Here is a 121554-nt window from a genome sequence, read left to right as displayed (position 1 = left end):
AGGTGATCCCATCCTTTCCCAGGACACAGGGACAAGGATAAAATCTCTCTGGATTGTCAGGGAGATCCTGTCGTGTGTCTCCATCTCTCACTTGTTTCCCATCCTCAGACAGGATGAGCCATGGAGCTGCTGTGTTGGGGTCCAGAGTCACATCAGCTGTGGATCAGAGAGCAGACAGACAGGACGAAATGATCTGTATCTCACTCCTCTCTCAGATAAAAGTACAGATGCAGGTGTCTAGAGTGTGTATCAGGATTCACTCCAGCAGGAAGCTCACTGCAGTAAACTACAGTTCTGTTCAGTCTGCTGATTTCAGCTGGACTGGGCCTGCCTGTCCTGAGACACCCAGGGCATTCAGAGACAAAATAAAACTGAGCGATGGATTAATTAATCACACAAAACCCATTTTCCTCTTTTCCACTGTTCTATCACAGTTTGCATGTGATGCCTGCAGTCACAGGTTCACATCACTGGTTTGGGTTGAACTCGTCTGCAGTCACTGGTGCTTGTTTGTGTGCAGCAGGTAAAAATAAAGAAAACACTTCAGAAAGTGTCAGTATTGTGTGGCCAGCGTGTAGTGGACATGACAGTGTGGACAGGACCGGTCCAGATGCTCTGGATGTGTTCTGATGTGACTGGAGAGACTGGGCAGGCGGACCTGTGGAAATGGGCTCTCCTGGGTTGGTCAGGACAGACAGGCCCAGCCCGGCTGAGATGAGCTGTGAGCGTGTGCAGAGCTCTCACACTGCGAGAGTCTGGCTCCTGTGGGAGAAAGTGTCTTTAAATCTGAAGGAGACCTGATGATCCACTGTGTACAGATCACACGGCTGAGGGCATCTTTATACTGATGGATACATTATTTCACAAGAAGAAAAATAAGCAAACTGTCTTTTCATGGTTATTCTGGTTCCTCTCGATCAGTTAGATTGTAAAAGTATCGTTAAGACAAAATTCTTAGAAGCTGAAATTTCTGCCACTTCATTAACAATAACAGGGACCTGAGTCACACAGGCAGTAACTGCAAGCTTGTCTCCTCCTGCGCTGCTGAGGACAGTAATAAAAAGGATCTGTTGTTTGTGTGTGTTAAGAGCTGTCTGTCAGTGTATTGAACTCTGTCACCTGAATTAAGGCTGAAGTTGTCTTTACACAAGACAGGGGAACCCGAGAGAGAACAGACAAAGCTTGTGTGCGTCTTTTTTTCTTGTTCGTTACACACAAAGCAGTGTAATACGTATGGAAACCTGAAAAACAGACATTGTGGGTCAGTTGTAACGAACTGACACAGCGCACTAACTGGAGCTCAGCCCCTGGTCAGCACACAGCTCCGTGTTAAACTAGCACGCCAACTTCAGACCAAGAGCAACGAACTTGGCCGCTGAAATCAGTCCACAGCTCCGAGCTGAACCTGCTCTCCACTGCAACGAGCCCAGAGTGAGAGCTGCTGCCCTCTAGAGGTGACTGGAGTACAGGACTGACTCCCAGCGCCTCTTCACATGGGGAGACAGCTCAGTGTGGGACAGGCGGAGCTCTGGATCACAGGAGAATAGAGGGGAAACAACACCGGCACTACGGCAGGAAGTCATGTGTCCGTCACTTGGAAAAGGATTGTAATGTTTAACTAAAACTGCTTTCCAGTTAAATCACATTTATTAATAAAGAACTTAGTTAACGTGCTTATTAATATGAGTAATTTACAAAAAAATAATTTTATTGTATATAAGTAGCTGTATGTAAAGCATATTATATATGCAATAGCGAATTTTCAGATATACCAGGCAGTGAAGAGAACTGAAAGTAAGAAAATATTTAAATAGTGTGAGTCTTGAATGTGTTCTGTCACATCTGGGTGTGAATTGAACATATTTGTTATTTTTTTGTTGTGATGTGACTCTACAATAGTATTTCTTAAGGAAAAGCAGGGATATTCAGAAATTGGGGAACATATATTAGCGTTATGTAGTCAAATGTAAAGGTTAAAGTAATAAAAATACTGTAATCACCATCTTTTTAAAAGTGATGATTTGTGTCAGTTCTAGATGAAGGCAGTCTGCAGGAATGGCTGTAAGAGCTGATGGAAGGACATCTGTGGATATTACTGCACAGAATGATTTAACCTCAATAACTTTCCTTACTCGTTTCGACATCAGTTTGCTGGACTAATAATTAATTTCCCACCAGATCTCACTGTTTTCACTGTTTGTATTTGTTGAGCCATGTGTTGGTGACCCTGCTCTTCAAGGCTCAGCTGTGTGAGTCTGCAGGTGTGTGTTCATGCTGAAGATCACGATGGTCAGGTACAGTATAACTCCTACAGGCAGCGCCTGGCTCAGACAGACTACAGAAGGAGAGAACCTGGCAGTTCTGCTGCAGACCAGTGAAGAGAGCTTTCCCTGGATGGCCAGGTGAGAGGATGGAGTCACTGGTACTGAACTCCTCTGTGCAGAACCGTGCGTCTCGAGAGCAGTGCCAGCAGGAAATGCCGAGTGGCCCTCAAGCTAATAGCAGCGAGGGGCCACACCTCCTCCTGGGTACCAGTGCAACAGCTCCAGAGCAGCTGAGAGTTACCATGGAGACACAGCAGGGAGCCCAGAGTCTCCCCCTGAACCAGGAGACACTGACCCACGGTGCGAGGGAGCAGCATCCTGAAACTGAGGACAGGGGCTCGGCCTTCAAGACCACAACAAAATCAGACAAAATGGTGGAGGAGCTTTCTCAGCGCAGCAAAGAGGGACTGAGTGAGGCAGAGCAGGGACAACCAAGGACTCTGCTACGAGAGTTTGCAGATGTGTTTGCTGGAAGAGAGGAAGACTGTACTCGTACAAACGAAGCTCAGTGCACCATCGACACTGGCGAAGCAAGACTCATCTGCATCCCTCCCCCCGCCTGGCCATCCACAAGAGAGCCGAGGCAGAGGAAGCAGTCCGGGGTCTGACTGCAGCAGGGGAGATCGAGCCCTCTGACAGGCCCTGATCTCCCCCTGCAGAAGGACGCTTCACTGCTGGTCTGTACAGACTACAGGGACTCAACAACGTCACCCAGAAGGACTCTTGTCCCCTGAGCCACACTGACGAGGTGCTGGATTATGTCTCAGGGTAGCGCTGGTTCAGCTCTCTGGACCTGTACAGCAGCTACCGGCAAGTTGAGGTCCCCAGAGGTCAGGCCAGAGACTGCCTTCTCCAGAGGTCAGGGGCTGTGGCAACACACGCTCCAGCCTTCTGGACTGTGCCCTGCCCAGCCAGCTCTGAGCGGCTGATGGGAAGGGAGCTCAGTGGCGTGCCCAGGTCAGAGTGCCCGGTGTGCCTGGATGACCCTCATTCTCCAGGTCCTGGACAAGTGAAGAAAGGTCAGGGACCTCATGAGGAGGACAGGTCTCAAGACTCACAGAAGACATGAATCTCCTACAGCAAGAGACTGGTTTCCTGGGAGCTTCTGAGCCAGAAGGGGTCTCCACAGGCCCTGAAGAGGAGCCACAGTAAACTCCTGGCCAGCCCCCCGGTCAGTTCAGGATGTGAGGAGTTTCATTGGACCGGCATCCTACTACTGCTGGTTTATGGCAATAAATGGCAATTAATAACCATTTAAGTTAAAGACCTGCGTGTGGGGGGTGTCTGTGATTGTAGCTCCACCTAGAATTTTGTGTCACCATTCATTATCTAAACACACAGACACACACACTCACACCAGGGCCAGTTCTGTCCCAGAGCCAATTGACACACCTTGGACTGTGGGAGGAAACTGGAGCCCCTGGAGGAAACCCATGTGGACACAGGGAGAACATGCAGACTCCACACAGACAGCACCCCAGGAGTTGAACCCAGGGCTCCAGCACTGTGAGGCAGCATGGCTCTCCACTGCACCACTGTGATCCTGATTTTCCACACGTATTCCCAAATCCAAGGTCAGTGGATCTGCCAGGTTCAGCCTGTAGACCCTCATGAAGGAGTGAGCAGAGACCTCAGCACAGGGTAAAATTTCAACAGGAGACAGACCTACCTGCAGCACTGCACAGCCACTGCCACTCTGAAACACAGAGATACACACACTGTTAATCACACACACACACTGAACACAGAGATACACACACTGTGAATCACAGACACACACTGAACACAGAGATACACACACTGTAAATCACACACACTGAACACAGAGATACACACACTGTAAATCACAGACACACACTGAACACAGAGATACAGACACTGTTAATCACAGACACACTGAACACAGAGATACACACACTGTTAATCACACACACACTGAACACAGAGATACACACACTGTTAATCACAGACACACTGAACACAGAGATACACACACTGTTAATCACAGACGCACACTGAACACAGAGATACACACACTGTTAATCACACACACACTGAACACAGAGATACACACACTGTTAATCACAGACACACTGAACACAGAGATACACACACTGTTAATCACAGACGCACACTGAACACAGAGATACACACACTGTTAATCACACACACACTGAACACAGAGATACACACACTGTTAATCACAGACACACACTGAACACAGAGATACAGACACTGTTAATCACAGACACACACTGAACACAGAGATACACACACTGTTAATCACAGACACACACTGAACACAGAGATACACACACTGTTAATCACAGATACACACTGAACACAGAGATACAGGCACTGTTAATCACAGACACACACTGAACACAAAGATACACACACTGTTAATCACACACACTGAACGCAGAGATACACACACTGTTAATCACAGACACACACTGAACACAGAGATACAGACACTGTTAATCACAGACACACACTGAACACAGAGATACACACAGACTGTTAATCACAGACACACACTGAACACAGATACACACACTGTTCATCACAAACACACACTGAGCACAGGGATACAGACATTGTTAATCACAGACACACACTGAACACAGATACACACACTGTTCATCACAAACACACACTGAGCACAGGGATACAGACATTGTTAATCACAGACACACACTGAACACAGAGATACAGACACTTAATCACAGACGCACTCTGAACATAGAGATACAGAAGCTATTCAGAATATATATGTATTCAGGAACACAGTATATACTGTATATGGAGGCAGCACAAAGCTCCAGTAAAGATTAACTGTTGTCATCACATCGGTTTCAGATTCTTTATCTCCATGGAAACGTCTCACATTAACATGAGAGGAGGAGAGATCCCCAGTTATTACCCAATCACCTTTAACACAGTGTGACACCACACACACAGTGAGCTGTTGGGCCCCTGTGTTCATCAGTGATCGATCACACTCCTGCTGATGAGCTCTTCTAGTTTCTCCTGTCCTGTTTCACCCATATAGAGGCTGCAAACTGTCTGGACTCTCTGGCCTCAGTCCTCTGTCTTGTTACAGGTTAGTTTGGATACACAGCCCAACCAACACCCCTGCTGTCCAGCTGGTCTTTCTGAAGAAATGTCTAAAATGTCTGAAATTTTATATTCATCCCCGTCATCCTTCATCTATGATGTTTCACTAACTCTTTAAACCATTAAACTTATTGCTGAACATTGAGATATATAGTAATATATAAGTATTTAAGAGTGACCTCCTTGATTTGTGTTTACTTTTGTGTTTAATATTGCCGTGGTCTTCCTGAGTCCACCAGAATTGCCCTGTTCTGAGTTTCCTGCCCCCAGTGCCCCAGTTTAAATACCCCTCAGCTACTCCACACACACTCTTCCCCCACACTGGCAGTGAGAGGCCTGAGCCCATCAGAGCTGTGAGTGTACACAGAGTACTTACTCAGGTCAGGGACAGCGCCTCCTATACCTGTACAGAAGAAAGGAGAGGTCAGTACTGAGCTGTGCTGCCCTGCTGGACACTGTGTCCAGCACAGACAGTACTGGGGTTATTATGGCCAGTATGATGTGTTGTTGTGGACAGATGAAAAGGTCAAAGGACAAAGGTCACATACAGAGGCCATATATAATCTATAGAGAGATCACACTGCCACTGAGTCCAACTCTCACACAGAAACACAGGGACACATTCACACGATTGTATTTCTGTACCTGTGAAGTACATTAACTCTCTTTCTGGTGTCATTAATTATAATCTGTCTCTTCATCTCAAGGGGTGAAAATAGATCTGAATCAAATAGTTTGGGTACTTTTACAGTGACAAACGCACTGACACTGATGAACACCCAGACTCACACTGTCATTCATGCACACTGCTCACAGAGACAGTAAAACAGTAACACACACTCACACTGATGCACACAGATACAGGAACACACTAATACAGACTCACTGCTCTGCACACAATCACACACTTGTATTCCTACTGTATGTTCCCTGCATACAGATGCAGCCATTCAAAATGGGTGAGGTATTTCGCGGCATACCCCGGTGGGCGTATCACGCAGTTAACGTGGTGTCACGTGGTTAACTATCCGGCGTCGCCTTGTAAAACCGCCAGGGGGAGCTTAACCTCTCATGTACAGCATTTGAGCCTTTAATTTTGAACTGTGTATTACAGCATGTTAATCATCAGTCATTAAAATGCTGGTATATTTTATGAAAGCAAGATTGCTCAGTTGGACAAAAGTACACAACCTACCTTTATCAGAAATATTTATGCATCAAAGCCTTTAATGAAGATATTACTAATAGTATTAATAATGGTTGACTTTGGACAAGCTGTATACTCAAAGTATAATTTCTTTAGCACATTTGTACAAGCACTTGGAATCTGTTCAAGCCATACTTTGTCAGGCATTTTGTTTTACTTCAACGGGCATAAAAACAGGGCGTTTCATAATTTCTAACTACGAAAATGATTTAAAATGCGACACTTATCATTCAACTAGAGCTTAAAATATCACAAGGATCCTCAAGAGCACAGCAAAGAGTGTATTAAAAGACACTTGTATTTATCAACGCTTTCTTTTCCGTATACCAGATTTTATGGAACCACTTCAGAGGGGTGTCAGCCAGTCAGATTCCAGGAATCGGCACTTTAAAGGAAAAATACACACCGGTATTCCATTTCTCCCTAACGATTTTAAGCATCGAAGTATTTAACTAGCATGTGAAATAGCGTGTGAAAAAGTGGTAGTTTTAAGCTTTTCTGCTAATATAATATGGAATCTCGTATCTAAAGAATTTAATAACGGTATTCGTGTGCTGCGACAGGGCTGTGTAGGGCTGTTTCGCCTGCCTGTTCATGCGAGCTGTCTTGTAGCCTACTGGTCTACGTGTGTGACTACCAACTGGCAGGTTGTGTGGTCGAATCAAGCTGGTGCTGGACTTCTCTTCTAACAAACATTTCTTCGAAAAAATAGAATAGCGATATTATGGACAATCAATTGACTTTTATATTTCAAAATATCGCAACATGATCGATTCTAAGTCATTTTCGACAACGGTCCCTGCTTCTGCTTCCTGCTTCTATTGTGTGTGTGTGTGCAACAGAGTAAATTTTTATAGAGAAATGGAGGCTGGACAGTATGCGTTACAATATAAACATTTATATTGATTTAAATCGTGTTCTGATTTAAATCGCAAACGCGTGTTTAATTATATGTGTTTTTTAATCATAGTCAGGCTAATGCAACATAAATTGATACAGTATCTTTGTCTTCTAAGTATCTTAATAAACTTTCAGCATAGCTTTCTACCCGTCAAGATTTATATTTCTTGGGATTTTGGGATCAAACGTGGAAGGATTAGATTATAATCGTTTTTATTTGTCAAATACGTGTTTGTATTTCTGAATGTTATGTGACACCTACAGTAGTTCACTGCTTTAAATACATCGAATTAAGAAAGTTATGTGTAGCACTTTAGATCTTTTTTCTGAACCAGGGAAAATCTGATCATGTTTCTCTATAACAATAATAAAAAACTTTATTTTACATATCGCCTTTAAAAGTGGCATCTCAAAGCAATACAGTAGATCGAAAAACAGTTAAAAGGGACCAAATTAAATACCATACAATCGCAAACACGTTTTCAATAAAATTATTTTATTCATTCAGCAGTTTGTGAGAGGGACATCCAGCAGAGAGAGACACACACACCGGTTTTCATTGACAAAATTGTTTTTTTTCAATTCCTCTTGTCTAACAGGAATGTTTTGTTTGTGGACAGACTGTTAGACAAGAGGAAAAGACCGCCTCCTCCTACGAAGCATTAATCGCGTATCTAAGGAAAATTGCAGTATACCTTTGTTCATGCACATCATCATACAGTACAGTACAGTATCTCAATTTGTATTTCGATAAAAAAAATCGTTTGCCCAGGCACTACTGTTGTTATTGTTTTTATCCTGTAAAGCGTTTCCTTTTTCTGCGTTTTCCATTTCCTTTTTCTGATCACTCGCTTTCTGGATACACATCTCACCTGTCCTGTTCTTTGTTTTCCTGGTTTGCTGATTATGCCTGCTGCGGTCCACTCCTACCCTCACACCTAAAGAATACTATTTTAAATTTCTTGGCGCAGTTCATTAACCCTTGTATGTGCTGTCCGCGCTCAAAATGCAATTTAGAGCTTAATAAGATACACTCCACAGGCAAAATTAAAGACAAAATTAAAGACGATTAAAATCTGTAATCTTTCCACTTGTACTGTGAGTCATCGGAAAGTTTCTGCTTTGTGTAAGGATGGTGAGAAAGCTGTGCTCAATGTATTTAAGGGACTTAAAAGTAAAAGGAGATGCTTCATATTGCTTGACTAATTTTAAAAACTAAGTTATAAATGCAGACGCTCCCTCGGTGCCGCGCCGGGTGTAAATATCAAAGTATACATTCCCAACAAGAATTGTACCCATCTGTCATGCAAATAAAACACCTTGAATTGAATTTAATTGAGGGAGAGAGGGGGTAGGGGGACAGATACTGTAGACAGGACTCAAGGCAAATAAGATACTTATGGGTACGCAGGCATTCACGACAGCAACATACGAAACGTTTGCACGTACTGTATAGTTAAGTTATTACTTGGTTTTCAAAGTGCAATGAAATACAATATTGCTGTTGCTGCTGTTCTGGTTGTTTTTATCCCGTAAAGCGTTTTGAGAAGCCACCTTTAAAGGCGATATATACTGTAAAACCGCTGATTCTTATGGAATGTGTTCCGCAGGAGATTCAAATTTTTATTTATTTATTTTTTAATCGCGTATCTAAGGAAATCTCAGTATAACTTTGTTCATGAACAAACAGTGGCATGTTACATTATCATTAGTTTTTTTAACAAGGCTCGCCAGCTAATGTGAATCGAAACCTGTCTTGCTAGCTTTTAAAGTCGTGCATGTGTAAACTGTACTAGAGGGCATGCAAGTTACTCTGCCCCTTTCAGCTGCAGGGAGTCCCTCTGCTGCAACACACAGCAGACAGAACGGGAGACTATTGCCTTTCATATCTGACACCAGTGAAGTAAAAGGGGTGTCTAAAGGGGTGATTTCAGACCACATTTTAGTTACTTTATTTTGTTTACTTTTAACATTTCTGTAATTTACAGTAGATGTCACAATAGAAGCCCGAAGCCTATTATACTCAGTCTAGCCTTGGATCCTCTGAGTCCCATGACTCAGTCTTGTCTGCTTTCCTAGAATAAAACCAGTTAAGTCTTGTGTACTATGCAATTTATATTTTCCGATTCCATGCATTCCCTTAATGTTTAGAGTTTACTATATTCTCCAGACTCAAACACATAAGTACTAATAGCTCTGTCCCTTTAGGAGACTCTTTGCAGTGTCCCACTACCCCCATGAATTCTTTAGGTTGGGTCTAATATTTTCCAGTAATATACAGAATGGGATACAAAATGCTGTCAGGCAGGTAACAGAAAAGAGAAAAATATAAATATTTCCATTTTACAGACGTTCACACATTTATAACATTTTGGCTCAATAAAAAGCTAACCCAATAATTAAATGTGATAAAGTATAGTTTGGATGTTTATACATTCATGTTAATCGTATTCTTGATTTATTTCAATAAGTGTTCATGTTTCATTTGCTAACTTAGACCATATTGTGCAATGAAGAATAAAATAGCTGCATGACAAGTGACTTCCTTCTCTCAGTGGAAATTAAAAGGTAGCCTGATAAATTATAAGACAGTAAGAAAGGTTCCAATCAGGAGGAGACAATTCTTTCCATTTTTTTTGTTTGATTGGTGGTAGCAAACTGATCTGAGGATCTACTCCAGCTCTTTCTCTTTTTATCATACAGTAAATTTTATTTTCTTGCTTTCTGAAACACAATATAACAAAAATAACCTCACAAACTCAAAGAAAAAATCCTTGCTCCCCCCCCCCCTCCCCTTGGCAGTACTTCCTCCCATGCTTTTAACTAAGGGCATCTAAAATACGGTCAAACAGCTACAATGGTATCTCTGTACAAGGCTTTGACTGTGTCAATCACAGCACCTACCGTTCCCTTACCAGCAACAACATGGATTCTAACACTCAGACATTAAAAAAAAGTCAGGCCAAGAGAGAAAATACTGAGCTTTACAACATGCGGTAGCAGTAACATTTTACCCACAGTAGACTCACCAACCAGATGTGTTTCAGTTTCTGTGATAAGCCTAGATTAATCATATCCTCTCCTCTAGTAGGAGCACCAAGTGTAAACATGTAACGTCCCTATTAAAAATAATGGCAAAACAGAAGTTCACTCTTTCTAGAACATACCTTCCTATGGACACTCCTAAAATGTATAAAATAGTGTCCACAGCATCTCATAATAGAGGCAAATGAGGAACTACAAACTCATTTCATACAATGCCATCCATGAGGGGTTAAATACACCCTGAGAGAAATTAATTTCTGGATAATTCAACGGCTGTGATTTCTGGAATATGTATTATCCCAAATATTTTCAAAAGAAATTGAATCATTTCAATGAATCTGTGCCATTCAAGTACCTGCTCCAGACAGTAACCACTGCTAAGGGTTTATATGAAGCTTGCATTAAAAGACTTTAAAAAAATGTCATGTTCCCATAAAAAAGTCATGCCTTGGAGTATAGACCCCCAAAGGAATGCCATAGACTCAAACTGCAAAATAAACACATACAGAAAGAAAGTATTTGTATTGTAATTGCAAATCCTGGTATGAGTGATTGGTATGTCTTTCCTCATTACAAATCTCTTATTAGAATTTAAATTTCTCTGTAATTCCAGGTCAGAACAGAGAAAATGTAACTGCCTTAAGGAGTTTACGATTATGAAAAATAGAAGGATAAGCATGATACATATGTCTTCTGTCATTTTCTAAGTCATGTTACTGAGCACCAAATCTTATTGAGAATATGAATCCATTTAAGGTTTATACCATTAAAGTAAAGGTTTATTCCATGCTGAAAATGTTTGTACCAGACTTTTTTGAGGCCTGTTTAATTGTGTCTGAAGTCTGATGTTGTAAATTTTATTGTTAAAAAGATCCATGAAAATGTCACTACTAAAGTTAGCTGGTACTGTTGGTATTGTAAGTGGCAAGTAGAGCTCATATTTTAGATTTTGTGTAGTTGCTAGCGTTGAACTGTGTGTTGGATGCACATGAATTGAAGGAATGGGCAAACATAGCTGATGCGGATCCACAGAGCCAGCATATTAAGATGTTTATAATTAGAGGCAATTTGTTTAAATAACTAGGTATGGATACTGATGTGCAAGAGAGGTGGAAAGGCTGTTTCCTTAAGCCAGCACTATAAAATGTTTTATTCACAGTGAGATGCTACCATTTCATAGTGGGTTTCTAACACTGTGTATAGTTCCATCCACACAGTGCCTTTACTTCCATCCATTTCTAATCTCTTTATCCAGTACAGAGGATTTGGAGCCTATCCCAGTAAGTGACGGACACAAGGCAGAATACACCCTGGACATAGCGCCAGTCCATCACAGGACAGACAGACACAAACACACACACACCAGGGCCAGTTTAAATCTAACCTCAGAACCTTTCTTTTCAGAAGACTTAGTGTCTGTATCTGCTTCATTTTCTAATTTTGGTAGCACCTCTAACTGCTTGTCTTTCTTATATGCATTTACTTTGTAATCTGTGGTCCTTTTATCTGTTTTTACATCTACTGTATTGCTTTGAGATGCCACCTTTAATGGTGATATATCAAATAAAGTTTTTTATTATTGTTATAGGGAAACATGATCAGATTTTCCCTGGTTCAGAAAAAAAGATCTAAGGTATACTAGTTTGTCACTCTTCTCATTCCCTTTGCTAAATGACTTTTCATACTAATCTGATCAATCTAACTGCCAGTTTTCTGTGCTTTCTCTATCCTGCTAGATTTGCAATTATTCTGAAAATTTTCATCTTGAAATAACTCATTTCTAAATACCTTTTTCACTGTTAACATCTTGGAGCAACTCTGCGACCAAATATACACTCTGACAGTTCATCCTGCTACCAACATTAAATAAAACAAATCTTAAGATTTCTATATTTATGTCTTTATTTAGTGGTTTCATTAGTGACAAAGGCTAAACTTTCTTGGAAAAATGTATTTTATGTGTTGCGGAAAAAACTGACTTGCTTTAACAAAATATGTTTACAAATCCTTTCACCTGGCATTTTCGTAGTTAGAAATTATGGAACGCTCTGTTAAAAGCAAGGGAGTTTTTATGCTCCTATTCTTTTTATGCTCAGCTACTAAGATTTCCCTTCAGTGGTAAAATTCAATATCTACAACGGGCACAGTAAAGACGTTTACAGTAAGTCTTTCTACGACAGACCAACGGACCACGAGTGCCCCGGTCGGTCAACCAATCAGGTACCGCGGTACCCCGCGTCATCTTACGTCATGATACAGACACGTGTCTGTAACGCGCACTTTGAATGGCTGCATCTGTACCTACACACTCCAGTGACCCCAACACTCTCTGCTCTTCTGTTATTCCACTGGCAGTGATGAACACTGACACACACACTCACATGGACACACACAGATAGAGTAACACACTATCACACACTCCCTCTGACACTGCTCAACTCACTGTCACAGACACTTGTATTTCTCTATTCACTCCACAACCTCACTACTTCAGAGTCTCCCAGCTCGTCTGTTATGGGTTATGGCCTGGGTATTCACAGGCACTCAGACACACTCAGCATGACTCCTGTTCATCTGGGGGATTGAGGCTGTTTAGTGTTTTCCAGGGAGACACTGGGTCCTGTCTCTTCAATTCTACTGTCTACAGACACAGAAACAGGGTGTGACAGAGGACTTGTGCCTGGTGTCACATGTTAATTTACACTTTGATTGGATCATTTTAATGCCCAGTCTCTGTGTGGAATATTTGATCCAGTATTTGGTTTCATCACAACATGAATCTGCACCGCTGTCTAAGTTGTTATTAGATATTTGACAGGTATTTCCTTGGGTGATATGGGGTGGGTGTGTGAACAGGAGATCAGGTCAGCAGTGAGACAGTGTTGTGACTGTGATCTAATGAGCTCTTAATCCGTACTTGATTGATCAGTGATCATCTGTTGTGTAATTACTGTCATAATGTGATCTGTGATCTCTGAGCATTAAAATACTCCACATTTAGTCTCCTACAAGCTATCAGCTTCTCTGAGTGTAAAAAGGTTTTATTACTTAACAACTTGTGTGAATTTAAATCTCAACTACTACAGCACTGACATGATTCCACTGGCTGAACGACAACATGATCACTGTGAAAGATGTTGAAGATCTTCACAGGAGTATAAACTAAACCTGCATTGAACCTCAGTTCACACTGTTTCTCCTTCTCTTTCCTCTCTCATCAGTACATTTCTCACTGTGACTCAAACAATCAATAGCTGAACTGTGTCTTTAACTTCAACTGGAGACAGACCTACCTGCAGCACTGCACAGCCACTGCCACTCTGAAACACAGAGATACACACACTGTTAATCACACACACTGAACACAGAGATACACACACTGTTAATCACACACACTGAACACAGAGATACACGCACTGTTAATCACACACACTGAACACAGAGATACACACACTGTTAATCACAGACTCACACTGAACACAGAGATACAGACACTGTTAATCACACACACACACTGAACACAGAGATACACACACTGTTAATCACAGACACACACTGAACACAGAGATACAGACACTGTTAATCACAGACACACACTGAACACAGAGATACAGACACTGTTAATCACAGACACACACTGAACACAGAGATACAGACACTGTTAATCACAGACACACACTGAACACAGAGATACACACACTGTTAATCACACACACACACTGAACACAGAGATACACGAACTGTTAATCACAGACACACACTGAACACAGAGATATAGACACTGTTAATCACAGACACACACTGAACACAGAGATACACACACTGTCAATCACAGACACACACTGAACACAGAGATATAGACACTGTTAATCACAGACATACACTGAGCACAGAGATACATACATTGTTAATCACAGACACACACTGAGCACAGAGATACATACATTGTTAATCACAGACACACACTGAACACAGAGATACCCACACTGTGAATCACAGACACACACTGAACACAGAGATACACACACTTGGAATCACAGACACACACTGGCTCCACATTGGGAATAAGACATCAGTACAGTCAGTGGTGTCAGTCTGCAGTTCCTCCACACAGTGTACATACGTGATTTAGGGATGGGATCTCTCTTCATGGCATCTGTAGAGAAATAAGAGGATGTTATTGAGATACATTGTTTATTGCCTGAAATCATATAAGAGTCTATACTCTATATATTGAAATACATTCAGTTGGGATCACAGTGTCAGTGAGAGAGAACAGCTGTGTCTGTTAGACTGGTGTCTCAGTCAGTAAGACTGAGCAGCACAATTCAATAAGACAGACAGAGACACCACTGAACTATCTGTAGTTGTAGCTCTTGAGCCTCTGAAGGTATTTCACACTGATACTGAAAGCTGTTTATTGTAAAGTCATGAAGGACAACACTAGCTGCTCTCACACACCCTGAGTGACCTGTACCCACAGTGACCAGTTTCACTACCTGAGTGACCAGTACCCACAGTGACCAGCAAATAACGAATGAACGAACATGTGACAATATCTGAAGAATCAGAAAGAAGGATTTACTGTGTATCAGTGCAATAGAGGTCATCACAGTGGAGCTCAGTACATGTCAGCACATATCAGTACAGTAGAGCACAGCTCAGCCTCATCTTTATTTTCACTTCTGTGATCTGACAGACACAGGAGGTACTTACCCAGCTCTGTGCGGATGACAGGAATGGCTGGAAACAAGAGGACATTATTAGACCATCAGGGCTCTCAGTCACTGATGACTCTCAAATCAGTTTAAATATTCAAACTCAAACAGGCAGCAAATACCACCTTCCAGAATTAAACTATCAATGACAAGAAACATAACACATAACATTCTTCTAGGTTCACATTTTAATCATAAAATCAGTTTCTATACACTGTTTTAAAAAGAAACCATATGTTTTTTTTTACCGAGGAACTCCTGTTATAATGACTTTAGTTAATGATTAATGAAAATTAATGAGAAGCTACAGAGAAGAGAGTCTAACTGATTCAATTTCAACTCAAGATGCTTTATTGGCACGACCAATGAATAAATCAGTGTGGCCAAAGCTATACAAATACAATTAACATCAAATCTACAGACACTTACAGAAATGTGACAATATAGACACATCTCACAGTCACTCACCATTGAGCTTCTCCTCCCCTGTAAACAAACACAGACACTGGAGTCAGACACACAGGAATAGAGCTGGAGAAACTAGAGAACGACTTTGGGCATTGTCTCCATTACAGATGTTATACATCTGCCCATACAGTCAGTGTGGAAGTTAGTATCTCATCCAGCTGTGTCTTGAAAGGAAGTGGGTATCGGCTCCAACAACTTGGCTGGGCAGCTTGTTCCCTCTCCCACCACCCTTTGTGTAAGGACGTTATCTTCTGTTCTCAGTTTTTAATGCATTTATTCAGAAAATGGAAACCCCATCATCAAAATTGATCCCTCCTATCTCTCATAGATAAAAATGTTTGCCACACTACAGTAAATGAGAATCACTTCACCCCATTCTGTAATGTTTAATCACAGGGTAACTGTAGTGAAAAAGATATTCCATTCTCACTGTGATTAGAGTGTAGTGTATGTACCCACTACCTCATGATCTCTCTGGACTCCAGGTATCCTCTCTGTAGATCTAACTGTGACACAGTGGACACAGTCATGACCGCTGACCACATACATCAGTAGCACAGTGACTCCTACAGTAGCATGAACATCACAAAGCATCCCTGTCCAGCAATAACCTCACACTGAGAAAGGGCTCCTGTCCTGAAGAAACATCAGGAATATCAGACACAAAGTAAAGCTGGAATATGAGTCCAGATTAGAGCAGAGCCCTCTACTCAGAACTCAGAGTGGATTCTGGGTTATTTAAATTGCAAGAACTGGAAAACAAAATACTTCACTGTGTCAGTAGATAGACTTGTTCTTCACAGAGCAGAGCAGTGGAGTCTGGAGGTTATGAGGAATTCAGTGATGTGGATTTACAGCAGTTATTCCTTTATTGACTACAGGGTGATCTGCAGATGTGATACAGAACAGACACCTGACACACCTACAGGCAGGGTCTGCTGTCAGCCCTGCTCCTGTACTGAGCCCAGACTGCAGTCCAGTCTGTGAGAGCGATGAGGGTAACAGCAGCTCTGTGATGACAGAGAAGGAGGATGGAGAAGATCCTGTACTGACTGCAGTCTAGACAGGTGTGTTCAGTAGAGTGTGTGACCCTGATATATTAACCAGCAGCTGTATCAGACAGGCTGGAGAAGATCCTGTACTGACTGTAGTCTAGAGAGGTGTGTTCAGTAGAGTGTGTGACCCTGATATATTAACCAGCAGCTGTATCAGACAGGCTGGAGAAGATCCTGTACTGACTGCAGTCTAGAGAGGAGTGTTCAGTAGAGTGTGTGAGCCTGATATATTAACCAGAAGCTGTATCAGACAGGCTGGAGAAGATCCTCTGAGGAGACTGAGGCCCAGTACTGAGGATCAGCTCCTCTCCTCAGCTCACTCTCTCTCTCACTCTGTGGCACAGGGAGACTGAGAGACTGTACAGATCTTCCAGAATGGCCTCACTGAGACGGTGCAGACCACATCAGGAGAGATTCTCAGGGATCAGGTCTGCTGAGTTTGATGCTGTATGTTAATCTCGTCTAGGGCAGCTGTCAGAATATTAGGATTACAGCTGCAGTGGGATAAACAGTGATTTCAGATCTGAAATCTGCTAAATATCCATCAGATGAATTAGATTGTTACTGATTAACATGGACAAGGAAACATTGAAACACTAATTGTTTCTAGAGAGTATTGGACACAGCGCTGGTGTCACTATAACCACTAACACACTGTTCTCCTGGGGGTGAGAATCAGGAAGGAGCCCAGCAGGAAGATCCCTGGGTGTGCTGGGATTCTCTGAGTTTCCATCCCAGAGGAGAAGGTCAGATGTTCACTGTTGCCCATAGATGATGGAACAACTCCTGAGTAACTTCACCCTGATTCACCTCCACTGGAAACTCACAGTGAGACACAGCTGAAGACAGAGGAGCTCTGACACTGGAGGAGCTGGTTCTGTCTCTGTAAGGACAGCTGCTGTGGACCGGTTCTGGTTCTGACTGGTAGGAACCCATCCCACAGTGTAGATCTCCCTCTATAACCCACTCTGAGAAGCTGAGCTGCTGGGATCTACAGCTCTTGACAGGGTGTCTGTGCGCTGACTCCTGTTATCTAGAGTAGGGTGTGCTGCTCAGACACTGTCATTTACAGTCCATCCTGACACAGACACTCAGACACACATCTATAATGAGCACATACTGTCCATTCTTCTCCACTGGATCACCAGAAGTGCTGATGCTGCTACAGTCACAGCTGCTAACAAGAAGAGAGCCACCATCCACCCAGAGGACGCAGGGAAAAAGTCTCCTGGAAAATAGAAGGAATAAGAGGTTTCTTATTGAGACTGACTCTAATACATGTAGTAAGTAGTTAGTATTCATTGCAGGCACATGTTTTAAACCCAGTGTTATTCAATAAAGCATGAGAGATACTTCATGTTCTTGATTCTTTAGTTACACAGAAAGCAGAGATAGGATCAGTGATTTTAATTTGATCTTTAACCTTTCAGAATTTAAACTATCTTCTGAATATTAGATAATTTACAGAAAGTGTCTTATTGAGAGTGGTGTTACTGTGTGTCACCTGATTGTATGTGCGTGACAGATTCAGCACTTTGTATTGAGTGTTGAGGTGAGTCCATTCATCATTAGTTCCTATTCTGGGCTGTGTCCAGTGGCCCAGGTGTGTTATGTCCTGGGTGTGTGTGAGACCTCAGGTGTGTGACAGCTGAGCTCCACTGTTCGTGTTCAATACTCACTGGGAATGTGGAGCTGAGAGCCCCAGTCTGGCTCAGGCAGAGCACTTCTGACCAGACAGGAGAAGATGTTGGACTCCTGCTGGACTGGGATGGAGCTGCTGACACTGAGGAGCCCCTGACTGTCCCTCTCCACTGTGCTGTTGGACAGTGAGGTCACATCATGTCCATCCCTGTCTGTCCAGGTCACTGCAGGCGCAGGGACCCACCCCTCTGATCTGCACAGCAGCTGGGTGTGACCTCCTCCAGGGGAGTGGAGAGACACTGAGGGCTGGGAGCCCAGGGCTGTGGGTTCGACACAACAGGAGATATTTCACAGCTGATAAAAGCCCACTGTCGCAAAATGCTATTTCAGTGCTGTGTTTTCAGAACACAGAAATGATAAAGACTTGTTTAAATCAACAGTTTGAAGTATCTGTATATTATAATTCTTAAAGTTTCTCCACTCAAGGTGACAGTTGAGCTGTGAGCTGGTGAACTGGAGTGTTGAGGTATCAGTGAGTCTGTATTTACAGGAGAGAGGATCAGTATCAGAGAGACACAAGGATGGAAACTGATCCACTTGGATGAGTGTTGAGCTGTGTAATAGTTTGTCGTGTTTTGTAGTGTTGTAGTGAATTTTACAGTGTTAATTTGTATAGTACTGTGTAGAGCTGTTTGATGCAGTACTGTATTTGGTTATGTTGTATTGAGTTGTATTGTGCTTTAATGTGTTGTTTTGTTCTGTGTTGTGTTGAGCTGTGCTGTAATGTGTCATAGTCTGATGTTTAATAGTATTGAGTTGTGCAGTGCTGTACTGTGTTGAGTAGTGTTGTGCTGTATTGTGTGGAGTTGTGTTGTATTATGTTGTGTAGATGATGAGACACCCCGGTGAGGTGAAATAATGAAGCTGCTCAGCAGGGAGCTGACAGGAGTCAAGACACTGTGTGATACTGTATGGGCGTCACATACAGGTACCTCAGTCTCTCTAAAGACTATGCCTGTGCAGACTGGGGGAGTGTGTAGTCTTGTGTACTGTGTTGTGTAGTGCTGTATTGACACTGAGTGTGTTACCGTGTGGACTGAGCTGACATCTAATAAAGTATTGATGTGATCAGAGACTCATCACAGATATAACTCTCTTCAGACAGTAAACCAGACTGAAAGACACTCACCTCTCACACCCAGGTCAATAACAGTGTCATCATTTCCATGGCCAGAGACAACAATGCACTTGTACTGTCCATGATCAGAGCGTCTCACATCTCTCAGTATTAGAGACACATTGCCTCTGGGGAGCTCACCCAGGAATAATTCAACCCTTCCCCTGTAGGCTAGATTCTGTAAATCAATGTTATAGTCCTGAGCTTCATATAAACAAACAAATTTATCATAATCATCTCTAAACCAGCGGATCTCTAGGTCCACAGCGCTGATGTCTGGTGAGAGGTAACAGGGCAGGACAGCGTCTTCACCAGGGAAAACAAACACAGGAGCAGCTGGACCAACAACCCGAAACGTCTCTGAAAGAGAAAGAGCACACAGCTGACATGAGTCTCAGCCTCTACACAGACACACACTGAGACAAACTGGAGACTCATACTGACAGAGTGAAGAGAAGCAGCTCAGTGACCCCTCAGTGTTTTCTATGAGCTCTATTGTACTGTATCTTGTATGAAGCTTCATCACCCAGTCTGGTTTCTCAGGCTCCTTATCCACTCTCACAAAGTATATAAGTATAAAAATACAGGTCAGTCTGCATCTTACAGTGCAAAATAAACAATTTAATCAAGCAGACTATAAAGAAGGTACTGACATTCAGCAGTAAACAAGTCCTCTGTCTCCTTCTGTGTCTGTTGATTAATCAATTCCAGTCTGGAGTCCAGTCTGCTGCTGTGTGGTAAGCTCTCTGGTAAACTACCACCCTGCCCATACTCCTCTTTCTGTTTCCTCTTCTCTCTCTGTTTCTTCCCAGCTCCCTCCATCCTACCTCTGGGACAGTAAACAGGTATCGCACAACATCGTCTCTCTCTGCTGCCCCCTGCTGTCCAGCACAGCTCAGGGGTTGTCACTATTTCCCAGCTCCCTCCAGCTTCATCCCCTCTTCGCCCCAGACTCCTCAGCACAGCCAGCAGTGTCTCAGATCCCTGCGTCCAGCCCTGCTCTCCCAGCTCCTCAAGCCCAGGACTTCCCCTCGGGATGATCACTCCTCTCCCTGCTCCTCCCAGTTCCTTGATGCTCCCTCTCCCTCCAGCAGCAGTCTGTACGAAGTGAAGACCTTCATCTTGTCCATCTCCTCCTTCACTCTCCTCACTCCCTCCAGCCCAGGAGAGCTGAGCAAAGTCCTTCCTGTGTTCTGGTCAGTGTTCACTGTTCCCAGGCCTCTCTGACAGGAGCTTCTTTCCTCTGAGTTTCATTATAACACACTGGGCTTCGATTCACTGCAGATAAAACATGTTCCCTCTCCTGTCATCAACTTCCTTGGAATTAATCTCAGTTATGAAGATTTCTGCTTCCTTGCCTCACAGTAAGCTTGACTGTAATCAGTATTTTACAAACTCAGCTCCTTTCAGCTGAACAGCTCTGGGGTCGTTATTCTCCAGTCAGTACAGCCTCTTCAGCAGCCTGTCCCTGTGCTGCTGCTGCTCTCCCTCCTCCAGAGGAGCAGCTCAGTGTAATAGAGCTGTGAAGGAAGGGTGATGCTCTGTCAGTCAGTGGTCACTCAGGGAGGCACAGCTGTAGGGGACTGATGGTTTGATGAGCTCCAGCTGGGGGCTCCTCTATAAACAGCCTGTCTGCCCTCTCGAGAGGACTGCTTGCTCTCTCAGGCCGTGGAGACAGAAGGAAAAGCGCTTCTCCTTGGAACGGTGATGCTTATCACTAGAGAGCTCTCCCCAGCCCACCAGGACTGAGTGTGTGTTTGATACACAGTCCAGCAGGAGAGAGAGAGAGAGAGATGCTGGCAGCTGTGGGGATGTTTCCAGTGTTTGTCTTCAGCTGGGATACAGCAGGGCTGGTTCTTCATCAGGCCTGTACAGTGAGCCAGCAAGCCTGTACTTCATCCTTTTCAACATTTCAACACGTCTCATTTCTACCAGGACAATGAGGAAGAGCTGAGAGCTGCAGAGCTCCTGAGGTACAAGAGTAAAGAGCTCTGAGTCTGCTGGGCGAGAGCTGTGGGCCGCAGGTCTCCAGAAGAGGGAGTGTGTGAGGGGCAGTGACAGTGATACTGGAGCCTGAGAGAGAAACACATCCTCCAGCAGGACAGCAGGGCTGCAGGCTGAGCAGTCTGGGGGCGACTGTGTGTGAGAGCAGCCTGGCATGGAGAGCAGAGAGCTGTCATCACAGACGCTCAGGAGGTGAAACCAGCATGTTAGCTGTGAGAGTGAAGCTGTGCAGGAAGACAGCAGCTGGAGAAGAGCTGCAGTCAATGTAGAGAATATAGACAAGAGCCGAGTGTTACAGGCAGGAAAGACAAACATGGCCTACAGGAGCTTTAACAGAGAGACTGCAAGGGGACTTCAGAGTCAATCCAGTGCTCCTCTCCAGAGGTAACAGTCAAACATGAACCAGAGTGGACATGATGAGAAAGTGCATTTAAACCTGAGAACAGGAGGCACACAAGGCTGTGGGAGTGAAGATCATGGTGTCAGGTCAAGCTCCTGAAACCTGTATCTTGGCTTCTTGCAAGAACAGGTTCACCCTCACGTTCTGATCACTGAATAATTCAGAATTAAGAGATTTTAAAATGTTCTAATGTTCAAATGATAAGTTTCAGATGTTTTGTTTCCAGAAACTGTAATGAAACCAGTCTTCGGTATGAGGGTCTTGTTCATGTTATTGATTAAAACACCAATAAGAGTCTCACTGTACCTGATCCTGAGACAGAGGACTGGTGGAGAAACAGCAGAGACACAAAGAGCCACTGTGACTGGTCAGCCTTCATCTCTGAAATAAACACTCTGATGGAGATCAATGGTCTCTGAAAGATACAGGCAGACAGATCAGTCAGCTCACTTACTGACTGATCTCACTGTCACTCCAGCACACAGCAGCTTCAGTCCTGACTGATCACTCACACACTGCTGTATCTGACTGATCTCACTGTCACTCCAGCACACAGCAGCTTCAGTCCTGACTGACTGATCACTCACACACTGCTGTATCTGACTGATCTCACTGTCACTCCAGCACACAGCAGCTTCAGTTCTGACTGATCACTCACACACTGCTGTATCTGACTGATCTCACTGTCACTCCAGCACGCAGCAGCTTCAGTCCTGACTGATCACTCACACACTGCTGTATCTGACTGATCTCACTGTCACTCCAGCACACAGCAGCTTCAGTCCTGACTGATCACTCACACACTGCTGTATCTGACTGATCTCACTGTCACTCCAGCACACAGCAGCTTCAGTCCTGACTGACTGACCTCACTGTCACTCCAGCACACAGCAGCTTCAGTCCTGACTGATCACTCACACACTGCTGTATCTGACTGATCTCACTGTCACTCCAGCACACAGCAACTAAGTCCAATTAGTTTTATGACTCTGACCTAGTGTAAATAGAAAACAAGCATTATTTTATCTATCCATTCCTGTTTATCCAGTCTGGAGTCACAGGTGCGCTGAAACCTAACACAGAAAGCAAGGGGACAGGATTCCAGTCAGACAGTATTTCCTGACTCCTTATACTACTGGACAATAACTGGACTCACCTGTTTCACCTCACAGGACGTTCACACTGTTAATTACAGTCCATATCGTGGAGAAAAGTTTAATCTTCCTTGTGCTGAGAGTCGTTGCTCACAGAGTGTGATGCTGTTCAACTACAGGAAGCACAAAGTGAAAGAGAAACCTTCAGGAAAGACAGGAAATTTACTGTTTGTCTGTCAGATCCGATATGTTGAAATAAAGGAGAAAACTCAAACATTTGACACCATCAGATTATGATTCACATCAATAAGTCGTCTGTTTAGTGACTAACTGTCTGAGTGTACAGGACAGCAGCTAACCCTGCAGCACACTGTGCTGTTAACTGCTCGGAGACAGACAGGATACTTACACACTGGACAACCTGCTCCTGCTGCTCTGAGCTCCTCTCTCTCTTGTTCTGAAAGAAATATTTGAGTATCTGAGGCCTGTTAATAACTAGATCTGAAAAACGATCTGTTCGCCTCACCTCTCACACCCTGTTTACCAGAGTAATGAAATATTTTCACTTTCTGTTCTCAGTTAAACACAGAGAGGAGTGCAGGAGAGGATTCTGGGAAACTGGGCTGTGGCGGCAGGTTGTGCTGTAGTCATGTGACTCACAGCTCTGTGTTCAAGGACATTTCTGTGGAGATAAGAATAGTAACACTCATATCAGTATACCACCCTGGAGCCCCTCTCTCCTTGTCCACAGACTGTGAGACGGCAGCTCCTCTCTCCCTGAAAGGAGCCTCACAGACAAGAGGAGTTCACTTCAGCTCATCTGCCTGTGAGACAGTGAGAGGGGCTCCTGTTGGGCCTGTGTGTGACCATGAGCCAATATTACTGCCTGCTCATGGGGAAACCTGCTGAATGAGGCCCATCTGATCCGAGTGAGTCTTCTGCTCTGTGATGAAGAGGGATTTGAAGTGAGGGAGAGGAGCTGTCAGGATACCCTGCTCCTCTGGGCTGATTCATCCCCTGGGAAGAGCAAAGGTTTCTGTCTCCATCTGGGCTCCAGCAGGAAGGAACAGGAGTGTTTTTGCTAGAGGGCTGGTCTGTCTTCCAGGCCTGTGGGAGTCCGAAATCCAGGGCTGCTTGAGGAGATACAGCTTCGATTCTGGGCAGATGGCTGTGTGGTGGCTCATTTCTCAGGCCCCATGAAAGGCTCCCAGTGTGCTGCAGGGAGCAGAGGGGCTGTTCAAGCAGGACTGAGCTGAGGCACTGCTGCTGCAGGAGTGAGGCAGCGGCGTATCGTCTCCCCACAGCTGAGAGAGACAGGGAGCACAGGCTGAGTCCACAGGCCCCTGGTCTCCCATCCGCACAGACAGGAGCTCTCTCAGCACGAGGGGAGAGGAGCCAGCAGACCTGCGCTGCCATGTCAGGGACATGAGAGCTGTTCACACACAGGCTGCACCCGGTCAGCTGGGACAGCCAGTGAAGATCTGGTGCTCAGTGAAGAGTGAGAGTGAAGAGTGGAGATGCAGTGGAAACGTGAGCAGAGAGAAGTTGGAGACACAGAGTGAACTGGATTGAATCCTCAAGTGTCCGGAGAGGGAAGAGTTGGGGAGAAGAGTCAAGAGAAGAGCAGAAGAGGAAGAGGAGGACTGTGCAGTCTTTTCTCAGACCAGTGAGTGAGGACAGGGATGCTGGAGGGGATCCTGAAGACAACAGGACACATCCAGCCCCTGCAGGCAGCCTGCAGCCCAGCAGCTCCCTGAGCCTGCAGGCAGGGGAGAAGGCTGCTGTGGGATCAGACCAGACTGGAACCTGTTGGTCTGAATGTGTGGGATTGGAGGAAAACCAGACAGAGCAAAGTACACAAAAATATGGGACTGAAGTGTGTTTCTGTCTCCTAAAGACTTGAGGCTGGAGCTGAACTCACACTTCAGCAGCACAGTGAGCCAAAGCACAAGGCCAGAGCTCCACTGGAGGGGCTTCATAATAAGACAGAGGCCTGGAGTGGCCCAGTGGTGCCCAAGATACAAATATTGAGCTCACATGTCTGAATACTTATTCAATCAGCTTACAGCATCACATGCACTTCTCTTCAGACATTGCTGACACTTACTGCAGCTTTTCTTAGACGTCCTCAGCTTGTGGATTCAGGTTTGGATTGAAATATTAAGTTTATGAAATGCTTGTACATAAGTTTGTAAATTCACAGAAGAGAAAGAAGGTCAGACCACGAGAGAGAGAGAGAGGAGTCCAGAGGAGCTGGGACTTGATCTCACGCCAGGCGAGAGCTCCGACTTCATGATCATCCAGACCAAACCTGACTGGAGCTCAGAATCTGAACCCTGCGAGAGAGAGAGAGCTGTTCTGTGTTTAGGGAACTTGGGTCTTATTGGCTATAAGATACCTCAGTACCTTTGTGACATCCAGATTTGCAGAGAGAATGATTTAAATTTAATATAATACAAATTAATAAAAATTTGTGTGTGAATTATTACTCTTTTCACCAAAGCTGTGCCAGAGCACAAGGAATTCAGGTGCCTCTGACTTTTTCAACAGCTGTATGCTCGGTTGTATTCTAGAGAAATCACTTACAACTTGAGGGTTATGATAATTATTTTACTTGTTGAATAAACCACTCTGTCAATTCCTGTTATTCATCATTTTCATGTCCCCCCTTTGTAACAATATTATATTTTGTGTTTATTGTGTTTCTCAGCTGCTAGAGCTACCAGCTCTGCTGAAGCTGCTGTTTCACAGACAACCTGAGTGACATGGAAATGACTTTATCAAGAGCACTGAGGGCTGATAACAGGAGGCACTTTACAGCACTGCTGTCCTGCAGCTCAGTGTGTCTGTGAGCCTGTCCACTCCCAGTCCAGAACTGGTCAGTGTGTCTGTGAGCCTGTCCACTCCCACTCCAGAACTGGTCAGTGTGTCTGTGAGCCTGTCCACTCCCACTCCAGAACTGGTCAGTGTGTCTGTGAGCCTGTCCACTCCCAGTCCAGAACTGGTCAGTGTGTCTGTGAGCCTGTCCACTCCCACTCCAGAACTGGTCAGTGTGTCTGTGAGCCTGTCCACTCCCACTCCAGAACTGGTCAGTGTGTCTGTGAGCCTGTCCACTCCCAGTCCAGAACTGGTCAGTGTGTCTGCAGCAGGGCTGTCCACTCCCGCTCCAGAACTGGTCAGTGTGTCTACAGCAGGGCTGTCCAGTCCTGGTCCTGGAGGGGTCAGTGTGTCTGCAGCAGGGCTGTCCAGTTCTGGTCCTGGAGGGGCTGGTCAGTGTGTCTGCAGCAGGGCTGTCCAGTCCTGGTCCTGGAGGGCTCAGTGTGTCTGCAGCAGGGCTGTCCAGTCCTGGTCCAGAACTGGTCAGTGTGCCTGCAGCAGGGCTGTCCAGTCCTGGTCCTGGAGGGGTCAGTGTGTCTGCAGCAGGGCTGTCCAGTCCTGGTCCTGGAGGGGTCAGTCAGTGTGTCTGCAGCAGGGCTGTCCAGTCCTGGTCCTGGTGGGGCTGGTCAGTGTGTCTGCAGCAGGGCTGTCCAGTCCTGGTCCTGGAGAACTGGTCAGTGTGTCTGCAGCAGGGCTGTCCAGTCCTGGTCCTGGAGGGGTCAGTCAGTGTGTCTGCAGCAGGGCTGTCCAGTCCTGGTCCTGGAGGGCTGGTCAGTGTGTCTGCTGGTGTTCTGATTGTTCTGACTCAGTTCAGGAAGTAAAGAGCAGCTGCAGGTCATTGTTAACTGAGCTCAGATGACAGACATGACCTCCAGCACCAGGGCTGGACAATCCTCTCAACACCGAGAGCAGCAGGTTTCTGGAACAAGCAGCCCAGTAGGGTGGCCAAGTGACCACAGACAGCTGGACACTGACAGACAGACCAGGCGCCTGTTACAGTGCCTGGACAGGACAGGTGCCTTGAAATTGACACAAGTGTTACAAAGTTACAAAGTGGACAGAATACAAGTGTTTGTGCTGTTTTCTGTCTTCCTCCAATCACAGGGTCTGGACAGCTGATCAGACTGCAAAGAGTCTGGGATTCTCCACACTGTGATAGAAGTCACAAGCACATTCATGACATAGGAATCTACATCATCATCATAATTCCTTAGAGTTATACAGCACTTTTCTGGTCACTCCACTCAAAGCTCTTGAAACCAGTTCAGAGAGGGGGATGATTAGGAGGCCATGATTGGTAAGGGACAGGGAAATTTGGCCCGGACACAAAGGGTAACACCCCTACTTTTTCTGAGAGACACCCATGACCACAGAGAGTCAGGATCTTGTTTTTACGTCTCATCCAAAAGACAGCACCTTTTTACAGTCTAGTGTCTCCATCACTGTACTGGGGGATGAGGACCCACACAGACCACAGGGTGAGCACCCCCTTCTGGCCCCACTAACACCTCTCCCAGGAGTATCTCATCCAGGTACTGACCAGGCTCACACCTGCTGAGATTCAGGGGGTTGACAGGTGAGAGTTTCAGGGTGATATAGCTGCTGACGTTATATCATGATGAAGATGAAGATGAAGACCAAATGTCAAATATTCAGAATTACAGAGTTTATTTAATACAGAAGTAGTTCTATCTGAGTCCAGGCCATGACAGTGAAGCAGCAATGTCCATCATGTAGAAAGCGACTGGCATTCAGCTGACGTGTTAGTCTGTGTCTGATGGTGACCCAGCTAGTCAGCCGTGAATCTGGAGAATTTACAGGTGAGAGATAAAGAAAACACCTGTGACTCAATTTTACTGATTTACTGAAAGAAGTGATTGATGCAGAGCAAATAGAATAGAGCAATAACATGGACTGAAAGTAGAAAGTAGAACAGTTTGACACAAGCCAGTAATAATTTCATTTTCCAAGAGAGCCCCTCCCACAGGTGATGTTGTTTCTGGTGACTGAACGAGTAGCGTTGAGAGCAGATGTGGACATACCCAGCAGTGGGTGGAGAAAACAACACCCAAGAAACAGAAGAACAATTTCAAATGAAAAAGACTAAATGATTTACATTCCAGGAGAGAGATTCAGACAATGTGCTGATTCAGTCTGTGTGACTGACAGGACAGATGATCAGTGGGGCTGAGTTTGTACCTCCCTGATGAAGACCAGGGCTGAAGTATGGAAAGAGTTTCTCAGTGAAGGAGGCAGTGAAGGTGTAGATATGAGATCTGTTGTCCACATTGTAAAAGGAGACCTGTCCCCCCTCATAGTCCACATACACCCCCACCTTCTGGGGCTTCTGGCTCAGGGGGAGGAGGACTGAGGAGTCATCAAGAGCCTCGTACTCATTCCCATTCCTCAGCCACACAGTCCAGTAACCATCCTCAGGGCTTAGTGGTTTGTTCTCCTTCCTGTTGATGGACTCTCTGGCGACTCCTAAATCCCAGTCAGTCTTCTCCCCCACCTCCACCTCCCAGTAGTGTCTCCCTGAGGTGATCCCATCCTTTCCCAGGACACAGACAACAGTATCAAATCTCTCTGGATTGTCAGGGAGATCCTGTCGTGTGTTTCCATCTCTCACTTGTTTCCCATCCTCAGACAAGATGAGATCAGGATGAGCTGTATTGGGGTCCAGAGTCACATCAGCTGTGGATCAGAGAGCAGACAGACAGGATGAAATGATCTGTATCTCACTCCTCTCTCAGATGAAAGTACAGATGCAGGTGTCTAGAATGTGTATCAGGATTCACACCAGCAGGAAGCTCACTGCAGTAAACTACAGTTCTGTTCAGTCTGCTGATTTCAGCTGGACTGGGCCTGCCTGTCCTGAGACACCCAGGGCATTCAGTGACAAAGATAAAACTGATGGATTAATTAATTACACAAAACCCGTTTTCCTCTTCTCCACTGTTCTGGTACAGTTTGCACGTGATGCCTGCAGTCACAGGTTCACATCACTGGTTTGGGTTGAACTCGTCTGCAGTCACTGGCGCTTGTTTGTGTGCAGCAGGTAAAAATAAAGAAAACACTTCAGAAAGTATCAGTATTGTGTGGCCAGTGTGTAGTGGACATTACAGTGTGGACAGGACCGGTCCAGATGCTCTGGATGTGTTCTGATATGACTGGAGAGACTGGGCAGGCGGACCTGTGGAAATGGGCTCTCCTGGGTTGGTCAGGACAGACAGGCCCAGCCCGGCTGAGATGAGCTGTGAGCGTGTGCAGAGCTCTCACACTGCGAGAGTCTGGCTCCTGTGGGAGAAAGTGTCTTTAAATCTGAAGGAGACCTGATGATCCACTGTGTGCAGATCACACGGCTGAGGGCATCTCTATACTGATGGATACATTATTTCACAAGAAGAAAAATAAACAAACTGTCTTTTCATGGTTATTCTGGTTCCTCTCTATCAGTTAGATCAGTGGTTCTCAAACTGTGGTTCGCGTACCGGCAGTGGTACGTGGCGTGCCGCCAGGTGGTATGTCAAATGACACTGGAACTGTGTTGTGTGCTCTGAAAAAATCGGGACGGGTTTTAATATTTTGTATTTTTATACGTGTCGAATACGCAGCCTACGCACTACGATACAGTGCGCGCTAATACTTCAGTGGACACAAGAGATACTCTGTAATTCTATACCACTCTATAGGAATGCGTGCTACGGACACAAGTGACCAATTGTATTAAAAAAAAAAAGCTACTGTATCTCCAGCAAACAGGGAGAAAGGAGAATGTGCGTGATTTTGGAACAATGCCAACGTTGCAAACACAGGAATGTATAGAAATGCGTGCTATGAACGCTAGTAATCTTGTGAGCACAGGAAAGCGTGAAAAATAACAGAAAAATATTTAAGAACTGTTCTAAGTTAATTTGAGAAAAACACACCGAGCGTCTCTGTGTTTCTCTCCCATGCGCATGAAATAAATACTTAAAATAAACACTGAAATAAAAACGGAAACGTGGAAAAATGCAAGCTCGCGGATTGCTAAAGCAGGTAAGCCCCACACTATTGTGTGTGGAGAAAAAGCTGCTGAACAGCTCGACCTGCTGCCCCCCCTGAAAGACACAGTCATTCATAGAATTATTGAAATGAAGGATTATATCAAAAGTCCGCTGACAGCGCGCGTTAAGATGAGGTTACATATGGCAATAAAGTTCAAGTTCAAGTTCAGATGTTTTTCACTGCAATTAGATGAGTCTGTAGTCGATTTGGCCAATTTGCTCGTTTACATTAGACACGAGTTTGAGGGTACGTCCCGTGGGGACTTTCTGTTCTGTAAGCCGCTACCAACAGGAACTACAGGAGAGCACATATTTCAGCTTCTGAATGAATTTATCGAAGAGAATGGCCTCGACTGGATAAAATGTGTCGGAGTTTGTACAGACGGTGCTAGAGTAATGACAAGCCGACACAGGGGTGTAGTTGCACGAATTCGAGAGGTTGCTCCAGAAATGAATGGTTTCATTGCAACATCCACAGCGAGACCTTTGCCGTCAAGAAAATGCCTGACGATTTAAAATCTGCTAGACTGTTGTGAATTGTATCAAGGCTCGAAAAATTAATTCACATCTGCTTTGCTCGACTAAACAGGCTCACCCCTCTCACTGAAATGGTGCTTTTTTATTTTTATGTGTTGGTTTTTTTTCTGTAAAACACTTTGAGAAGCCACATTTTAATATATCAAACAAAGTTTATTATTATAATATTTATTATATGTATGTGAGTGTGTGTGCACATGCGCTCATGTTGGTCAGTGATAATTTCTGGGGTTCCTATGAGATGGTGACTTGTAGGTGGTACTTGGATGCTTTGGTTGGATTAGGGGTGGTACTTGGTCCAAAAAGTTTGAGAACCACTGAGTTAGATTGTATAAGTCTCGTTAAAACAAAATTCTTAGAAGCTCGAAATTGCTGCCACTTCATTAACAATAACAGGAGCCCTGAGTCACACAGGCAGTAGCTGCAAGCTTGTCTCCTCCTGCGCTGCTGAGGACAGTAATAAAAAGGATCTGTTGTTTGTGTGTGTTAAGAGCTGTCTGTCAGTGTATTTAACTCTGTCACCTGAATTAAGGCTGAAGTTGTCTTTACACAAGACAGGGGAACCCGAAAGAGAACAGACAAAGCTTGTGTGTGTCTTTTTTTCTTACTCGTTACACACAAATCAGTGTAATACGTATGGAAACCTGAAAAACAGACATTGTGGGTCAGTTGTAACGAACTGACACAGCGCACTAACTGGAGCTCAGCCCCTGGTCAGCACACAGCTCCGTGTTAAACTAGCACGCCAACTTCAGACCAAGAGCAACGAACTTGGCCGCTGAAATCAGTCCGCAGCTCCGAGCTGAACCTGCTCTCCACTGCAACGAGCCCAGAGTGAGAGCTGCTGCAATCTAGAGGTGGCTGGAGTACAGGACTGACTCCCAGCGCCTCTTCACATGGGGAGACAGCTCAGTGTGGGACAGGCGGAGCTCTGGATCACAGGAGAATAGAGGGGAAACAACACCGGCACTCCGGCAGGAAGTCATGTGTCCGTCGCTTGGAAAATGATTGTAATGTTTAACTAAAACTGCTTTCCAGTTAAACCACATTCATTAATAATGAACTTTATTGATGTGTTTATTCATAAAAACTAATTTTATTGTATCTATTAATGTATTTAATGTCTATGAATACAAGTAATTTATTAACAATGCAATTTATTGTACATCTTTAGTAGTAGTTGTATGTAAAATATTTTGTATGCGACATTGTTTTTTCAGATATCCCAGGGAGTGAAGAGAACTGAAATTAAGAAAATATTTGGTGTGAGTCTTAAATGTGTTTTGTCAAATCTGGGTGTGATTTGAACAGATTTGTTATTTATTTGTTGTGATGAGTCTCTACAATTGTATTTCTTAAGGGCAAGGAGGGATATTCAGAAACTGGGGGAACAAATATTAGCGTTATGTAGTCAAATGTAAAGGTTAAAGTAATAAAAATACTGTAATCACCATCTTTTTAAAAGTGATGATTTGTGACAGTTCTAGATGAAGGCAGTCTGCAGGAATGGCTGTAAGAGCTGATGGAAGGACATCTGTGGATATTACTGCACAGAATGATTTAACCTCAATAACTTTCCTTACTCGTTTCGACATCAGTTTGCTGGACTAATTATTAATTTACCTCCAGATCTCACTGTTTTCACTGTTTGTATTTGTTGAGCCATGTGTTGGTGACCCTGCTCTTCAAGGTCCAGCTGTGTGAGTCTGCAGGTGTGTGTTCATGCTGAAGATCACGATGGTCAGGTACAGTATAACTCCTACAGGCAGCGCCTGGCTCAGACAGACTACAGAAGGAGAGAACCTGGCAGTTCTGCTGCAGACCAGTGAAGAGAGCTTTCCCTGGATGGCCAGGTGAGAGGATGGAGTCACTGGTACTGAACTCCTCTGTGCAGAACCGTGCGTCTCGAGAGCAGTGCCAGCAGGAAATGCCGAGTGGCCCTCAAGCTAATAGCAGCGAGGGGCCACACCTCCTCCTGGGTACCAGTGCAACAGCTCCAGAGCAGCTGAGAGTTACCATGGAGATACAGCAGGGAGCCCAGAGACTCCCCCTGAGCCAGGAGACACTGACCCACGGTGCGAGGGAGCAGCATCCTGAAACTGAGGACGGGGGCTCGGCCTTCAAGACCACAACAAAATCAGACAAAATGGTGGAGGAGCTTTCTCAGCGCAGCAAAGAGGGACTGAGTGAGGCAGAGCAGGGACAACCAAGGACTCTGCTACGAGAGTTTGCAGATGTGTTTGCTGGAAGAGAGGAAGACTGTACTCGTACAAACGAAGCTCAGTGCACCACCGACACTGGTGAAACAAGACGCATCTGCATCCCTCCCCCCGCCTGGCCATCCACAAGAGAGCCGAGGCAGAGGAAGCAGTCCGGGGTCTGACTGCAGCAGGGGAGATCGAGCCCTCTGACAGGCCCTGATCTCCCCCTGCAGAAGGACGCTTCACTGCTGGTCTGTACAGACTACAGGGACTCAACAACGTCACCAAGAAGGACTCTTGTCCCCTGAGCCACACTGACGAGGTGCTGGATTATGTCTCAGGGTAGCGCTGGTGCAGCTCTCTGGACCTGTACAGCAGCTACCGGCAAGTTGAGGTGCCCAGAGGTCAGGCCAGAGACTGCCTTCTCCAGAGGTCAGGGGCTGTGGCAACACACGCTCCAGCCTTCTGGACTGTGCCCTGCCCAGCCAGCTCTGAGCGGCTGATGGGAAGGGAGCTCAGTGGCGTGCCCAGGTCAGAGTGCCCGGTGTGCCTGGATGACCCTCATTCTCCAGGTCCTGGACAAGTGAAGAAAGGTCAGGGACCTCATGAGGAGGACAGGTCTCAAGACTCACTGAAGAAATGAATCTCCTACAGCAAGAGACTCGTTTCCTGGGAGCTTCTGAGCCAGAAGGGGTCTCCACAGCCCCTGAAGAGGAGCCCAGCCCAGCCCAACTCCTGGCCAGCCCCCCGGTCAGTTCAGGACTGGGAGACTCCAGTACATCCCCAGAGTGATGGGTAACTGCTTCAATCTGACACCTGCTACCCAGCTTACCGCCGCCCACCAGAAGGACTGGGGCAGACACTCTAGACAGCTTGTTCCCGTCTCCCACCACTCTCTGTGTAAAGGTGTCTGTTCCAGAGCTCATTCTCCAGTGCCTGAGCCAAGTTTACCTTATTTAGTTTACTTTAAACATGAAAGAAATCTTTATGTTCCTTGTGCTGTCATTTTTGTACTGGGACGGTATAAAATGTATTTAGGCGAAATGTGTTTAGTAGTACAACTCTTTGGCTAAACAGACAGCAATATTGCTAGGCTTTCCTTAGTTTACTTCGTCTGTTTTGAGTCGAGCAGCTCAACTTGAACGATCACAATGTGTCGCTACATATGCGCAGGGACAGACGTGATGAAATTCAATTTAATCAAACTACGAGGGGAGAAGGAAAATTCTTTTAAAATGAATTATCGTCTGTCATGCACTCAGCTACTGGGAAAGAAGCACCGACAGGAAGCATTTTGACCCTGAGCCAGCGAGTGACGTCACGCTTCCTCTGTTCAGAACGATCCTCGTGCCCCTGAAGTCCCACTGTCATGCCCAGTATACCTAGAGGGCGCCCTATTTCTCTCCTGATCCTAGTTCCCTGTGATTATTCATGTCTTTCAGGTGTGTCATGTTGTGTAGCCTGTTTACTTCCTGTTTCTGCTCTGCTCTTCGCTCAGCATTGAGGTTCGGATGTCCTGAGACCCGCCTGGCACCAGGTCGCCCCACGTCCGCTACCTGAGGGCCTAGGTTTCTATACGGCTTCTCCTGAACAGCTGAGCCCGGCTAACCCCCGTCTCGCCGCTACGCATAGGGTCTTCCTCACCCTCATGTCATTCCATGGTTCGTCCTTTCCGACATCCGTGACACCCACCTGCTCTGCGTCACAGAGGAGCAACTGCAGGAGAGTTTAGGGCAACTGGGATTTCCTGGGGTACAGCTGATAAGGACATCTCAGGTACTTTGCTCACAACATTAAACACATCAGCTGTGTATAAAGCAGGAGTTACAACATCTCCCCCAGTTAGAGTAAGAGCCTGTATTGACCCCTGTGACCCTGCTGTGACCTTTGTAAATGACAAGTTCCTGTCAGTGACAACAGACTCACCTGCATGTTTGCGAAGCCTCTCAAACTCTGCAAACAGAGAGAAAGATGTTAGAGAGCTGAGAGCACATTCCTGCTGGAGTCTGGTCTCCAGGTGTGCAGTGTTGTGTGTTGTAGTGCTGTGCTGATCTCTCAGGCAGGACAGTAACACACAGGAGTGTGTTGTCTGGCCAGTGGAGCTGTGGGTCTGTAAGAGACACTGACAGCTCATCCAGCTTGTTATCACACAGTCCAGCTCCACACCTCCCACTGCCTCCAGTACAAAGACAAGGACAGGAGTGACTGAGCAGCCTCCTCACAGGAGTCTGAGCCCTTTCTCTGTTCCAGAGCTTCTGACTGTGAAGCACTGAGGCAGAGCTGAGGCTCAGGGACAGAGAGCAGTTCAAACTCCCCTGTGGGAGGAGCAGCATCACACTTTTTCCCCCTGACACACAAGATCACCCTGCTGCACACCTGATCTCAACACAGACAGCAGTGAGACACACCTGTTCACACAACTGATCTCAACACAGACAACAGTGAAGACACACATGTTCACACACCTGATCTCAACACAGAAAACAGTGAAGACACACATGTTCACACACATGATCTCAACACAGACAACAGTGAAGACACACATGTTCACACACATGATCTCAAGACAGACAACAGTGAAGACACACCTGTTCACACACATGATCTCAACACACACAACAGTGAAGACACACCTGTTCACACACCTGATCTCAACACACACAACAGTGAAGACAAGCCTTTTCTCACCCCAGAGAGCAGTGTTAACACAGCCTGTGTGAGATGGGCAGTGAAAATTTAGATTCTGTACTTGTGTGCAATGTTCCCTCTAATTTCTAATGGTCTGTGTGTGCAAAAATTTTAAGTTGTGCAACTTTATAGTCATTCTCAAAGCTACTATAAATTGTACATGCATGTTTTAAGAGAAAGTATGAGCTACAGTACTTTGTTTTTTGATGCAAATAAACAGGAAATTAATATGAATATTGTTTTATTCTTATGTTATGCAATTTATAATGCAAATAAATTTCACTACAGTTTGTACAGTGTACAAATAATTTAGTGCATTTATTTGTTCTCTCTCCTGTCTTTGGCATTTGCCCATCCTGTGTAAACGTTATCCAGACTAATGAGCCCTCCATCCAGATGAAAGCTTTTATTTCTCATCAGCATATCCAAATGACACTCTCCTAAGCGGTTTCTTCATGTGTTTTAGAGTGAATTCATTAAGCTGAAACCCCGTTCACGGTCAACACTGGATGCTAGAAAAGGTCCCCTGATATCCATCAGCTTTCCAAGGTCACAAAACTGTTCATTTTGAAGTGCAAATGTCACCATATCAGCAAAGTTTTAACTAGTTTGCATTTATTATTTCACGCACAGCAAATTTAAAGTCATTTAGTTGTGCTGCTGCACCATTAACTTTGCCCAACATCACTGACACACCGTCAGATGTAAACATCACCATTTTCCACAGGTCAAGATGGTGGTAAAACTGCTTGACTGCCAAAACACTAGAAGAAAAATCACATGCCTGCAGCTGCACTATTCCACCAAAATAAGTTTTATTCACAGTAGAATTTTTAGGCTTAAATTTGAAGTGAGGCATTTGTTCACAGGTACTGTATATCTGTGCTTTCATTAACTGTTAACGTATGAAAATCTGCTGAAGCTATTTCCTCAATCATTTCTTTTTGACGATACTGTTGATAATCTCCAAAAATCCCAATGTGTAATTTTTGCTTTGCTAACTTTCAGGAATTTTAACATACTCTGTCACATGTTCATAAACGTCTTGACCTGAGAGTTATTTATTTTAATGGTTAACAGAACACTGTCAATAAGCACTTTAATCTCCTCTGGGTTTGAACATTTTCATTCTCGTTCCTCTGGACTTTCATGCAGCAGCCCTGTAGCTCGTAGTGAAGGATTTTGGTGTCTGAGTTTTTGTACTCCATCAAGACGTGATTTTCTTGTGAGATGACCCTTTAAAACGTCAAGTTTCCAAATGTCATCCCCCTCTTTCAACTAGAAAATTCTCCTGGAACTTTCGCATCACGACAATACAAACATTTAACACAATTTTTTTAATCAAACATAAATATTTCCCATAATGGAACATTTATCAAATTATGGGATTCATGTTGTTCTTGTATACTCTGGAGTAGCAATTTCTACCATTAATCAAACCATCCCACTCTAAATGAGCTTGCAGTTCTTTTCCGCTTAACGCCCTTCACCTCTTTCGACATAGTGAATTTTTTATTTTTTTAATAAAATAAACTTTTACGTGAGTAATACAAATTTGAAAACAATTAGTCTACGTTTCTACGATAAGAAAAGGAAAAGGCTGTTTGCTGTGAAGCACAGAGACCCAAAAGACCGGGACAGCGATTCAGCGAGCCCAGTCACAGAGAGAGTGTGGAGAGAACATGAGAACATGAGAACATGAGGTACGAGACTACGAGAGCAGAGATATCGATGATCGAGCAGCAGTAATACTGCACACAGTTGGGCCTCTCGCAGCCTCATGTCTCGTGTGGTCAGTTTAGCATTTTTCAATTGAAGACCGTGTTTGTTTTATTATGATCAGATTTTCGGTGAATTTAATTTTTTGTGAGCAGTTCAATTTCCTACAGTATGTGCTCTGATTTCATAACCTGTGTTTAGAGGGAACATTGCTTGTGTGCAGTTTGTCTCAGGTGTATTGTTTCTGTTTTGCCTGCTCATTTAAATTTAGTTCTATAATAATGAGAAGAATATCAAAGACTAATTTCAAAGCTATAAATCTCTGACAGAGAGGGGCTGGTGTTTCAGGTGGGCTGATGCTGGCCTGAGGTTCAGTCACTGTCCAGTTCCCAAGACTCAGATACCTGGCCTTCAGACATGGACCTCAGGTACTGAACTGCCAGTTGGATTCAATACACATGTCTCTGACATTAGGAGCTGTATTGTACTGTATATGTAACACTACTGAAGAGCAAAAACCCATTCAACTACTTTCAACAATTCTCTGCGTGTTAAAACATCCTTACCTCCAGGTCTGCATTTCTCTGAAAGAGAAAGAGCAGTGTGATGTTAGAGACACTGAGAGCTGGTGAAGACTGAGACACAGCTGGAGTGAATGAGTGTGAGAGAGCTGGTGAGGACTGATACACAGCTGGAGTGAATGAGTGTGAGAGAGCTGGTGAGGACTGAGACAGCTGGAGTGAATGAGTGTAAGAAAGGTGGTGAGGACTTTGACACAGCTGGTGTGAATGAGTGAGAGAGAGATGGTGTGGACTGAGACAGAACTGGCGTGAATGAGTGTGAGAGAGCTGGTGAGGACTGAGACACAGCTGGAGTGAATGAGTGTGAGAGAGCTGGTGAGGACTGAGACAGCTGGAGTGAATGAGTGTGAGAGAGCTGGTGAGGACTGAGACACAGTTAGTGTGAATGAGTGTGAGAGAGCTGGTGAGGACTAAGACAAAGCTGGAGTGAAAGAGTGTGAGAGAGCTGGTGAGGACTGAGACAGCTGGAGTGAATGAGTGTGAGGGAGCTGGTGAGGACTGAGACACAGCTGGAGTGAATGAGTGTGAGAGAGCTGGTGAGGACTGAGACACAGCTGGAGTGAATGAGTGTGAGAGAGCTGGTGAGGACTGAGACAGCTGGAGTGAATGAGTGTGAGAGAGCTGGTGAGGACTGAGACACAGTTAGTGTGAATGAGTGTGAGAGAGCTGGTGAGGACTAAGACACAGCTGGAGTGAATGAGTGTGAGAGAGCTGGTGAGGACTGAGACACAGCTGGTGTGAATGAGTGTAAGAAAGGTGGTGAGGACTTTGACACAGCTGGTGTGAATGAGTGAGAGAGAGCTGGTGAGGACTGAGACACAGCTGGTGTGAATGAGTGAGAGAGAGCTGGTGAGGACTGAGACACAGCTGGAGTGAATGAGTGTGAGAGAGCTGGTGAGGACTGAGACACAGCTGGAGTGAATGAGTGAGAGAGAGCTGGTGAGGACTGAGACACAGTTAGTGTGAATGAGTGTGAGAGAGCTGGTGTGGACTGAGACACAGCTGGTGAATGAGTGTGAGAGAGCTGGTGAGGACTGAGACACAGCTGGTGTGAATGAGGGTGAGAGAGCTGGTGAGATCAGAGGCACAGCTGGTGTGAATGAGTGTGAGAGAGCTGGTGAGGACTTTGACACAGCTGGTGTGAATGGGTGAGAGAGAGCTGGTGAGGACTAAGACACAGCTGGAGTGAATGAGTGTGAGAGAGCTGGTGAGGACTGAGACACAGCTGGAGTGAATGAGTGTGAGACTGAGGACTGAGACACAGTTAGTGTGAATGAGTGTGAGAGAGCTGGTGAGGACTGAGACACAGTTAGTGTGAATGAGTGTGAGAGAGCTGGTGAGGAGTGAGAGACAGCTGGAGTGAATGAGTGTGAGAGAGCTGGTGAGGACTGAGACACAGTTAGTGTGAATGAGTGTGAGAGAGCTGGTGAGGAGTGAGACACAGCTGGAGTGAATGAGTGTGAGAGAGTTGGTGAGGACTGAGACACAGTTAGTGTGAATGAGTGTGAGAGAGCTGATGAGGACTGAGACACAGCTGGAGTGAATGCGTGTGAATCTGAAGGAGTGAACAACACAACCTGTTACAACACACACATGGACTCACCTCGGTCTTCACGTAGCCAATCTGTAAGTGGAAGAGAAGACATTGAGGTGTTACAGCAGCCCAGCCCAAGACAAGCAAAAACAGACATCAGAATAGACTAAAAATTAAAATAAAATAAGTACAACAATACAAAATAAAATATGGTTAGGTGTGTGCAAAATATGCTCATAGCCACTGTAAAACAATTAAATATGTGCAGAATGTGCATAAGTATATACAGATTGAGTGTCCAAAAAGTACAATAGTGCAACATGCTGTCCATAGAGGAGCAGATGAAGGGCTAACAGTCCTAGCCAAGGGCAGTGTTACACACCCTGACAGCCACCGGGAGGAAAGACCTGTGGAAACGTTCCCTTGAACACCGGAGCTGGAGCAGTCTGTTGCTAAAAGTGCTCCGCTGCCCAGTAACAGTCCCATGAAGCGGATGAGAGGTGTTGTTCATGATGGCTGTGAGCTTGGTCAGCATTCTCCTCTCAGCCACCACCTCCAGGGGGTCAAGGCTCATCCCCAGCACAGTGCCAGCCTTCTTGATGAGTTTATTGAGCCTATTTACAGTACATCTCTTGTCATGATGCTGCTGCCCCAGCACACAACAGCGTAGAAGATGGCCGCCGCCACCACTGATTCATAAAAAATGTGTAGCAGTGTTCCACACACACCAAAGGACCTGAGCCTCCTAAGAAAATAGTCGGCTCTGACCTTTCTTGAACAGGTCGTTAGTGTTACCAGACCACTCCGGCTTATCATCCAGGTGTACCCCTAAATACCTGTAGGACTGCACCCCCTCTATGTCCTCACCCTGGGTGGAAACAGGGTTCAGCGGAGACTTATTCCTTCGGAAGTCCATGACCATTTCTTTAGTCTTGCTGGTGTTGAACGAGGTGGTTAAGATGACACAAGTCCACAAAGCTGGTAATCAAGCTCCTATATTCCTCCTCCCTCCCCTCTCTAATACACCCCACAATTGCAGAGTCATCTGAAAACTTCTGCAGATGACATGTCTCAGAGTTGTACCTGAAGTCAGAGGTGTAAAAGTTGAACAGGAATAGAGCAGGGACAGTCCCCAAATTACACAAGCTCTGCAGGTTAGAGGAGAATTTCCCTACTAGAATATCACTCAAGATGAAGATGAAAATAATTTGAACTATTTTAATGAATTAGTCATTGAAATACCTCTCTCCGTGCGCAGTTTGACATGGCGATACATGATCATAGCAAGACCAACAAGAGCACAGAGCACGAGGACCAGGATCACCCAGAAAGCCACCATCCAGGGAGAGACTCGGGGGAAGAGTTCACCTGGAAAACACAGCATCACAGCTGCAGAGCTGCACAGAGTCAGGGCGTCCTGAAGGCTGTGAACAGGAGCCCCTGCTACTCACTGGGGACGTCGATCTCTGCCTCCCTCACTTGGTTCAGCTGCTGCTGTTCAACTCGGCAGGTGAACCTGTTAGTGGCGCTGTGCTGCACGGTCACCTGTCTCCTCACAGTGAAGAGGTCCTGGCTGTCCCTGTGCGTCTCTGTGGGGTCGGCAGTCAGGCTCTGTCCTTCACTGTCCAGCCACACCACTTCAGGCTCTGGGAACCAGCCTTTAGACTCACAGCCCAGCCTGACCCCCTGAGCCTGGTGCGTCTCCAGAGAGATCGCTGCCTGGGTGCCCACAGCTGAAAAAGTTTTTAAGAACAGTAGATATTTTTTAGCAAAAGTTAACAAGATAAATAAGAAATTGCTTATGTGAATCTCATTTTATTTTGGTGATAGAAACACCGGTATATCATTTCAAACTAAGTGTCTGCCAAATATAATATTGCAGTAAAATTCAATAATTAATCATGAACTAAAGAATAACTTACTGTAGACACTGCAATGACGCTAGCATACTCAATAGCATGAGACTGATACTCCCTGTGCATTCATTTGTTTTTTTAAATTGAGAGGTCTGTCCTAGTCTGATGACCCCCCACTGGGATCCTAGAACTAACAGTGACCCCTCTAGGGGAAGACTACATGGTCCTATTCCTTTCAATTACTCTTCATTTAATTACTTAATTAAACTTAATTACTCTCAGTTACAGCTCAATTAACATTGAGCTCCTGAGACAGCAGCAGCAGCTGGTTTGATGTCTTTTCACTAATTACAGCCCATGACCCTTCCTCTGTCTGCTGATGTTCCAGTGAGGCAGAGGGAGGTCTCAGGACTCTGCCTGTGCTATCTAGACTCCTGTCTCCCTCATCAGTAAGTGGAGAAAACTGAGACATCACTGGTTAGTGTAGGAAACTCCATCAGACACGAATGCTTCCTGTCAGCCCTGGACCAGCTGGCCCACTCTGATTCTCAACAAAAACAAAAACAGCCACCTGTACCTCAGTTTGTATCTCAGTGTTGTAACAGATGTGGCTCTGGTGTTGTGCTTAGTGCCACCAGCACCTCTACTGCCAGTTTCTCTTTCTCTGAAGGAAGCCCACATTACTCAAGATACTGAGAAATAAATGAAAACGGAACTGACCTCTAACATCCACTTCAAAGACAGTATCATCGTACCAATCCAGAGACTCAACTACACATCTGTATCTCCCATGGTCAGAGCCTCGCACCCGTGTCAGTTGTAAGGAAGTGTTGCCTTTGCTGAGCTCCTCTAGAAACAGTGCGGCTCTTCCCCTGTAGGTCAGGACTTGATCTTGCAGCTCTGGTCTTTGCTTGCGGTATAAAAACACAGGTTCAGATCTCTCATCTCTGTACCAGCGGATCTCCAGTCCCTCAGCGCTGATCCTGGGTGAGAGGTAACAGGGCAGGACAGTGTCTTCACCAGCCACGGCGACAACAGGATCAGCTGGACCAAGAACCTGAAACGTCTCTGGAGAGAGAAATGAGACACAGACTGAGACTCACATTGTCACACAACATCACCTGTCCCAGACACCCTCACACGTTACAGAGAGAGAAAACACACAATTTCACACTGTCACACACTCTGAGACTCTCACTGTCATACAGTCACACAATCTGGCTGAGACTCTCACAATCACACAATCACACACTCTGAGTGAGACTCTCACTGTCACATAATCACAATCACACGCTCTGACTGAGACTCACAATCACACAATCACACATTCTGAGTGAGACTCTCACTGTCACATAATCACAATCACACGCTCTGAGACTCACAATCACACAATCACACACTCTGAGTGAGACTCTCACTGTCACATAATCACAATCACATGCTCTGAGACTCACAATCACACAATTACACACTCTGAGTGAGACTCTCACTGTCACATAATCACAATCACACACTCTAAGTGAGACTCTCACAATCACACACTCTGACTGAGACTCTCACTGTCACACAATCACACACTCTGAGTGAGACTCTCACTGTCACAAAATCACACACTCTGAGACTCTCATTGTCACACAATCACACTCTCTTAGACTCTCACTGTCACACAGTCACAAAGTCTGACTGAGACTCTCACTGTCACACAATCACACAATCTGACAGAGACTTTCACTCTCACAGAACAATAATTCCCTCCTGATTCTAGTTTTCCTGTCAGAGCTGTACCTGGTCTGGAGACAGAGATCTGCTGGACCAGCAGGATGATCAAACACAGCCACTCCGAGTGACCAGTCCTCATCCTGTAACACACAGAGAGTGAGTAAAGACACAGGAGCACTGATTCACCTGATGACCTGTCCTCATCCTGAAACATACTCATAATCCGTCAGTAAAGACACAGGAGCACTGATTCACCTGATGACCAATCCTCATCCTGAAACACACTCTCACACAGTCAGTAAAGACACAGGAACACTGTTTCACCTGATGACCAGTCCTCATCCTGAAACATACTCATAATCCGTCAGTAAAGACACAGGGGCACTGATTCACCTGATGACCAGTCCTCATCCTGAAACATATTCTCAATCTGTCAGTAAAGACACAGGGGCACTGATTCACCTGATGACCAGTCCTCATCCTGAAACATATTCTCAATCTAGGTGGGTAGCTGCGTCAGCATGCGTAGGCTGCAAAGGAACAAGTAATAGGTTTATTCCATGCTGAAAAAAAGAAGAAAGAGAACACAACGTTTCGGCCATGGAGCCTTCTTCAGGTGTGTCTCAATCTGTCAGCAAAGACACAGGAGCACTGATTCACCTGATGACCACTCCTCATCCTGAAACACACTCTCACACAGTCAGTAAAGACACAGGGACACCGATTCACCTGATGACCAGTCCACATCCTGAAACACACTCTCGCAGAGTCAGTAAAGATATAGGAACACTGATTCCCTGATAATCAGTCCTTATCCTGTAACACATAGTCAGAGAGTGAGTAAAGACAGAAACACTGATCCTGCACTGTGTCGTTTCACTAGTCTGTCTCATAGCTTAGATGTCCTGAAAGTCTTTTGGAGTCCAAATGAAGCTATTTAAAAATCAGTGTTTTAAATGCCCTGGGAGTGTTCTGTGACTTTTCTATTGCTTTCAAAGTTCAGTGTATAACACAGGATACTGACATCACTCTATGAAATGAACCAGGTTCAAGTCACAGTGCTTGATAAAGTCAATGATTCATGAAGCAACCACAGTAAAAGACCACAGTACACTAATACTGACAACCTCACACTGTCAACAAAATACAGATCCGGGCTCAATTCTAATTGACTTCAAAGAACAAAAACATCCAAAATGTCAACAGAAGCTGCATTTAAACGGGATTTACTGTAAAGAGGACATAGTAATACAGAAAGACAGCAGTACTGTTCAGACAGCAGAGTTCTTACTGTTGTTCAGAGTGGAAAATACTGGAGTCATTTAGTGCCACAACAGGGAATCAGTCACTGAAGAAGTACAGCCAAGGCACAGTCTGTCTTCATGTCCCCCTGCCTCGTTCTGCTCAGAGACGAGAAAACTACTTCCTGTTCCCATTTCAGGAAGTCCTGAGCTAAAGAACTCGAGTGACTTTTACTTTCATCTTCAGCAGGACAGATCTGCCCAGTGTCAGGTAAATACACCCATTTTAATACACCGATGTGTGAACAGGCTGCCCTTGGCCAGATGTCAGGAGGCAGTGTGCTGGACTGTAAGTCTGCCAGGAGAGTCTGCCAGATGTGCTACAGTGCTGCTGTTGTGTGCAGGGAGGCCTGCTGTCTGTCTCACAGCTGTACAGTTCATACTGTCTGCTCACCTGCTCACAGCGCAGTCAGGACCGGGACACTTCCTCAGGCTCCTGGATCCAGTCTGGGAGCTGCTGTGTCCAGTGGATTCTCACCCCGGAGACGCAGGCTGTGTCTCTGCCGCTCGTGCTGTGGGCTGCAGCCAGGCTGGGTGAGCTGTGCTGAACACAGGAAGCTTTCACTTTCTCTTCTGTCTGAAGGGACACACCCCTCACCTCCACACGCCCAGCCTGATCAGCGTGTCTGGAGACAGAGGCATCATGTCTCAACTGCAGGGTCCAGTAAAGACACCTGGATTCACAGCCTAAATTAAAACAAGGACGAAGATCTCTTTCTAATCTGTGAGCTCTGATTCCCACAATCCAGACCATCACCGCAGATCTCGAATTACCTCCACAGAAGGTGCTGTAGAATAATGCAGCATCAGATAAGAACAGATGCTATTACAGACAGATGTGCTGTTTGAGGTCACTGCACAGACTACAGGTCCACACCTGCACACGGACAGTGGCAGGCACTGCGCTCTCTGCTCTGAGGGGCTCAGCAGGGCTGCACTGTTGAAACGCACTGAGTCCCCAGACTGGGAACAACCTCAGGGCTCCCCTTTCCCCTCTCCTCAGTCCCTGCACTTGTTTCACCCAGTCAGGGCAGAGACCTGAACAGTGACTTCCTGCCCTTCCTCACAGGCTCCTCCAGTCACATGACATGTGGCTCCACCCCCTGTCACTCAGACTGTAAAGACACGCCCCTTCCTGTCTGGTGTGAACAGTTTCCTGATGGACTAATACATGAGATTATACTATTGTGAACATGCTACACAGTGTAGCTTAGCCTGTTTGTTGTACTTAGCTCTTTTTTCAGGGTTAAAAGCAGAAAATAAATGAGAAGTAAAGATGTTGACAAAATGATGTATTTTATTATACTGAATCACAAACACTTCATAGTATTCGATTGGGCAATACAAAAACAGCGAAATCAGTTTTGGGATTTTATAAACATCTTTAAAAAAAGGTGAAATAAATTATAAATCTCAATTAAAAGGAAATAAAAGAGAAACAAGAAGACAAAGGAGAACAATTTGATCTATGCAAGAGTTGAACTAAATGAATTATTTTCCCAGAAAGCTCCTGTCACAGAAAATGTGCTGATTCAGTCTGTGTGACTGACAGGACAGATGATCAGTGGGGCTGGGTTTGTACCTCCATCATCGTTACAGGGGCTGAGGTATGGGAAGAGTTTCTCAGTGAAGGAGGCAGTAAAGGTGTAGATATGGGACCTGTTGTCCACATTGTAAAAGGAGACCTGTCCCCCCTCATAGTCCACATACACCCCCACCTTCTGGGGCTTCTGGCTCAGGGGGAGGAGGACTGAATTAGCCTCATATTCGTTCCCATTCCTTAGATAAAGCACCCAGTAACCATCCTGGCTGGTGTATGTGTTCTGCCCCTTCCTGTTGATGGACTCTCTGGCGACTCCTAAATCCCACTCAGTCTTCTCCCCCACCTCTACCTCCCAGTAGTGTCTCCCTGAGGTGATCCCATTCTTTCCCAGGACACTGACAACATAATCAAATCTTTGTGGATTGTCAGGGAGATCCTGTGGTGTGTCTCCCAGTCTCACTTGTTTCCCATCCTCAGACAGGATGAGCCATGGCGATGCTGTACTGGGGTCCAGAGTCACATCAACTGGGGATCAGAGAGCAGACAGACAGGATGAAATGATCTGTATCTCACTCCTCTCTCAGATGAAAGTACAGATGCAGGTGTCTAGAGTGTGTATCAGGATTCACACCAGCAGGAAGCTCACTGCAGTAAACTACAGCTCTGTTCAGTCTGCACCTGCTTGTCCTGAGATACTGAGGGGATTCAGTGACAGAGATAAAACTCTTACTATATGTGTGTAGTGTAGGCCCAGGAGTCATGTATTTCCCAGCAAAAGCACTCAAAATGGCAAGGCATAAAAACAAAACTAAGAAATTCTGGCTTGGTTTGCTGAGGGTTATTCTATCAACTAACCACCTCAGGTGTGTTCCTTCCCCAAGGGAAAAATATAAAATAACAACAAAAAAACACAAGCTCAGTAAACACTGTTGCAAAACACCAGTTTCTTCTCACACCAGCACATCAAACTCCTATCTCCCACAACAACCAGTGCTGCACAATGCTTGGACACACAGACACAGACACATACACACAAACAGTACCAGCAATAAATATTTCAGAATTCAGAACATTTGGAATATATTCCTCTCTGATGAATGATCTACCTGCATGCGGTTTATTAGTCCCTTTTGCAAACAAGAAATGGACTTTTTCTACAATGTTTAAATAGGTAAGGTGATTTTTTCCCTCTACTTTGATATATTAGTGCTCATTGCCATCTGATGAGAATAGCGTCTTTTATATTTTTATATTTTCTCCTTTCTTTCTTCACAACCTGCTGGCTATGAAATGAACCAGATTAAGTAGGACTGACGTATTTCCACCCTCACCTAAAAAACTCTGTGATCTGAACATACCTTGCCAGTAAATATTTAGTTAGAAACTGTGACAGAGTAGATTGATTAATTAATTAATCACACAAAACCCGTTGTCCTCTTTTCCACTGTTCTGGTACAGTTTGCACGTGATGCCTGCAGTCACAGGTTCACATCACTGGTTTGGGTTGAACTCGTCTGCAGTCACTGGTGCTTGTTTGTGTGCAGCAGGTAAAAATAAAGAAAACACTTCAGAAAGTGTCAGTATTGTGTGGCCAGTGTGTAGTGGACATGACAGTGTGGACAGGACCGGTCCAGATGCTCTGGATGTGTTCTGATATGACTGGAGAGACTGGGCAGGCGGACCTGTGGAAATGGGGTCTCCTGGGTTGGTCAGGACAGACAGGCCCAGCCCGGCTGAGATGAGCTGTGAGCGTGTGCAGAGCTCTCACACTGCGAGAGTCTGGCTCCTGTGGGAGAAAGTGTCTTTAAATCTGAAGGAGACCTGATGATCCACTGTGTGCAGATCAACCGGCTGAGGGCATCTCTATACTGATGGATACATTATTTCACAAGAAGAAAAATGATCAGACTGTCTTTTCATGGTTATTCTGGTTCCTCTCTATCAGTTAGATTGTAAAAGTCTCGTTAAGACAAAATTCTTAGAAGCTGAAATTGCTGCCACTTCATTAACAATAACAGGAGCCCTGAGTCACACAGGCAGTAACTGCAAGCTTGTCTCCTCCTGCGCTGCTGAGGACAGTAATAAAAAGGATCTGTTGTTTGTGTGTGTTAAGAGCTGTCTGTCAGTGTATTGAACTCTGTCACCTGAATTAAGGCTGAAGTTGTCTTTACACAAGACAGGGGAACCCGAGAGAGAACAGACAAAGCTTGTGTGTGTCTTTTTTTCTTGTTCGTTACACACAAATCAGTGTAATACGTATGGAAACCTGAAAAACAGACATTGTGGGTCAGTTGTAACGAACTGACACAGCGCACTAACTGGAGCTCAGCCCCTGGTCAGCACACAGCTCCGTGTTAAACTAGCGCGCCAACTTCAGACCAAGAGCAACGAACTTGGCCGCTGAAATCAGTCCGCAGCTCCGAGCTGAACCTGCTCTCCACTGCAACGAGCCCAGAGTGAGAGCTGCTGCCCTCTAGAGGTGACTGGAGTACAGGACTGACTCCCAGCGCCTCTTCACATGGGGAGACAGCTCAGTGTGGGACAGGCGGAGCTCTGGATCACAGGAGAATAGAGGGGAAACAACACCGGCACTACGGCAGGGAGTCATGTGTCCGTCGCTCAGAAAAGTATTGTAATGTTTAACTAAAATTGCTTTCCAGTTATACAACATTGATAAACAATGAAGTTTGTTAATGTTTATTCATAAAAGTAATTTATTAAAACTGATTTTTTTTGTATATCTTTATTAGTAGCTGTATGTAAAGTATTTTGTATGCAATAGTGAATTTTCAGATATTCCAGGGAGAAGAGAGAACTAAAAATAAAAAAATATTTAAATAGGTTGTGTGTTTTGTCACATTCTGGTGTGAATTGAACAGATTTGTGATTTTTTTTTGTGATGAGACTCTACATTTGTATTTCTTAATGGAAAGCAGGAATATTCAGAAACTGGGGGAACAGATATTAAAGTTATGTAGTCAAATGTAAAGGTTAAAGAAATAAAAATACTGTAATCACCATCTTTTTAAAAGTGCTGATTTGTGTCAGTTCTAGATGAAGGCAGTCTGCAGGAATGGCTGTAAGAGCTGATGGAAGGACATCTGTGGATATTATTGCACTGAATGATTTAACTTCAATAACTTTCCTTACTCGTTTCGACATCAGTTTGCTGGACTAATAATTTATTTCCCACCAGATCTCACTGTTTTCACTGTTTGTATTTGTTGAGCCATGTGTTGGTGACCCTGCTCTTCAAGGCTCAGCTGTGTGAGCCTGCAGGTGTGTGTTCATGCTGAAGATCACGATGGTCAGGTACAGTATAACTCCTACAGGCAGCGCCTGGCTCAGACAGACTACAGAAGGAGAGAACCTGGCAGTTCTGCTGCAGACCAGTGAAGAGAGCTTTCCCTGGATGGCCAGGTGAGAGGATGGAGTCACTGGTACTGAACTCCTCTGTGCAGAACCGTGCGTCTCGAGAGCAGTGCCAGCAGGAAATGCCGAGTGGCCCTCAAGCTAATAGCAGCGAGGGGCCAAACCTCCTCCTGGGTACCAGTGCAACAGCTCCTGAGCAGCTGAGAGTTACCATGGAGATACAGCAGGGACACCAGAGACTCCCCATGAGCCAGGAGACACTGACCCACGGTGCGAGGGAGCAGCATCCTGAAACTGAGGACAGGGGCTCGGCCTTCAAGACCACAACAAAATCAGACAAAATGGTGGAGGAGCTTTCTCAGCACAGAAAAGAGGGACTGAGTGAGGCAGAGCAGGGACAACCAAGGACTCTGCTACGAGAGTTTGCAGATGTGTTTGCTGGAAGAGAGGAAGACTGTACTCGTACAAACAAAGCTCAGTGCATCATTGACACTGGCGAAGCAAGACCCATCTGCATCCCTCCCCCCGCCTGGCCATCCACAAGAGAGCCGAGGCAGAGGAAGCAGTCCGGGGTCTGACTGCAGCAGGGGAGATCGAGCCCTCTGACAGGCCCTGATCTCCCCCTGCAGAAGGACGCTTCACTGCTGGTCTGTACAGACTACAGGGACTCAACAACGTCACCAAGAAGGACTCTTGTCCCCTGAGCCACACTGACGAGGTGCTGGATTATGTCTCAGGGTAGCGCTGGTTCAGCTCTCTGGACCTGTACAGCAGCTACCGGCAAGTTGAGGTGCCCCAGAGGTCAGGCCAGAGACTGCCTTCTCCAGAGGTCAGGGGCTGTGGCAACACACGCTCCAGCCTTCTGGACTGTGCCCTGCCCAGCCAGCTCTGAGCGGCTGATGGGAAGGGAGCTCAGTGGCGTGCCCAGGTCAGAGTGCCCGGTGTGCCTGGATGACCCTCATTCTCCAGGTTCTGGACAAGTGAAGAAAGGTCAGGGACCTCATGAGGAGGACAGGTCTCAAGACTCACTGAAGACATGAATCTCCTACAGCAAGAGACTGGTTTCCTGGGAGCTTCTGAGCCAGAAGGGTCTCCACAGCCCCTGAAGAGGAGAAACACTAAACTCCTGGCCAGCCCACCGGTCAGTTCAGGATGTAAGGAGTTTCATTGAACCGGCCTGTGACCCTGCTGTGACCTTTGTAAATGACAAGTTCCTGTCAGTGACAACAGACTCACCTGTATGTTTGCGAAGCCTCTCAAACTCTGGAAACAGAGAGAAAGATGTTAGAGAGCTGAGAGCACATTCCTGCTGGAGTCTGGTCTCCAGGTGTGCAGTGTTGTGTGTTGTAGTGCTGTGCTGATCTCTCAGGCAGGACAGTAACACACAGGAGTGTGTTGTCTGGCCAGTGGAGCTGTGGGTCTGTAAGAGACACTGACAGCTCATCCAGCTTGTTATCACACAGTCCAGCTCCACACCTCCCACTGCCTCCAGTACAAAGACAAGGACAGGAGTGACTGAGCAGCCTCCTCACAGGAGTCTGAGCCCTTTCTCTGTTCCAGAGCTTCAGACTGTGAAGCACTGAGGCAGAGCTGAGGCTCAGGGACAGAGAGCAGTTCAAACTCCCCTGTGGGAGGAGCAGCATCACACAGCACTTTCTCCAGCTGAACACACCCCTGACACACAAGATCACCCTGCTGCACAACTGATCTGAACACAGACAGCAGTGAAGACACACCTGTTCACACACCTGATCTCAACACAGATAGCAGTGAGACACACCTGTTCACACACCTGATCTCAACACAGATAGCAGTGAGACACACCTGTTCACACACCTGATCTCAACACAGACAGCATTGAAGACAGTCCTGTTCATAACACAGCAGAAGTGACACATAGTTTCTTCATAGTAGATTGATTTACTGACATTGACAGGTGTTTTGAACTTCACTAACAAGCTGTGTTCACACAGTAATACTCACTGACTCCAGGCACTTTCTCCATTTCTTCACTGATTCTGTCCTCCAGCTGACACACAGCTTTGCTCAGAGCCCCCAGACAGAGATCAGGGTGAACAGGGATGTCAGACCAGTCCTTGGAGTGTGGAGGGGAGCACAGGGAGGGGAAACTCTACAGCAGGAGAGATTAAGAGTCATGGGGGGTCACAGCCCTCTAAGACAATAAGTCACCTGTGAGTCTGAAACCTAGAGCCCAGTATAGATCACTTAGAGTCACACAGTGAGCTCTCTCTGCTCTCTGTAGATACTGTATCTGCTCTCTACAGTGTGTGCTGACCTGTAGGACTCTCTGTTCTCTGTAGATACTGTATCTGCTCTCTACAGTGTGTGCTGACCTGTAGGACTCTCTGCTCTCTGTAGATACTGTATCTGCTCTCTACAGTGTGTGCTGACCTGTAGGTCTCTCTGCTCTCTGTAGATACTGTATCTGCTCTCTACAGTGTGTGCTGACCTGTAGGTCTCCCTGCTCTCTGTAGATACTGTATCTGCTCTCTACAGTGTGTGCTGACCTGTAGGACTCTCTGCTCTCTGTAGATACTGTATCTGCTCTCTACAGTGGGTGCTGACCTGTAGGACTCTCTGCTCTCTGTAGATACTGTATCTGCTCTCTACAGTGTGTGCTGACCTGTAGGACTCTCTGCTCTCTGTAGATACTGTATCTGCTCTCTACAGTGGGTGCTGACATGTAGGACTCTCTGCTCTCTGTAGATACTGTATCTGCTCTCCACGGTGTGTGCTGACCTGTAGGACTCTCTGCTCTCTGTAGGTACTGTATCTGCTCTCTACAGTGTGTGCTGACCTGTAGGAATTGGATGTGGTCCTCAGTGTGGGAGAGCTGCTCCAGCTCAGTGTTTCTCCTCTTGAGCTCAGTGATTTCCTGCTCCAGCTCTTTAATGATCCCTTCAGCCCTCCTCTCTGCTGCTCTCTGCTTCTCCTCAATCAGCTTGATGAGCTCAGCCTGGCTCCTCTCAATGGAGTTTCGAAGAGCAGTGAAGACCTGCACACTGTCCCCAATCTCTCTTTGGGCACAGCTCTGAGGAGACACCAGGAGACTTCATGAGGTAACCGGATGGAGTGAAATAACACTGAAATGTGATGATTAATAAATCAATTGCATGTATATAAATCTTCTCATTCCAAAAGTGCTTTACATTTAGGAAGAGATATACGCCACACACCCCTGTAATCTCCTCAAACCTGGGTGATACACAGCATATCTTGTCCTTTAACTAGATTAAATTTTTCTTCCTCTTTCTTTTTATCTTCCTCAGTCTTCGTAAGTGTCCTCTCTCTGTGGAGGAGAGAGCAGTGACCCCAGCACTGAGCCCTGCAGTACCTCACTCAGAAGGATTGACAGGACTCACTTTGCTGAGCTCCACTGCCTGTTTGATCTCCTCCACCTTCTTCAGTCTGTCCTGGATCATCTGTTGTACCTCTGCCCCAGTCTTCTTCAGCCGAGTCTTTAGACAAACAGGGGAACAGAGACACTGAATTCACTACTGTTGGTACTCAAACACTGGACTGAAATTCAAGTAAAACCACAACTGAAACTATTTGCTAAATCATTCATGTTCATGTATCACTGTCCAGACCACTACACTGAGTCTGTTCCTTTGAAGATGCTATTTTTGATTGCTAGGTATACACTACAGCTTTGCTAAAGGAATATCAGTTCATGAAGTAACATCACACCTCCTGATCAATACTCTAGTGATAAATCTACTACGTGAAAGTTTTACATAAAATATTCAGTTCTAAACCCACCTTTTTCTTTCTGCATTCCTGCTCTAAAGGGACAATGTTGTGTGTCCTGTGGTCTGACTCAGTACACAGCACACAAACACAGGTCTGGTCAGTCCTGCAGAACAGCTCCAGGAGTCTCTCATGCTTCTCACACAGCCTGTCCTCAAGGCTCATCACAGGCTCAATCAGTCTGTGTCTCCTGAAAGCAGCTCCTTGATAGTGAGGCTGGATGTGAGTCTCACAGTAAGAGGCCAGACAGACCAGACAGGATTTCACAGCCTTGAGTTTTCTCCCAGTGCAGAAATCACAGGACACTTCTCCAGGTTTAGCACAAAGTCCTTCATCACTGCTGACTCTGGTCTTCTTGAACTGCTCAGTGATTTCTGCCAGACTTCTGTTCACACGGAGATCAGGTCTTCTGTAAAATGTCTCCTTGCACAGTGGGCACTGACACACATCACTGCTGTCCCAGTATCCTCCAATACAGGCCAGGCAGTAGTTGTGTCCACATGGAGTGGACACTGGGCTGGTGAATGTGTCCAGACAGATAGAGCACTGGAACTGCTCTTCAGACAGGACACTGCTGGGTGAGGCCATTCCTGAGCACAGAGAAGCAGAAACAGAGTCGATCAGAGGAGAAGATCAGCACCATCTCAATACAACACAAACAGCACAGAGCTGATCTGGAGAGGCAGGACACCAAAATATAATGTTGAACTAGTTCAATTTTTTAGTTCAATTTTAAAGAAAATCAATAGAGGAGGGTAACTACTCCAGTAACACACCACAAAATACAACAGAACCAACAGAACAAACAAATCTCTCCTTGTTCCCCCTCTACTCCAGGAGATATACTCTGAGCCCCCAGGTGAATCTTATTTAACAGGGTGAGGCTGCAGGTTCTGTAACCTGATGCTGCAAGACTAGATGAATTTATGGATCCACAACAGATAACACATTAAACACAAAACACAGTTAAAAACCTGAACCTTGCGAGAGAGAGCTTGCTATTCTGTGTTTTTTAGGGAAGTAGTGTTTCCTGGGTAAAGATACCTGGGTTAGAGATGTATTTCCTGCTTAGCGTGCAGTTTTAGAATCGGGAGATAGGCTGCTATTTATTATGTGACAGCTGGGGTGCAGAGAGAGAGATTTAACTGCAGGTTTTATATCATTCAGTTAGAAGGCAGTTGATCTCTTATTTGGCATCTGTAGGCTTTAAGAGTTTAATAGAAATTTGGTGGATTTCTGGGTGATGATACAGAGACTCAATATAAGAGTTTGTATCTACAGCACAACAGAGTCAGATATACACACAACATCACACTGATACACACTAACTTTGATTTCTGTCATGATACCAATACACACAAGGAAAATCACAGAAACACATTTGAAATTACTGTATTAAAAGTATAAATACAAATAAACAGTGTGAAAGGCGAACAATCAGTCACATTTTAGCACATAAAATGAAAACCTGATAGCACAGTAAATATTATTGTGACCTGACCACCAGAAAGGATGACCAGTCAGGTCATAGAAAAATACAGGACATCAAAATATAATGATGAACTAGTTCAATTTTGCTGGTAAAAAAAGGAATAAAGGAGGGTAACTACACCAGTAACACACCAACAATTACAACAGAACCAACAAATCACTCACTTTTTCCCCTCTATACCAGGGTAAATACTCTGAGCCCCCAGGTGAACCTTATTTAACAGGGTGAGGCTGCAGTTCTGAACCGAACACAACATAATAAGACCAGACAAGTCTGTGGATCCACAACAGATAACACATTAAACACAAAACACATATATAAACATTTACAACAAATACACCATCACGTTACACAAAGCAGGGCCACACAGGCCATGTGACCAGAGGTATAAAACTGCCCTTCCTCACAAAAAAAGGAGAAAACTCAAACATTTGACACCATCAGATTATGATTCACAACAATAATTCGTCTGTTTAGTGACTAACTGTCTGAGTGTACAGGACAGCAGCTAACCCTGCAGCACACTGTGCTGTTAACTGCTCGGAGACAGACAGGATACTTACACACTGGACAACCTGCTCCTGCTGCTCTGAGCTCCTCTCTCTCTTGTTCTGAAAGAAATATTTGAGTATCTGAGGCCTCTTAATAACTAGGTCTGAAAAACTATCTGTTCACCTCACCTCTCACACCCTGTTTACCAGAGTAATGAAATATTTTCACTTTCTGTTCTCAGTGAAACACAGAGAGGAGTGCAGGAGAGGATTCTGGGAAACTGGGCTGTGGTGGCAGGTTGTGCTGTAGTCATGTGACTCACAGCTCTGTGTTCAAGGACATTTCTGTGGAGATAAGAATATTAACACTCATATCAGTATACCACCCTGGAGCCCCTCTCTCCTTGTCCACAGACTGTGAGACGGCAGCTCCTCTCTCCCTGAAAGGAGCCTCACAGACAAGATGAGTTCACTTCAGATGAACAGATGGCAGATGGCTGTGTGGTGGCTCATTTCTCAGGCCCCATGAAAGGCTCCCAGTGTGCTGCAGGGAGCAGAGGGGCTGTTCAAGCAGGACTGAGCTGAGGCACTGCTGCTGCAGGAGTGAGGCAGCGGCGTATCGTCTCCCCACAGCTGAGAGAGACAGGGAGCACAGGCTGAGTCCACAGGCCCCTGGTCTCCCATCCGCACAGACAGGAGCTCTCTCAGCACGAGGGGAGAGGAGCCAGCAGACCTGCGCTGCCATGTCAGGGACATGAGAGCTGTTCACACACAGGCTGCACCCGGTCCGCTGGGACAGCCAGTGAAGATCTGGTGCTCAGTGAAGAGTGAGAGTGAAGAGTGGAGATGCAGTGGAAACGTGAGGAGAGAGAAGTGGGAGACACAGAGTGAACTGGATTGAATCCTCAAGTGTCCAGAGAGGGAGGAGTTGGGGAGAAGATCCAGGGAGAAGAGTCAAGAGAAGAGCAGAAGAGGAAGAGGAGGACTGTGCAGTCTTTTCTGACACCAGTGAGTGAGGACAGGGATGCTGGAGGGGATCCTGAAGACAACAGGACAGATCACTTCAACCCACAGACCGAATGTGACTCCTTCTGTCTCCCACTCCTCCACAGTCCACACCCACCTCAACACTACCAGCAGGACCAGTTTAACTGCACTGGCCTTTCTGGTCACTGTCTTCATTAAAATGACCTCATGGGAAAGAGCTGGTGGAAACAGAGGAGATCAGTGATGCTCTCCTGAACTCGTCTCTATCTAGAGACTGTAAGATAAATGACCAGAGAACCTGCAGACATATTGGTGTAAAAACCCAGGAGCTCAGCTGCATTTGTCTTGATTTCAGTGTGAAAGTGACCCCAGACCAGTTCAGGTGACAGATCCTGGAGTTTCAGTGTCACAGTGAAGGACATCGTCATCCTACAGACCTGAATCACAGCACAGGGCCCAGTTCACAGCTTGTCTGAATACTGGTCCAGACGCACTGGTGGTCAGGGAAATCTGAGGTCATTTCCACAGGCTGGTCCAACTGATCAAACATCCTGACCTGTTCATTGAAGTTTTGTATAAATAATAAATAATAACAAGTAACCTGCTGTTCAAACCAACACAGTCTCAGCTTCTGTATCCCCATACATAAGTTCATATTTATTAAATATTTATTATTGTTAATATTTAGCTAAAATTAACTAAATATATATTATTATACATTTAAATTGTATGTTACATATAAGTAATTAATGTTAAATTTCAGTAAGTTAATATTTAGTTAATATAATCTAATATTTTGTATTTATTCATATTCAATTATTTAAATTATTATTTAATAAAATTACAATTACAAGAAATGTCTCACCTGTACATGAGGGGTGTGCGATCCCCCATAAACATCATGTCTCCTTCCTGATGTCCTCCTACAGTGAGCTCTGTGTGTCCCTGTGTGTGTCAGCGATCTGTAACACACAGCTGGTGTTGAGCTCTTACAGTTCCTATCGTCCAGTTTGACCCATTTAGGCTGTGAACTTCTGGCTCATCTGGCTCCAGTCCTCTGTCTTGTTACAGGTTCGGTTGGATAAACAGGCCAACCAACACCCTTCTGTCCAGCTGGTCTTTCTGAAGAAATGTCTCCAATGTTGTACTGATCCAGCTCATCCTTCCCCAGCCATGATCCAGTAACTCCTTTAACGTCACAGCTCCTCAGTAATGATGGACTCCTGATGAGCTCTTGCTCTCTATTGCTGATGTTGTAAGAACTGAGATATAACAGATGTTTATTAGTGCTGCCCAGGGCTTTCCTGACTCCCCAGTTTTGCCCTGTTGGGAGCCCCCTGCTCCCCATTTCCCCACTTTAAATAGGTCCTGTCAGCACCCAGACCCCACTGTCCCTCCACACTGGGCAGCCACACAAGGAGAAAACTGGTTAGACTGGTTGTGGAGGCCTCCATCAGGCCAGTGGTGCTTTTGACAGAGTGGAGTGGCTGGGAGGGGAGGAGGTGGGTATCAGTGTCCTGGGGGTCCACCAGGGGCTCGTATGGGGCTGAAGAAAGACACATCCAGCCCCTGCAGGCAGCCTGCAGCCCAGCAGCTCCCTGAGCCTGCAGGCAGGTGAGAAGGCTGCTGTGGGATCAGACCAGACTGGAACCTGTTGGTCTGAATGTGTGGGATTGGAGGAAAACCAGATGGAGCAAAGTACACGCAAATATGGGACTGAAGTGTGTTTCTGTCTCCTAAAGACTTGAGGCTGGAGCTGAACTCACACTTCAGCAGCACACTGAGCCAAAGCACAAGGCCAGAGCTCCACTGGAGGGGCTTCATAATAAGACAGAGGCCTGGAGTGGCCCAGTGGTGCCCAAGATACAAATATTGAACTCACATGTCTGAATACTTATTCAATCAGCTTACAGCATCACATGCACTTCTCTTCAGACATTGCTGACATTTACTGCAGCTTTTCTTAGACGTCCTCAGCTTGTGGATTCAGAATCACAGAATCACACAGAATGGGACTCAATAGGAAAGGCGTGAACTCTTCTGTGGGGCTGTGTTATACTCACACTGTACTCAATACAAGAACAGCACTTCCCCAGCTGGCCAGACCAGCTGCACTGAGATTAGTGGCTTCAGCTGTCCTGACACTACAGGCTGTTTAGCTCAATTCTCTGTATGTAGCCCCTGTGTTGCAATAATTGATCAATTATTAGATAATTGGAGATGTTCTGAGAGCCACATGGTTTTAATTTAGTTTGGTATATAAAAGGATTCATGAGGGTGGCTGGTGTTTGGTGGGTTTTCAGTATTTATTTTGTGTTTTAGTTGGATAGAAGAGTTTGTTAAAGTTTCTTATTTTGTATTTCTGTTCCTTATTGGTCTTCTGGGCCACCCAAGGAGAGGCAGATCTGTCATAATCTGTTTCGGATCTGTTTCTAGTTCTCTAGAAAACCTGGCTTTTTATCAGATATTCTGTACTGTCCAGTGCACAGTGGGATCAGCTGACCGGGCCCTGTCCAGTGCACAGTGGGATCAGCTGACTGGGCCCTGTCCAGTGTCCAGTGTCCAGTGTCCAGTGTCCAGTGTCCAGTGGGATCAGCTGACGGGGTCCTGTCCAGTGTTCAGTGAGATGGGTTGCTCAGAGCCCTCAGGCAGTGAAGGTCACAGCTCTCCTCCTGTTGATGCTGGAGCTCTGGTAGGGGGCTGTGCTGCCTATGACACTGTGACCCCAACGTGGGAGTGTTGGGGAGTCCGTCTACGCTCCCTCACTCACCCTTGTCTGAACCCCATCGTTATCACCCCAGATTACAGCAGGTGGGTTTCTAAACCAAATAGCGATGTACTATGTAAATAATCCATTTAAATTGTATTCATTTAGATTTAATTTAGAATCTGATGGTTTCTGCCATAGCACCTTGGTAATGACACTTTCGGATCACATCAGCTTTAAACATGTCTCTACACTGACCGCCCATGATGCTGGGAGAGTATCTTACAGAATCTAATGGCATCATCAGAAACCAATAAAAACATTATTGTACAGTACCAAGCTGCTGAAGACACTTCAAAACAGCGTACTATAAAACAGGTAGGTGTTAGCCCTAGAAAATATGGCAATAAGGGGCAAGCACAAAGCAAATTATGGGTGAGGGATTTGAGTGACAGCAATGATGCTTTTTGTTTCTTGACTAAATGTAATAGAAACTTTCTAAGTTGCGTTCATTGCTTCCAATACAATGAAAGGGAAATGACTGATGTTGCTACATGGGTACAGTATGTCACTGAGGAAGGAAAACAACAGATCGGAGCAGAAGGAAAAAGGTCTTTATTAAACAGTAGCAGCTTAGAGGATGCAGAAGTGTTTTGGGTTACTAAAAGCACTCAGATGAATATGTACCATAAATATCTGATGGTATCATGTTGTATTCAAGGTATGAGGATATATTATACATAGGAACAAGTCACAGGTTTATTCCGTGCTGAAAAAAAGAAGAAAGAAAACACAACGTTTCGCCCGTGGAGCCTTCTTCAGGTGTCGGTTCAGTTCAGTTCACACCTGAAGAAGGCTCCACTGCCGAAACGTTGTGTTCTCTTTCTTCTTTTTTTCAGCCTGGAATAAACCTGTGACTTGTTCCTTTGCAGCCTGCGCATGCTGATGCAGCTGCCCACCTACAGTATATTATACGTAAGCTATTGACACAACTCTTTCATTGAGCAATAATTCTGTCTTCTACTTGATGAAACGTTTTTATTAAAACTAAAGAGGAATATATGATACTGTGTATAAAGACTCCCAGGTGTCTTCAGGCAGTGAAGGTCACAGCTCTCCTCCTGTTGATGCTGGAGCTCTGGTAGGGGGCTGTGCTGCTTGTGACACTGTGACCCCAACGTGGGAGTGTTGGGGAGTCTCTCTACACTCCCTCACTCACCCTTGTCTGAACCCCATCGTTATCACCCCAGATTACAGCAGGTGGGTTTCTAAACCAAATAGTGATGTAAATAATCCCTTCAGACTCTGGAGAAGGAAAAGATTGAGGGACACCAGGCCTGCTATTGCTGTATTAGAGCAGCAGTTTGTATTTCAGTATCTAAAACCTAATAGACTCTTTCTGAAGTAATGAAAATAAAGCTGTTTTGTACTTCTTAAAAAACTAAATCTAAAATTATCTGAATTAGACACTAAGTCTAGTTCCATTCGAGTAGCCTCCAGAGGTACAAGAGACACTGTCCATCTTGACTCCTGTCCAGCTTCTTCCCACTGGGACCAGGCTGTGTGTCAGGACACTGTGTCCTGTGAGGACTGAGGGTCACACTGACTGCACTACTGCTGCCCTCTTTCACACTCACAGTGGACAAGAGCAGCTCTGTTTGGTACAAACAGCTTGAACAGAAATTCAAAATCACTTCAAACATGAGAATATATAAGAAGACAAGAAGATCAGGAAGGGTGTAATAGAGAGGCTCACAGTTGCCTCATCAGTCCTTCTTGATTTCCAGTAACTAATTGATCTGAGGGTCTCATCCAGCTACCTCTTCAAGAAGCCAGGGTATCAGATCCAGCTACAGAACTGTGAAGCATGTTCCATCCACCTGCCACCCTCGCAGTAAAGTATCTCCTGAGTGATGGATGACTAATTAATCCAGGTAATACTGTTTCCCCAAGCAGAGTCCAGGTGGGTCAGGGTGCAGACAGGGAGGGAACAGGATCAGTCAGGATACAGGGGCATTCAGGCAGACTGGGAGCAGAAGGAAGGCTGGGAAATGCTGGCTAGTGGCTGGGCAGGACAGGGACTGGTGACGCAGTGCTGGACTGCAGAGGAGAGACTGAACAGGGTTTAAATACCCCACAGCTCCTGATGCAGACTGATGTCTCAGTCCAGTCAGGCACTGTGGTAATATTATACTGAGACAGAGAGCTGGGAGGAGTCAGCCTGTGTTCATGAGTCAGAGACATGGTTAATCTCCACAGCTGACAGCAGGCAGCAGGACAAGGTTTTTACCTAAATCCAGGGTCCAGAAGACAGGATAGATCTTCTCCCCCTGATTGAAGACCATGTCAGTGAAAGTGTAGATGAGAGTCCTGGACTCCACTGTGTAAAAGGAAACCTTCCTCTCCTCAATATCTACACACACCCCCAGCCTCCTGGGCTGCAGACTGAGGGGGAGTGGGGTCACAGGGTCAGTGAGAGCAGAGATACCAGAAGATCCAAAGTCCAGACACCATTAACCCTCCTGGGGAGAGAAGCTGAAGTCTCCTTTTCTCTCTGCTGACTCTCTGCTCAGTCCTATTCTCCACCAGTTATTCACCTCTACCTCCCAGTAGTGTCTCCCTGCGATGAAGCCCTCCCTGCTCAAGACACATTCCCAGTAACTAAATCTGTGTGGATTGTCAGGAAGACTCTTCCTCTGTCCCAATCTCACTCTCTTCCCATCCTCAGACAGGGAGAGATCACAGTGAGCTGTATCAGGGTCCAGAGTCACGTCAGCTGTGGGAATAAAACAGGAAACATCACAAGAGTCTCCTGTCATTATATGATAATTAAAGTCAAAATGTACTTGTGAAATGTGTTTGTCCCACCCAGGAAAAAAGTAAAGTAATTATAATTGAATTGACATCCTATTAATTTATGGCCATTAATGATAAGGCTTTGGAAAATTGAAAAGAAGGACATGCTGACAGAAACACAATTCAATCAGCAGCAGGAGTGATTTATATGCTATGTATGTGCTAGGATCAATGACCCCACTGCTACCAATAAATCCTTCTGTGTGGGTCAGAGTTCAGAGTTCAGTTTATTGTCATATGCACAAGTGCAATTTCCCTCACGGGATCAATAAAGTATCTATCTATCAATACATAGACATTAAAGAAACACCAAAAACATTTTCACAGAACAGCAGGTCTAGAGGTCAAGAATCCTGTCTCCTTCTCTTGGAGCTCACAAGCCTCAGTTTGGCACAGAATCACTGTTTTATTGATCCTGAACCCCATTCCAGGTTTTAAACATTTATAAAAGACACCTGACTGTGTTTCTGAACAAAGAGCTCCTGTTGCCCTCTACTGGACAGGAATGGACACTGCAGCCTGGCCCTGAAGCTGACAAGACAACATCTTCCCCTGATCTTTCACACCTATTCTGTGTAGAACAGGACACTGTGTCCATCACTGACCTATTCCACGGGAGAGTCTGTCAGTGTGGAAGCACCGATACTCTATATATCACCTCTGTCCTGGAATGAGGAGTCTGATATCACAGGTAAACACCCCACACTCACCCTGCTTAACCAGTGAAATATTGACAGACCAGCGACAGTCTTTAATTAAACACACCACTGGTCACTTACTGACCAGGACCATATGAACACCAGCTGGGCTGAAGAGAAAGAGCCCAAAGATATTACCCCTGTCCAGGAAGAGGAGCCCTACAGCCCCAGTAAATACCCCTCCTACACTGACCATGGGCTGCTGACTCTGACATGTCTGAGCTGCACTCCTTTTTCATCAGCAGAGGATACCTTGACAGGGCCCTCATCCGAGCCAAAAACAGCCCTCGGACCATCACCTCGATCAGGAGCCCCCGGCCTAACAACCGCATTCCTCTGGTGCTTCCCTTCCACCCCAACACACTCTTTATCTCCAGGACCATCACCTTTCCTTGCCTACAGGATGATCCCTCCACCTGAGTGCCCACTCTGCCTCCCCCCCTCTCCCGGCTTTTGTTCTCCTGTGTTTTATCATATTTGCTGTCTGCCCTGTCGTTCTCACACCCGATGAAGGCTCCACAGCCGAAACGTTGTGTTTCCTTTCTTCTCTTTTCAGCCTGGAGCAAACTTTTACTTGTTCCTTTGCAGCCTGCGCATGCTGACGCAGCTACAGTACCTACTTGAACTGAGTTGCTCTGAGGAAAACAGCCCCCAGAGACACTGACCTCATGTCATTAGAACACTGTAAAGAGACATCAGAATTAATTACCCCCTGTCCTGGGAGCTCAGTACCCTACTGCCCCTTCCTTTCATACCGCTGGAGAGTGTGAGTGTACAGTAGTTCTTATTTTTATAGAAAACAGAACATTGCAGTACACGTGCCCTGGAAAAAGTCCCACAGTTCCAACTTAAATATCCCTCAGCTATTCTAAGGGACTATTATATTCTTACACATTCTTAGAGCTCAGACACTGTGTCACACTGAGTGAGAAAAAGACTGCACTGATCTGGAAACACAGAAGCTAAATTTAATCCTCCTGCTTGTGAAGACACCCCAGAATCTCAGGTAAGTACCCCAACATTCACTGATGATGGTGATTAATGAACTGATGTTGAACTGACTGATCTATTCAGAGTCAAACACACCACTGAGCCTGTTCTTGAACCCAGATCACTGCAGCCTGTCTCAGAAGTGAACACAGCTCTCAGATTAATTCCCCAGCCCAGGAAACAGACTCCTTACTGACACATAAACACCCCCAACACCCTCCTCTCACCCCAACACCCTCCTCTCACCCTGACAGATAAGACACCCGACAGCAGAAGAGAAACAGTCCAGCGAGTCTCTTCTTGACTGGATCTGACTGCAAATGATGATGCTTTATCGATTCCTAACAGTCTTGCAGTTAACAGTCTCAGTTTTGCAATTGTTACAGTAAATTAAAACCACCACATCACTACACTAAAATACTGCTAACTATATTCTAATTACAGTTGTGTGCAAAGGTTTGGGCACCCCTGGCCAAATTACATGTTTTGTGGATTTTCTAAGTGAAAAGAAGTTAACACAACCTCTGCAGCGAACAAACATGACATATTTCTTTAAATTTTAATGCACGGTTACTATTTATTTGCTGTATTTAACAGATTGAAAAAAACATAAATAGTAAATGTGGGATGTGCAAACGTTTGGTCACCCTATCAGTCAGTACTTAGTAACACCTGCTTTGGCAGAAACCACAGCCTCCAAACACTTCTTGTAGCCAGCTAACAGTCTTTCTATTCTTGCTTTAGAAATTGTTTCCCACTCTTCCTTGCAGAAAGCTTCTAGTTCAGAGATATTCTTAGGTCGTCTTGCATGCACTGCATGTTTGAGATCTACCCACAGATTTTCAAAAAGATTCAAGGGACTGTGAAGGCCATTCCAAAACCTTAATCTTTCGTTTCTTGAAGTAGTTCATGGTTGATTTTGAGGTATGTTTTGGATCATAGTCTTGTTGTAATATCTAACCTCTTTTCAGCTTCAGTTTCTGCACTGACTGTGGGACATTAGCTTCCAGGATTTATTGATACTTAGTAGAATCCATTCTTCTCTCTACCTGCACAATAGTTTCTGTGCCAGTGGCTGCCACACAAGCCCAAAGCATAACAGATCCACCCCCATGCTTGACAAGTTGACAAGGTGTTCTTTTCTTCAAATGCTTCACCTTTTTTTCTCCAAACGAACCTTTGGTGATTGTAGCCAAAGGGTTCAATTATTACTTCATCAGACCACAGCTTTTGGTTCCAAAACCCCTCTGGCTTATCTAAGTGTTGTGTTGCATACTTCAGACGTTGACTCCTGTGATGAGATCGCAGGTGAGGTTTCCTTCTGATGACTCTTCCATGCAGATCATGTCTGTGCAAGCAACGCTGCAAAGTAGATCAGTGCACCACTACTCCTGTGACAGCTGAACCTCCCTGCAGGTCCTTCGCAGTGATATGGGGGTTTCACTTTGCATTCCTGACCAGTCTACGAGCAGTTCTACTGGAGATTTTTCTTGGTTTTCTTGGTTTTCCAGATCTTGTCTTGACTTAAACAGTGTCCCTAAACTTCCTAATTTCTTAATGACATTTCAGAGAGTGGAAATTGCAAGCAGGAAGCGTTTAGATATTTTTTTATAGCCTTCCCCTGCTTTGTAAGAGTCAGTTACAAGTATCTTGATTTTCTGATCCTCAGTCAGCTGCTTAGAGGAGGCCATGGTTGTTGAGTGTAAACACAACACCCTGAGAGGTTCGAAGTCAGATCATTTCTGAAGCTCTGAAATTGTCATTGCCTGACTTAGATTAAGGCCTAACGTGTCAATTAAGTTCTGAGACCTTACAAAACAATAACACTAGTGGATCAACTGGAAGGGTGCCCAAACTTTTGCACATTTAATGGTTTATTTTTTTCAATGTTAAATTTAGCAAATAAACAGTAACTGTGTAATATTTGCAGAAATATGTCAAGTTTAAGTTTGTTCGCTGGAGAGGTTGTGTTAACTTTGTTTCTCTTAGAAAATCAACAAAACGTAATCTGGCCAGGGGCGCCCAAACTTTTGCATAAAACTGTATAATAAAACTATATTCTGTTTTTTCCCCCAGGAAGGCTGGAAGCTCCTGTCTCTATTCTTTCATTACAGGTGGTGTAATAGCTCACCCTGGAGATTCCAGCAGTTACTGTACCTTGTAGCCTCAGTGGTCAATACTGTATAAATAAGCTGAATCCAAGCTGAAGTACAGAGTCAGACTCCCAGCAGGAGTGAGAGGAGGACTGATAAAGAAATCTGGCCTCTGATCTCTGAGACAAACTCACTCTAGAGGACCTCCAGGCCACCATCCTGAACCTTCAAGTCTGTGTGGAGCTCTGATTTATTATCTGTCCAGTGCCACCAGAGTCCATGGTCTGCCCACGAGTTGTCAGAGCCCTGCTCGTTGGGTGTCTTGTCATGAAGCCCTGGTAGAGAGCAGAGCTGACTGCACACAGAGAAGCAGGACAGATGGCCTAAGCCGCAGTCCAGAGCAATTCCACTGGCTGGACAGGCCCTGCAGGAGCTGAAGAGAAAGTCAAAGAGATGGAAGGAAGAGAGAAGCTGGGATAAAGGAATAGAGGGGCAGACAGGTCCTGTGGTGGAGGGAGAATATATATATCTCACACTGGCAGTGAAACTGGGCAGATGACTGAAGGGTCATAGGTAACCTTCCTAAGCTGCTACCAGGAAGTTTACAAGAGGGAGTAAAAGGTTTCAGGAAGGTAGAGCAGTCAGAGGGCTAAATTTACTATATGGTACAAATGAATGGCTTGTGAGAAAGAATAAAGAAGAACTGTAAAGAGACAGATAGGAACAAGTGATCTTGGGTATCAAACATTATTGAGAGAACAAGGTCAGAGAAGCTGGAACATGACTGAATATTTGGCTCATCTCCTTGTTCTCCCTGAGAATCATGACTTCACTTGTACACAAGCCAGTGAGAACCTGCACTCTGTAGCTCTGCCCTGCAGGGCTCTAGTGTTGTAAAGTGTGTGGGTCTGGAGACAGGTCTACTGGGCAGTGATCTCTCTAGAGAAGGGTGAGAGACAGCTGAGCCGTCTCTGAAACAGCTGCAGGAAATAAAACTCAACATGTTCTGTCTTCCTGTTGTCCTGAGAGTCTTCCTGTTCCCACTACAGTGAACCATGATCTTTATCTTGTGGGTCTGTTGCGAGAGATGTTCTGGAGGATGTTATAGTCGATTAACATAATTCTAATGATAAAATAATTGATCTTATAATCTAAAAGTGCCTCACTCAGTCTTGTTTGGCGGATTTGTGTGTGTTTCCAGTTACAGTAATAATTTTTGCTTATGTCTGTTTTATATTTACAGTCTTTTACTATTAATCTGTAGCTGATTTAAGGTTCTAGTTGATGTTATCACACAAGATACTATAAATGTTCAGACTCTGTGTCGGGGGGTCTGACTGGAATGGGGAGAAGGTGTTTCTGAGAGACACTCGGCTCTAATCTCTGCCTGAGAGGAGTCAGCTGTGGGCCCTTGTGGTCCTGATACCTGACAGCTGAGCTTCTTCCTATTGAAACAGCCGGAGTGTGAGGTAGCTGGGAGTGTGAGAGACTCTCCCAGTGCTGCGACTGTGCAGGAAACCAGAGAGGAACAGAGAGGACCTCAGAGTAACAGAAACAGAGGGACCAGACAGCAAGCTGTTTTCTGAAGAAACCGAGGGGCTGACAGCAGCCCAGAAACAAGCAGATATAATTTTTCATTTTGTCACCAAAGCCCTGAACTTTCACTAATCTTCCATACTGTCACAATATTGTACACGAGGTTTTAATCAGCAGATTATTTATTATGAGACTGGCTCTGCCCCTGATTCCTTCTGATATTCTACACCCATCCAATGTGATGCCGCAAGGACTTGAGCCTTAAGTGGTGGTACATCTCCAAAGCATCATACCACATATGGACATTTATTCCTCTGCCCATATTAGGAAGGCTGATCGATTCCCCACTACAGGCACAGAGCCACAGTCTACAGTCACACAGGAGCCTGCAGATCTCCCTGCTGAAGAGTGTCTGTGCTGCCCCGGCGCCAGCCTCTCCAGTGCAGCTTCTTCTCTTATATTCTACTAGATATAATCATATATATTTTATTATTGTTCCCCTTATGCCCTTGTCCTGCCTAATTGTTCGGGCAAGGGGTACGATATAGAAAGTGAACAGGATGGGGGTTAGTGGGGATCCCTGACGTGTCCCCCTTTCTAAAGCTCTGCTGCCTGTGAGGTTGACATTTACCTGTATTCTATCTGTGGGGTTTGAGTGTACAGTTCTCAAACACTTAACTCTTCGTTAAATCCAGACCTCTCTAATGCTTCAATCAAATGTTCCCATTCACTCAGACTAAAGCTTTTCAGCATGAGCTAAATTAGGGAGCAACGCATGTGGTCGCTATGGAGTGACACAGTATTGGGGTTCCTCAGGGTATAGTGTGGCGCGTCATGTTCTCCCTGATAAGCACAAAGCCCATCTGAGGGACTTTGCTCACAACATTAAACACATCAGCTGTGTATAAAGCAGGAGTTACAACATGTCCCCCTGTCAGAGTAAGAGCCTGTATTGACCCCTGTGACCCTGCTGTGACCTTTGTAAATGACAAGTTCCTGTCAGTGACAACAGACTCACCTGCATGTTTGTGAAGCTTTTCAAACTCTGCAAACAGAGAGAAGGATGTTAGAGAGCTGAGAGCACATTCCTGCTGGAGTCTGGTCTCCAGGTGTGCAGTGTTGTGTGTTGTAGTGCTGTGTTGATCTCTCAAGCAGGACAGTAACACACTGGAGTGTGTTGTCTGGCCAGTGGAGCTGTGGGTCTGTAAGAGACACTGACAGCTCATCCAGCTTGTTATCACACAGTCCAGCTCCACACCTCCCACTGCCTCCAGTACAAAGACAAGGACAGGAGTGACTGAGCAGCCTCCTCACAGGAGTCTGAGCCCTTTCTCTGTTCCAGAGCTTATGACTGAAGCACTGAGGCAGAGCTGAGGCTCAGGGACAGAGAGCAGTTCAAACTCCACTGTGGGAGGAGCAGCATCACACAGCACTTTCTCCAGCTGCACACACCCCTGACACACAAGATCACCCTCCTGCACACTAGATCTCAACACAGACAGCAGTGAGACACACCTGTTCACACACCTGATCTCAACACAGACAGCAGTGAGACACACCTGTTCACACACCTGATCTCCACACAGACAGCAGTGGAGACAGTTTTTCATAACACAAAGAAGAATAGACACACCTGATTACTGACATTGACAGGTGTTTAGAACCTCAGAAACAAGCTGTGTTCACACAGTAATACTCACTGACTCCAGGTACTTTCTCCATTTCTTCGATGAGTCTGTCCTCCAGCTGACACACAGCCTTGCTCAGAGCCCCCAGACAGAGATCAGGGTGAACAGTGATGTCAGACCAGTCCTTGGGGTGTGGAGGGGAGCACAGGGAGGAGAAACTCTACAGCAGGAGAGACTCAGAGTCATGGGGGGTCACAGTCTTCTAAGGCAATAAGTCACCTGTGAGTCTGAAACCTAGAGCCCAGTATAGATCACTATGAGTCACACAGTGAGCTCTCTCTGCTCTCTGTAGATACTGTATCTGCTCTCTACACTGTGTGCTGACCTGTAGGACTCTCTGCTCTCTGTAGATACTGTATCTGCTCTCTACAGTGTGTGCTGACCTGTAGGACTCTCTTCTCTCTGTAGACACTGTATCTGCTCTCTACAGCGTGTGCTGACCTGTAGTACTCTCTGCTCTCTGTAGATACTGTATCTGCTCTCTACAGTGTGTGCTGACCTGTAGGACTCTCTGCACTCTGTAGATACTGTATCTGCTCTCTACAGTGTGTGCTGACCTGTAGGACTCTCTGCACTCTGTAGATACTGTATCTGCTCTCTACAGTGTGTGCTGACCTGTAGGACTCTCTGCTCTCTGTAGACACTGTATCTGCTCTCTACAGTGTGTGCTGACCTGTAGGACTCTCTGCTCTCTGTAGATACTGTATCTGCTCTCTACAGTGGGTGCTGACCTGTAGGAAGTGGATGTGGTCCTCAGTGTGGGAGAGCTGTTCCAGTTCAGTGTTTCCCCTCTTTAGCTCAGTGATTTCCTGCTCCAGCTCTTGAATGATCCCTTCAGCCCTCCCCTCTGCTGCTCTCTGCTTCTCCTCAATCAGCTCGATGAACTCAGCCTGGCTTCTCTCAATGCAGCACTGGAGAGCAGTGAAGACCTGTAAACTGTCCTCCATCTCTCTCTGTTCACAGCTCTGAGGAGACACCAGCAGACTTGATGAGGTAACAGGAATGGGTGCAATATTATTTAAATGTGATAGTAAATAAAATAATTGCTCTTATAATAATCTTTTCAATTTAAGAAAAGCTTTACAACTAGGAAGGGAAACACTGTATCAGTCACTCCACACCTGGGGGATACAGTCAATATCATGTCCGTTAACTGGATAACTATAATGATAATTAGGAGGATTTTCATGATCTTCCTCACTGTTCTCTCTCTCTGTGTGTTAACTGTACTAAGACTTTGGCTTTTCAACACCAGGGAATGTAAAGATATTGGACCCTATGAATCCGAGACGCAAAGTCAATAAGTTGTAAAGCCTCAGGACGAATCCGAACGGTCGATAGCCAGGAGAACAAGAAGCACTGAGCGGCAAGGAGACACAAGAGACAGAGAGAGAGACAGAGAGAGAGAGAAGGAGCTCCACTCGTTGACTCAATACTGAGCGCTGTGAAGCAGGTAGGGAGCCCTGAAGTATTGTGGGATTCTCGGGTGTGGTAGTGATCGGGGAGCAGGATAATTAAACCGGATGCCATCACTTGCAGGAATTGACAGGAGCTAGATTATTATTGCCGGGAGATGTGTTAGATTGTTGGCGGTGTTTATTCTGATTAGCCTGGCCCATGACTAGCCTTCCTCAGTCATTCTAAGTGTCCCCTGGAGGAGAGAGCAGTGACCCCAGCACTGAGCTGTGCAGTACCCCACTCAGAAGGATTGACAGGACTCACTTTGCTGAGCTCCACTGCCTGTTTGATCTCCTCCACCTTCTTCAGTCTCTCCTGGATCATCTGTTGTGCCTCTGCCTCAGTCTTCCTCAGCTGAGTCTGTGGACAAACAGGGGAACAGAGACACTGAAGTCACTGCTGCTGGTGCACAAACACTGGGCTGGACAACAGACTCTCACACTGACACTGAACTGGATCACAGACTCCCACACTGAACTTCAGGTAAAACCACATCTGAAACTATTTGTTAAAGTTCATAAAGTTTGTCCCTGTCCAGACTACAGCACATATCTGTTCCTGTGGGAGGAGACTCTTCTGAAGATGGTGTCGTTGATTACCAGGTACAGTATATGCTAAAGCTTTGATAAGTAATGTCAGTTTATGAAGTAATATCACACCTCCAGATCAATAACCTAGTGATAAATTTACCGTACAAAAATATAAATTACATATATAGTCCTAAGACCCACCTTTTTCACTCCGCACTCCTGCTCTAAAGGGACAATGCTGTGTGTCCTGTGGTCTGACTCAGAGCAGAACTGACAAATACAGGTCTGGTCAGTCCTGCAGAACAGCTCCAGGAGTCTCTCATGCTTCTGACACAGCCTGTCCTCAAGGCTCTCCACAGGCTCAATCAGTCTGTGTCTCCTGAAAGCAGCTCCTTGATAGTGAGGCTGGATGTGAGTCTCACAGTAAGAGGCCAGACAGACCAGACAGGATTTCACAGCCTTGAGTTTTCTCCCAGTGCAGAAATCACAGGACACTTCTCCAGGTTTAGCACAAAGTCCTTCATCACTGCTGACTCTGGTCCTCTTGAACTGCTCAGTGATTTCTGCCAGGCTTCTGTTCACACTGAGATCAGGTATTATAGGAAATGTCTTCTTACACACTGGACACTGACACACATCACTGCTGTCCCAGTATCCTCTAATACAGGCCAGGCAGAAGCTGTGTCCACATGGAGTGGACACTGGGCTGGTGAATGTGTCCAGACAGATAGAGCACTGGAACTGCTCTTCAGACAGGACACTGCTGGGTGAGGCCATTCCTGAACACAGAGAAGCAGAAACAGAGACGATCAGAGGAGAAGATCAGCCCTTACCTATACAATACAAATAGCACAGAGCTGATCTGGAGGGACAGAGGCTTCATACAGATACTCAATAGACGAGTTTGTATCTACAGCACAACACAGTCAGATATACACACAACATCACACTGATACACACTAACTTTGTAGCCAGCAGCCATATCACACTGCAACTCACAACTATCAGCCCACTGAAGCTAAGCAGGTGTGTGCCTGTTCAGTACCTGGATGAGAGACCTCCTGGGAAAAACCAAGGTTGCTGCTGGAAGAGGTGTTAGTGGGGCCAGCAGGGGGCATTAGGTCTGTGTGGGTCCTAATGCCCCAGTATAGTGACGGGGACACTTTACTGTAAACAGGCGCCGTCCTTCGGATAAGATGTAAAACCGAGGTCCTGACTCTCTGTGGTCATTAAAAATCCCAGGGCGTTTCTTGAAAAGAGTAGGGGTGTTACCCCGGCATCCTGGCCAAATTTCCCATTGGCCCTTACCAATCATGGCCTCCTGATAATCCCCCTCTATGAATTGGCTACATTACTCTGCTCTCCTCCCCACTGATAGCTGGTGTGTGGGGAGCGTTCTGGCGCACTATGGCTGCCATTGCATCATCCAGGTGGGGCTGCACACTGGTGGTGGTGGAGGGGAGTCTCCATTACCTGTAAAGTGCTTTGAGTGGAGTGTCCAGAAAAGCGCTATATAAGTGTAAGCAATTATTAATTATTATTATTAACTTTGATTTCTGTCATAATACCAATACACACAAGGAAAATCACAGTAACACATTTGAAATTACTGTATTAAAAGTATAAATACAAATAAACACAGTGTGAAAGGCGAAGAATCAGTCACATTTTAGCACATAAAATGAAAACCTGATAGCACAGTAAATATTATTGTGACTTGACCACCAGAAAGGATGACCAGTCAGGTCATAGAAAAATACAGGACATCAAAATATAACGATGAACAAGTTCGATTTTGCTGGTTAAAAAAAGGAATACAGGAGGGTAACTAAACCAGTAACACACCAACAATTACAACAGAACCAACAAATCACTCACTTTTTCCCCTCTATACCAGGGTAAATACTCTGAGCCCCCAGGTGAACCTTATTTAACAGGGTGAGGCTGCAGTTCTGAACCGAACACAGCATAATAAGACCAGACAAGTCTGTGGACCCACACCAGATAACACATTAAACACAAAACACATATATAAACATTTACAACAAATACACCATCACGCTACACAAAGCAGGGCCACACAGGCCATGTGACCAGAGCAATAACACAGCCCTTCCTCACAATTATATACCAGAATTTACTCACACAGTCGATACATTTAAACTACAGACAAGAGCAGAAAAACAACAGAAACTCACCTGGACATACTGGTACACAGACACACCTGCACAGACACTAGAATACTGCAGTACAGGAAACCCCAGACTGGACTGACTGGGAGAGTCAAAGGGAGCTTCAACGTGGGAGAACAGCACTCTGGAAACTGAAGTCTGAATCAGAAACGAAACTGAAAGTTAATTCTCCCGCCAAACACAATTTCCTGTATGAGCAGCACTTACAGTGTCTCTTCAACAGCTCCTCCCGTCCCTCAATCCTCAGCACACTCCTCCAGCACAGAGGAACAGGCTGCCTGCTGTCCAGACCTGTCCCAGTCCTCAGCACAGCAGCTCTGCTCTCTATTGTAGTGAAGGAGCCTGCAGTGTCAGAGCTGAAGCTGCAGGAGAGAGAGTCCAGCTCCAGGTCCAGCCTTTCCCTCCCTGAGCTCTTTATTCCCTCTGTCCTTTCCCTCCTCTGCCAGTCAGACACACCGCAGCAACAATAAAACCGAAGTCTTGTTCCCGCAAGGAACAGCAAAACCGAAGTATTGTTCAAAGTGCCGGTACAAACTTTTAGTTTATATAGCCCTTTCCTGCCACTTCTGACGTAGCTCATTACTATGGTAATGGGAGAAGTCACGGTGTTTGGACAGTTTACAGACTCTGGCCAAATGGTCAGTTAGATTACCTTCCCTGGGGGGTTTCCTAGCTGGCATCTGGAATACTTACCCCCTTTCCTGCCTGTATCTTAGAGGTGCAGTCCTCATGCAGAAAGGACTTAGTTAACCCCTCCTTCACATCTTGTATCTTTCTTCAATGCTGCAAGTAAGTGTTTTACACACAAAGCAGGTCCTCTGACCTTTCCAAGCCTTGCTTTGGGTTGTGAAACCTTTTAACATTTTTTTAAATGATTTTTTCAATAAGGCACCTACAGTTGAGAGTTCTGCATAAAGGACCTGTAGTACTAATTAATAACACAATCTAAAAGCTTCACAGCTCAAGGGCAATGTAGCCATAGATTTTGCCAAAGCTACTGTATTTGAATCAAATGGTTTTTTTATTCCTTTTTAGGAACATATTTATAGCAACAAAGTATGCCTGGGGGTGTTTTTTTACAGCAAGAAATTATGTTCTGTCTGTACAACTGAAACACATTTTGGAGGACTTTCACAATGCTTTTAACGACGCCCACATCGTTATCGACAATGAAAATGTCTCTGGAAGAGGCCTGCGGGCTGTAGCTGTCCGCCTGCAGGAAGGAGATCCAGGAAGGAGATCCAGGTGTACGATGGTGGCGGTGGAGCCCCTGTCCAGCAAGGCCTGTCACAGCCTCCCCTGTACCGACAGATGGATGACAACACAACTGGGTTTCAGGAGCAGTGAGGATGTTGTGCACACAGAGCTGGGTTGGTGGTCCAGGAGAGACTGGGTGGAGAGTCCATGGTGCGCACAAGTCAGCATGGACCCCCGGCCACTTCCTTGTTCTGACGGGGCGGCAGCTGAGGCCTCCTTGTCTGGGCCTCATGGGAGTTTGTACTGGTGAGAGGAGGGCTGACTGGCCCCTGGTGATAGAGCTGTGTCACTAAATACCCCCTCTACTTCGCACGCATTCTGGAGCGCTGCTTCTAGACACAACTGGGGCGACCCAGCGGTCGGGAGTCAGGCTGTAAATGAACCGATGGGTCGCTAACTTTTCCTGCGCTTCTCTGGGAATATGAGGATACACTCTGTGGAAGAGGTAACGGAGATTGCCTGCACTTCTCTGGGAATATGAGGATACACTCTGTGGAAGAGGTAATGGAGATCGCCTCAGCTCTGCGGAAGAGGTGATTGAGTTCACCTGCTAAAACCCCTTGTCTCTCCCCTGGTGATCCTGGAGTTTGAGTTCCTCCTGGAGCACCAGCGCAGGCTCTGCACCTCCAAACCGCGAGTCAAAAGCGACCAAGACTGATAATCCTTCACTTCTTCAGGTGATAGGTCTAGGAGCACACTTTGCCTTTAAAGGCTTCTGATGAAGTTTGACTGGAATAATGCCCAACCGCAAGCTACATTCCTCGGCTTCTACTGTCACTCGAGAGCCCCGTCTTCAGAGCCCTCCTGCCCTCTCGGTAAGGCCTGGCGATTCAGTTTTGCTGTGGCAGAGCCGAATCTTCCTCTTACCCTGCTTCGGTTACTGTCTCCTCCACTGCGTGTTCAGTCTGAACCTCGGTCGTTAACGATCTGAAGAGCCGCCCAGTTTCTGCCTCTCTGCTTCATCAGGCTGCTGTACCGCCTCAGCTATCGCAGTCCTACCTAGCTCTCCAGTCAGGGAGAGACTGCTGTCCGGCCCTTCGATGTGCTTGCTGCCAGGAGGCTGCTTTCCATTTGTTTGCTCTGTCATCCACGGTCTTGCTTCAGGAGGAGTTGATGAGAATCCCACTTATCTGACGTACAGTATTTAGATGTAACACTCACGGGGTTCGCTGATGGAAAGAAACAGTCCGGAGGCTCTGGCACGGGTTGGCAGGACGTTTATTAAAGACGCTGAGGGGGGTTACACACACAGGGACAGGGGAGACACAGCACTGCACCACACCTGCACAGACACCTGTAGCGGCGAGGCTTATTAATAAGGCAGAATTAAGTGTTTCGGAGCTTTCCCAAATTAGGCCTCATCTCTCTGTTCATCTCTGTGGTGCAGCCACAGAGAAACTATTCATGCAGGCTGATTTAAGGTTCCTTTGATAAGGTTTCCTAGGACAGCTCCCAAAGGGGGATGCACTTAGCTAAGCCTGGCTATCATGATCAATGGTCATCCATTGGCGCCTATCTGTCTGGGTAGTGCCAGATGGACATCTGGACTGCATTCCTAAGTGTCAGGACTAAGTGACTCATATCTCACCTTGATCAACCAATCAGGGACTGGTAGGGCCGAGTAACCCACGTGGGACTCTGATGCCCATGGAACTTTCAGCCAATCAATGAGCTGAAGTTCCTCCAGGTAAAAACAGGCAACACAGAGAGCCTGAGAGATTCAGTAGGATTCAGGAGAATTCTGTGGACTTTTCTAAAGGGAATTCAAAGGAGAATTCCAGGGCAGGACGGCCCAGGAGCAGAAGGCTCCCAAGGGCAGGACATTCTCGCAGCGCGCCTCCTGACCATCCTGAGACTCAGCCCGGACAACCACGGAACGGCCAGTGTGTCCGAGTGCCAGAACTTTCCTTTGTTCTAAGAGTCTAGAGTGGAGGTTACCAGAGAGTAACCAGCAGCAGGCCTCGTGAACAGGTCAGAACTGTGGACAGCTGAATCACTATTCAGAACTAGCTCTTCATCAGGAACGAACCGGTCCTCTTCCTGACTTGCTGGGACCCACAGTCATCTTTTCTCCTGTGCACAAACTGTGCTAGTTAAAGCCAACACTAACTAGCTGGTCAGTGAGCATCTGCAGCGCACCGTCGCAAGCCGCACAGCACAGCCTGGCACGGAGCCAGAGAGCGCCGATTGGACAGCAACAGCCTGCAACTGTTTCTTTGTGTCCGCAGGAGATCTGAATCCCCAGAGATTGGATGAGTATTCAACTTCAATGCATTACAGCTCGAGAATTCAATTGTTATCCCAACCAGTCGGTATCAATTTAATTCCTAAGAGTTATGTACTTGTTTCGAGTATCTAATGTAGAAGTTATAACCAAGTTCATTTACGAAACGGTCTTACTGAATGATATACTGAACGTATGTCCTCTTGATATGTGTAACACTTTGTAACTGATTGAATATATATCTTTTGTATTCTGATAACCCTCTCGATAAGATCTGTTAAGTTTATATGCATATTCTATGTATTAATAAATGTATCCTCGTGTATTAGTACCTGTGTGTGTGCGTTGTTTGAGTTATGTCGCATGGTTGGATTCTAAAGCCATCAAAAGAATCAACTTTGTGATTTACTGCTACAATTAATAATTGTCTCAGTAAATGCCCAAACCCTACAGAACTGGTGCCTTCAGAGAGCCACTACATTACATTTTGGCTATGGCAACATTACACACACAAGAGAGAAGAGGGCGTCTCCGTCCCTGAGTCCCGCCCCTCAGCCAGCGTTCCCAGCCTGCCTTGCGTGCGCATGGCCACAGCCCCCATGTGGACGCTACAGTATTTCGTACAAAAGTACAAAGTTTTGAATAAAACGACAGCGATATTGCCTACCTTTCCTTGCTCTACTTCGCCTGTTTTGAGCCGAGCGGCTCCACTTGAACGATCACAATATGTCGCTACATCTGTGCAGGGACAGACGCGATGAAATTCAACGTCATCAAACTGCGGGCGGAGAAGGAAATATTCTTTTAAAATGAATTATCGTCAGACATGCACTCAGCCACTGGGAAAGAGGCACCGACAGGAAGCGTTTGGACCCTGAGCTCTTTTATTATATTAAGTTGTGATTTAAACATCAGAAATACAAAAAAGGAGACAAAATATTAAAAAAGATACGAAAACAGACGCACTTCACAGCAAGAGGAATTACAAAAAGCTAAAAATTAAACTTTTTACATTATTCCATTGTATGTCTTGCCTTTTTATTCCTTAAATTTCGAATAGAATTGAAATAAAAAGGAATTCCACCTTAAAAGCATGAATAGAGGGAGCAGTATCAGACCATTTACTCTTGTGGGTGAAGGCGCCCCTGAAGTCCCACCTGCGCTGCGTCACAGAAGAGCGACTGCGGGGAGTTTAGGGCTCAGGGACTCGTGAGTTTTCACAGTAAAACAGTAACATGAACGCGCTTACTTAGATAGGTGAAATGTTCATTTATTTTAGAGAATTATTGCTTTCGTGCTTGCATTTCGCTGGAGAACCGATAAATTACATTCTTACTTCTCTAAACACGAGAAAAAGGTTCAATTGCTTTCTGCTGATGTACTGTATCTAGTTACAAAACACAGTTCTGAAAAGCTCGGGCTGTCTTGTGTTTTGTGATGTACAGTATGTGGTGTTGTGTTTTGGTTTTGTTGGTAAAAACATAAATTATTCAACCGTTGTGCAACTTCTGTGTAAAGTACTTGTCACCACTATATTCTGAATTTGTTATAAAATAGTTTTACTGCAGTGAAAACAAACTTAATGGTCATGTTTAGAGGATATTGGAGATCAATTCTATTTGCAATACTTTGAAAAAATATATTTGAAAAATTAAAAAACGTTGTTTTTGGTAAATAAACGTGTAGCGTTGAAAGCAAATACACAAACTTGGGTGGACATGCCAAGCTGTGGTTGGATATCACATAACACCAAAGAAAAAATAAGAATTTGACCCAAACAAGATAAGAACTAAATGATTTGCATTCCAGAGAGACAATCAGACAATGTGCTGATTCAGCCTGTGTGACTGACAGGACAGATGATCAGTGGGGCTGAGTTTGTACCTCCCTCATGAAGACAGGGGCTGAAGTACGGAAAGAGTTTCTCAGTGAAGGAGGCAGTGAAGGTGTAGATATGAGACCTGTTGTCCACATTGTTAAAGGAGACCTGTCCCCCCTCACAGTCCACATACACCCCCACCTTCTGGGGCTTCTGGCTCAGGGGGAGGAGGACTGAGGAGTCATCAAGAGCCCAGTACTCATTCCCATTCCTCAGCCACACAACCCAGTAACCATACTGGGGGCTCAGTGTGATGACCCCCTTCCTGTTGCTGGACTCTCTGGCGGCTCCCAATGTCCAGTCAGTCTTCTCCCCCACCTCCACCTCCCAGTTGTCATGGATGTCCAAACGGATTAACCGTGGGGAGCAGGAGAGCGGAAAAAGACCCATATGCGTAGCGACAAGATGGGAAAAAGGCCCGGGCTCATTAGTGCAAAGAGTTCAGGAATGTCGTATAGAAACCTATGCCCTCAGGGAGCGGACATGGGGCGCCCTGGTGCTAGGCAGGTCTCAGGACATCCAAACGTCAATGCTGAGCGAGGACAGAGTGCAAGACCCGGAAATATATAGCCCAAGGGAAAGAGAGGGACAGGAAGGACAACAGACTGGAAACTAATGACAGGACAGAGAAGGAGCGCCCTCTGGCTGCAGAGAGCGTGACACCAGTAGTGTCTCCCTGAGGTGATCCCATCCTTTCCCAGGACATTGACACAATGATCAAATCTCTCTGGATTGTCAGGGAGATCCTGTAGTGTGTATCTATGTCTCACTTGTTTCCCATCCTCAGACAGGATGAGATTGGGATCAGCTGTGGATCAGAGAGCAGACAGACAGGATGAAATGATCTGTATCTCACTCCTCTCTCAGATGAAAGTACAGATGCAGGTGTCTAGAGTGTGTATCAGGATTCACACCAGCAGAAAGCTCACTGCAGTAAACTACAGTTCTGTTCAGTCTGCTGATTTCAGCTGGACTGGGCCTGCCTGTCCTGAGACACCCAGGGCATTCAGTAAAAAAATAAAACTGATTGGTTGAATAATTACACAAAACCCGTTGTGCTCTTCTCCACTGTTCTGGTACAGTTTGCACGTGATGCCTGCAGTCACAGGTTCACATCACTGGTTTGGCTTGAACTCGTCTGCAGTCACTGGTGCTTGTTTGTGTGCAGCAGGTAAAAATAAAGAAAACACTTCAGAAAGCGTCAGTATTGTGTGGCCAGCGTGTAGTGGACATTACAGTGTGGACAGGACCGGTCCAGATGCTCTGGATGTGTTCTGATATGACTGGAGAGACTGATATTTGGTTTTCCAGTGGCACTAGTCATCAGCCAGGGGTGCTGTTTTGAAAGGAAACTTTAAAGGAAAAATTGTTCATAGTAATGAGCATCACACTGTTCGATGGATGATCCTTATGTCACAGTAAGCTGACCCCTTAAAAAAGGATTATTCTTGCTCTTTGTGCACGACTACACCACCTAGCAGTTATAAAGGCTGCTGGAGCCTAGCTGTCCTTGCCAGTGGTACAATGCAGATGCCATTGGTGAAACTGGACAGAACCCAAGAGCAAGTGCCCAGAGAGCAGCTTAGATTCCTTAAGACACTAGATTGGCTGGAGATCAAGTGTGCCGGTACAGAGGAAAAGTGAGTACAGAGTACAGAGATTATGTGATAATAGATAACTGATTGCAGGCTGGAGGAACTTAGACAGCCCTGGCCGGTCAGTTATGAAAGAAAAAGGGAAAGGTCGTCTCTTTGCATCCCAGGAGAAAAAGAAATAGGGCTGACAAGACACAGCATCAGGCTTCAGTAAAACTGTCCGCCAAAGCCTGTTGACCAAAGTCAGGGAGCCCAGGCCAGCAGGGTGTCACTCTCTTGGCTTCAGAGTGGACTCCTGAGGAACAGAGGCCGCATAGTCACTCGAATAGCCCAGGGTGTCGGTGGACCAAGAGACCGACACGCTGCACAGGGATGAATCACAAGGGGTCCAACCAGCAACAGCCGGGAACTCCAGCACAGCGGTCCAGTTGGGGAGCCCAGGAGCTGGTCAATTCAAGGCACCCAGCTCTAAAGGGGGAATCTCCTGGGAAACATCTTCCCAATGGAAGCACCCGGGTGCTGTCGGCTCGGGATACCCTGGCGCCCTTTGGACCAGCTGAGGACGGGTCACGCTCATGACTGTCCTCTGATCCTCTGGTCCCCTCTCCGGGAGCTTCAGGGTGGCTCAGCCGTGGGAGGAGCAGGACAGAACAGGGCTCTGTGGGGGAGCTGGAAAGTGGGAAGGGAAATTGTCCGGAGAATCCGGAGAACGTGATGATACTTTAGATGAGTGGTCCAGAGGGTAACTGTAGTGGAGTCAGTTGAATTGGACAGTTTGTGTTTCTGTCTGGGTGTCATTGATATCTGGAGACGTCCATGAATCCTGAAGTTAGAGTTGTCATGGTGCAAACAAGAGTCGTCAAAACAGTCAGGACTTGATTTGAGGCTACTTTCCAAAGAGAGAGAAAATCTCTTTACAGATGTGCAGATGAGTTCTGCAGTTCTGACAGATGACAGAGGCATTTTTTGTACATCTGGATTTATGAAATCTAAAAACATATCCTCGATATTTGAAAAGAATCTCCTGGACAATCCTCAGTTTTGTAAAGGATGCTGCTTTGAAATGTAAAATAAGACAACTTGCTAATAATTCTAGTTAATTGTAAAAGAAACAGAGGCGATGCAAGTGTTAAAGCCGTAAGCGATCTTCCTCAAATTACTAACTCTACCCAGGAAGAGAAAGAAAACCTGAACCTGCTGCAACTGCAACCAGGTGAGATCTGGAATCTTGGAAAAAGAAATTAGAATTTAAATTGATCAGTAAGTTAAATATTAATGGTGTAATTATGGACAGTCCTAGAGATATATCTTCTCAAGTTGCTGATTTCTGTAAAAGGGCAGGAGAATTCAGACATTGACTCATTCCTGTTCTCCATAAGGACAGGTGCTGGATGTGTACTGTAGATGAGTCAATTCAATCGCAATGTGACCAACAGATCACACAGAGTGAAATCAAAGTAAACATTTTAAACAGAAAGACAATAGACCTCCCAGGAATGAGGAACTGATTGGTGGATTTTACCATTTTTATCTGTTAGTAGATGTGTTGATAGACTTCCTATTTAGTGTCTTCAAGAAATCCGTGCAAATGACAGAAATGCCCTCTCCTTATAAAACAGGGAGTGATCTCTCTTACACCCAAACCCAATAAGGACAGTTTAATATTAGAACACTGGAGACCTGTGACACTGCTGGACAACGATGTGAATCTCTTAGCCTGAGGAAGGACCGACTGACGGTAGGACTGGATCAGATCACTGATGAGTTGCAATCTGGTTCATGAAAGATAGACATAGATGTAATAATTCCTGTTAATTGAAATTTGGTGGATTGCAGTGATATTCTAAAAATTGACAGCTTGATGTTATTTGATACGTTTATGAATTTTTTGATAAAGTAGAACCCATTTAGTTTCAAATGCTTAGTGTTTTTGATCTGGTCTTTACTTTCAAAATGTTATTAAGACAGTTGACAATGGAGGCCACAGCTCAGTGAGACTATTCACAGGAACTTCTCCAAGACTTTCAACCGGTAGAGGTACTGTATCTGACAAGGATATCTGCCCGATATCTCCTTTTCTGTTTTATTAGCTACTCAGACTTTGGCTGTACATATCAATAATAGCACTACAAAAGGTATTAATATTGAAGGAAGAGAAATTAAAATTTGTCAGCTAGTGGATGATAATACTGTTTTCTTTAAGGATGGAAGAGAACTGGCTGATGCAGTTGGAGGTAGAAATGTGTTTTCAGCTGTTCCAGGTTTATCATTAAATATGAGTAAATGTGAACTATTTTGTCTTAAATATTCTGATTTAGGAAAAAATGATAATACACCGGTAAAGGAAATGATAATACAATACTCTATATCTGGGCATTAAAAAGAATAGAGATGTGAGTTAGGTTTTGCATTCATTTTAGACAAAACAAAACAGAAAACGTTTTCAGTCCTGGTTAATAAGACATTTATTGCTGGCAGGTGGTGACTTACTGTCGAAAGCAGAGGGTATTTCTCCTTTTATGAGCATATTTTGTACACACCTAACTATATACTTATTTTATATTTATTTTGTATTACTGTACGTATTTTAATTTTTTGTCTTTTCCGATGTCTGTTTTTGCTTGTCTTTGACTGGGCTGCTGTAACACCTCAATTTCCCTTCAGGATCAATAAAGTCTTATCTTATCTTTTGCGAGTGCTTCACTTTCTAAGGACATCAGTGATGATGTTGAAGTATTAGCACTTCATATGGAAGAACAATTTCATGCAATCAGAAACCATTCTCTTGTTAAACCCAAAACCAGGGTGGTTTGAATGTTTCAGATGTTTATACCTTGTATATAACCTTCCAAATCAACTGGATTAGAAATTATATTAAAAACAAACATAATATATGGAGCCTGATTCGCCAAACTGTTAAATACAGCTGACCTCAGCTTTCTATTAAAATATCATTCTGTTACAAGTAAAATCCTGACTAGGTTATCTAACTTTCACATTCAAGTCCTACTGTCTTGGAATTTAATATAAATGGAATTTCTCACCACATACAGTACATACTATAAATGGAGTAATAAAGAACAAAACTAAAAGTATATTTTTGCAAACATGGTAGAATGGGAAGTTGCAGTTAGTGGGACGATAGCTAAAGAGGGTAGATTGTTGTCTTATGCTGAATTTTTGGAGAGATTCCAGATTCCAGTTACCCCTCAGGAAAATGACACAGTCTTCGACATTATTCCCGAGAAAGTGCTGAGATTGACCAAAGGTAATATCTGCTAATAAAAGGTAGGAAGTGCCATGATAACCACACAAGGAATGTTTGCATCCCCAGCTTCATTCCTCCCTGCACATCCTTCTGGAAAGCAATGTTTAAACATATGAACTGGAAATGAGCCAGGACAGTCCCTGACAGACAGGGCCTTACAAACAAGGCTAAAGACATAACTTTTCAAACTGTTCACAGGTTTCAACCAGCTCGACTAACGCCGTGTCAATTCAGACCTGAGCCAGATGAGTGCTGTGTGTTCTGTGGGCTGGGAAGGAAACTCTGAGAGCCAGAGCTCACTGCCTCCAGTTTCCCCAAAGAGCTGCTTCACTCAGACTAACTCAGACCGAGTTTTCTGTCCCCTTCCACCACTTAACAGAGACAATCCATCAAGACCTCATTGCTTAAACTCTCTTATGCCACTGGCACGGTGCTCTGTCATTGAGGTGCTTCATGAACAAGAACTGACCTGTGTCACTGCATTAAGTTCCGCTTGAATCTGCCTGAATGACTCCATATCTGTCCTGATCAACGTTCACCTGAATGACTCCAGGTCTATCCTGATCTAGATCCACCTGAATGACTCCAGGTCTATCCTGATCTAGATCCACCTGAATGACTCCAGGTCTATCCTGATCTAGATCCGCCTGAATGACTCCAGGTCTATCCTGATCTAGATCCACCTGAATGACTCCAGATCTATCCTGATCTAGATCCGCCTGAATGACTCCAGATCTATCCTGATCTAGATCCGCCTGAATGACCCCAGATCTATCCTGATCTAGATCCGCCTGAATGACCCCAGGTCTATCCTGATCTAGATCCGCCTGAATGACTCCAGGTCTATCCTGATCTAGATCCGCCTGAATGACCCCAGGTCTATCCTGATCTAGATCTGCCTGAATGACTCCAGGTCTATCCTGATCTAGATCCGCCTGAATGACCCCAGGTCTATCCTGATCTAGATCCACCTGAATGACCCCAGGTCTATCCTGATCTAGATCCACCTGAATGACTCCAAACCCCCAGTCACTAACCAGTCTGCTGCCCATCGCTTAGCCAGTGGCTCCAATTTCTAAACCAGCCCAGCCCCCCGTCTGCTCCTGCCCCGAAAGCTGCGCTCTCTTCCTGCCCAGTCCTGATCACCATTGCTGCTCCTCTCGCTTGCTCTCCATCACTCTTCGTCCTGCCTCGGTTGTAGTGCTGAGGCTGGCTGGTGTCACTGTGGCACGGCTCGGGCCAGTGAGCCTCAGGACCAGCTGGCTCAGGGGGCTCTTCTTTGGGCTCCTCTCTCTGTGTGTGTGTGATCTGTGATCTGTGATCTGTGATCTGTGATCTGTGATCTGTGATCTGTGATCTGTTTGATTCTAGCAGTGCTGTCCTGAGGCTGGCTGGTGTCGGTGTGGCTCAGGTCAGTGAGCCTCAGGACCAGCTGGCTCAGGGGGCTCTTCTCTGGGCTCAGCTCTTGGCTCAGCAGGGCCTTGTGGTGGTAGGAGTGACTACTCTCTGACCTGCCTCAGTCATCTTCACCGCCTCGTTGTCTCCGCCAGCCTGAAATCACCGAGCTCTCGCACTGGGACACCAGCCTGTCTGCAAGACACCCCATCACAGCTCTGACACACTTATCTGACACTTGTATACACAGACACACAGCTGTTTGGATGGACTTTATCTTTCAGCATTTTAATGTGAATTAATGTGTTATACTATACAAGACGTAAATAAAGATCTGGAAAAATAACATGCATTTAAAATTCATCTGTTAGTAATGCTGGGTGAATATAACATCCACAACACAAAATGATCAATACCAAATGAGAAAAAACAAATGATGTACAGTACGTATTGTGGTGTCTCGGGGGGAATAGTTTATGTAAACGAAGGTCGTACTTACACCACACTTTACTGTCCTCCGATCCGTGGCGTTTCTTCCAACAACTGTCTTCCTAATACAGTCCGTAATCCGTTCCCTTAGTCCTGACTCGTTCCGAGTTCCAAAAGTTCGTAATAAAGACAATCCGCGATGTATCCTAAACCAGTGTCCGTAATCCAAAATCATAAACCTTTCTCCTTGCAGTCGTTCGTTAGCCCGATCCTTAACATCCACCTCTTTCCACTCTTTTCCTCCAAAACACATTCACCTTACCGGCTTCCGCGCTGTTCACTGCCTCCGGGCCACTTATATCCCGGTTCCTGATGCGTCTCAGCTGTGTCTCGTTGTCTCTTAAGGTAGACCCTTTCCATCTACTGGTCAGCTGATTCTTTTTGTCCGCCATCTCGCTAAGGTCCATCTCTAGCATTTTCAGCGTTTCGTTTCGGAAGTACCTGTTAGAGATGACCCTTCCCCGTGTCCTCTTACAGTATGTAAAAACTTTAATTTATTATGTTTAGATTTGTAGTGTCCTCTACCAGTGTATTGTTTTGTTGTTGTCTGTGTCTGATGGTGACCTTCATTCTGTTCTTACAAGGGGGAAACAACAGTAAAACAGTCCTGTTACAATAGGAGCTACAGTCCAGTACAGGAGAACAGTCTGTTACAATAGGAGCTACAGTCCAGTACAGGAGAACAGTCTGTTACAATAGGGGCTACAGTCCAGTACAGTAGAACAGTCTGTTACAATAGGAGCTACAGTCCAGTACAGGAGAACAGTCTGTTACAAAAGGAGCTGCAGTCCAGTACAGTAGAACAGTCTGTTACAATAGGAGCTACAGTCCAGTACAGTAGAACAGTCCTGTTACAATAGGGGCTACAGTCCAGTACAGGAGAACAGTCTGTTACAATAGGAGCTACAGTCCAGTACAGGAGAACAGTCTGTTACAATAGGAGCTACAGTCCAGTACAGTAGAACAGTCCGGTTACAATAGGAGCTACAGTCGCAGTACAGGGGAACAGTCCAGTTACAATAGGAGCTACAGTCCAGTACAGGAGAACAGTCTGTTACAATAGGAGCTACAGTCCCAGTACAGTAGAACAGTCCTGTTACAATAGGAGCTACAGTCCAGTACAGTAGAACAGTCCTGTTACAATAGGAGCTACAGTCCAGTACAGGAGAACAGTCCTGTTACAATAGGAGCTACAGTCCAGTACAGGAGAACAGTCTGTTACAATAGGAGCTACAGTCCCAGTACAGGAGAACAGTCCTGTTACAATAGGAGCTACAGTCCAGTACAGGAGAACAGTCTGTTACAATAGGAGCTGCAGTCCAGTACAGTAGAACAGTCTGTTACAATAGGAGCTACAGTCCAGTACAGTAGGGTGGTTATGTTAAGATGGGGGTCACAGTGTAATGGTACTCACAGAACAACTTATGAGTACTGACATTAGACACATAACATGAAGAAAAAATAGAAAAAATTGACACAATCAACGGTGGAACAAAATTGTTTTCCAGGAAAGCTCCAACCAAAAATAACGTGCTGATTCAATTAGGAGAGACTGACAGAAGAGATGATCAGTGGGGCTGAGTTTTTACCTCCAAGGTTGAGATTAGGGCTGAAGTATGGAAAGAGTTTCTCAGTGAAGGAGGCAGTGAAGGTGTAGATATGAGACCTGTTGTCCACATTGTAAAAGGAGACCTGTCCCCCCTCATAGTCCACATACACCCCCACCTTCTGGGGCTTCTGGCTCAGGGGGAGGAGGACAGGGGGTTCAGCACGAGCCCTGTACTCATTCCCATTCCTCAGACACACAGCCCAGTAACCATACTGGGGGCTCACTGTGATCCTCCCCTTTCTGTTTCTGGACTCTCTGGTGATGCCTAAATCCCAACCACTCTTCTCCCCCACCTCCACCTCCCAGTAGTGCCTCCCTGAGGTGATCCCATCCTTTCCCAGGATACTGACAAAAGTATCAAATCTCTCTGGATTGTCAGGGAGATCCTGTGGTGTGCTTCCATGTCTCACTTGTTTCCCATCCTCAGACAGGATGAGATTGGGATGAGCTGTATTGGGGTCCAGAGTCACATCAGCTGTGGATCAGAGAGCAGACAGACAGGATGAAATGATCTGTATCTCACTCCTCTCTCAGATGGAAGTAGATGACAGACTTACTGAGACTGTGATGTAACTGGTCATGACTGTATGTGTTGAACTGAAGAAGGAAAGTTTTTTCAGCGACTGAATTCAGATTCCTAGAGAATCACAGTTGAATTGTGAGACACACACAAGTGGTCTTTCTTTCACAGACACACACTGTCAAACTCCAGGAGTGTGTGAAGAGGTGTCAGTCACTGTGGTGTGGAAATAACATTGTCCTCCTGTCAGTGACTCCAGATACTGCAGAAGAAGTGTTATGTCAGGTTTACTGTGTTTTGTATTTCTTGGTTCTTTAATTTACCTTCCTTAGTTTTAAATAAATTTAATCCTTAAATCGTTGAAACACATCAGTTGTGTGCAGATCCAGCCATTCAAAATGCGCGTAGGCGTGGCGCATTTTAACGCATGATATCGCTATGATACTAGTATCTGGAAGCACCTTGCAAAACCACCAGGTGGAGCTAATAAAACTTAACCTCTCATGTACAGCATTTGAGCTGTCCCCAGAAAACGCCTGGTTTAGAATCCCGGTCACTGCTGAGGGACAATCCTTTTCCAATTAAGAATTTAAGTTGTATACTCTTTAGACTTTTAATAATTTTAAACTGTGTATTACAGCATGTTAATCATTAAACATTAAAAAGTTGGTATATTTTATAAAAGCAAGATTGCTCAGTTGGACAAAAGTACACAACCTCCCACCTTCATCAGAAGTATTTTAATTATGCTTAAATATTTTATGCATTAAAGTCTTTACAGAAGATATTATTAATAATGAATGACCTTGGACAGGCTATAAGCTCAAAGTATTACTGTGGTCCACTTTCTTTGTAACCGTCTGCATCAGTTTAACTCATTTATATTGCGATAACGAGTGCAAATATTGCGATAAGGTTTAAACAATATAACTTTTTTATAAAGTATATAAACTTAATATAGTCAGAAGGAGCATGTAACAACTTTTCCAAAATAACCACAGTATGTAACCGAATGAAAGACTTTGATGCTTAAAATGTTTAGGGAGAAAGTGGAATACTGGTGTGTATTTTTTATTTAAACTACCAGTGCCAACCATATACAGTTTACATAATATGTTTATATACCTAAATTAATATAGCTTATGACCTTCAGATGCATTATGTTCCTCTTCTTTTCAAGCTCAGCTACTAAAATTTTCCTTTAGTTGTAAAATTCCATATTAATATTCAATATTAAGCAGATTAAAACATGTACAGTAAAGACATTAAATGAGTAAATCTTTCCACGACCGACCAACGCACCACGAGTACCCCTGTCGGTCATTTTGGCCAGCCAATTACGTACCACGGTACAAAGCGGTGAACTGTAGATAATTTGCGCGGTACAGGGTTGTACCGTGCATTTTGAATGGTTGCATTTGTATAAAGCAGGAGTTACAACATCTCCTCCTGTTAGAGTAAGAGCCTGTATTGACCCCTGTGACCCTGCTGTGACCTTTGTAAATGACAAGTTCCTGTCAGTGACAACAGACTCACCTGCATGTTTGCGAAGCCTCTCAAACTCTGCAAACAGAGAGAAAGATGTTAGAGAGCTGAGAGCACATTCCTGCTGGAGTCTGGTCTCCAGGTGTGCAGTGTTGTGTGTTGTAGTGCTGTGCTGATCTCTCAGGCAGGACAGTAACACACAGGAGTGTGTTGTCTGGCCAGTGGAGCTGTGGGTCTGTAAGAGACACTGACAGCTCATGCAGCTGCACTGGAACAAACTACTGATCCTGAAGAAAACCCCACTAATCTGTCAGGAGATTTTGATGGAAAAACACAGTCATGAGGATCTTGTGTCCAGATACAGTCAGGGGGAGGTAAATAGAAAATAACAATGATTAAAAATGGCACCTGATATGAATTAAAATAAGAAAAGATCAATTGTATAAATGAATTGATAGCCATGATATTAAAATTGAATCATAACATGAAAATACCATGAAACAGGAAACAAAACATTAAAAACTTAAATTCTCTAACTGGAACTTAAACCTTTTTTTATTTTGTTGAATCAGTAAGGAAAGGGAGTGAAACACAAACCTTCCTCTGAGAGCCTCTTGACTTCCTCTCTGAGTCTGTCCTCCAGCTGACACACAGCCCTCCTCACAGCCCCCAGACAGAGATCAGGGTGAACAGGGATGTCAGACCAGTCCTTGGGGTGTGGAGGGGAGCACAGGGAGGGGAAACTCTACAGCAGGAGAGACTCAGAGTCATGGGGGGCCACAGCCTTCTAAGGCAATAAGTCACCTGTGAGTCTGAAACCTAGAGCCCAGTATAGATCACTAAGAGTCACACAGTGAGCTCTCTCTGCTCTCTGTAGATACTATATCTGCTCTCTACAGTGTGTGCTGACCTGTAGGACTCTCTGCTCTCTGTAGATACTGTATCTGCTCTCTACAGTGTGTGCTGACCTGTAGGACTCTCTGCTCTCTGTAGATACTGTATCTGCTCTCTACAGTGTGTGCTGACCTGTAGGTCTCCCTGCTCTCTGTAGATACTGTATCTGCTCTCTACAGTGGGTGCTGACCTGTAGGAAGTGGATGTGGTCCTCAGTGTGGGAGAGCTGCTCCAGCTCAGTGTTTCTCCTCTTTAGCTCAGTGATTTCCTGCTCCAGCTCTTTAATGATCCCTTCAGCCCTCCTCTCTGCTGCTCTCTGCTTCTCCTCTATCAGCTCGATGAGCTCAGCCTGGCTTCTCTCAATGGAGTTTCGAAGAGCAGTGAAGACCTGCATACTGTCCTCAATCTCTCTCTTTGCGCAGCTCTGAGGAGAAAACAGGGACTTCATAAGGTAACGGGAATGAATTAAATAACCCTGAAATGTCAGAAATAAATACTTACTTGCATGTACTATGTATTCAATCCACAGGTCCACAAAGTTCTTCACATACAGGAATGACAGCATTTATAACCTCACCTGGGTGACACATTCTGCACCAGTAGCCCCACAGCAAATCTGATTTAACTATAAATAAACAACATCTTGTCCTTTAACTGGACAGTTTTATCTTCCCAGTCTTCCTACGTGTCCTCTCTCTCTGGATGAGAGAGCAGTGACCCCAGCACTGAGCCCTGCAGTACCCCACTCAGAAGGATTGACAGGACTCACTTTGCTGAGCTCCACTGCCTGTTTGATCTCCTCCACCTTCTTCAGTCTGTCCTGGATCATCTGTTGTACTTCTGCCTCAGTCTTCCTCAGCTGAGTCTGTGGACAAACAGGGGAACAGAGACACTGAAGTCACTGTTGCTGGTGCACAAACATTGCACAACAGGCTCACACTGACACTGACACTGGGCTGGTCAAACGACTCTCACACTGATGCTGGGCTGGACAACAGACTCTTACACCAGGGAAGTTGTGCTAAGATACCATCAGTTTCTGAATGTATTGATTATAGCCACTGATCCATATTCTAGTGATTATAATAATTTAATTCACAATAATTTTAAATTAATATATAACCATAAACCCACCTTTTTCACTCTGCATTCCTGCTCTAAAGGGACAGTGCTGTGTGTCCTGTGGTCAGTCTCAGTACACAGCACACAAACACAGGTCTGGTCAGTCCTGCAGAACAGCTCCAGGAGTCTCTCATGCTTCTCACACAGCCTGTCCTCAAGGCTCTTCACAGGCTCAATCAGTCTGTGCTTCTTCAGTTTAACAAGGTCATAGTGAGGCTGGATGTGAACTGAACAGTATGACATCAGACACATCAGACAGGATTTCACAGCGTTGAGTTTTCTCCCAGTGCAGATATCACAGGACACTTCTCCAGGTTTAGAAGAAAGTCCTTCATCACTGCTGACTCTGGTCCTCTTGAACTGCTCAGTGATTTCTGCCAGGCTTCTGTTCACACGGAGATCAGGTCTTCTGTAAAATGTCTCCTTACACAGTGGACACTGACACACATCACTGCTGTCCCAGTATCCTCCAATACAGGCCAGACAGAAGCTGTGTCCACATGGAGTGGACACTGGGCTGGTGAATGTGTCCAGACAGATAGAGCACAGGAACTGCTCTTCAGACAGGACACTGCTGGGTGAGGCCATTCCTGAGCACAGAGAAGCAGAACCAGAGATGATCAGAGGAGAAGATCAGCACCATCTCAATACAACACCTAAATAAACACCTGAAGGTAAAAGTATTCAGTTGCAGACAGAAACACAACCACTACAGCAGCTCTTTGGAAACACACCTGTAGATACAGGTACACAGACACAGTGCAACAGCTCTTTGGAAACATACCTGTAGATACAGGTACACAGACACAGTGCAACAGCTCATTGGAAACACTCCTGTAGATACAGGTACACAGACACAGTGCAACAGCTCATTGGAAACACACTTGTAGATACAGGTACACAGACACAGTGCTGCAGCTCATTGGAAACACACTTGTAGATACAGGTACACAGACACAGTGCAACAGCTCATTGGAAACACACCTGTAGATACAAGTACACAGACACATTTCAACAGCTCTTTGGAAACACACCTGTAGATACAGGTACACAGACATTTCAACAGCTCTTTGGAAACACACCTGTAGATACAGGTACACCGACACAGTGCAACAGCTCATTGGAAACACACCTGTAGATACAGGTACACTGACACAGTGCTGCAGCTCATTGGAAACACACCTGTAGATACAGGTACACTGACACAGTGCTGCAGATCGTTGGAAACACACCTGTAGATACAGGTACACTGACACAGTGCTGCAGATCATTGGAAACACACCTGTAGATACAGGTACACTGACACAGTGCTGCAGCTCATTGGAACACACCTGTAGATACAGGTACACTGACACAGTGCTGCAGCTCATTGGAAACACACCTGTAGATACAGGTACACTGACACAGTGCAGCAGCTCATTGGAAACACACCTGTAGATACAGATACACTGACACAGTGCTGCAGCTCATTGGAAACACACCTGTAGATACAGGTACACAGACACAGTGCTGCAGCTCATTGGAAACACACCTGTAGATACAGGTACACAGACACAGTGCTGCAGCTCATTGGAAACACAACCTGTAGATACAGGTACACTGACACAGTGCTGCAGATCGATGGAAACACACCTGTAGATACAGGTACACAGACACAGTGCTGCAGCTCATTGGAAACACAACCTGTAGATACAGAAACACTGACACAGTGCTGCAGCTCTTTGGAATGCTGCAGTACAAGATGCCCAAGACTGGACTAACCGGCAGAGACTTTATCAGGGATGATCTACATTCTGGGAACTGAGTCATTAACACATTCATCTTTAAAAATATGTATTACTCTACTAAACACAACCAATCTTAAAACACTCACATTTGAGCTACTAAAATTAATCCCATGTCTAAAATTCAACACATTCCTCCAGCACTCAGTAGGATCAGCCTGTCCTGAAGGATCTATTCCAGTCCTCAGAAGATCAGCCCACCAGACTCTTTATCATAGTTACAGTAACACAGCTCACAGGTCTCATATCCCTCCTGACAGACACATCACACAGTCCAATCCAGCCCACACATACCTGTACAGATTGTATAGTGTCAGAGTTGAACCTGCAGGAGAGAGAGTCCAGCTCCTGGTCCAGCCTTTAACTGGTCAGGACTCTGACAAAACTTAACAGGGCAGCAGCTCTTCCCAGCGACAGGGTGCAGCTCTGCAGGTCTCTCTCACTTCAGGACAGAGACTCAGGGGAGCTCCTCCCTCTCCAGAGCTGCTGTGCTGTGTGGCTCCTCTGCTCCTGAAGGAGCAGGATTAACCCTTTCCACCCCGCTGGGCTCCCAGCCTCTCTCAGCACCACTGACACCAGTCCACCGCCCAGCTGAGTCCCTGCAGGGGTCAGCCTGCAGCCCCAGCCAGGAGCCCTTCCACAGGACAGACAGGCTGCTCTTTCTGCTTCAAGGCCAATCCAGTTTCCACATGACAGTGGAAATGAATGAACAGCAGTGCAGCTCCTACTCTGTCCTGTCCCTAGTTTCCCTGAGCTTTGCTTGTCCTTCCTGTGTGTCTTTGTCTGGGGCTGTATATTTCCAGGTCACCCTTTCCTCCTCACTTAACCTTTTTGGTTTCGGATGTCCTGAGACCCCCCCAGCACCAGGTCGCCCCACGTCCCTGGCCTCAGGGCCTAGGTTTCTACCTGACCTTGTCTGACCTCCTGAGCCCGGGCTAACCCCTGTCTCTCCGCTGCGCATAGGGTCTTTTTTCTCTCTCCTGCCATTCCGACATCTGTGACCAACAGCAGCTGAAGATCATCAGAATGAGTATGAACATTCTCGTGTACGGCGTCTCGTTGTACACAAGGTTGTCTCGAGGAGTTTTCAGTTTCTTTCCTGTTCACAATTGAAACCTGCAGGACTCCCAGACTTCGAAGTGCCCTGAGCTGGAGCAGCATCTGCTGCCATCTTGGCTGACTGGCTGTCTGTTCGAGCACTCTTACATGAGCTCAGACTCTGGGGTTAGAAAAGGAGCCTGGCCGGGGTTAGGGTTAGAGACACTGTTAGAGACTTTCACTTTGATCAGCGTTACTGTACGGTTCTGTTCCTGTCTGGGATCTGTGGGAACTGGGGCTCCTAAGCTCACACAGCGCCTGTGAGCGATCCGTCTGTTCCAATACCCACCTCCCTTCCGTGATCCCTAGCAGGCAAAGTGAACTGGGTCATGTCAGGTCATTTGCAAAACCACTTGATACCATGCGGAGCCTACCCGGCAAACAACGAGCGCAAGGCAGGGTACACCCTGGACAGGACACCAGTCCATCAGACATGGGGACAATTTGGAGGCCATGGTAAAGGCCGAGGGGGACAATTTGGCCCGGACACCAGGATAACTCCCTACTCTTATCGAGAAATGCCCAGGGATCTTTAATGACCACTGAGAGTCCGGACCTCGGTTTAACGTCTCATCCGAAAGACGGAAGTGAACTGGGTGAACATTAATATGAAGTGAAACTATTTGCTTCTAGATGAAGGCAGTGTGCAAGACCAACTGTAATAGCTGATCCGTGGATATTACAGCTCGGAAGACATCAACTCAATAACTTTCATGATTCATTTTAACATCACTTTGCTGGAGTGATAATTAAGTTCCTGGCCCACCACTGCTTTTACTTGTTGAACTGTTTGTCGCTCCTCCTGCTCGTCACGTTTCAGGAAGTTTTCAAGAACGTGATGGCCGGGTGAAGGAAAACTCATCCTTTACTCTGTCGCTCCTCTCCTCTCCTCCTTTCACTTTCACCCTTCTCTCTCTGCAGGGCCCCGGCTTGTCGTGCACAGAGAGGGAGGAGGGAGATCAAATCATTCAGGAGCAGTGACTGGTTCATAACACCACTGATCCTACATGTTTATAGATTATTGTCTCTGTAATACCACTTCATGGTTCTGGAGTATCATTATAATCCATAGCCACAGTGGCTTTAATGAGTAGTATTCAAAGGCAAGTATACACCATTACCCACCTCAGGCGTGGTTCTGGTTGTCCTCCGGAGGGCGGGTGTATAGTGAGGCCACGCTTAGCTGGTAAGTGACGCGGGAGAGTGTTGACTATCAGGCATGCAGGAGCCTTCAGACCTCCGTCTCTGGGCAACATGTGGCTTGGAGATCCTCTGAGGAACCTGGCTGGGTGTGTGTGTGTGTGTGTGTGTGTGTGTGTGTGTGTGTGTGAGTGTGTGTGTGTGTGTGTCTTCAAGCTGTCTTGTGTAAATGTTGTGCTCTTCAACTGAAGTCGTACAGCATCTGCTGCCTCATGTTGGTCTCTATCACACTGTCAAAAATGGCGGAAACTATCCTGTTACTATTTAACAGGGTATATAAGGGTATAAAGTATAAGGAAGTGTCCTTCAGATGTTTATCTGCTGTTGTCACCTGATTAAAATATTCACATAGTTCTTCCTGAAAAAATCAGGTTTTAGCAGCTTTGCAGGTACAGTATTTGTCTGCCAACTGAGTAAAAGGTCAAGAAATTCCCGTTGTAACTCTTGAAACTGAAGGGGTTGTGCTGTGTGACTTCCCCCGAAGGCTGCACTGGCAATGAAGCCCAGCAGGAGCACCTTCAGCAGCGTCCCAGAAGAGTCTGCTTCCTGCACCAAGCCTGTAGGTTTTCACCCTGACAATGGGGGACTGTGGCACAGGCCAGCAAGAGCGACAGTCCTGCCTCCTGCAGCAAACAGAATATCACCTAGAGCCCAAACTCTCTGTCAACCCAGGTGCTACAGAATTAATAGAATGGGAACATATCTCCATTTTCTAAAGATGCGCCCACCAACCAGGAGAGAACGTTTCTAACAGAGGGGATTCTATTTCCTAAAAACAACAGAATGGCAAGCCGTCTTAACAAGGTTCAAATACTTAAATCCGGTCTTAAAGGCTGATCAGAACAAGGACCTCCCGCCTGGCCCTGTCTCTTCATCTTATTTTCTCCATCCCTTCTCCCCTCTCCTCTGCCACTCCTTCTTCTCTCTTTGTATGGATCTTCCTTGATTGTTGATGCTTATTAATGATATACAGAGAGCTTAGTTAAACAAGATACACCAAAACCAATTCCTTTGATCGGTGTGTCTCAGAACCCCTACACCTCAGCTCCTTTCCTGCTGGGAAGCTCCCAAGAACTGGAGATGTCGATACTAGCCAGGTGTTGCCCATTGTCTCTGATCTAGAGTTTTTCATACAGCAACCTTTCAACATGTGATTAACACCTGCCAATCACAAGAGAGGGGAAAAAAGTCACTTTAAAACAATTGTTTAACTTTTATTCAAAAATACAAACCCAAATACACTGGCAAAAAGCTTATTGAATTCCAACAGACTGCAGATTCCTAACAGAATGATAAAATACACTGTCAACATGACGTGTAACACCTGCTGGTGTGTAGCTGAACTGTGACAGAGCTACAGTGAGGAAAATGATGTGTTTTTGTGCTGTCGATGCAGTTACCATGAGCAGCACTGCAGTGTAAAGGTGTATTCCAGGCTGAAAAGAGAAGAAAGGAAACAACGTTTCGGCTGTGGAGTCTTCTTCGGGTGTGAGGTTCCACAGCCGAAACGCTGTGTTTTCTTCCTTCTCTTTTCAGCCCGGAATAAACCTCTACCTGTTCCTTTGCAGTCTGCGCATGCTGACGCAGCTGCCTGCTTGAACTAGTACTGCAGTGTTACTACACTATCACTACTTTCCAATACAAACTGTTCACATCAGTAATCACTCTAGTGCGTGTGAATATAACAACAGTTCTAAACAACAGGTCATTCTGCCCATCTACTGTACAAACTGTATATGGTTCAACTGCTAGTAGCTAATCTGATCTGATTGTATGTGAACACGTGCAGATTTTAAAAAGAACAGTGTGCATTCTGTGCATTCTTAAGAAGAATAACAATTTATAACTTACAAAAAAAACAGGATTGTAGTCTTTACATCTCAGGCATGTAAATACATTTTTACACTTTAAGAGGTGTTAAAATACACAGACAAAACAGTTTAAAAACACTTCCAAAGCGCTCCAGGCAGAATCTTTTATTTTATCTTCCACTGTGATAGAAGCACCAATATTTTACTTTTAATCAGGACTTGTGTTGCAGTGTATATACGTCACATATAAAGAAATGCTATTCTGAATTTGTTAAAACATGGCGGTTTTTTTAAAGATTAGAACAAGTCCCTTTATCACTCTCCTAGTGACCCAGGTGATAAAACAGGCTGCACAATCTCACAAGACACAGCAGTCCAACACCACCCAGACTGTGCACATACTGTAGATGCTGAGTCAGTCCTTGACTGAGGTTTTTTCCTTTAGAAACGTTTCTGTCACTGGAACAGTGTGCAGTGTTGGGTCAACAGGAACCATGTCACAGAGCCACTAATAACGCCGTAGAGATTTCCACTGCTCTAGGACACCCCTTGATCACAATGTGTTTGTCTGACTGTATTTCTCAAGGTCTGGTCTCGCCACCCCTCAGCTGGGGTACAGCGTACCCCTGTCACAGGGGTGTAGCCAGAGGAGGGGTGGACACCCCTAAATATGGACTTGCCACCCCATCCTAGATGTTACCTTTAATCCTGTATTGTTTTACATTTCCTAACAAAAGTAACCATAAACATAAGAAACAATTACACTGCATCTGAAAAGTTTTTTAAGAGTTTACAGCACATGTAGCCTTTACTTTAAATGGTCAGCAAATATGTGGATCATTGTCGATCGTTGCCATGCAGCTCAGTGAAAGCGTCAGAGATGAAACATCTAATATAATCAGAACTGTTGTTGCATTTGAAGGAGCAAGTCAATCCGTTTAATGTGCAGCTGAAATATCACATCGCTACAACATCCATTATCTTTCCGCACAAGGACATCGGGGCTGCTAGCAGGCTTGTCAGGACAGTCCAAGCTGCGTACTTTCCAGGAGGGTGAATTCGATGTATTAGTGTAAAAGTGAAAGACAGCCATCTTGCCCTGTGCGTCAAGCGATCCCGACTTACTTGAGACGAATATTCTGTGATCCTAATAAAGTGGTCAGTGATTGGCATTGAACGACTTTGTTCTTTAAGAAACAGGACGCTCCTGCATGAAATTATTCTGAAAGTTTACACCATTTAGTCAAACACAGTGCCTTTCTATGTTCAATACCTTCTGTAGCCATATTTCATGTCGGTGGATCGTGAGGAAGAACCAGGTGTTGTACGTTTAGCAGGTGAAGAGGATGAGTCTTCTTCTTGACTTCATGATCATCCAGACCAAACCTGACTGGAGCTCAGTATCTGAACCCTGAGAGAGAGAGAGAGAGAGCTGTTCTGTGTTTTTAGGTAACTTGGGTTTCCTGGGAAAAAGAGAGCTCAGTTAGAAATGTCTTTCCTGCTTAGGGTGCACTTTCAAGGACAGGGATATAGGGATGTATACAAAACATTAATTTTGTGGCATCTGGGGTGCAGAGAGAGAGATGTAACTGTAAGTTGATTTGTATTCAGTTAGAAGGCAGCTCATCTCTTATATGGCCTCTCTAGGTAGCAGTCTGGGGTTTTCTGGGTGTCCAGAACGTTAGGCCTCTGAAACGCCTTGTTTGTAAACCACTCGGTCAATTTCCGATTTCCACCAGTTTCATAACCACCCATTTGCAACATTATAATAAAAATAATAGCAGTAGTGTATATATAATATGCTGTAGAATGTACATGTACAGTATATACAGTATATATGCTGCCCATACTACAATCCCCCACGTGTCTCTACAGAACGGAGCAGCTCTCTCCCTCTCTCTGTTTGGGGAAGTGTGTTGCTGGGTGTTAAGTGACTCACTTGGCTTTCTATACTAGAACTCTGGTGACTGGGTTGGCCATTGCATATGGTTTACATTGTCTTCATGTTCATCAAACTGTTCAGTGATCACTCCTGTCCTACGGACATCCAGGAAAGAAATGCTTCACTTTACAGTACGATGAACATGATCACTCACAGCGGCTTTGATTTCTAGGCGTGTGCCACACGTGTTCTCGTCCACTGGTGCCTGTAGGCTTCTCTAGGCGTGTGCCCCACATGTACTCGTCCACTGGTGCCTGTAGGCTTCTCTAGGTGTGTGACACACGTGTTCTCGTCCACTGGTGCCTGTAGGCTTCTCTAGGTGTGTGACACACGTGTTCTCGTCCACTGGTGCCTGTAGGCTTCTCTAGGTGTGTGACACACGTGTTCTCGTCCACTGGTGCCTGTAGGCTTCTCTAGGCGTGTGCCACACGTGTTCTCGTCCACTGGTGCCTGTAGGCTTCTCTAGGCGTGTGCCACAGGTGTTCTCGTCCACTGGTGCCTGTAGGCTTCTCTAGGCGTGTGCCACACGTGTTCTCGTCCACTGGTGCCTGTAGGCTTCTCTAGGCGTGTGCCCCACGTGTACTCGTCCACTGGTGCTTGTAGGCTTCTCTAGGCGTGTGCCCCACGTGTACTCGTCCACTGGTGCCTGTAGGCTTCTCTAGGCGTGTGCCACATATGTACTCATCCTCTTGCTGAGAACAGAGTGAAGGATGAGTCACTTGTCCATATGACTTGTTTCCACTGCTCAGTAGATCCCTGCCTGTGTTCTCTGTACCAGTTTACAGTCAAAGGTTCAGTTTTAGATGTAATAAGGGGTTTATACACTGAAAGCTGACCACAATATCCAGGAATACAGGGAGGAGAGACTGTAGACCCAGAGAGAGAGCCTCTCCTGTAGCTACAGGAATACAGCTGACCACAGACCCAGACTCTCTCTCTCTTGGTCTACAGTCTCTCCTCCTCTCTGTATTCCTGTAGCTACAGGAGAGGCTCTCTCTCTGGGTCTACAGTCTCTCCTCCTCCCTGTATTCCTGTAGCTACAGGAGAGACTCTCTCTCTGGGTCTACAGTCTCTCCTCCTCCCTGTATTCCTGTAGCTACAGGAGTGGCTCTCTCTCTCTGGGTCTACAGTCTCTCCTCCTCCCTGTATTCCTGTAGCTACAGGAGAGACTCTCTCTCTGGGTCTACAGTCTCTCCTCCTCCCTGTATTCCTGTAGCTACAGGAGAGACTCTCTCTCTGGGTCTACAGTCTCTCCTCCTCCCTGTATTCCTGTAGCTACAGGAGTGACTCTCTCTCTGGGTCTACAGTCTCTCCTCCTCCCTGTATTCCTGTAGCTGAATTAGAGACTCTCTCTCTGGGTCTACAGTCTCTCCTCCTCTCTGTATTCCTGTAGCTACAGGAGAGACTCTCTCTCTGGGTCTACAGTCTCTCCTCCTCCCTGTATTCCTGTAGCTACAGGAGAGACTCTCTCTCTCTGGGTCTACAGTCTCTCCTCCTCCCTGTATTCCTGAAGCTACAGGAGAGACTCTCTCTCTGGGTCTACAGTCTCTCTTCCTCCCTGTATTCCTGTAGCTACAGGAGTGACTCTCTCTCTGGGTCTACAGTCTCTCCTCCTCCCTGTATTCCTGTAGCTACAGGAGAGACTCTCTCTCTGGGTCTACAGTCTCTCCTCCTCCCTGTATTCCTGAAGCTACAGGAGTGACTCTCTCTCAGGGTCTACAGTCTCTCCTCCCTGTATTCCTGTAACTACAGGAGAGACTCTCTCTCTGGGTCTACAGTCTCTCCTCCTCCCTGTATTCCTGTAGCTGAATTAGAGACTCTCTCTCTGGGTCTACAGTCTCTCCTCCTCCCTGTATTCCTGAAGCTACAGGAGAGACTCTCTCTCTGGGTCTACAGTCTCTACCCATGTGGAAGCACCTGTTTTGAATATACTTTGTATTCCTCAATTATTCCAGTGTTTCCTTTATTTTGCCAGTTACCTGTAGCTCTGTTGAGACAAAACGATCTATATATGTGAAAACTCAACCTCTTCTGTGTGGTTCACACAGGTTCGGTATTTAGGATTCTGAACTACCCATGTTTTTCCATTTTATTTAATATCAAACTACAGTAGCAAAACACAGGTCTTCTTGAATAGTTATGGTGCATAATATTGCATTTTAATGGAATATTCAAAGTAAATCCTTCTACAAGGGAATGAAGGGAAGCAGCAACACATCCAGTACTTATTGCAGTCCATTACCAGTGAAAACTGGAGGATGTTATTTTGTATTTGTTCCAAATGCGGACCGCTAACCGAGCAGCAGGAAGTGTCATATCTCAATTTATGACACACCGGGCAGAGTGGTGGCTCTGGGGCTCGGGATCTGCACCTGTGGCTGGAAGGTTGCTGGTTTGTATCCCATGGCCGGCAGAGGAATCCTACTCCGTTGGGCCCCTGAGCGAGGCCCTTCACCCCAGCTGCTCCAGGGGTGCTGTATAAATGGCCGACCCTGCGCTCTGACCCTCAGCTTCTCTCCCTGTCTGTGTGTCTCATGGAGAGCAAGCTGGGGTCTGGGAAAAGACACATTCCTGATGCAAGAAACTGTATATGGCCAATAAAATGATTTTATCGTATCTCTTGTTTATCTCTTAATTTGCCACTTTGGACTCAATATTGATGTGGTTCGATTGCCAAACAGTATGATCTCGAAATTCAATATTATTAAGTAATGCTTGATGCAATCAGATCTCCATCTATTTCATTATAAATTGCTCTTCAGTTAAAGACCAAACAGGTGATATCTACAAGCCTGCTCTCGGACAGCCCTTTTTCTAGGATCTTCAAGCAGTCAGTGGTCTTTTGCCTGCATTTAAAACTGAACAGGTTTTAAAAGAACTGAGTTCAACACCTTTCTCTCAGTTCTATAAACTCTAGAATTAGCTCAATCGCAGGTGTGTACAGTCAGGAAGTGAGAAAGTGTTTTGTGTAATCTGCACAAGTGCAGAAGTATTGAAAATATTCATGCAGAGAAAGAGGCATTTTTATCTTCTCAATATATAAAGATAAAAATAAATGAAAGAGTATTTTTACATTTTCATATGACTATTACCCAATCAATCTTCATTATTTAGCTTTATCTTTTATTGTTTTAGTATTACAATACTACACAACATACAATCACACACATTCAGTATCCTAAATTATATAAAACACAAAAACTAGAGCAGTGAAGAATGAAGGAAAAGAAAACCAGTAACAGTAGGAAACACTTACTCTTCTCTCGGTCCAGAGCGTCTGTCAAAGGAAGAGGAGAGAAACAGCAGTGAGACAGAGAGCAGTTTCTCCAGGATCTCCCTGAGAGCAGAGTCTCTCCTACAGGACTCCTCTCCTGTGTCTGAGGAGTGAGGAGTCCCTCTGTCCCTTTCACACACTCCACACTGACTCCTGCTCCTGACTCAGCTGAACACAAATTCTATAAAATCACTCAACTTTTGAAAAACATGGCTACCACAAACACACAGGAAAGCAAAAGAGCCAAATTCTTTAATTCAACAAAACATCTCAACTCAGGACACACGGGAACATTCTTACCCTTCTCTTTAGAAGCAGATTCTGTCAAAGAGAACAAAACAGTGGAACATGAGTCAGCTGAATGTCCATCTCTGCTAACACTGTCATACAGCAACACATTCACGTTCAGAGCCAGTGTGGCCCCATGTCAGATAAGCGCTGTGGCGAGAGGGGCAAACAGAGAGCTCATCGCTGGGCCTCAGCACAGGCCTGTCGAAGACGAGGCCAGAGCAGCTCTTGTAAGAAAACACTGCTTGACTTTCCTTTGTGAGCACGGGAGCACAGCCTTTTCAGCACGCCAAAGAGACAGTTTGACTGGAACGTACCTTTAGTCTTGGGCAAAGATGAAAACTCAGCAGTGACGTCCCAACATATTCAGACTTTTTAAAGAAGTCCACACTTGTTAAAAATATAATATGCCAAACATGTCTGTGTAGTTCGAAATCTTACTATTGTCTGTGTTAAAACTGAAGTTCTGGACAGCTGTGTTTCCTTGACTTTTGCACTCCCTGACAAAAATATTTTAAAGGGGAAAACAACCGTAATAAATATGTTTGACAAAAAGAAACTACTCACCCAGCTTCTTAGTAAGCTCCCCTGCAGAGAAAAGAGAAACCAGTTTAACAGCAGAAGCTCACGATACAGGACTACATGATACAGGATTTGAGGACAGAAGGAAAACAGACACAAATCCTAAACTACATCAAACACTAAAACTACAGCAGTGAAGAATGAAGGAAAAGAAAAACCAGTAACAGTAGGAAACACTTACTCTTCTCTCGGTCCAGAGCGTCTGTCAAAGGAAGAGCAGAGAAACAGCAGTGAGACAGAGAGCAGTTTCTACAGGATCTCCCTGAGAGCAGAGTCTCTCCTACAGGACTCCTCTCCTGTGTCTGAGGAGTGAGGAGTCCCTCTGTCCCTTTCACACACTCCACACTGACTCCTGCTCCTCACTCACTTCAAGACAACTAACTGACCACCAAGACTTCCAGAGACACACAGGAAAGCACAGAAATTCCAATTCAATGCTATAAATACTATTGGCTATCATCTTTTAATAAGAGTATCTTTTATTACTCAAATATAAAATATAAACTAAACTATATCAAACACTAGAAACTGTGCACTAGAGGACTGAGGAACATGAAGGAGAGCAGTGATGAGAGAAACACTCACCGATCTTTCTGTTCAGAGTGTCTGTCAAAGGAAGAGCAGAGAAACAGCAGTGAGACAGAGAGCAGTCTCTACAGGATCTCCCTGAGAGCACAGGCAGACCCCTGCAATGAGAGCTGACAGTGTTACTGCAGCAGAGTCCTCTAACTCCACACCTGCCCACAGGACACTCAGATTCCAGGCAAATCAGACTCAGGAGAGTTCAACTGGACAGGTTTCAGAAAGAGGAACATGAGCAGTTCTGTATGAATCACTGCACACATCTGTCTCAGCTGGACAGGCTCATTAGTCTGTCTCTATCTGTACACAAGCATTTCGATAAGGGGCAGACAGGAATCTAAATTCACACTGGTGGACTAAGAATTACTTTGATTAATAAAACACAAATTACTTCAATTTAAAAAATGCTGTTTTCATAAATGTGTATAAGTTGTTTCATTCACTATATTTTAATTGAAAACAAATTACAGAAAGTATGAAACTAAAATGCACACTACCTAAATGCTGCAATCATCTGTTAACAAGGGTATAATTTCTAAAACATAAAATAATTACGTTTTGAAACAAAAAGGCAACAAACCTGATCAAAATCAATGGACATTAAGTGTATGGTTACAGAAACATAAGACATATCTCATGAAGAAATCCTAACATCTTTGAAATAAGTGCAGCAAAGGATGACCGATAATTCATAAGAAAGTAGTAATGGGAAACACTTACTGTTCTGTGTGGTCAGAGAGTCTGTCAAAGGAAAAATTAAAGAGTTTCAATACAGAAAGAAACAGAACATGAAAGGTGAAAATTCAGATTAACTGAAGTCTGCAAACATCTTAATATAAGAGTAACATTTCTTACTGGTGGGTTAGAAAAAAATAAGGAGAACACCACAAACCACCTAAACATCACTTGACACTACAACGCTGGAACTGTAGATTTTGTGGAAACAAAACTGACCATCACTAAATCCTGAACTGTATCAAACACTAGAAACTGCGCAGTAGAGGACTGAGGAACATGATGGAGATCATTGATGAGGGAAACACTTACTCTTCTCTCTGGTCAGAACGTCTGTCAAAGGAAGAGGAGAGAAACAGCAGTGAGACAGAGAGCACTTTCTACAGGATCTCCCTGAGAGCACAGGCAGACCCCTGCAGTGAGACCTGACAGTGTTACTGCAGCAGACGCCTCTAACTCCACACTTGCCCACAGGACTCCTCTCCTGTGTCTGAGGAGTGAGGAGTCCCTCTGTCCCTTTCACACACTCCACACTGACTCCTGCTCCTGACTCACTTCAAGACAACTAACTGACCACCAAGACTTCCAGAGACACACAGGAAAGCACAGAAATTCCAATTCAATGCTATAAATACTATTGGCTATCATCTTTTAATAAGAGTATTTTTTATTACTCAAATATAAAATATAAACTAAACTATATCAAACACTAGAAACTGTGCACTAGAGGACTGAGGAACATGAAGGAGAGCAGTGATGAGAGAAACACTTACACTTCTCTCGGTCCAGAGCGTCTGTCAAAGGAAGAGGAGAGAAACAGCAGTGAGACAGAGAGCAGTTTCTCCAGGATCTCCCTGAGAGCAGAGTCTCTCCTACAGGACTCCTCTCCTGTGTCTGAGGAGTGAGGAGTCCCTCTGTCCCTTTCACACACTCCACACTGACTCCTGCTCCTGACTCAGCTGAACACAAATTCTATAAAATCACTCAACTTTTGAAAAACATGGCTACCACAAACACACAGGAAAGCAAAAGAGCCAAATTCTTTAATTCAACAAAACATCTCAACTCAGGACACACGGGAACATTCTTACCCTTCTCTTTAGAAGCAGATTCTGTCAAAGAGAACAAAACAGTGGAACATGAGTCAGCTGAATGTCCATCTCTGCTAACACTGTCATACAGCAACACATTCACGTTCAGAGCCAGTGTGGCCCCATGTCAGATAAGCGCTGTGGCGAGAGGGGCAAACAGAGAGCTCATCGCTGGGCCTCAGCACAGGCCTGTCGAAGACGAGGCCAGAGCAGCTCTTGTAAGAAAACACTGCTTGACTTTCCTTTGTGAGCACGGGAGCACAGCCTTTTCAGCACGCCAAAGAGACAGTTTGACTGGAACGTACCTTTAGTCTTGGGCAAAGATGAAAACTCAGCAGTGACGTCCCAACATATTCAGACTTTTTAAAGAAGTCCACACTTGTTAAAAATATAATATGCCAAACATGTCTGTGTAGTTCGAAATCTTACTATTGTCTGTGTTAAAACTGAAGTTCTGGACAGCTGTGTTTCCTTGACTTTTGCACTCCCTGACAAAAATATTTTAAAGGGGAAAACAACCGTAATAAATATGTTTGACAAAAAGAAACTACTCACCCAGCTTCTTAGTAAGCTCCCCTGCAGAGAAAAGAGAAACCAGTTTAACAGCAGAAGCTCACGATACAGGACTACATGATACAGGATTTGAGGACAGAAGGAAAACAGACACAAATCCTAAACTACATCAAACACTAAAACTACAGCAGTGAAGAATGAAGGAAAAGAAAACCAGTAACAGTAGGAAACACTTACTCTTCTCTTGGTCCAGAGCGTCTGTCAAAGGAAGAGCAGAGAAACAGCAGTGAGACAGAGAGCAGTTTCTACAGGATCTCCCTGAGAGCAGAGTCTCTCCTACAGGACTCCTCTCCTGTGTCTGAGGAGTGAGGAGTCCCTCTGTCCCTTTCACACACTCCACACTGACTCCTGCTCCTGACTCACTTCAAGACAACTAACTGACCACCAAGACTTCCAGAGACACACAGGAAAGCACAGAAATTCCAATTCAATGCTATAAATACTATTGGCTATCATCTTTTAATAAGAGTATCTTTTATTACTCAAATATAAAATATAAACTAAACTATATCAAACACTAGAAACTGTGCACTAGAGGACTGAGGAACATGAAGGAGAGCAGTGATGAGAGAAACACTCACCGATCTTTCTGTTCAGAGTGTCTGTCAAAGGAAGAGCAGAGAAACAGCAGTGAGACAGAGAGCAGTCTCTACAGGATCTCCCTGAGAGCACAGGCAGACCCCTGCAATGAGAGCTGACAGTGTTACTGCAGCAGAGTCCTCTAACTCCACACCTGCCCACAGGACACTCAGATTCCAGGCAAATCAGACTCAGGAGAGTTCAACTGGACAGGTTTCAGAAAGAGGAACATGAGCAGTTCTGTATGAATCACTGCACACATCTGTCTCAGCTGGACAGGCTCATTAGTCTGTCTCTATCTGTACACAAGCATTTCGATAAGGGGCAGACAGGAATCTAAATTCACACTGGTGGACTAAGAATTACTTTGATTAATAAAACACAAATTACTTCAATTTAAAAAATGCTGTTTTCATAAATGTGTATAAGTTGTTTCATTCACTATATTTTAATTGAAAACAAATTACAGAAAGTATGAAACTAAAATGCACACTACCTAAATGCTGCAATCATCTGTTAACAAGGGTATAATTTCTAAAACATAAAATAATTACGTTTTGAAACAAAAAGGCAACAAACCTGATCAAAATCAATGGACATTAAGTGTATGGTTACAGAAACATAAGACATATCTCATGAAGAAATCCTAACATCTTTGAAATAAGTGCAGCAAAGGATGACCGATAATTCATAAGAAAGTAGTAATGGGAAACACTTACTGTTCTGTGTGGTCAGAGAGTCTGTCAAAGGAAAAATTAAAGAGTTTCAATACAGAAAGAAACAGAACATGAAAGGTGAAAATTCAGATTAACTGAAGTCTGCAAACATCTTAATATAAGAGTAACATTTCTTACTGGTGGGTTAGAAAAAAATAAGGAGAACACCACAAACCACCTAAACATCACTTGACACTACAACGCTGGAACTGTAGATTTTGTGGAAACAAAACTGACCATCACTAAATCCTGAACTGTATCAAACACTAGAAACTGTGCACTAGAGGACTGAGGAACATGAAGGACAGCAGTGATGAGAGAAACACTCACCGATCTCTCTGTTCAGAGCTTCTGTCAAAGGAAGAGGAGAGAAACAGCAGTGAGACAGAGAGCAGTTTCTCCAGGATCTCCCTGAGAGCAGAGTCTCTCCTACAGGACTCCTCTCCTGTGTCTGAGGAGTGAGGAGTCACTCTGTCCCTTTCACACACTCTGTCACGCCCGACATCCCTCCCTAGAGGGCGCTCCACTGCTCTCATTATTGTTCGTGTCATTTAGCTCTCCAGGTGTACCCTTTTAGCGTTATTATTTAAAGACCAGCTCCTCCAGTCGGGGCTCATCATTAGGGTAAGATGTCGCGAGGCCCGCCTAGCACCAGGAAACCCTACGTCCGTCTCCTGAGGGCATAGGCCTCATCCCCGACACCTCACGCTTCCCGAGCCCGGGGTCTGGAGGATCTCGCCCCGTCACCCTTGGACCTCCATGTTTTGTTTGTCTGTGTGCTCCCCCTCCCGGGGATTTTAACTTTGTCGCGTCCCAGGATGGATTTCCAGTTTATGGACTTTCGGACTGTGCTTTGACCTGCCCTTGGACCCGTTTGGATTTGGATGCCGTTTTGTCTTCCCCGTACACTGTCTCACGGACTGTCACTATTATTTTGTGCACTATTAAACCCCTGTGTGTTCCTTTTTACCACGCCTCCTGTTTACTCCAGCTCTTACCGCATCGCATAGGGTCTTCTACAAGATCTGACACGGATTCCAGTCCGTGTCCGTTACACACTCCACACTGACTCCTGCTCCTGACTCAGCTGAACACAAATTCTATAAAATCACTCAACATTTGAAAGACATGGCTACCACAAACACACAGGAAAGCAACAGTTCTGTACAGAAGGACAATACACAGGTGAATAATCTCATGTCTGTTTGTACTCCCAGACACGTGTGTGAAGACAGTAGCTGTGTTAAACTACACACACACTCGACTCCCAATGAACACAGCAGCAGTGTTACACTACACACACACACTGTCTACTCCCAATGCACACAGCAGCAGTGTTACACTACACACACACTGTCTACTCCCAATGAACACAGCAGCAGTGTTACACTACACACACACACTGTCTACTCCCTGCAGATGAAAGAAAGATAAAGTTTTAAAGTCTAGTAGTATAAAACACAGGACTGATATCTATTCATTCACAACATAAACAAGGAATTAATAATCGATTTTGTTTGCAATTCCTGTTGAAACAAAACTGCGTATCATTTTACAGAGCCTGCATACAGAGATGAACAACTCCCTAAGGAGTGTACAATACAACAGAAAATCAAAAAGCAGATCCTCAGTTCAGAGGCTCACGATATTGAATGCATGTCATGCATGATTAGTGTTGAATACTTACTATTCTGTGTGGAGAGTTTATTTGTCAATGAGAAGAAGCAACAAAAATCGGTCACAAGCATTTCATTAGTCAAAGCAGTAAATCCAGCTGAGTACTGGTGAGCGGACTGACAATGAATAACTCAACACAACAACACACATCTTCAGTGCTACAGGGTGCTGAATATGTACAGATGCCTCTCTGTGTTGGATCACAATATTTGATCATTGATTTGTATCTGTGAAACATGGGGTCATACCTGCAGCAAGAAGGACTCAAGTGTTGACTACAGTAGGAGTAAGGTGATGAAAAAGTAAGCACCCAGACCTGAATGGAGCCGAACTTTAGAGAGAGAGAGTGATGCACGGCTGCCATGATAAACCCTACTGCATTCGAACTGAGTCACTGGTCACACAGAGAAACACACACTTACTGTTCTCTGCAGAAAGAGTATCTGTCAATGAAAGAAAGAACAATCAGATACAGTACATAAGGAAAGCCAGTTAACAGTAGAAGGGATTTACGAAAAGCACTGAAAGAGGTGAGGAAGACCATCCTACAGCCCCACAGACACACAGGGACAATAGCATAGCCTGAACACATACAGGACAGATGCTGAACACACCCCAGGTGTTCCCCAGGAGTTTAGCTTGCAGCTGGCTGTAAGCCACTGTTTTCTAGATAAGAGGAGCCTATCTGTATGGTCTGTGTTGATCATCACAGCTGATATTATCTGACATCAGGCTTCACACCGCTTTGAACTCTTGTGGTTGTGGAGAGAATTACCGGCCACCTTGCCTGAGATGCTCATTATTTAACGATTAAACTACTGTATACCGTACATTTGGGGGAAATTCAGGTGGGAAGCTGCGTCCGCATGCATCGGCGGCAGAGGAACAAGCAAACGTTTATTCCATGCTGAAAAGAGAAGAGTCACAACGTTTCCGGCCGTGGATGTTCTTCGGGTCTCAAGAAGGTGTCACCTGTTGTCAGATACCAGTAGGGGGCAGATTCAGACCCTGAGAGTCCAGATCATTAGGCAGTACCGTGGTCAGGAGGTGGGAAGGCAGAATCGTTAACCAAGAGCAGCGAGACAATCAGGCGGCGAGAGGTACTGTATAGCTCAGGTGAGTAGATGAGGTGAGGTAGAAAGGGTTAAGTCAAACAAAAGGGGGAAAGTGGTTGGATAATAGGTTAATTGCAGCTGGAATGTGGTGGCGAGTGCGTGGATGTGTGGAGACTCTGACGCCTGCAGAAGGCTCCACATCCGAAACATTGTTTCTCTTTTCTTTTCAGCACATGAAGGAAACGACTAGTTCTCTGGTTTTCTTAAAAACATTCTTGTGAAGTTAAGGATAACACCATAAACCACCGAAAAATCCAATTTATGATCACGTTGAAATGGAAAACAAAGAAAAAATTACAACCCGAAACAAAAAAAAAGTTTCAAAGGTGAAAATACTGTGTTAACAGAAATGTAACAGAAATGGCTTACCTCGTTCTGCGGCAGCACTTCCTGTTGGTAAAGAACAAGAACAAACAGTCAGTCCAGCAGAGATCTGCACCCCACTCACAGGAAAAAGGATTAAACAGAGTTTAACTCAAATGTTTTCAGAAAAAGAACCATTAGTTCCACTCCCAGTTTGAACTCCCCGTGACACAGGCCTGTTCCCAGTTTGAACTCCCCGTGACACAGGCCTGTTCCCAGTTTGAACTTCCAGTGACACAGGCATGTTCCCAGTTTGAACTCCCCGTGACACAGGCCTGTTCCCAGTTTGAACTCCCTGTGACACAGGCCTGTTCCCAGTTTACTGCTGTCTCTTCAGCAGGGCTATCAGCAGTACTATGGTCTGTCATTCTTCTATAACACTGGTTCTCAAACTGTGGTACGTGGAGCGCCCTCAGGTGGTACCGCTAGATGACCCTGGAAATGTGTTGTGTGCACTGAAAAATTGGGAATTAAAATGGAATAATTAAAAATGATGTAAATGTGTCCCCTGTTATTTACTTAATCGGTTTCAGAAAGCTTGAGACGGGTTCTCATATTCTGTATTTTAATAAAATGCGTTTGTGTGTCAAATATGCAGCGCACGTACTGTGCTACATCGATACAGCGCGCGCTAATACTCGAGTGTGCAGACTCCTCTCGAGCTTCCAGAGACACAGCTGAGCGCCACGCTCGCCACTGAACAAGTGATCGAAATTGATCCCCACAATACACACACACAGTACTCCCCAGAATATACACAAAGTACTCCCCAGAATATATACACACACAGTACTCCCCACAGCGCACACACACAGTACTCCCCAGAATATACACACACACAGTACTCCCCACAACAGACACACACAGTATTCCCCACAACAAACACACCATATTCCAACAAACACACAGTACTCCCTATAATACACACACACAGTGCTCCCCACAGCACACACACAGTACACCCCACAATACACACACACAGTACTCCCCACAATACACACATGCAGTACTCCCTACAATACACAAACACAGTACTTCCCACAGCACGCACACAGTATTCATCACAGCACGCACACAGTATTCATCACAGCACACACACAGTATTCATCACAGCACACACACAGTATTCATCACAGCACACACACACTCACCCTGGTCTTCAATCAGCTGTTCTACAATGGAAAGAAGAAAAAGAGGTTTAGTTCAGTGATACGAGACTGATCACAACAATGTCTTCAGCAGTGCTCCTTTCAACAATCACTTCTAGTGTATTTAAGGAATTTCAATACACAATAGAATCGGAATATAAAACAACGTATAAGAACAAAAAAAAATCAAGAGACATTCGATTTCAGGAAAAACATTCTAAATTAGCTGAGTGTAAAAACACTCCTCCTCAGATGAAGTCAGTATTATATTTTGAAAGAAATAAGTTTCAAGTCTGTATAATGTGACTATCAGTAACAGTTTCTGTTCTTCAGCTGTGATATACATTGTGTGCTGTGGTAACACATCCACGTCTATTGTGCTGTGACATCACAACAAAATCCCAGCACACTCTTCAGAAAATCTGTCTCAGTAGTGTGAGAGTGCTCACTAAGACAGGTCTGTCCCTGTCACTCTGTCTGTCCACCTCTATTATGAGGACGTACCTTTCTCCCAAACATCTGTTTCAAACTCCTTTTATAAGGGAGAGACATGCTCACATGCTGTATAACGTGAGTGAGCTCTGACTTCTTTCCTTTTGCTCTGGCATAAATTGTGTGATGAAGTAACAAACCCACAGGTGTAAGAGTGATGAATCTGACATGCCTGTCCCTGTGAGCGATTCACTCTGATTCTCTCAGGAAGCTGGTTGTATCTCCCAGACCAGTAACAATGAGGAGCAGCTGATATAGCCACACTGGCAACATTACTACAGATGAAAGAACTGACTGGGACCAATGCTGAGAGACAAATTCAGCACCAGAGCAGACAGGGGTCTGTTTTTGGAGGTAATGTTAGAGTAATGTAAGAAGAGTTCTGTAAGAAAAATGTCATATTGCTTCCCTGGTGTCACGGATGTCGGAAAGGACGAACCGTGGAAAGACAGGACAGGACAAAAAGACCCTATGCGTAGCGGCGAGACGGGGGTTAGCCGGGCTCAGCTGTTCAGGAGAAGCCGTATAGAAACCTAGGCCCTCAGGTAGCGGACGTGGGGCGACCTGGTGCCAGGAGGGTCTCAGGACATCAATGTCAATGCTGAGCAAAAACAGACTGAAAGACCCGGAAATATATAGCCCCAGAGAGAGAGAAACACCGGAAGGACAGCAGAGAACCGGAAATGAGAGACAGGACAGAGAAGGAGGGCCCGCTGGCTGCAGAGGGCGTGACACCTGGATTTCAAAGGAAGACAGTAATTACTCTTCTCTTTACATAGAGCATCTGTCAATCAAAGCAAAACAACAGTAAATTACACCAGGAAAACCTTTTCAACAGAAAACGGTTTGGAAAACACTGTAAGAATTCAGATCAATACCTTTCTTTCCCATTGAGAAAGTGTAGAATTAGATGAATTAAACTAGATAGTCCTGAAATCCAGTGTGTTTTTAAGCAGGGTTACTGCTTACTATCACACTAGTGACAGAACCTGAGCAGAACCACTGGCTGGGGCATAAATATCTGAAACTAGATTTTCCAGAAAGGATAACACTCAACTGAGCATCAAGAATATTGTTCTGAAATAGTCAAAAGAAAACATAGGACACCCAGAAGAAACAACACTTACTTTTCTCTCTGGAAAGATTCTCTGTCAATGAAAGCAAATGAACAATCATATTAGGAAAATGTCATGTTCAGCAGATTTAATAAAATAGTAAGAGAAACTGGTCAAATACCTCTCTCCCTATGGACTGTGACATGGCGATACATGATCATAGCAAGACCAACAAGAGCGCAGAGCACGAGGACCAGGATCACCCAGAAAGCCACCATCCAGGGAGAGACTCGGGGGAAGAGTTCACCTGGAAAACACAGCATCACAGCTGCAGAGCTGCACAGAGTCAGGGCGTCCTGAGGCTGTGAACAGGAGCCCCTGCTACTCACTGGGGACGTCGATCTCTGCCTCCCTCACTTGGTCCAGCTGCTGCTGTTCAACTCGGCAGGTGAACCTGTTGGTGGCGCTGTGCTGCACGGTCACCTGTCTCCTCACAGTGAAGAGGTCCTGGCTGTCCCTGTGCGTCTCTGTGGGGTCGGCAGTCAGGCTCTGTCCTTCACTGTCCAGCCACACCACTTCAGGCTCTGGGAACCAGCCTTTAGACTCACAGCCCAGCCTGACCCCCTGAGCCTGGTGCGTCTCCAGAGAGATCGCCGTCTGGGTGCCCACAGCTGAAAGGACATTTGAGAGTCAGCTTTGCCTTTTATATGAGTTTTAAGTGGAGTATCTGAGTTGTTTTCCATCCTGTAATTTGTATTTAAAAGAACTTTTGCCCTTTCAGATTTCCTTTATCAAATCAATAATTAAATACTATGATGTAATCCAGTGTGTGATTGTCAGGAGCTGGCTCTCTCATTAGAATGAATGAAGTCTGTAAACAAACAAGACATAGCTGTGGGCATGCCTATAAGAGCAGGCTGAAGTCTTCCCTGCAGGGAGAGAGTCAGTCATGGGTTAGCTGCTGAAGAAGAAGAAAAATCAGGTCTCCCACCCCAGACGGCCCCACCCCTCTCCTCCTGTCAGACACCCCAGACGCCCCACCCCTCTCCTCCTGTCAGACACCCCAGACCGCCCCACCCCTCTCCTGCTGTCCGACACCCCAGACGCCCCACCCCTCTCCTCCTGTCAGACACCCCAGACCGCCCCACCCCTCTCCTCCTGTCAGACACCCCAGACGCCCCACCCCTCTCCTCCTGTCAGACACCCCAGACCGCCCCACCCCTCTCCTGCTGTCCGACACCCCAGACGCCCCACCCCTCTCCTCCTGTCAGACACCCCAGACCGCCCCACCCCTCTCCTCCTGTCAGACGCCCCAGACCGCCCCACCCCTCTCCTCCTGTCAGACACCCCAGACGGCCCCACCCCTCTCCTGCTGTCAGACACCCCAGACCGCCCCACCCCTCTCACTCTGCATCAACAGTGCTGTAACAGTTTTAATGTTTTTTTAATGTACACCATTAAATAGAACTCTCTCAGTACAAAAATTATTAAACACTCTCATATTGAACATACAGCTCAGTATTTGGGCATTATATTTATATGATTGCACTCTGATAGAGGTCAGTTCTTTTTTTTAACTAAATCAATTTATCCATGTATGACAGTTACTTAATACACCTCCTCCCTGGGTCACATAGTGTATGAGGTGACTTGTGTTGATTCAGCGTTGTGTAGAACCCTCCTGTGGTTCCATTAATTGTTCAAGTTCTGGGAAGTTTGCGTTTTATATGTAAAGACGAAGCTACACAGCGAGTTCCTCCCGCAGATGAATACAGTGGAGTGAGCCTACTGCCATCCCAGTAGCCTCCACAGGGCTGTGTCATACTCTACATCTCTGTCTCCTCTTCGCTGTGAGGAGACAGGTGGCCCTCCAGGCCTTGTGCTCCTGGACCTGTGTGTGTGTGTGTGTGTGTGTGTGGTGCTGTGGAGCGCTTTCACTTTGCTCAACACGCTTCTAGATGAAATGTGTTAACATACATTCTCAGCTGCCAACCACAGCATCAGAGAGACTGAAAACTTTAATTGAACCAGCAGACCAAAGACCGCATGTGCTTATATCACTGGTATCTTTTCATGAGATCATACTGGTCACTTGACTGGTCATTTTCTCACAAAAATGCAGTTTTAGGCCACTTTCGGTAAGAATTTCCCTGTCCTGTCGCTCTCTAGCATGTCCTCCTGCAGGTATGATCTTTCCCGGGAATAAAGAGAGGAGGATACTCACCTCTGACTGACACATGAATGACAGCCTCATTGTACCAATTTACAGACCGGACAAAGCACTTGTATCTCCCATGGTCAGATCCTCGCACCCGTGTCAGTCGTAAGGAAGTGTTTCCTTTACTGAGCTCCTCTGGAAACAGTGCGGCTCTTCCCCTGTAGGTCAGGGCTTGATCTTGCAGCTCTGGTCTTTGCTTGCGGTATAAAAACACAGGTTCAGTGGGTTCATCCCTGAACCAGCGGATCTCCAGTCCCTCAGCGCTGATCCTGGGTGAGAGGTAACAGGGCAGGACAGTGTCTTCACCAGCCACAGCGACAACAGGATCAGCTGGACCAAGAACCTGAAACGTCTCTGGAGAGAGGAATGAGACACAGACTGAGACTCACATTGTCACACAACATCACCTGTCCCAGACACCCACACACGTTACTGAGAGAAAACACACAATTTCACACTGTCACACACTCTGAGACTCTCACTGTCACACAACCACACTCTCTAAGACTCACTGTCACACAGTCACTCACTCTGAGACTCTCACTCTCACACAACCACACACCCTGACTGAGACCCTCACTGTCACACAGTCACACACTCACTCCGAGACTCTCACTCTCACACAACCACACACCCTGACTGAGACCCTCACTGTCACACAGTCACACACTCACTCCGAGACTCTCACTCTCACACAAGGCGTCGACTGCCTCTACGCTGAGATAACGACACGGTTTCTACAGTCCCTAGGCTGAGATAACGATATGGCGTTGCACTTTCACCCTGAAGCAACGGGACCGCGCTGCCCTGGAGAGTCAGTGGGAGGGTGAGGGTGAGGAGCTGTACCTGGTCTGGAGACAGAGGGCTGCTGGAGAAACAGGACGATCAGAAACAGACGCTGTGGGCGACCAGACTCCATCGCTGCAACACAAGCACACACAGGCTCACTGACAGCACTGACAGCCCTGCTTTCTCTCGGAAAGTCACCCAGCCCTTACACTACTGTCACACATGCTGCATCACTGATCGGGACTGCTGACATTGCAGCAGGCTCATCAGGGCTCCTCTGAGAGCTGCTTTTCAGACACTGTCGGGGTGACCTGCCCCTCACTGGAACAGGGGAGTTCACTCTGTTCAGGCTGGGAGCCCCTTCCTGAGCCAGATCTCTTAACCAGAGCCCCGTTAAAAACCAGTCTAGAATCACTCCACATCACCGAGCTATTAATTAAAATAATGTGCAAGGATATCTACACAGACTGTACCGTGAGAGCAGATCGAGTGTCTGAAAAAGACACTGCAAGATGTGGGGCGAAAAGTAGTCTGTAGTTTCTGGGCAGCCTCTCACAGAAATCCTCAGGGCCAGGTGATTAAATAACAACACTCTTCAGACCAGGAGCCTGCGAAGCAGTGAGCCAATCAACACTTAGGCACAGGCCAGGGTAGTCATAATGTTTAATAAAACACTGCACATGGTTAATGAATAAAAGAAGCAGCCATAAACTCAAAGCCTTCATTTTCCTTGGATGTACTTTACACTTTCCAGGAGCAGAGAGGAGGTAAGGACAGATAGGCAGGGTCACTCTATAAACACCTCTGTTTTAAACATCTATAAACTCTGACAAGTTGTGATCAGAAAGAGGGGCTGTGATTCACTGGAGCAGCTGAGTGAGAAGGAGCTGTAGCAGTCTCTGAACTGGGTGTCTCCCGCAGCCTCGGCGCGCAGAGTTACTGGATATATGCGTAAAAGAAGTGTCTGAGATTTAGAATCTGACATATCCTCCCAACTTCTGTTAAACACCTTTTCCTCTCATCCCCAGCTTCCTAACGGATAGAGGCTCAGGATAAAGGCCATTTCTATCGCAACAACCATTAAAATCACCTCCTAACAGCATCCTCCACAGACTGGCACTGAATCTGTCAGGTACAGGGCGGACTTCAAAATCCTTCTACCTACTTACAAGGCTCTCAGAGGTCAGGCACCTGTCTATCTAATGGAACTTGTTAATGTTTACCATCCAAGTCGCCTGCTTAGATCACAGAAAGCAGGTCTACTTCCTATTCCACACATTAATAAAATAACAGTTGGCAGTAAAGCCTTTAGTTACAACAGTATAAACAGTCTCCCGCCCCATATTTGGGATAAGTCAGTCTCGGTATTCAAATCCAGCCTGAAGACCTATGACTTCAGCCGAGCCTACTCACACCTTACATCATAGCCTGCTGCAGCCATGGCTGCTGGTGCCATTGTGTGTCTGTGTGTTGGCCCACCAGGTAGATACATCTGTTCTGACCAGACTATCCTGTCCTCCTCCCCACATGTCCGGATGGCGCCCAGGCTGGGCACCACCTGAGTTGGATGCTGCATCACTGCCATGGATCCAAGAGGGACATCGTGGATATAGCTATCATTTAGGAGGAATTTACTGGTCTACAGAGATCTGCATGGAGTACTGACATACACAAGACATGATGAATGGATTCATACCCTTATTTAATTTATTCCTTTTTTTAATTGTATAATGTTAGCGTGCCCAGAGGGGTGGGCAGCCAGTGGACCTTGGACCCCTAGAGGTTTTTTTCTCCTTACTGAGGAGGTTTTGGTTCCTCTCCTTCGTTGTCTTCTGGTCTTTTCTGCTCTGTATCCACTGCCTGCCCGGTCACTTGCTTTGTCAAGCGCCTTGGGGCAGCCTTGTTGTTGTGTGGCACTATATAGGAATACACTGAATTGAAACTCAAAAGAAACTGCTCCACGCAGAGACAGGGAGAGTTAAACATGTGTCTCACACCTGCACTGATCTTCACTACTTCAGTTACAGGAAAACAAAAATCCTTCAAACCCTGGAGCAAGTCAAAGTGAAACTGAAACTCCTTCCCTCAGTCAGACTGGCTCTCTGAGCCCATTTCCTGGCAGGAGACTCCTGGGAGAGGTGTTAATGGGGCCAGCAGGGGGCGCTCACCCTGTGGTGTGTGTGGGTCCTAATGCCCCAGTATAGTGACGGGGACACTAGACTGTAAAAAGCTGTCGTCGTTCGGATGAGACCGGAGATCCTGACTCTCTGTGTTCATTAAAAACCCCAGGGTGTTTCTCAAAAAGAGTAGGGGTGTTACCCCAGCGTCCTGGCCAAATTTCCCCCTGACCTCCTAATAGATACGCTGTCTCTGAACTGGCTTCATCGCTCTGTTCTCCTCCCCAGAGGTGTGTAAGAGTGGACTGGTACATCATCCAGGTGGGGCTGCACACTGGTGGTGGTGAAGGGGAGACTCCGTTATTATTATTATTATTATTATTATTATTATTATTATTATTATTATAACGCATTACAGTGGTGTTATTATTATTATTATTATTATTATTATTATTATTATTATTAAACCACTCGACTTAAAGTTTCCTCAAGGGGGCACCACTGGCGAACCCGCTGTTCCCGTAGCACCGAGTTGCTACAGATACCGTCCTGTACCTGTTGCGCTGGAAAACGTCGGTCAGACTTCTGCACAGTGCACCTCTGCAAGGTGACTTTAGTGTGCACCAGACCATAGCGGCATGTACAGTATGTAATGTATATATATATAAAATATATTAACACGGCCAACAAAACTTCAGAAAACTTACCTGATTTGAACAGGTTCATTTGAGAGAAAAAGTTCCGACCTACGGGTATGTCAGCACCCTCTGAAAGAAGTCAAACTCGGTGTTTGAAGCGTTTAAAGGCGAGTGCGGCGCTCCAGCTCTGTCTGCTGCGGTACTCGCTCATCGGCTACTTGTTCGCTTGCCTGTGATCCACAGGGATGAACGCCGGGGGGTCAATATTTTGCGAGGAAGAGAGAAATCGCTGGGAGGCCATTTTCTCTGGATAAACCGCGGACTTCGACCAAACCCGCGGTGCAGGATCACAGCTAGAGCCCCAGAAACCAGCCCGCCAGCCCGCTTACCTGTGTCCTCTCCCGGACCCGCAGCACTGCGGATAGCCAGGCGAACCGGATCGCGATTCCCGCGAGGATCCGACACAAAACACAAGCACGGGCTGGCTCGGTTTAGCCCACTACACGGTGACTGTCTGGACGCGCAGGGATAAAAACAGCATTTACTTTCACTTTCGACGGGTATTTTTGCTGGATCTGGATCAAACAGCACGCCCTCCAGCAGGGACGAGCGCCCTAACCAGATGATCTTCAAACTTAATTTTCAGTAAAAAGTAATTTAAGATCAAAATGGGAAATAATCTGTGTCGACTGTGTCTGTAAAGTGCAAAGAGTTTCACTTGGTATGTAATTACTGAGGACTTAATCCGACGTCTGTTGCATGTGGAACACGTTTTGACTGGTTTCCTGTCCAGGGTGTGTCCTGTGAGGGACTGGTGTCCTGTCCAGGGTGTGTGACAGTGTGTGTCTGTGTGTGTCCTGTCCAGGGTGTGTGAGAGTGTGTGTCTGTGTGTGTCCTGTGAGGGACTGGTGTCCATGGTGTGTGAGAGTGTGTGTCTGTGTGTGTCCTGTGATGGACTGGTGTCCTGTCCAGGGTGTGTGACAGTGTGTGTCTGTGTGTGTCCTGTGATGGACTGGTGTCCTGTCCAGGGTGTGTGACAGTGTGTGTCTGTGTGTATCCTGTGAGGGACTGGTGTCTTGTCCAGGGTGTGTGACAGTGTGTGTCTGTGTGTATCCTGTGAGGGACTGGTGTCTTGTCCAGGGTGTGTGTCTGTGTGTGTCCTGCCCAGGGTGTGTGAGAGTGTGTGTCTGTGTGTGTCCTGTGATGGACTGGTGTCCTGTCCAGGGTGTGTGAGAGTGTGTGTCTGTGTGTGTCCTGTGATGGACTGGTGTCCTGTCCAGGGTGTGTGAGAGTGTGTGTCTGTGTGTGTCGTGTGATGGACTGGTGTCCTGTCCAGGGTGTGTGAGAGTGTGTCTGTGTGTGTCCTGTGATGGACTGGTGTCCTGTCCAGGGTGTGTGAGAGTGCGTCTGTGTGTGTCGTGTGATGGACTGGTGTCCTGTCCAGGGTGTGTGAGTGTGTGTCTGTGTGTGTCCTGTGATGGACTGGTGTCCTGTCCAGGGTGTGTGAGAGTGTGTGTCTGTGTGTGTCCTGTGATGGACTGGTGTCCTGTCCAGGGTGTGTGAGAGTGTGTCTGTGTGTGTCCTGTGATGGACTGGTGTCCTGTCCAGGGGGTGTGAGTGTGTGTCTGTGTGTGTCGTGTGATGGACTGGTGTCCTGTCCAGGGTGTGTGAGAGTGTGTGTCTGTGTGTGTCGTGTGATGGACTGGTGTCCTGTCCAGGGTGTGTGAGAGTGTGTCTGTGTGTGTCCTGTGATGGACTGGTGTCCTGTCCAGGGTGTGTGAGAGTGTGTGTCTGTGTGTGTCCTGTGATGGACTGGTGTCCTGTCCAGGGTGTGTGAGAGTGTGTCTGTGTGTGTCGTGTGATGGACTGATGTCCTGTCCAGGGTGTGTGAGTGTGTGTCTGTGTGTGTCGTGTGATGGACTGGTGTCCTGTCCAGGGTGTGTGAGAGTGTGTGTCTGTGTGTGTCCTGTGATGGACTGGTGTCCTGTCCAGGGTGTGTGAGAGTGTGTGTCCTGTGATGGACTGGTGTCCTGTCCAGGGTGTGTAAGAGTGTGTGTCTGTGTGTGTCGTGTGATGGACTGGTGTCCTGTCCAGGGTGTGTGAGAGTGTGTGTCTGTGTGTGTCCTGTGAGGGACTGGTGTCCTGTCCAGGGTGTGTGAGAGTGTGTTGTGTGCAGGCCCAGCGGTGGACTGGTGTCCAGGTGAACAACCCTTGTGTGTTTTCCCTGATGTCCGCCTCCTGTTTCTCTCGGGGTTACGCCGCACCGCATGGGGTGTAATTGGCAACGCTCCGCGGGAGACAGAGGCCCGTCCGTGACAGTATCCATGCACTATGTCTCGATCGTAAACCCCTCCTCTTAAGGACGCCCCAGCCCGTCCTCATTCAGTACTCATTCCCTGCCTCCGGCTCCTGCCCCTCGTCCTATGAAAGCCAGGCGCTCACTCTGTTCCGGGCTCTGCATTGGTTCCCGCGCCAGGCGAGTCCGGGACCTGGAAGCGCCTGGTCCCGTCAAGGTTTGAGTTTCTGTTCCTGTTCCCGTTCCCGTGCCGGTCCCGACCCGGTTCTTGTCTTGGATGGATCGCCTGGCTTTGGACTTTTGTCCCGTTTTGGATTCCCCTTTTGGACTCAGCTCTGGATGGTTTGCCTCGGCCACACCAGCGCACCGTGGACACGCCCCCTGTCTTCATTCCCGACTCCTGCCTTTTCCCCTGTTTTCCTCACTCTACCCCGGATTGCCTCGTCTGCATAGGCTCCGGAAAGAAGGCCTTCGTTACACACTAATATTCTTTTTAGTCTGTCCCCCTATCTATCAAATCTGTCTCAAAGGACATTGAACAATTGCCACTTAAATAAAATAGCATAAATCTTCAACAAGCAACTGGATACTTTCTGTCAATTGCAACGGAAAAGAATACTTGTTTATCTGATGCAGTTCCCAGCATCTACACAATGTGTGGTTATTTTTTCATTTAGGACGTTATATAATACGTACTTGATTGGGGTATCCAGGACAAGGACTGGACAGCATTTACGCAATTCAATTATTTTAACGAAGGAACTATTACAGATGACATTAATATTTGTTATTGTGGCCCTGTAAACAATTGTATTTATTTTTTACTCTACAGTACAGTGTACACAAAAATACGCAGATCTTTTGACTTACCGTAGCAGTTTTGAGGTATTTTATTTGTATCACTGTGTGGATCTGTTTTAAAGTTTCAGCTTATTCTTTTTTCTGTAACCTGCTGTGGAAATGGTGTATCTAATGAGCATGTTTGGGGCCGTGTACTGCTAAGAATTACAATTGCCACTACAATAGTAAAACACATCT

At 45.5% G+C, this 121554-nt stretch overlaps 3 protein-coding genes and 1 pseudogene across 5 annotated transcripts; all 4 read right to left on the bottom strand.

The window, feature by feature from the left end:
- Nucleotides 1-27674: 27674 nt before the first annotated feature.
- LOC102689156 (uncharacterized) lies at nt 27675-55950 on the bottom strand. Its single transcript, XM_069188272.1, has 17 exons — nt 54954-55950; nt 52911-53488; nt 52511-52606; nt 51946-52179; nt 51111-51258; nt 50283-50390; nt 49339-49440; nt 45757-46280; nt 44607-44686; nt 42978-43051; nt 41913-42260; nt 40788-41069; nt 40579-40704; nt 39406-39426; nt 37788-37805; nt 34741-34767; nt 27675-28724 (listed from the first exon to the last, which is right to left on the bottom strand). The coding sequence occupies exons 2-17, from the start codon at nt 53484-53486 to the stop codon at nt 28180-28182; spliced, it is 3309 nt and encodes a 1102-aa protein (XP_069044373.1). The 5' UTR covers nt 53487-53488; nt 54954-55950; the 3' UTR covers nt 27675-28179.
- A 3526-nt stretch (nt 55951-59476) lies between these two features.
- Nucleotides 59477-84822, bottom strand: LOC102698799 (E3 ubiquitin-protein ligase TRIM39-like; annotated as a pseudogene).
- LOC107075957 (E3 ubiquitin-protein ligase TRIM39-like) lies at nt 82012-92583 on the bottom strand. 3 transcript variants are annotated; one of them, XR_011189401.1, is made up of 8 exons: nt 92432-92583; nt 90366-90943; nt 90001-90096; nt 89422-89655; nt 88935-89082; nt 88389-88415; nt 84734-86807; nt 82012-84429 (listed from the first exon to the last, which is right to left on the bottom strand). XR_011189401.1 is itself a non-coding variant. In XM_069188836.1 (7 exons), the coding sequence occupies exons 2-7, from the start codon at nt 90939-90941 to the stop codon at nt 86266-86268; spliced, it is 1623 nt and encodes a 540-aa protein (XP_069044937.1). In that variant the 5' UTR covers nt 90942-90943; nt 92432-92583; the 3' UTR covers nt 84502-86265. The 3 variants fall into 3 exon arrangements, 1 of the variants encoding a protein (XP_069044937.1); XR_011189402.1 differs by having other exon boundaries at nt 82012-84425; XM_069188836.1 differs by lacking the exon at nt 82012-84429 and having other exon boundaries at nt 84502-86807.
- Nucleotides 92584-94616: 2033 nt separating this feature from the next.
- On the bottom strand, nt 94617-118574 carry LOC107076241 (butyrophilin subfamily 3 member A2-like). Its single transcript, XM_069188271.1, has 20 exons — nt 118290-118574; nt 115523-115597; nt 114683-115030; nt 112848-113129; nt 112640-112765; nt 112531-112551; nt 110915-110935; nt 109770-109790; nt 108709-108728; nt 108296-108317; nt 105891-105915; nt 105491-105675; nt 105296-105316; nt 104741-104761; nt 102918-102938; nt 102514-102534; nt 102318-102338; nt 101763-101783; nt 101441-101465; nt 94617-94665 (listed from the first exon to the last, which is right to left on the bottom strand). The coding sequence occupies exons 1-20, from the start codon at nt 118306-118308 to the stop codon at nt 94617-94619; spliced, it is 1365 nt and encodes a 454-aa protein (XP_069044372.1). The 5' UTR covers nt 118309-118574.
- Nucleotides 118575-121554: the final 2980 nt, after the last annotated feature.

This window comes from Lepisosteus oculatus, chromosome 4, assembly GCF_040954835.1.
Source record: "Lepisosteus oculatus isolate fLepOcu1 chromosome 4, fLepOcu1.hap2, whole genome shotgun sequence".
Taxonomy (NCBI): Eukaryota; Metazoa; Chordata; class Actinopteri; order Semionotiformes; family Lepisosteidae; genus Lepisosteus; species Lepisosteus oculatus.
This window is presented reverse-complemented; position numbering and strand designations above follow the sequence as displayed.

Bases quoted from the DNA above. Each gene is read 5' to 3' on its own strand.
- LOC102689156 (XM_069188272.1), bottom strand. From the start codon at position 53,486: ATGGCCTCACCCAGCAGTGTCCTGTCTGAAGAGCAGTTCCAGTGCTCT. The intron at 50,391-51,110 runs GTGAGTATTACT...CTCTGTTTCCAG, and splicing joins GGAGAAAGTGCCTGGAGTCA to AGTTTGAGAGGCTTCGCAAA. The intron at 42,261-42,977 runs GTACAGCTCTGA...TTCTCTCTCCAG, and splicing joins GATCTCTGTCTCCAGACCAG to AGACGTTTCAGGTTCTTGGT.
- LOC107075957 (XM_069188836.1), bottom strand. From the start codon at position 90,941: ATGGCCTCACCCAGCAGTGTCCTGTCTGAAGAGCAGTTCCTGTGCTCT. The intron at 89,656-90,000 runs GTGAGTCCTGTC...TTTTCTCCTCAG, and splicing joins AGGCAGTGGAGCTCAGCAAA to AGCTGCGCAAAGAGAGAGAT. The intron at 89,083-89,421 runs GTCAGCACCCAC...CTCCTGCTGTAG, and splicing joins ACCACATCCACTTCCTACAG to AGTTTCCCCTCCCTGTGCTC.
- LOC107076241 (XM_069188271.1), bottom strand. The intron at 104,762-105,295 runs GTGAGTAGTTTC...TCTCTTTGACAG, and splicing joins GGAGCTTACTAAGAAGCTGG to AATCTGCTTCTAAAGAGAAG. The intron at 102,939-104,740 runs GTAAGAATGTTC...TTCCTTTGACAG, and splicing joins ATCTGCTTCTAAAGAGAAGG to ACACTCTGAACAGAAAGATC.